General features: G+C 41.0%; 1 protein-coding gene across 1 annotated transcript; it reads right to left on the reverse strand.

Moving 5' to 3' along the window:
- Nucleotides 1-3,228: 3,228 nt before the first annotated feature.
- On the reverse strand, nt 3,229-106,515 carry LOC124553353 (zinc finger protein 708-like). The gene is made up of 9 exons (XM_047127227.1): nt 106,423-106,515; nt 99,278-99,370; nt 84,581-84,643; nt 73,057-73,152; nt 70,680-70,772; nt 56,325-56,417; nt 37,737-37,774; nt 12,455-13,874; nt 3,229-4,827 (listed from the first exon to the last, which is right to left on the reverse strand). Exons 1-9 carry the CDS (start codon nt 106,441-106,443, stop codon nt 4,744-4,746), a joined length of 2,001 nt encoding a protein of 666 aa, XP_046983183.1. The 5' UTR covers nt 106,444-106,515; the 3' UTR covers nt 3,229-4,743.
- Nucleotides 106,516-144,179: the final 37,664 nt, after the last annotated feature.

The following is a 144,179-nucleotide window of genomic DNA, read 5'->3' on the forward strand; positions in this document are numbered from 1 at the left end:
CATAGTCATTATTTGGATACAGTCAATACCTTTGACTAAATAATTCTTAAAAAAACAAATAAATGAATAAATAAAATAAATTGTACCTCTAAATTTAGTTGCATGTGTAGAACTAAAAATTTAAGTAATAGTAACATTAGCACTATTAATCTGTGTATACAGGGTGGTCCATTGATAATGACTGGACCAAATATCTCACGAAATAAGCATCAAACGAAAACACTACAAGGAATGAAACTCATCTAGCTTGAAGGGGGAAACCAGATGGCGCTATGGCTGGCCCGCTAGATGGTGCTGCCGTAGGTCAAATGAATATGAACTGCATTTTTTTTTTATAGGAACTCACATTTTTTATTGCATATTCATGTAGTACGTAAAGAAATATGAATGTTTTAGTTGGACCACTTTTTTTGCTTTGTGATAGATGGCGCTGTAATAGTCACAAATGTATAAGTACATGGTATCATGTAACATTCCGCCAGTGCAGACAGTATTTGCTTCGTGATACATTACCCGTGTTAAAACGGACCGTTTATCAATTGCAGAAATAGTCGATATTGTGTTGATGTATGGCTATTGTGATCAAAATGCCCAACACGTGTATGCTATGTATGCTGCTTGGTATCCTGGACGACATCCTCCAAGTGTCCGGATCGTTCACCAGATGGTTACGTTATTTAAGGAAACAGGAAGTGTTCAGCCACATGTGAAACGTCAACCATGACCTGCAACAAATGATGATGCCCAAGTAGGTGTTTTAGCTGCTGTCACGGCTAATCCGCACATCAGTAAGAGACAAAGTGCGCGAGAATCGGGAATCTCAAAAACGTCGGTGTTGAGAATGCTACATCAACATCAATTGCACCCGTAACATATTTCTATGCACCAGGAATTGCATGGTGACGACTCTGAACGTTGTGTACAGTTCTGCCACTGTGCACAAGAGAACTTACAGGACGATGACAGATTTTTTGCAAGTGTTATATTTAACGACGAAGTGTCATTCACCAACAGGGGTAACGTAAACTGACATAATATGCACTATTGGGCAATGGAAAATCCACAATGGCTGGGAGAAGTGGAACATCAGCGACCTTGGTGGGTTAATGTATGGTGCGGCATTATGGGAGGAAGGATAACTGGCCCCCACTCTATCGATGGCAATCTAAATGATGCAATGTATGCTGATTTCCTACGTAATGTTCTACCGTTGTTACTACAAGATGTTTCAGTGCATGACAGAATGGCGATGTACTTCCAACATGATTGATGTGAGGCACATAGCTCACGTGCGGTTGAGGCGGTATTGAATAGCATATTTCATGACAGGTGGACTGGTTGTCGAAGCACCATACCATGGACCGCATTTTCACCGTATCTGACGTCCCCGGATTTCTTTCTGTGGGGAAAGTTGAAGGATATTTGCTATCTTGATCCACTGACAACAGCTGACAACATGTGGCAGCGCATTGTCAATGCATGTGCAAACATTACGGAAGGTAAACTACTCGCTGTTGAGAGGAATGTCGTTACACGTATTGCCAAATGCATTGAGGTTGATGGACATCATTTTGAGCATTTATTGCATTCATGTAGTATTTACAGGTAATCACACTGTAACAGCATGCGTTCTCAGAAATGATCAATTCACAAAGGTACATGTATCACATTGGAACTACCAAAATAAAATGTTCAAACATACCTATGTTCTGTATTTTAATTTAAAAAACCTACCTGTTACCAACTGTTCACCTAAAATTGTGAGCCATATATTTTGGACTATTACAGCGCCATCTATCGCAAAGCGAAAAAAGTGGTTCAACTAAAACATTCATATTTCTTTACGTACTACACAAATATGTAACAAAAAATGAGGGTTCCCATTTTAAGAAAACGCAGTTGATAACCATTTGACCTATGGCAGCGCCATCTGGTTTCCCCGTTCAAGCTAGACAAGTTTTGTTCTTTGATGTTTTTTTGTTGGACGCTTATTTTGTGAGATATTTGGCCCGGTCCCAATCAATGGACCACCCTGTATATATCTTGTAACCTGACTTGTTCCACATCATTTCTATAAAATAATCATGCAAATTATCTACGGGACATCACATTAGTTTAGTTTGGTTTAGTAAACTAAAAACACTCATATTTTGTATGTTTGTTTATCAAAGATCTTGCATTAAATTTAAAAAATAGAGCACTAATACACAGGGCTCTTTTTGTGATTGTGTCATCGCTGACAGACGTATATCAGTATTATCAGAAAGCTTACTTCTATAAATTTCTCATGCTATTTCAAAAGACTGCAATAGTATTACAACAAGGTAGTCCGCCACTGTAGCTGAGAGGACAGAGCACCGGCTTGTCATACCGGAGGGCCTGGATTCGATTCCCGGCTGGGTTGGAGGCTTTCTCCACTCAGGGACTGGGTGTTTGTGTCGTCTTCATCATCACGATTCCATCCTCATCGATGCGCAAGTCGCCGAAGTGGCATCACCTCAAAAGACTTGCACCAGGCGATCAGGTCTATCCGACGGGGGCCCTCGTCACACGACATTTCATTTTACAACAAGGTAGGCCAGAATTTGAAACTGCAGTAATAGTGGGAGGTGCCACTGATACCACATTCAACAACTACGATGTGGGGACAATGGAATAGCAGACTGCACATTGCAATGTAGATGCTGTTGATGTGTTTTATCAAATACAATTTTTTTAACAGAACATGCATTGTGTTTTCCAGTATCATTTTAACATTTGTCACTATCAGTCAATGCCGTCTGCATATGTGGTTAATGTGAGTTGAAAACTTTGAACAGACTTCATCAAAAAACACCATAGAAGCCTGGAAGAATGAAAATAGTGTGTAAACCCAAAATAATTTTGCATGTAAGAGACAGCAATACGGTGAATGAGGTACCCAGGCTAAAACTTTTACTACACAACTTCCGCAGTACGTAAGAAACAAAACCTTTTCAACAGCAGAAAGCAACTGCCAATACATCAGGCACAAGCAGTTCAAGTGAGCTGTTAAAATGGAGGCATTCCATGGCACACACATTCTGCAGATCTAACAACGCAAAAGTTTTTTTTCATGTGGTTGTAACAAGTGTAAAATTTATCAGATTAATGCATTATGAACAAGACACACAAGGAAAGTAGTAGTCCACGAGGAAATGGAACATGTCCAAGGGAAACATTACGGAATGTCATGAGTAACTTCATGGACAGCTGGAGGAATTTGTTTATTTCAAAGAACATCTTTGTACATCAGTCAGTTTTTAAAAAATTGGTTAGTCTTTTTGTTACATATTTTATAACCATAAAAATAAAATGTAGTTTTATATGAAACACAAAAATATCAGCTATTTCAGCAGTCCACGAAGACATATACTTGCATGTAGTGAGCGAGAGAGCATTACATGTGTGACAATGGACTATTTTGTTTCTCAGACAGTATAAATACACATCGGAAGTACGTCTACACGACTAATCTGTGATTTACATTTAAATGCTTGGTGGAGGGTTCATTGCACCACCTTCAGACTATTTCTCTACTGTTCCACACTCAGGAAAAATGTAGGTAAAACGAATAAATAAATATTCCCGTGTGAGCTCTGATTCCTCTTATTTTATCACTATGACCATTTCTCCCTGTGCTGGTGGGCATCAAAAAAATATTTTGCATTTGGAAGAGAAAATTGGTGATTGAAATTCTTTGAAAAGATCTCTCCACAATAAGAATTGCCTTCCATTCAATGACTGCCACCCCAACTTGAGTATCATACCCGTGACACTTCCCTCCTCCCTTATTTCACGATAACACAAAATGAGCAGCTCTCCTTTGGACTGTCAGTGCTATCTGGTAAGCATCCTGTGTCAACCAGCAAGACTCCAGAAGAGGAAAGATAAGCATAGTGCAGGCACTCTCTTTAGCACACCTGTTGCACACTCTTAAGTGTTCTGCCAATAAAACACACTCTTTGGTTCACCTTCCCACAATGTTATCTATGTAATTGATCTTCCAGTTTATGTTGTTCATAGCAGTAATTCCTATGTATTTAGTTGAACAGACAGTGTTTAGATTTGCGTGATTTATTGTGTAACCGAAATTTAGCATACTCCTTTTTGTCTGCAAGTGGATAACCTCACATTTTTCATTATTTAGAGTCAACTGCCACTTTTTGCTCCACGCAGGTATCTTGTCTCAATCACTTTGCAATCAGTTGTAACCTTCTGATTTTACTAGATGGTAAACGATAGCATTATCTGCAAACAATCTAGGAGCGCTGCTCAGATTGTCTACTAAATCATTTGTGTAGATTGGGAGCAGCAGATCACCTGTAACACTTCAGTGAAGAATGTCAGGTTTTACTCTATTATTTTTCATCATTTACTATTAACTGTGACTTTTTTGACATGAAATCACAAATGTAGTTGCACACTGAGACAATACTCCATAGAAACACAATTTGGTTTGAAGTTGATTGTGAGCAATGGTGTCAAAAGCTCTCTGAAAATCTACAGATATACAATTAATTTGAGATCCCCCGTCGATGACACTCATTATTTCGTGTGAATAAAGAGCTAGTTGTGTTCCACAGAAATGATATTTCCTAGACCCTGCTAGCTGTGTGTGAACAGATCATTTTCTTCGAGGTAATTCATAACTTTTGACAACAGTTCTAAAATAATACTGTAAATCAGTGTCAGTGATGTGGGCCTGCAGCTTAGCAGATTACTTCAGTTTCCTTTCTTGAGTACTGGTGTGATTTGTGCAATTTTCCAGTCTTGAGGTACAGATCTTTCATTGACCAAGCGGGTGTAAGAATTTTTGTCAAGAATGCAGCTAATATTTCAGCATAGTCTTAAAGGTAGCTAACTGAAGTACTATCTGGACCAGAAGACTTGCTTTGGTTAAGCAATTTCAGCTGCTTTGCTTTACCAAAGATATCTAACTGCTAAGTTACTCATGTTGGCAGCTGTTCTTGATTCAAATTCTGAAAAATTTACTTTATCTTTTTTGGTGAAGGAATTTAAAAAATCTGTGATTAACATCATTCTAAGAAAATCTGCAGTGGCACCCATGATTGTAGTCTGGCTCCTAATCATGTTGTAATGCAGCACCTTATGTCTGTCATTTATACACTATGTGATCAAAAGTATCCGCACCCCCGCAAAAATATACGTTTTTCATATTAGGTGTATTGTGCTGCCACCTACTGCTAGGTACTCAATATCAGAGACCTCAGTAGTCATTTGACATCGTGAGAGAGCAGAATGGGGCGCTCCGGAACTCATGGACTTTGAACCTGGTCAGGTTATTGGGTGTCACTTGTGTCATACATCTGTACCCAAGATTTTTGCACTCCTTAACATCATCCCTAGGTTCACCATTTCCGATGTGACAGTAAAGTGGAAACGTGAAGGGACACGTACAGCACAAAAGCATTCAGGCCAACCTCATCTGTTTACTGACAGAGACCATTGACTGTTAAAAAGGGTTGTAATGGGTAATAGGCAGACATCTATCTAGACCATCACAAAGGAATTCCAAACTGCATCAGGATCCATTGCAAGTACTATGACAGTTAGGAGGGAGGTGAGAAAACTTTGATTTCTTGGTCAAGTGGCTGCTCATAAGCCACGCATTACGCCGGATAAAGGCTAAACAATGCCTCGCTCGGTGTAAGGAGTGTAAACATTGGACAATTGAACAGTGGAAAAAACATTGTGTGGAGTAACGAATCATGATACACAATGTGGCAATCCGACGGCAGGGTATGTGTATGGCGAATGCCCGGTGAAGTTCATCTGCCAGCGTGAGTAGTGGCAACAGTAAAATTCGGAAGCGGTGGTGTTACGTTGTGGTCGTGTTTTTCCTGGTGGGAGCTTGCACCCCTCATTGTTTTGCGTGGCACTATCACAGCACAGGCCTACATTGATGTTTTAAGCACCTTCTCGCTTCCCACGGTTGAAGAGCAATTCGGGGGACGGCGACTGCATCTTTTGACACGATCGAGCAACCTGTTCATAATGCACGGCCTGTGGCTGAGTGGTTACATGACAATAACATCCCTGTAATGGACTGGCCTGCACAGAGTCATGACCAGAATCCTACAAATACCTTAGGGATGTTTTGGAACATTGACATTAATACCTCTCCACTGTGCAGCACTTCGTGAAGAATAGGCTGCCATTCCCCATGAAACCTTCCTGCGAGTGGAAGCTGTCATCAAGGCTAAGGGTGGGCCAACATCATACTGAATTCCAGCGTTACCGATGGAGAGTTCCATGAACTTTTAAGTCATTTTCAGCAAGGTGTCCGTAGACTTCTGATCACATAGTGTAGCTGAGGTTTCACTTGTCTTTTACACACAGGAGGTGGACACAAATATGGAAACACCACAAACACAACACACATTTCCACACCTAATAAGCTGTAGGAAAACTGTGGGCATTCAAAACATATTCCAGTCATATCTCAACGAATAAATCCAGGTCCTGTATGATATTCCAGATAATCTTATACCAGTCGCCCTGACGGTAGAGGCAGACAGTGATCACGCACCCTTCTTTCCAAAGCAGACAACAAAGGATATGCCATATCGGGATCCGGTCACTGTGGTGGTGAGTAGAGATGCGACAATTCATCCTCGTGCTCACAAAACTAGTCCTGGACGATGCAAGCTGTGTGAAGAGGGGTCCTGCCGTCTCTCAACACAGCATCGCAATTAGGAAACAAACACTGTACCACGAGATGCACCTGATTAGCCAAAATGGTAAAATAAATCTCGGCAGTCACGCGACCTTGCGGCAGTCACGCGACCTTGCAAATCACTTGTGAGGCCCATCGAATACTGCAGTATAGCTGCTCAAACCATTAGCAAACCCCCTACACATTTTGCTCTTTGGGATTTAAACTTGAACAGAAATTGGAAACAGTGTGAAAGACTCACCAAAGCAAATTACTTCATTCCTTTGCTGCATATCCCAAGTTTTATGGCTCCGGCACCACGTTTTTTGTTACGGACATTTGCATCACTGATGAGTGGTTTTGGAATTCCAGCTTGCCATGCAATTCCCTGTTTTGGGAGCTCCCTTTACACTGTTTTGTCACTGACAGTGTTCACAAGTGCAACATTCAGTTCTGCGGTGCCTTTTGCAGCTGTCGTCTCCTAATTTTCGTCACAGTCCTCTTTGGTGAATGTCTGTTACGTACACTTGACATACGAGGGGCGTTTGAAAAGTTCGTGCAAAGACAACATTTTTGTTCATTCCTCATTACTAGAAGGGCATTCTGTTAGCAAAAAGGTGACTGGCCTTTCAGATCATGATGCACAAATTTTAACTCTAAAAGATTTTTGTGCCGCAAGACGTGTTAAATATAGTCATCAGCTGTTTAGGAAAGCTGTTCCAGTAGCTGTAGAGACCTCTGTAAACCTTATCAAGGAACAAGAGTAGCAAGATGTTTATAGCGCTGATACAGTAGACAATAAATATAATGCTTTTCTCAAGACTTTTCTCGTGCTCTTTGAAAGTTGCTTTCCATTAGAACGTTCAAAACAGGGTACTAGCACAAACAGGCAGCCTGGGTGGCTGACTCGGGGGGGATAAGAATATCTTGTAGAACAAAGTGGCAATTATATCAAAACGTTAGAAACAGTCAAAATCTAAATGCAGCAGACCAATACAAGTAGTATTGTAAGGTGCTTAAAAATGTTATTAGGAAGGCAAAAAGTATGTGGTATGCAGGTAGAGTAGCTAATTCTCAGGATAAAATTAAAACCATATGGTCAGTCGTAAAGGAAGTGGCTGGTCTGCAGAGACAGGTTGAGGATACAGAATCAGTGCGTAGTGGGAATGTCCGTGTTACTGATAAGTCGCATATATGTGTGTATATTTAATAATGCATATATTTAATAATCACTTTCTGAATATAGCAGGTGAACTAAATAGAAACCTAGTCCCAACAGGGAATCATATAGCGCTCTTAGAAAAAAGTGTTCCGAGACTGTTACCTGAAATGCTCCTCCATGATACTGACAAGAGGGAGATTGAGTTAATAATTAAATCACTAAAGACCAAGAGCTCTCATGGATATGATGGGGTATCTAGCAGAATACTGAAGTATTGTTCTATGTATGTTAGCCCAGTACTTAGCCATATCTGTAACTTTTCCTTTAGGAGTGGTCACTTTCCTGACCGATTAAAGTACTCGGTAGTGAAGCCACTTTATAAAAAGGGAGACATTGATAATGTTGACAATTTTAGACCTATTTCTATGCCATCGGTGTTTGCTAAAGTTACCGAGAAGGTCGTATATACACGGTTACTGCAGCATTTAAATTCACATAATTTGCTGTCAAATGTTCAGTTTGGTGTTAGAAATGGTTTAACAACTGAAGATGCTATATTCTCTTTTCTCTGTGAGGTTTTGGATGGATTAAATAAAAGGTTGCGAACGCTAGGTGTTTTCTTTGATTTAACGAAGGCTTTTGACTGTGTTGACCACAAAATATTACTGCAGAAGTTGGACCATTATGAAGTAAGGGGAGTAGCTTACAATTGGTTCGCCTCTTACTTTAAGAACAGAAAGCAGAAGGTAATTCTCCGCAATATTGAGAGTGGTAGTGATGTTCAGTCCCAATGGGGCACTGTTAAGTGGGGCGTTCCCCAAGGGTCGGTGCTGGGGCCACTGCTGTTTCTTATTTATATAAATGATATGCCTTCTAGTATTACAGGTGATTCTAAAATATTTCTGTTTGCTGATGACACCAGCTTGGTAGTGAAGGATCTTGTGTGTAATATTGAAACATTATCAAATAATGTAGTTCATGAAAAGTTCGTGGCTTGAGGAAAATAATTTGATGCTAAATCACAGTAAGACTCAGTTTTTACAGTTTCTAACTCACAATTCAACAAGAACCGATATTTTGATCAGACAAAATGGGCATATTATAAGTGAGACAGAAGAGTTCAAGTTCTTAGGTGTTCAGATAGATAGTAAGCTGTTGTGGAAAGCCCATGTCCAGGATCTTGTTCAGAAACTAAATGCTGCTTTATTTACCATTAGAACAGTATCTGAAATAAGTGACATTTCAACATGAAAAGAAGTCTACTTCGCGTATTTTCATACGCTTATGTCATATGGTATTATTTTTTGGGGTAATTCTTCTGATTCAAAAGGGGTATTTTTGGCCCAAAAACAGGCTGTTCGAGCCATATGTGGTGTAAGTTCGAGAACCTCTTGTTGACCCCTATTCAATAGTCTGGGAATTCTGACATTGCCCTCGCAGTATATATTTTCTTTAATGTCGTTTGTTGTTAGCAATATTAGCCTATTCCCAAGAGTTAGCAGCTTTCACTCAGTTAATACTAGGCAGAAATCCAATCTGCATGTGGAATGCACTTCCTTGACTCTTGTGCAGAAAGGAGTGCAGTATTCTGCTGCATCAGTTTCAATAAGCTACCACAAGAACTCAAAAATCTTAGCAGTAGCCCAAATTCATTTAAGTCTAAACTGAAGAGTTTCCTCATGGCTCACTCCTTCTATTCTGTCGAGGAGCTCCTGGAAGAGCTAAAAAATTAAGCAAATTCCAGTGTTACATTGTTCAAAATGGTTCAAATGGCTCTGAGCACTACGGGACTTAACATCTGTGGTCATCAGTCCCCTAGAACTTAGAACTACTTAAACCTAACTAACCTAAGGACATCACACACATCCACGCCCGAGGCAGGATTCGAACCTGCGACCGTAGCAGTCGTGCGGTTCCGGACTGAGCGCCTGAACTGCTAGACCTCCGCGGCCGGCTGTTACATTGTTGATTTTCTTTATTTAAACTTACGACTTGTCACCTGAATATGTTTTTTTTTTTTATATTTCATTTTATCTGTTTCTAATATCGTGTTATAATTTCATGTATTGACTCGTTCCATGACCATGGAGACTTCTCCTTAATTTGGTCCCACGGAACAAAAAAAAAAAAAGGTCCAAGCGGTGGCACCACCAGAGCGTATCGAGGTAATGTTTAGTTAGTAGCACCTTTGGAAAAAACGCACACCAAGTTTCAGCCGTATTGGTCTATAGTTTTGCATTGGTGTGAATCAAGGAAGTAAAGCGATTGTCAAAAAATAGATGAAAAAGAATTTCGTGTGGGATTAAACATTACTTTATGAAAGGCAAAACGCCTCAGTAAACTAAAGAGAAGCTTGATAAACATTACGGTGACTCTCCACCTTCGATTAGAACAGTTTATAAGTTGTTTCAAAATTTTCAGAGTGGCCATAAGGGCACACGTGATTCTGAACATTCTGGACGCCCTGTGGAGATTACGACGCCAAAAATCATTGATAAAGTCCACGATACGGCGATGGATGATAGAAGAGTTAAGATGCATGAGATTGCTAGTGGTGTGGGCATCTCGAATGAATGGGTCCATAATATTTTGCATAAACATTTGGACATGAGAAAGTTATCCGCAAGATGGGTTCCACGTTTGCTCACGCTTGACCAAAAAGCGAATCGTGTAAAGTGTTGCGAGGATGGTTTGCAGCTGTTCAGGAAGGATCTGCAGGAATTAAAGCATCTTTTCGTCATTGTGGTTGAAACCTGGATACATTACTATACTCCTGAGACCAAACAACAATCTAAACAATGGGTTACCAAGGGAGAATCTGCACTAAAAATGGTGAAGACCAGTCCTTCGGCCGGAAAGGTTATAGCGACTGTCTGTTCGGATTCACAAAGGATAATCCTCATTGACTATCTGGAAAAGGGTAAAACTATTACAGGTCCATATTATTCATCATTACTGGCCCCTTTGAAAATCAAGCTGCAAGAAAAACGCCGGCAATTGGACCACAAGTAAGTCCTTTTCCATCACGACAATGCACCAGCACACACCTCAGCAGTTGTGGTCGCAAAATTAATGGAAATAGGATTCCAACACATTTCACATCCCACCTATTCTCCAGACGTGGCTCTCTTGAACTTGTATTTGTTCCCCAATTTGAAGAAATGGCTGGTGGGACAAAGATTTTATTCAAACATGGAGGTGATTGCAGCATCTAATAGCTATTTTGCAGACTTGGACAATTCCTATTATTTGGAAGAGATCAACAAATTAGAACAGCGTTTGACGAAGTGTGTAAGTCTAAAAGAAGACTATGTTGAAAAATAAAAAAGGTTTACCCCAAACACGTAAGTAGTTTTTATTTTTGCACGGACTTTTCAAACGCCCCTCGTACACTTTCGCCCTCCTCCTGATTTAGCAGATTGACAATTATCTGCTTTCCTGATATGCAGCATAAATCTTTCATACAGCGCCTCTTGAAATACCGAACACTTTGGCTACTTTGGTTAGGAAAACAACCACCATGCGGACACCAACAATTTTCCCATGTGCAAATTCACTTAGCTGCAATGTAATGCAATCACTACTACAGACATTGTTTTGCCCACGACTGACACTTGCAACATATTGAGAACATTGTTTGCAGTCGAATACAATAGTGCAACTTGCAGGCTTGGCTAGTACATTCTTTTGTATTGTGCTGTTTCCATACCTTCTGTCCAACCCCTGTAACTCTGCTTCAGTGGCACTATCCTCGGTAACATTAATGTAGCTACCACACTACGAAGGTATTGATCGTGTCTTGTCATGGTGTACTTTACACGTAAGCAGCATCTCTCTGGATTTCCTTCCAAATTTTGAGGCAGTTTGATTGCAGAAACTGTTAAAAATGTCTGGCACCAAAGTCCACGCTAAATTTTGAGCTTCTTCAGAACATCGCAAATACAGCTCAATTAGAAAGCTGACATTTTGGTCGAATCTCGTGATGGAAGAGGGCAGTGGGATATGACGTCAAACATCTCACCTGTATTATCGCTTCCCTCTATGCTTCAAAGAAGTGTCCCGAGGGTACCAGTTTCAATAAAAGGACTTTCCGTCAACGACTCATTTGCGTGGCCAATTCCAGTGTGCGTGGCCCTTTACACAGTCAGCCTCCAAGTCTACAATTTGCCACAAATACATCATTTGAATAGTTTCAGCTCAGGATGTGTGAGTTTATGCTTCTTGAGGTAAGCAGCTTTAACGAAGGACTTATGACACACACCACATTTGTGTTCCTTAATATCAGTGTGTCTCAATGAATGTCTCTTCAGACAGGCAGGTGTACGGAAAGCTTTGTGACACAAATCACATTTGTGTGGCCTCACCTCACAATGCACCAATAAATGTTGCTTGAGATGAATGCGCCTACCAAAGGATTTGCTACACACGTCACACTTGTGTAGCTTCACTTCAGCATGGATTAGTGCGTGGCCCCTCATATCGGAGGCCCTAGCAAACAATCTGCCACAAACCTCACATTTGTGTGGCTTAATAGGAGAATGTACTACTGTGTGTCGCTTCAGGCAGGAAATCGTACGAAAGGTTTTACTACATACGTCACACTTGTGCGCTTTCACATCTGAATGGATTAGTGCGTGGGTCTTCACGCCGCCAACTCTAGCAAACGATTTGCCACAAACCTCACATTTGTACGGCTTAATATCAAAGTGTACAGCTGCATGCTGCCTCAGATTGGAACTCGTACGAAAGGATTTACTACATACACCACATCTGTATGGCTTAACCCCAGAATGGGCTTGTGTATGCTGCTTCAGATAGGTGGCAGTAAGAAACGATTTGCCACAAACATCACATTTGTGAGGCTTTACTCGTACATCAGAATGTACTGCTCTGTGGATCTTCAACTGGGTAGCTGTACGAAAGTATTTACTACACACAACACATTTGTGTCGCTTTGCGTCGTGCACCTCTTTATGTTTCTTGAGACGTTCGGCACTAGCATAGCATTTAGAACACACGTCACATTGGTACGGTTTCAGCTCACAATGCAAATACTTGTGTCGCCTCAAATATTGAGCTCTAGCAAAGAATTTACTACATATATCACATTTGTGCGGTGTTACTTCAGAATGATTCAGTGCGTGGTACTTTAGACAGGTAGCAGTACTAAATGACTTGCCACAAAGCTCACATTTGTGTGGCTTTACAACACAGTGTACTGCTCCGTGGTTCTTCAGCTGTGTAGCTGTACGAAAGAACTTGCCACAAACATTACACTTGTGTGACTTCACTCCAGAATGGATTAGGGTATGGCCCTTCAGGTGCTGAGCCCTAGTAAACAATCTGCCACAAACATCACATTTATGTGGCCTCATCCCAGAATGAACAAATTTGTGGCACTTTAGGCGTTCAGCTGTGCAGAAGGATTTGCTACAGATCTCACATTTGTATGGCTTCACTCCAGAATGCTCAGTAATATGATATTTCAGATAATTAGCAGTTGAAAATGATTTGCCACATATGTGACATTTGCGTGACTTGACTCTACAGTGTAATTGTTCGTGGGCCTTGAAATAACTAGGTTTAACAAATGATTTGCCACAGTCATAACATTTGTAAGGTTTCCCTGCAGAATGCCTTAATTCATTCTCCTGTACCCTCAAATGTCTTCTCAGGCTGACACAAGTTCTATACACGTGACCACAACATCTACAAACATGTGAAGGTGGCTCTGCACCATCAATGTGGATGAATACATGCTTTATGAGCTGGTATTTCGATGAAAACTTCTGCCGACACGAACTGCAGGTGAATACACACCGCTCACCTTGTGGTGATCTGTTCTTATCTGTATTTATGGCACTGTCCATTTTTGAGATAATCTGTTGGGGTCGAATGCCGCAACTGAGAGTGGGTGTCGAGGTCTCCGGGTCCGTCTCCGGCTTACCGTGTATCAGTTTTTGAAGAACATTTCCTCGTGAAGTGCGGGGGAATTTTTCCATAATGTGGCTGGACCTGAAGCATCAAAAGAAACACAATCAAAATTAAACATGTAGCACATACAAAAAATGAGCTATACGTTGTTAACATCACTCACAAAATATTTTGAAACAATATGCAAGTTTCAATAAAAAAATAAAAAAAATAAAAAAAAGAATGATTTATTATGATTTATTAACTTCACTGAACTGTAAATATACCGCAAAAAGCTATAATAGTCGTGGCAAGAAAACAGGCATGCATCTTTAGACTGGAGATGTTAACTGTAGTAAAATTCAAACACTAGGTTGTACATTGAGTGCCAACATAAAATTCTTTACATTGTATATTTATATTTGAAACCACAGACAAAAGCCATTACTCAAGGACTAAATATAAATTACAGCTCTCCTCAACCTAAAGGTTGGTGTGAACGCTGGAGTGGTTCCTGAGAAAGGATCACATCACATGTGGTAGGCATTTGTTTTCTCCCTAGCTCTGTAAAGAACTACAGCCAGCTGTAGGAAGACCTAAATTTCAGTGTGAACTCCACACCATGTTGAGACTTGGAATTTTCCACGTTAGCAAATGACTGCCCAAAATGACGGAATAGTTCAGTGACAGAAAATCTTAGAAATGACTGGGGACTGCACTTCGAATATTTCCAGTTCGAGCCTGGCACACGCAGAACACCGAGTATAAAACTATATGTAGCAATGGATGATGAGATTCTTCTCCTTTATCTAGTGTCTCTTTCAGATTTACATTTGTAGGAAACATCCCAGAATTAATTAATTCACTCATTCATAATATTCCTATGTACTATGAGAGAAAGGAGTCTCTAAGGATATACATTAACAAAGGGAAGGGGCTAATGCAAATGCACACTGTGCTCTGTATTAACAATTTATTGGTACTTATGTAGGATAATAAAATGAAAACAATCAATTCCACTAATTTGAGAAAAAAGGCTGCTGTATTTTTTAGTTACAATAATTGAGTGCCCTTTATTTACTGCTGCTTGCTCAGTATTTCCAGATTACATTTATACCTTTCACAGCATACCAGTTATCTTTATCCTGTGAGAGTAGAGGTCTGTTTGGAATGGATTCTGTTAATAACACTGTTGAAAGGTGTTTTTATATCTAGATGTGCAAAAATAAACTGTAGCAATAATAAATTATTTTTAAATGGCAAAGCTTCTAGATAATCTAAATTATTTATTTATATGAATATAATAGAGGGAGACATTCCACGTGGGAAAAATATATCTAAAAACAAAGAAGATGTGACTTACCAAACAAAAGCGCTGGCAGGTTGATAGACACACAAACATACACAAACATACACACAAAATTCTAGCTTTCGCAACCATCGGCTGCTTCGTCAGGAAACAGGGAAGGAGAGGGAAAGACGAAAGGATGTGGGTTTTAAGGGAGAGGGTAAGGAGTCATTCCAATCCCGGGAGCGGAAAGACTTACCTTAGGAAGAAAAAAGGACGGGTATACACTCACACACACAAAATGTCTGCTTGTGTCTGTGTATGTACGGATGGATATGTGTGTGTATGCGAGTGTATACCTGTCCTTTTCCCCCCTAAGGTAAGGCTTTCCGCTCCCGGGATTGGAATGACTCCTTACCCTCTCCCTTAAAACCCACATTCTTTCGTCTTTCCCTCTCCTTCCCTCTTTCCTGACAAAGCAGCCGATGGTTGTGAAAGCTAGAATTTTGTGTATATGTTTGTGTATCTATCAACCTGCCAGCGCTTTCGTTTGGTAAGTCACATCTTCTTTGTTTTTAGATATATTTATTTATATTGCCGCGCGCGCGCGCACGCACACACACACACACACACACACACACACACACACACACACACACACACACACACACACACACACGCACGCACGCACGCAACTGCTGTCTCAGCCAACTGAAACCACCATAATAATATAGTTACATTCCATTCTGGATTTTCCGTTGTTTGAAATGATTTATTTACATTTGTTTTAACCCATAGGTCCCACTGAGAGGGTTCACTGGTATGCGGAATGAGTCAAAAAGGTACATTCTGTTGATGTGTAATCCAATGAAATGGTTTAACATTATGTAATTGTATTACATGACAGTGCTTATTTTAGTTATAAAATAAGCCAAAATATTAATTTTAAGTAGATAATGACTCGAATTAATAGCATATATGAGGCGAGGTGGATAACCTTGTTCAGCCACGATACTCCATAGCATTTTTCTATTCAAATATCGAAAGCTTTCTCAAAATCCAAAAAAAGCGAGACACCCAAGAATTACAATTATGAACCACTTAAATTGGAAGGAACACACAGAAAATGTTGTGGGGAAGGCTAACCAAGACTACATTTTACTGGCAGGACACTTAGAAAATTTAACAGATAGACGAAAGAGACTGCCTACACTACAATTGTCATCCTCTTTTAGAATACTGGTACACGGTGTGGAATCCTTACCAGATAGGACTGACAGAGTACAAGTGAAATGATACAGGATTTTGGGTGGATGCCATTAAAACAAAGGCATTTCTTGCTGTGGCGGAATCTTATCAGGAAGTTTCAATCACCAACTTTCCCCTCCGAATGCGAAAATATTTTGTTGATGCCAACCTACATAGGGAAATATGATCATCATAATAATATAAGGGAAATCAGAGCTTGCACGTTGTACAGCACTGAAAAAATAAAGAATTATTGTGAAGGTGGTTCAAGGAACCCTCTGCCAGTGATTTGCATAGTATCCATGTCGATGTAGATGTAGGATTACCTACTGAACTCTCGTCTCTTTACTATAACTTTTTGCAGTGTAAAAACAGTACTTTTAGATCGTGACACTAGACTAAATGTAATTTTACATGCAGATGACCTAACTATGACTACAGAGAATGGAGATAACCTACTGATCAGAGTCTGTAAGGTGCTGCAGGTACCTTCTGATTACAACCTAACATTGTCGGTAGATAAAACGAAAGTGATGGCATTTCAGGGCAGATGACCAGTAACATTTAAAATATTCTTCAATAATAAAATCTTGGAGCAATCGAAACATTCTAAATATCTAGATGCAACATCACTTATATTTATAACCATAACATCAACCAAAAATTAAATAAATTTATTTCCATATGTGGAACTATTGTTACAAGTTTGTAGAGTAAAGCCAGGAAAGATACCCAGCTGTAGTTCTACAAAACAATAGCTGTACGAACCCTCACTTATGTTTAGTTGGTTGGTTTGGAGAGTAAAGGGACCAAACACAGGGTCATCTTGCCCTTTTTCCTCGTGCAAACAGGTACTGGGTTAAAACCATTCTCAAAAGGAGTCAGGGAAAGTCAAAAGGCATAAAATAACTGGAAACCACAGTGAAAGAGAAAACAAAAGAGGAAAACCAAAAGGGGAAATTGTGCACTTCAAGGAAAAAAATGGTGAAAGGTATTATAATAACATAGCAGATGGCCTCAGTTGACTGATCCCAAAAATAAAAAGGGATGATCCGGCCACTCTGGAACACACCAAAATCTCCAGCTGAAAAAGACAAGGCTAGAGAAACACAAAAAGGGAAAAGACGAACATCAAGATTCCTGAAATGTCTGAATACCTTCTACCAATTAAATTTCACAAGCTCCTATTCCGAATCCCCTGCCACTTTCCCTTATGTCGATCTCGTCCTCACCGAAGGTCAGCTACACACTTCCATCCACATTTAACCTACCAACAAACAACAGTACTTACGAAACTTCCTGGCAGATTAAAACTGTGTGCCGGACCGAGACTCGAACTCAGGACCTTTGCCTTTCACAGGCAAGTGCTCTACCAACTGAACTACCCAAGTACGACTCACGCCCCGTCCTCACAGCTTTACTTCCACCAGTACCTCGTCTCCTACCTTCCAAACTTTACAGAAGCTCTCCTGCGAACCTTGCAAGACTAGCACTCCTCAAAGAAAGGATATTATGGAGACATGGTTAGCCACAGCCTGGGGGATGTTTCCAGAATTACATTTTCACTCTGCAGCAGAGTGTGCGCTGATATGAAACTTCCTGGCAGATCAAAACTGTGTGCCGGACTGAGACTCGAACTCGGGACCTTTGCCTTTCGCGAGCAAGTGCTCTACCAACTGAGCTACCCAAGCACGACTCGCGCCCCGTCCTCACAGCTTTACTTCCACCAGTACCTCGTCTCCTACCTTCCAAACTTTACAGAAGCTCTCCTGCGAACCTTGCAAGACTAGCACTCCTCAAAGAAAGGATATTATGGAGACATGGCTTAGCCACAGCCTGGGGGATGTTTCCAGAATGAGATTTTCACTCTGCAGCGGAGTGTGCACTGATATGAAACTTCCTGGCAGATCAAAACTGTGTGCCGGACAGAGACTCGAACTCGGGACCTTTGCCTTGCAGACTCTTTACAACAATACACCACCATTCTCACCTCAGCCTTAACTGCACTGCACACGATTACCCCACCAGCCTAGTTATGAAGCAGATTTACTGGGCCATCACATCCAATCCTGGTACTGCTGATCCCTCCAAAAAACAACTTCGAAACACACCACTGGTCACTCAGAATTATCCTGGTCTGGAATGTATTAATCAGCTACTTTGACAAGGCCACGACTTCCTCTAATCATGCCCTGAAATGAGATCCATTCCATGGGAAATTTTGCCCACCACACCTAGAATAGCTTTCTGTCGAACTCCCAATCTCCACAATATTCTTGTCGGACCCTACGCTCCTTCTACACCCATCTCCCAATCCTATGGCTCCTACCCCTGTGAGTGTCCCTGCTGCAAGGACTGCCCTATCCGCTCTCCTACCATCACCTATGCCAACCCTGCAATTGGCAATACATATTATGTAAATACTGTTCAGCCTAACTACCGCCAAATTATCAGAGGGTATACACTGGCAACACACAATACCCTGTTGCAGAGCATGCTCTCCACGACGATCATGACCTCAGTGCCTGTTTCATCAGATGCGCCATCTGGATTCTTCCTCCACACACCAGTTTCTCAGAACTCTGCAGGTGAGAACTAGCACTACAACATGTCTTTGGTTCTCACCATCCACCTGGCCTTAATTTACATTAATTTCTTGTATCTCCAAATTTCTTCATAGTAACTACTCTTTGCTTCGCTCCATTTCAGTTTCCAACATCTTTCATTGTCTTACCTGTCTATTTTTCACCACCCCACCCATGTTACGTACAATGCACTTAGCTTTTCACTCTTATTAACTCATGCCTGATGTTCAACCAGTAATCTCTGTCTGCATATTACCTTGTCCTCCATCTTTAAGCTCTCACGTTTTTAAATCTCATCCGATGCAATCCCCAACAATCAGTCTTTTCTTTTCATCCCGTGCAGTTAAGTCTCCTCTGGCCCGCAGTTCTGGGTGACTTTCCCAAAATCTATCCCTTTTCCTAGATCTCTCCAGTCCTTTTCCTTCACCCCTCTTCCTTCCCCTTCAACCCTTCTGCCTAAAGGTACCACTGGCTCTGAAAGCTTGCCAATTACAACTGTCTTTTATGTGTATGCTCTGCTGCCACTTGGCAAGTAAATTTTGTATCTATACAGTTAAATTATTTTGTCTATAATTGATTGTTTTTGTTTCTAGAGTAACTAGGTTTTCTAAAATACAGTAAAAGCACATTTTACTCATTTCAGTATAAAATGTTGGAAAGTGTAAAATACGGGAGAGCATAGGAAGCACAATAAGTGAGAATTAATAAATTACTCTTACTGTCATTCTCTTTATACCATTCAAAATATGAAACTGAAGTAATTTAAAGTTTGCCTATTTAAAAAATCTGAAATAATTAATTGTTTTTGTTTCTTTTTAATAGCAATTAGCTCTACTTGTCTCTCCACAGCAGGCCTGTGCAAAGTATCAAACGCATCACCACCACCTGACGTACTACCAATGTACTGCCTCAAAATGTTCCGATCACGTCCAATGGTAAATACAACACAGAAGCAATAGTCTTTCATGAAAGCAAATTAAAAAGATATTAACATAATACTGATTAAAACACTAAAACACTAAAGTTGGCCGTCTTCATGAATAGAGAACAATAGGCATGAAATGTACAGCTTATTGCTGACAAAGACATCACTCGGCTCAGTGTTGTCCTGGGTGAGAAAGAGGACAGAAATTGTCATTATGTTAAGGGCCATCTTAAAGAGGAATGTTTACATGTGACATCAGGTTGTACCAACATAAGACTGCGTGTCTAGTACGGATTACGTAATTCACATGGAAGTAACAAAGATCCATGAAGGCCTATCATAGAGACAGCCATCATAAAAAGTGGAGTTTATTTGTATAAATAGCTGTGAAATTAAATTAAAGCTGCTGTAATACAATTCAGTGAGCAGAAAGAAGGTTGCTACTACATTCACTATTATCAGATTATGATAAGGCAGTGTTTCGGCATACTCTGCAGCGTCTGTGACCCAACATGCTTACAATGAAAATCTTGCTTATTGCACTAATGTTATGCTAAATGATTAATAACTTTGCATCTACCATGTTTCCTCCTTTATTTCAAGGCTGACTTTGAATAGGAACACGATGAACTTCTACTATAAATCTGTATGAAAAATCAATGTTAAAGGTCATGATAACATCAAAGATTTTTTAAAATGTGGGAAATGTTATAATGAAGAATCGTTAACGACAGGAAAGCGTTGTATTGAGAGAGTACGACTTCTGTTGGGACCCACAAAAATGAATGTAAAAAGCAGGAAAATGTAAAATCCGGGAACATAAAAACTGAGTTCTACTGTAGCTGTCGAAGTTTTGGGATAGATGGAATCACAATGGAAACGGTGTGTACATATGGGTAATTAAGTAAGGTTTGAATTCCCGGGCACACCTCAGCTGGCTTCAAGGTCATATTGCCATACTGGCACCAATACAGCTGCACACACTTGGATGCCGGGCCACACTTGTGCTCCATGCTTGGCATTTGTTCCATCCCCCTCTGATTAGTGTCCTCCCCCCCTCTTTTCTACAGTACAGACCGTTGCCCTGAGATGATCTGCACACAGCAACTGAAAAGATGGCTGACCACTTCACTGTTCAATAGTGAACACAGACTGCTGCATTTTATGAAGTGTGGAAATCCGTCGTCCTCCTGCAGAGATGGTGGTGTGTTGTGAATTGAGGGAATTCCACAATTTGTCCAGACACAGTAAAGAACTGTTACAGAAAAGTAATGACTACTGGCTCGGACAAAGATACGAGAAAAACTGGCCATCCATCCATGTCTTGATCTGGCGATAAAGTGGCGACTCTGTGGGAAATATTCCCACGCAGGTATTTGAAATCGACAAGCTGGGCAGCACGTCAAGGATGACTCAGGAGGTACGTAGTACATCAGATCTCGATTAAAGAACTGAATTATCAAACGTGGAAGCATTATCACGTCTGACAGGTGACACTAAGTCTGCGATCGCAGATGGAGTACGGTGTGTCGATGCAAAGATTGGCCTTCAATTGCTTATTAACATCCTCTGCAGCAACAAAACCATACACAATGAAGGAGGTTTTATCAAATGACGCAACTGTAATTATCGAGCAGAACACTTATCCTGTGAAACACAATGAACAGGAACGCTACCCGCATATGGCCAAAAACTGTGTTTGGCCCACATCATCTGCACAGGATAACATCGAAGACACTACTTTTATGCAAGATGATGCACAACCTCACTTTACAAATGTGTACTAGGCAGATAAGTTTCTAGGAAATTGGCTGGGAAGATGTGGACCTCACAAGTGGCAGACAAAAAGTCAGGAATTACATCATGTGACTCCTTTTTATGTGTCTCGGTAAAATGTGAGGTGTACCTGATGAAACCTCACTCACTGGAAAAATCTGAAACATGGATTCCAGATGTTATCAGCAATATCCCACGTGACTTGCTCCAGAAGACTGTGGATTATATACGTGGGTGTCAGAGATGATTAGTCGATGTCACAGGCACCTACACTGAATTTTAAGGTGCGCATCCACTTTCTTATATAAGAACTAGCTTATGGATTTCTTCTTCTTCTTCTTCTTCTTCTTCTTCAATTCAGCTTTTTATGTTGTTCACAAAGTGCTATACCTTTTAAACTTTTCAAGCTAATTAAGGCCATAAAAACACTGTATTTTCCGAAATTAATTCTGACAAAAAGCCATTCTAGTGGCTGGAGTCCAAGGTTTCTGTTAATCATACCTTTTGCATTCTTGTGATGATATTTCCATAGAAATTTTCATCACCTAACACGTATTTCTTTATATTTAACTGATAAGTGAAATACTAATTTTTATAAATTTAGCTTTGAAAATACTTTCATAACGAAATAATTTCATAAAACATTTCATTCCTTATTTCTCTCCCTTATGAGTGGAATTTTCTACAATTGCTTTTTAAACAATGCTTACAGTATAAAATCAACTTGTCTCCAAATTTCATGTCCTATCCTTAGCAGTTTGGGCTGGGTGATGGCCTTCTTTCACCCCTTAGGGGCTGAATTCACAAAAACAGTGAAACGCATATTTTCTTCTTTCTAATGGAGAAGCCATATACAAATTTTCAAATTATTTAGCTTCAAAAATGCTTGCATAATGAAATATTTCCATAAAAACTTTCATCCCCTATTTCATCAGGTCAGTGGCTGAATTTCTAATTTTTCTTTTTCTCACCGAGAAGCCAAATTAGAATTTTAATAGATACAACTTTAAAAATACTTTCATAGTGAAATTTTTTGTAAAACATTTCGTCCTCTATTTCATCCCATTAGGGGTTGAATTTATAAATTTTTTTTTCATTTGTAATTTAGTAGTCAAACACCAATTTTCATAGATTTAGCTTTAAAAATCCTTCAGTAGTTCTTTAATAATGATATACTTTCAAAATAATTTTCACCCACTATTTCAGCACCATACGGATAAAATTTTCATAAATGCTTAAAACACGTATTTATTTCTGAAAAGAAATTAAATGCCAATTTTCTTAGGTGTAGCCACAAAATTGCCTTAATAGCAACATATTTTCAAAACACCCTTCATCATCCATTTTGCCCCCTCAGGCATGGCATTTTGAAAAATACCTTCTTAAAGAAAGTCTACAGTATAAGATAAACACCCTCTGTAAATTTCAAGATTCTATCCTTAATAGTTTGGGCTGGGCAGTGATAAGTGAGTGAGTGAGTCAGTCAGTCAACCAGGAAATTGTCTTTTATGTATGCACGGTTTTAATTTGAATAAATTAGCCTTGTAAACGTAGAATTTGTTCATCTCTTTCAACACATAGTTACTTTCCAGACACCCTGTTGACTGCCTTTTAGCTGCTCTACTGTGCCACTGCTGAACCCTCGGCAGACAACACCTTAAGACTGTTTCACGTGGCCTATTTTCGTGTTTCTTCTTTTCGAACTGCCATGAGAACACACAGTAGTTCTCAACACCACTTCTTGCATAACTATTGTTTCTGTTGTATGTTTACATGGTTTAGTTTGTGATACAGGTTTGCAGCTACTTTCGCAGGTGCAGTTTGTTGTTCTTTCATCAATTATCACAGTGATTAACACCGATATGGGGGTAGGGGTAGGGGTGGGGGTTTGGGGGGGAGGAGGGAAGGGGAGTGAGAGGGAAGAAAGGTTGTAGAGTTTATAAGGTCCTGTCTACAACAAGTTCATTAGAGATGAAGCAGAAACTTATGAGGGCAAAAAGATGGGAAAGGAAATTGACCGTGCACTTTTCAGTGAAACCATTCTAGCATTTGTCTTAAGCATATCAGGGAAATCATGGAACCTATGTGGATGACTGTACAAGGCTTTGAATCGTCTTCCTCCTGAATGCGAGTCCAGTGTGCTAACCGCCTAGCTTGGTCACTGGTCTTTGACAAAAACTGCTTCAAAGTGGAGATGAATGCATTTATGAAAGTAGGCAGCTGGATTGCCTTATAAATATCCTTATCCCCTCAGAGCATGGGATACATTAAGACCTGGAGAGGAGTTTGTGGCGCAACTTGACTAAGAGAAGGGACCGGTTGGTAGGGCATCTTCTGAGGCATCAAGTGATCACCAATTTAGTATTGGAGGGCAGCGTGTAGAGTAAAAATTGTAGAGGGAGACCAAGAGATGAATACACTAAACAGATTCAGAAGGATGTTGCTTGCAGTAGGTACTGGGAGATGAATAAGCTTGCACAGCAGAGAGTAGCATGAAGAGCTGCATCAAACCAATCTCTGGACTGAAGACCACAACAACAACAACAACAACTTGACTAAAGCCAGAACACATTCATCGTCTAAAGAAGACAAGTTGACACATTACTAATGCCGAATCACTTTTATTACTGTCAAGTCACGTGCATGCCACACCGATACTACGTATCTGACATGCGGCGCATCACATCACTTGTGATATCAGCTCTGTGGGCACCATGCCTAAAGCAACAAGGACACTTTATTTCTACTTCATTTCCATGGTCTTTGCCTGCTAATTTTTTATATTCTACAGGGATGCTGATAGTTTCAAAGGGTCAACCTCTCACTTCGACAGACTTCATCTATTAAATTTCTCCTGAAAGGTTGGTCCAACCATTCTATGAGCTGTTCTCTACCTTTTAACATCTGCTGCTAACCTCTGCATTCCTATGCAACTATTGCAACCAACTTCCTCTTCAATATGTTGTTTTGAATTTTTTTTTTAATTTTTCTTTTTTTGCAGGGGGGGGGGGGGGGGAGGAGGGGGGTAGATGCAGCAGGTGTTCCACTGATCTGTTCCTTCTACTAACAGGCTTGCAGAGACTTCTTTCTTCACGTATTCTTTCACTTTTCCTGCATATCATATTTTATCAGTCCATTTAATACTTAAAATTTTTCTGACAGCACCACATTTTAAATGCAGTCAGTTTCTCCTCCTCTAATGTCACTTCCATATACTTTAGAAGTCAACATGTACACGTTTTGCAACTATTTCCTCACTTGCATATCAAAAGAGCTCTGTCACTGAAAATCGCTTTCTTTGCCTATGCCAAGCCTATTTCTGGTACCTTTCTCACATCAACTGTTCCGCGTAAACTTGCTTCCTAAATAAGAGAATTCTTTCACTTCTATGATAGAATATTAGCATGCACAGACCATGGAGGTATACTACGATTAAGTTCCTCACTTTTTTTTTTCAAGGCACATACCAGCATGGCGTGACAAGATACACGATGCGTGACATGTCAGATACATGGCAATGGAATGGTAGGCATGTGACTTGACACTAATAGAAGTGATCAGGCATTAGTAATATGATATTATGTCTTCTTTGGACAATGAAGATGTTCTGGCTTTAGTCAATTTACATTAATTAACAGAAGTCTAAAAGATGCTGGGTATATCTTCAACGTCATAGTGATATAAACAAACATGGCGCCTTTAAAGTGTTTACAGAGCTGAATAAGTATCTCGCTTTCCTTTTATTTTTTGTGAGGACAAACTTCTAGTCAAAGAATTGTGGGTGAAATGTCAAAGGAAAAATGGAGACATCTGCAGCCTGAATATTTACCAACACCAATTTAATACACCTGGAAGAAAAAAGCTGATTCCTAACTGGGAACTAGGAATCTACTAAACTGTATTGGTAGCTTTGGTGGAAAGCACATCAGAGTCAAAGCTCCTGCTAAATTTTGAGCAATATTCTATAATTACAATCCACTGTTTTGTTTGCTGTTTCAGGTACAGTTGAATTTTGTTTATCAGTTAACATTTGGGAGTGTGGCTGCAACAGTGATGGGAAAGTATTGAAAGAAAGTAGTTCCAGTAACATACCATTTGGAAGTGTGTTCCTGCTTCCGGAACCTAAACCTTTGTCTGAAAGGGCAGCAAACTTCCTTATTTTGCTGTGGATTAAGCTTTTCCTCACACTGTGCCATTCATAGTCTTTATTACTCTTCATAACCTTCATCTTTGCTTTGTTTATCCTTAAACCTTCTCCACCCCTCTCCAAGCCCATTGCTGCTACTCATAATTAAAAACGTATGCTACTGAAATCTCTAATTCCTGTATTTATCACATATGAATATAAAATGTGCATATACATAGTTTTTTATCTGTACTTTTGTAAATTTTATTTTCTAGATTTAGTATAACATGCTTACAGTAACTAACGAGGGGGAGGAAAAGTAACTGGAATTTCCTTATAGAAAGCATTTACTATATTGTTTTTCAAATACAACCTTAATGTCCTTCAAGGTAGTCTCCATTAGCATTAACACATTTGCACAAATGTTCATTCCAGTGTTGGAAGCGCTTTTAAATTTGTTCTCTTTAATACCTGCTAGGACACTCACGACATTGTATTTCAAGTTTTCGACATCAGCAAAACATTTCACTTTTAAGTCTATTTTTATCCTCAGGAACGGGGAGCTTTCCTTTTTTCAGCGTTGATGTTCTCTCTTGGTGACCTCGCCTATTAAGGATTTTATCAGTGCTGTTGAGCAAGGTGGCTTGAAACTTCTGAGTGAGACTGCTGAAGAAATAAGGTGAGAAGCTTGCAGCGCCATAATTTGGATGCCCACAGCAAAGCAGAACATCAACACCGAAAAAAGTAAAGCTATCTGTTCCTTAAGAGAAGACTCAGAAATAGTGGTTTTACCTGCTGACAAGGGAAACACTACTGTTCTTTTGCCTGCAACGTCCTATTTTGGCAAGATAACGGATTTACTGCAGGACTCAGCATATCACAGTCTCCAGAAGGATCCAACTGATGCAGTACAATGGAAGATGTCCGCGCTCCTCAAACTCGGCCAGTTTCCTGAACATCTTAAAAAGAGCTTAAGAGTACAAGCGCCAGTTCCATCACGACTTTGTGGGCTGCCTAAGATCCATAATGAAGGGGTTCCTCTTCGCCCCATCGCGAGCAATATAGGAGCCCCAACATATTAGCTGGCAAAACATCTGGCTTCTCTTCTAAGCCCACTGGTAGGAAAATGCAAATATCACATTTAAAACTCAGAAGATTTTATACAATGGGTGAAGACTTTGTGCCTCGAACGAGCTGAGATTTTAATGAGTTTCGATGTGGTCTCTTTGTTCACATGAGCACCCTTGGTGGATTCATTACAACTTATAGTAAATAAGTTGGAGGAGGACGTCTTACGTCTACTCAAACGTGCTTATCTCGACGTACTTTTTATTTAATGAACAATATTTTGAGCAGACTGACAGTGTTGGCATGGGTAGCCCTTTGCCTCCCATAGTAGCTAATCTTCTTATGGAAGACTGAGGAAAAAGCACTTCAGTCAGCGCTGTTGAAAGCTAAATGTTTCTGGAGATATGTGGACGACACTTATGTAGTTTGGCCACATGAAGCAGCAATGCTTCCTGCATTTCTGGAACACCTTAGCTCCCTCTATCCTCGAAGCATTTGCTTCACCATGGAAGTGGAGAAAAATGGAGACCTTGATGTCTTGGTCTGCAGGAAAGAAGATGGTTCCTCGGGCCACAGTGGGTTCCGCAAACCGACTCACACTGACCTATATCTACGAGCTGTGAGCTGCCATCACCCATCTCAATGCAGTGGCATTTGCAGACTCTCATTCATGGGGCTAGAGTTACCTCAGATGCAGGGAACCTGTCAGCAGAGCTTAGCCACCTTCACTCTGTATTTGTACAAAATGGGTACTCTGATAACCAGACCCGTCGTGCATTTAAACCTGCATGCACTGAAGCACAAGAACAGCAACAAGAAAGGGAGAACTCCAAGAGGGTGGTGTTTCTACCCTAAGTTGGTGGTGTGTCCTTTGAGACGGGCAAGCTGTTCAAAGTCATCAAATAAAATGTGTCTTCCTCCTTCCAGCGCGATTGCAAACTATGCTGGGTTCAAGACGACCTATGTCTAAGGAGACCAAGGATATATAAAATCCCATGACTTTGTGGGAAATCATACACTGGTCACACGTGTCACACTGTTAAGGATAGATGCGCTGAACATAGACGTCACACCAGACTGGGTCAGCCAGTAATGTCTGCGGTGGCTGAACACTGTCTTGACACGGGATACATCATGAACTACGGGGAGACAAAGAACCTTTCATCTGCTTCCAAGTACGGGGACCCCATCATTAAAGAAGCAGTCGATATTCGTATAAGTAATGATCTGATCAATAGAGACATGGGATTTCAATTCAGCAAGGCATGGGAACCAGCACTGGCAGTACTAAGGTATCAACTGTCACAGTTGAATGAATCCGAGTCAACACAGTCGGAGAATCAAAGTACGCACATTTAAACTGGGCACCAACACACTGCCCGCACGAGTGCTGAGCTGCTATTTGCAGCTGCACATTTCCTGCATCACGAATGAGAAGTCCGTGGCCCGTTGTACGGCCGGGGGCACTGGATGTCACCGTGCTCTATGCTTTGTCTACAACGACGTTATCGCCTTAACCCTGGTGTCTGTGCTTTTCTAGTGAGTCAGTGTATATATTGGCCAGCCATTACAGCAGCACGTCAGGAAGCACCTGAAGATGATGAGCAGCTGTCTCGTCGAAATATTGTGCAACATTATCCGACGCAACGCTCATTTAACGTATTTCATAACAGCTATTGTTGCTGCAGTGCCTGTTCCTTTGAACATGAGTTCATGTCCAAAGGAATGCTGCATTGTAATCAGAATAACACAGGCATTGCAATATCGTATCGATCTACCCTCGGCTGGCAACACACACCGCCGCCCATAAGACGCAGAGTGGGAGGAGAAATAGAATGAAAGAAGCAGATTGAAAACCCAAAACACCTGACGTACAATCAGACAGCTGCAGCACATCACCTTAAGCGTAGAAAAAACTTTCTGTAGTGAATGTTATCATTAGACGTCAAGCCTGTTATGATTTCCTGTGGCAAGAAAGTGCTGCTAAGCAAGTGGACATTACCCCAAGCGAAAAATTTGCTGTAGTTATCATCTGCTCTACAGTACACAGTGAAACCTTAATACACTGGGGCGACAAAAGTCAAGGAATAGTGATATGCACATATAGAGCTGGCAGAAGTAACACGTACAAAAGGAATAAAACGGCAGTCCATTGGCGGAGCTGTTATTTGTACTCATGTCATTCATTTGAAAAGGTTTCCAATGTGATTATGGCTGAACTACAGGAATTACCAGACTCCGAATGCACAATGATAGTTGGAGCTAGAAGCATGGGACATTCCATTTCAGAAATCTTTACAGAATTCAATATTACGAGATTCACAGTGTCAAGAGTGGCCGAAAATACCAAATTTCAGGCATTACCTCTCACCACAGACAATGCTGTGGCAGACTGCCTTCACTTAATGACCCAGAGCAGTGGTGTTTGCATAGAGTTGTCAGTACTGACAGACAAGCAACATTGCGATAAATAACCGCAGAAATCAATGTGGGGCATGGGACGAATGTAGCCATTACAACAGTAATTAAGAAGCTATGGCAGCAGACGATTGATGCGAGAGCCTTTTCTAACATCACAGCATCACCTGTAGTGCGTCTCCTGGGCTCGTGAGCATATTGTTGGACCCTAGATGACTGGAGAACTGTGGCTTGGTAAGATGATGGTAGGGATCGAGTGTGGTGCAGACCCAATGAGCCATGGACCTAAGAGGTCAACAAAGCACTGTGCAAGTTGGTGGTGACTCCAGAATGGTGTGGGCTGTGCTCTCATAGAACGGACTGGGTCCTCTGGTCCAACTGAACTGATTGTTAACTGGAAATTTCAGTCATTCATGGAGTCCATGTTCCCAAACAATATCAGAATTTTTTAAGGCTGACATTGTGCCATGTCAATGTGCCACAACTGCTTGCAGCTGATTTGAAGACCATTCCGAACAATTTGGGCAAATGATTTGGCCATGCAGATCACATGACATGAATCCCAACAAACATTTATGGAACGTAACAGAAATGTCAGTTTGTGCACGAAATGTTACATCGGCAACATTTTCGCAGTTTAAGATGGCTCAATATTTGTGCAGGGGACTTCCAATAACCTGTTCAGTCTATGTTACGTCGAGTTGATGCTCTGTCCTGGGCAGAAGGAGGTCTGATACGATATTAGGAGGTATACCATGACTTTTGTCACCTCAGTGTAGATTACGAACGTAAGTCTCAAGGTGGAGAGCAAATTTCGTCTCGTGGGTGTATGAGGAGGAAGTTGTACGCGGCTGTGGAGCAATTTAGATGCCTAATCAGCAACTAGTTAGTTAGTTGATTGCATGTTTCACTGATCAATCGCACAGTATGGTAGCCGTTATGATGTGGAACATGTCGAGTGCACAAGAAATGCACATAAGAAACAAGTTTTTTTTTTTACACACACACACACACACACACACACACACACACACACACACACACACACAAAATGAAAAAACTACAAAAAACGAAACTTGTCTGGCTTGAAGGGAGAAACCAGATGGCGATATGGTTGGCCCGCTAGATGGCGCTGCCATAGACCAAACGGATATCAACTGCATTTTTTTAAATAGCAACTCCCATTTTTTATTACATATTTGTGTAGTATGTAAAGAAATATGAATGTTTTAGTTGGACCACTTTTTCCGCTTTGTGATAGATGGCGCTGTAATACTCACAAACATATGGCTCACAATTTTAGATGAACAGTTGGTAACAGGTAGGTATTTTAAATTAAAATACAGAACGTAGGTACATTTGAACATTCTATTTCAGTTGGTCCAGTGTGATACATGTACCTTTGTGAACTTATAATTTCTGAGAATGCATGCTGTTACAGCGTGATTACCTGTAAATACCACATTAATGCAATAAATGCTCAAAATTATGTCCGTCAACCTCAATGCATTTGGCAATACGTGTAACGACATTCCTCTCAACAGCGAGTATTTCGCCTTCCGTTATGTACGCACATGCATTGACAATGCGCTGATGCATGTTGTCAGGCATTGTTGGTGGATCACGATACCAAATATCCTTCAACTTTCCCCACAGAAAGAAATCCAGGGACGTCAGATCCGGTGAACGTGCGGGCAACGGTATGGTGCTTCGACGATCAATCCACCAGTCATGAAATATGCTATTCAATACCGCTTCAACCGCACGCGAGCTATGTGCCGGACATCCACCATGTTGGAAATACATCGCAATTCTGTCATGCAGTGAAACATCTTGTAGTAACATCGGTAGAACATTACGTAGGAAATCAGCATACATTGCACCATTAGATTGCCATCAATAAAATGCAGGCCAATTATCCTTCCTCCCATAATGCCACACCATACATTAATCCACCAAGGTCACTGACATTCCACTTGTCGCAGCCATCGTGGATTTTCCGTTGCCCAATAGTGCATATTATGCCGGTTTATGTTACCGCTGTTGGTGAATAACGCTTCGTCGCTAAATAGAACGCATGCAAAAAATCTGTCATCATCCCGTAATTTCTCTTGTGCCCAGTGGCAGAACTGTACACAACGTTCAAAGTCGTCACCATGCAGTTCCTGGTGCGTAGAAATATGGTACGGGTGCAATCGATCTTGATGTAGCATTCTCAACACCGACGTTTTTGTGATTCCCGATTCTCGTGCAATTTGTCTGCTGCTGATGTGCGGAATAGTCGCGACAGCAGCTAAAACACCTACTTGGACATCATCATTTGTTGCAGGTTGTGGTTGACGTTTCACATGTGGCTGAACACTTCCTGTTTCCTTAAATAACGTAACTATCAGGCGAACAGTCTGGACACTTGGATGATGTCGTCCAGGATACCGAGCAGCATACATAGCACACGCCCGTTGGGCATTTTGATCACCATAGCCATACATCAACACGATATCGACCTTTTCCGCAGTTGGTAAACGGTCCATTTTAACACAGGTAATGCATCATGAAGCAAATACCGTCCGCACTGGCGGGATGTTACATGATACCACGTACTTAGAATATGTAATAAAAAATGGGGGTTGCTATTTAAAAAAAAAAAGGAGTTGATATCCGTTTGACCTATGGCAGCGCCATCTAGCGGGCCAACCATAGCGCCAACTGGTTTCCCGCTTCAAGCTGGACGAGTTTGTTTCTTTGTAGTTTTTTCGTTTGATGCTTATTTCGCAAAATATTTGGCCCAGTCACTATCAATGGATCACCCTGTATATATTTCTATTATTTACCCCATTCCCTTAAATGGCACAAAATGCATATACTATATTTAAAAATGGAGACTTAAGTGCAACCACAAGGATCACAAACACTGTGGATACTGGGGAGTAAACATACAATGTCTTTCGCTCTGAGATGGAATGTAAGTTCTGCTTTTTTCATGCAGAAGATAAACAACGATTGTGATAACTTGCAATCCTGCATTAGATTCTTGACACCAGCTTGTCTTTCTTAAGCTTCAGCCTTTAATTTCACATTGGAGACACAATTATAGGTTCTGAGTCAACAAATGCTGCATAGGTATCCTGATGCCTCTCCAGTCTGCCTTCTATTACTAAATGCAATGACAGAATTGATTCTCTGATATCTTTTCCTTTCCTGAAGCCAAACTGACCTTGATCTATTCTTTTGCAAATTATTTTGTTCAGCAATTTACTAGCATAACTTGTTAGACCAATGTTTAATAATGCTGTCTCACATCTGCATTTTGCCTAACATGATAATGGTTTATACAAAAACTTATAGTAAGTCATGCACTTCATATTTTTCTGCCACTAACTTACTTAACTTTCTACTACCTACATTTTCTACAGATTTCAGTAACTCTGAACATACCTCCTCAATTACAAGTGGCTTGTTTGAGCTCAAGTCATTTAGCAGACGATATTACTGGATCAGCTTTTTTCTCCAAATCTGTCTCATTTTGAGCCAGTTTATCTCCACAGTACACAACTGATTTATCAACAACAAAAACCTGAAAGTGCAGCTGTATATAATATTGGTAAGGGACACTCAAACAATGTGGTAGTGGTAACCAAAAACCCCGACATAGTAATAGAATGCCTCATAGCCTTGTTTCAAATATGTTTCAATTATGTAATGACTTGCACTAAATCATTACCTGCAAAGAGAAAGGAACAAAAACTGTACAGTAATGGCAACAAAGAGGAAACCATATGCGAATAAGGAACATATAGAGCAAGGATCATGGAAATGAGTGTGTGTTGCTCTGCCAACCCCTCGCCCCCCTCCCCCCCCCCCCCTCCCCCTCGTCATCCCAACACACACCACTTTAATGTCAATGACTCAAAGAATGAAAGCACATATAAGGGTTACTCACAAAAAGAAAAACTGGAAAATTCAGCAGAAAATACCGATATACCAGAAGAATGGAATACACTAAACAATGCAGTTCTGAAAGTCTTAGAAGATAATGGAGATGTACATCTACATCTACATCTACATCTACATTTATACTCCGCAAGCCACCCAACGGTGTGTGGCGGAGAGCACTTTACGTGCCACTGTCATTACCTCACTTTTCTGTTCCAGTCGTGTACGGTTCGCGGGAAGAATGACTGTCTGAAAGCCTCCGTGCGCGCTCTAATCTCTCTAATTTTACATTCGTGATCTCCTCGGGAGGTATAAGTAGGGGGAAGCAATATATTCGATACCTCATCCAGAACCGCACCCTCTCGAAACCTGGCGAGCACGCTACACTGCGATGCAGAGCGCCTCTCTTGCAGAGTCTGCCACTTGAGTTTGTTAAACATCTCCGTAACGCTATCACGGTTACCAAATACTCTGTGACTAAACACGCCGCTCTTCTTCGGATCTTCTCTATCTATTAAAAAAGATATTCACACAGCAACTGTTAAAGACTTAGGTAATTACATTGACCAAACTACGACTGACGTAAAGTGCTTTGCCCCGTTCAGTATATACCCATTCTTAACAATATATATGTTCTTTGGACTATTGTCAAGAACAATTACATTTACTGATTTATAACGAAAAGTTAATGATTTACAACAAACTGTTAGTAGAATTTTAACAACAATAAATGATGATTAATTCTGATTACATTTCTAAATATTCTCTCTCTCTCTCTCTCTCTCTCTCTCTCTCTCTCTCTCTCTCTCTCTCTCTCTCTCTCTCTCTTTCCTCCTCCTCTTCTTCTTTTTTCTTTTTTTTAAGTTACAATAACAGTACCTATCTTAAAATCATTAATTATATCTTGATTTCACATTGGATTTTATTCCCGACATTAACTGAGAGACAGTACAAAGTGCCAAAACAGAATTTCAGGGTAAAGTTCTGTTTGATAATTTCGTAGTATTAAATTGACTGAAAGTCAATTGTATTTACATCAGAATGTTCAAGAATCATTTATGAAAAATTTGATTACAAGTGATCTGATTGGTTTCTCATTATTGACATGATACATAAAGTGCACAAGCCACATTAAATGACAGATGACTGATAAATGTTCCGAAAGTCTCTTTTAAGAAGTTGAAATTTATGAATTTTACTAATTAATTATTTGTTTAATAAAAACATTGGTATTTTTCCAAACACTTCTATTGGTATGTAGTAATGCAATCACGAGAATGAAATAATAAATTTTGCTGAAATGTTTGTTAGGATGTTTATTCACATCATCAGGTTTTCTAACTAATTGTAACTTTCTTTTAGTTACAGTTAAATGACCTGAAATAATGTTAATGATGTTGATTCAGTATGTAAGTGGACCATACAGTTTAATTTGCTGATAGAAATTAAGAAAAACCATGCTTTCTAACTTTTGTCCATTACCTATTTAGACTGGATAGTATACAATCTGCTAAACTTTTAGTGTTATCATAGCATTTATTAACCACCCTATAACTAGTCCTATTACAAGCTCAACCCCAAAAATGACCACATCAATACCTCCATCCATATCAAACCTGCCAACCACCAGCAATACCTCCACTTCGACAGCTGCTACCTGTTCCATACAAAGAAGTGGCTTCTGTACAGCCTAGCCACATCCCGTGGCTGTCACACGTGTAGCAATAAATGGACCCTCTTGAAATATACCAATGGTCTTACTGTGAGCCCTTCACAGGCTGTCATTATCCTCCCAACATTGCACGGAAACAGATCTCCTGTTCCGCATCTCTCCAGTCACCTGCCACCTCCTGAAGTACCACTATCTGGGTACGAAGGAGCATTCCACTTGTGACTCAGTACTACCCAGGACTGGAGAAACTGAATTGCGTTCTCCGCCAGGTTTTCAACTACCTCTCGCCGTGCCCTTAAATCGGGAATGTCCTATACACTATCCTTCCCACCCCTTCCACAGTGGTGTTCCACTACCGCTGAACATACACTATATCCTTGTTCGTGCCTACACAGTGCCTATTCCTGACCCCCTTGTAGTCCAGTCTGATCACAAGCATAACCTAGCCCATCAGAGAGAGGGCTATGTGTGAAACCGGTCGTTTGATCCACACGCTGAGCTGAAACCACAGCATTACATTCTATATGGGCACGACAGCAGACAAGCTGTCTGTCTGCACGAATGGCCACTGTCAAACTGTGCTCGAGGAACAGCTGGACCACATGGTTTCTGAGCACGCCACCCAACACGCGGTTCTTCATTTTAATGACTGCACTCAGCCTGTGCTGTCTGGATCCTTCCTGTCAACACCAGCTTTTCTTAATTGCACACCTGGGAACTCCCTCTGCAATATATCCTACATTTCCGTAACCCTCATGGCTTCACCCTTCATTAGTCATTGTCCTTCACCCTCCTGTCCCCTTCCATGCTCACATTCTAGCACTACAGAGCCCTCTATTCCACCAACGCACCCACACTCTTCTTACTTCTCTCCTTTTCTGTTCCTCTGCCCACCCTCCATCTAACTTCCGAGCTGCATCTGGGTGCTCTACCTCTCCCCACATTGTCTCTGAAAGCACCCACAAGCAGCACTATGCCGCCCCCCACCCATACACTGCTATCGCTTCCCTCCCTCCCCACCCCCGTCTCCTTGCCTCCGCCCCCCCCCCCCCCCCCCCGTAGCTCACAATCTGGCCTTGGCAGCCAGAGACTGGTCGCGCGCTTGTGTGTGTGTCTGTGTGTGTGTGTGTAATTTGGATGAAGGCCTTACTTGCCTAGCAGTCATCTTGTCATGCTTATCTGTGAATAAACATCTTGGTTATATGGTGAGTGACCATCTATCCTTCTCATAATATTGTCATTACTCCATCCTGGATTTTACATTGTTTAAAAGACAAATAGCCAGACAGGTGTGGTTCCTATGCCGAACGCTGTGCATGTGGTGTGCAAGCTATGGGGACTGGCATCAATCCAGGGGCCAATAACAGTGAACATAATTAGTCAAGTGATTTTTGAAGCAGAAGTTGAAAAAAACAGTGTCTTCAGTGACACGGCTATGACAAAGGCACAATTGAAAAGTACCGGTTCTCTTGTGGCATTCAGAGCAAGTGACAGTGAACAATTAGATGAAGTTGTGTTTGATGGTGTGTTCTATAGTTGTCAACATTATTAATGTATATACATAAATATGTTTTGTTAAGCTACCATTACGTTTACTTAATTCATGCTTTCAACCAATTCTCCATAAACTTAAGGTACTTTTTGAGATACAGCTTTCTTCAAAATGCAAAATAAATATGTTGCAAAAATATTACAAACAGTGCTGAAAACTGTTTGCAATAAACACGTGTTGCAAACTTGAGTGTGCACATCACTTTACACCTCTCCCAATCCCCATTTCATATGTTTGCTAAGGAACAATCAGCGCTATCAAGGTTGTAGAGTTCCTTCATCAGTTTCCTGCCCTTCCAGTCTACACCAACATCCCATAAGCTCATCAGGAGCATATTCCACTTTACTATGTCAAAAGCTTTTTCTCAGTTGACTATACTAATATACTTATACTTGTTAGCTTCCATCATTCTTTGTCCAATCATCCCCAGTATCCAGTAGCACCTTGTTTCATCCATTTCTGAATCCAGATTGATAACCCCTCATCTTTTCCTCAGTTTTTCTTTCTTTCTTTTTTGAAATTCTGTGAACATGTAGTTATACAGGACTTTTGTAATGTGGCGTTTAAAACTGCTGTATAATCTTTGCACTCCTTGGTGTTTTATTTGTATGGTAGGTACAGCAGAAAAGTTTTAACTAGGTCTTTAGCCCAAATGCCCTTGTTGTATATCATATAGATAAGGTTGATCAGTCTGGGTATTGTGGTATCACCCAAGAGCTCCAGCTGGTATTTTATCATAGCCCATTGCTTTCCTCTGTCTGAGATCTTTAATGGCCTTCTCACATCTCAATATCTTTGCTCCACAGTCCATTTCAGTTCATGCTCCAATTTCACATGCATATGATGAGATAGAGATAGAGATAGAGATAGAGAAGACGTCTCTTCTTGTAAACGGGGATGACCTGTGCCCTTTTCCAATCCTTTGGAATGCTACGCTCTTCTAGAGACCCACGGTACACCGCTGCAAGAAGGGGGGCAAGTTCCTCCACGTACTCTGTGTAAAATAGAACTGGTATCCCATCAGGTCCAGTGGCCTTTCCTCTTTTGAGCGATTTTAATTGTTTCTCTATCCCTCTGTCGTCTATTTCGATATCTACCATTTTGTCATCTGTGCGACAATCTAGAGAAGGAACTACAGTGCAGTCTTCCTCTGTGAAACAGCTTTGGAAAAAGCTATTTAGTATTTCGGCCTTTAGTCTGTCATCCTCTGTTTCAGTACCATTTTGGTCACAGAGTGTCTGGACATTTTGTTCTGAACCACCTACCGCTTTGACATAAGACCAAAATTTCTTAGGATTTTCTGCCAAGTCAGTACATAGAACCTCGTACAAAACAATAAAAGCATAAATAAATAGATAAACAGTGAAACTTACCATGTAGTATTTGATGCATATTCTGTTGAGACCATGCCCTGTAACAAGTAATGGTTGTACCATATAAATTCAAGAAGTTATGAGACACACAATAATAAACTATCACAGAAATTTGATTATTCAACAACACTGGTTATCGACAATATACAGAAAAAGTAATAAAAATTTAGTCTCTGTCAGCAGAAATTACTTGGCAGATCCAGGTTATTACTCTCAACAGTGTAGGCAGCTACAGCATCAGTCCCTTACATGTCACCATGTCCCCCAAGTACATGAAACTTGTGCTAGAAACTTTACAGTCATGAACATGTTTGGTTAAGAAATCAAAATTATGTTGCACAGAATAATTTACATTCTTTCTCACAGGACAGACTATTGTGAACACTAATAAAAAGTGATTCTCTCCCATAATGTAGCTGAACAGCACTGCCCATGACACATCTACAGTTCAGGATTTGAGAACAGATGCATTGTGTATAAACAATAATGTAATCTTGCTCATTCAGTTTAGTTATAGCAGGCAGCCCATGACTGAAGAATTCAAGGCACATAAAACAAAGAATAGCATCTCCAACCCAGATCATGAGAATTACTCAAATGTAAGGCATATGTTCATGTTATGGAAACAGAATGAAAATTTAAAAGTGCAAAAACCAAGGAGAATAATGTTGCCACCTTCAGCCCTGACAGCTGTCAACACCACACACATCCTCCAGGGCATTGTACAGTCATCTCTATATAGTGGTACTCCATCCTCTGGGGTGGCGGTGGGAGGGGGGAGTAATTGTAAAGTTCAATGAAATGCCCCACGAGTATTCATGCTCCACTAGAAAAATAGTTGTCCAGTGGTACACAATCAAGTGGATAGGCACACCACTGAGTACTGTCACTTGCTGAGAACAACCAGATATGCCAGTACGGTAGGGCCTTATGACCTGTCCACCTAGCATTACACAATCGCCAACATCAAAATCGTAGCACCATCCTTGATGTTCTTCACAAGCTTGTTACACACTTTCATCAAACTGTGCTGTCAGCAAACAAGATTGCATGAATTGGCTCAGCACTTTTGTTGCAATTTTAGCTGAAAACTTGGACTGTGGTCATTCTAGGAACTATACATACCGTATTTACTCGAATGTAAGCTGCACTCGAATCTAAGCCACACCTGAAAAATGAGACTGGAAATCAAGGAAAAAAAATTTTCCCGAATCTAAGCCGCACCTGAAATTTGAGACTCGAAATTCAAGGTGAGAGTAAAGTTTTAGGCCGCACCTCCAAATCGAAACAAAGTTGGCCCATTGTAATATGAGACACAATTTAGGACGAATGAATGACGATACAGCTACAGTAGTTTGTTTCGCGTAGTAAGCTTAGCAGTTAAGCTTTGCCAGGTAGCCATTGCTATGCGTCGGGCGCTCCGTCCATATTTATACTGGTACCCTTCCTTTTTCACGTGCTTCATCTGGTTTGGATTGATTGCTTATTTTTCTTTGATCTGATAAGTGCCATTCTCTTTGTTATAGGTGTTTACGTCACTCTAAGCTGAAAATGCATTACTGTGCTGTGTCATGCACTGTTCGTCGCATTCTGATAATCAATGTTTACGACCTGTCCCGCTCGCGGCATGGCTTGCTTTTGTGCGCTACCGCCGCTTACAATTAAAAATAGAAAAAGAGAGGAATCGTCTCATTAGCGAAACAATGGCAAGAGACTGCTATTTGTTGTTAGTTACTAACACTGCTGCTTTCTTTAACGATGATCAACAAGAACCAAATAATAGACTGTGTATGATAGAAGATGTTCTGAACGAGAGTTTAGCGAAAATTTTTCTCCGTTTGAAAATCTTTGCAGACGCCTCTTTAGTATATAACATTCTGCACAGAAATTAGTCATCTTAGATTTAAAAATCTAGTCAGTTCACGTGCTTCATTTCTGACTGTATCACTATTAGGCATAAGAATAATACGAATATAAACATGAAATGATATGTATATTCTTCCGCGTTTGCTGTTGTCTCACTCTAGTTTCGTAGTTTATTAAGCAGACAGGATTTAAATGAGATAGCAGCAAACACGAAACAATACATGGCAAAATGTTTCTATACGTATTATTCTTATGGTGAAGAGAATACTGCATGTGATTCACAATTCATAAAAGTTCCTATTAGCAACCATCTCTTCTCATAGGTAGAAAAAATTCAGAACGTAGAGTTGGCCATATTGACAAACATCCCAAAAAGTCTTGCCAGTCGGATTTTCGTAGTACAGTACATTGAAATGTTGCTACATTCGAAGATGAACAATACGGAATTTGTACTTACTTCATTGGATAATGTATGAAACTGCAGTGATCGAAACTCGGGGCGGAGAAAAAATCTCGTCTTTTATTTACTGACGCAGAGGTTTTGGCGCCAGTATTTATCTTTGTGCCTGAAAAGCATGCCTGTGAATCGCTACATATATTCGACGGCAGAAGTTAGTTGTGGCGGCACCTACCAACATTTTTCAGAACTTCCGCTTACTTTGCACTCGATTCTAAGCTGCAGGCGGTTTTTTGGATTACAAAAACCGGAAAAAAGTGTGGCTTAGATTCGAGTAAATATGGTATACAAGGTTCAGGTAAAGTGAAAGTCTGTTTCTGTTCTCCTGTAGCTTCTGGCTACAACCACTTCAGCTGCATCCAAGGGACTTGCACCTATTGACTGTGTTGCCACGACCAAATCTCCTGTATTGTGCCCAGTTGTCTTTTTATGCTCTGCTCAGACACATTAATTGCATTCAGTAATGAGCACCTGTGATTGTTTCATTTGGTTTTAACACCTCACAGTACACGACGCCGAGCTGGTCCCACCAAATGCTGAGAACGATCTCGGAGCCGTGAAAATTCAGTTTGGCTGTCGACGAGTAAGCATGGCCGGGATATCCCTATGATTATTTGCATTTCGGGTTATCGTAAAGAACCCATGTTTCGTGCCCGGTCATGATGCGATGAAGAAATCCCTTCTGTTTTTGCCTCTGAAGCAACTGTTCACCAACACACAAACACCGTTCAACGTCTCTCGGTTTCAGCTCACAAGCGATCCAAGTGGTGTAGAAAGAACAACACGTAATGTTGTCTCCGACAAAACACCGCAAGAATAGATATGTTCACGAGACTCGTGTTTGTGAAATTCAGCTTGCAGAATGCAGACAGTAAACCCATCTCCACATTTGATTTTAAGACACTGACCACATCATGTGTGTTGTTAACTTAAGAGAGATATTGAGCTAATCTTGTGAGTTTTTGAGTCGCTCTTAAGGTGTGCGTTTTAGAGGCAATGTTTACTAGATTTTCTTTTTTTTTTTGCTTTGAATGACTGTTCACATTGTATCCGTTAATACTGCTCATTCCTCTTGCAACACCCTGTACTTGTCTACAACGTGCCTTGCCAACCTGCGCCAGTGGCAGATGCTGTACTATAATCTCTCTGATCTCACTGTGTCATTTCTTGTTAAATGTGTGAGAGTGTACATTCCTACAAGAGTCAGCCAATACATTGTTGCTGCTTCTGGAGCTCCTTTTATTTATTTATTTATTTGTCCTGACAGGTTTCGCAAGTGTGGCTTTCAGTTTTGCAGTGACATTTCCATCTGTCAGCCTCCTATTCTTCATTATAATCCTATACAATGACCTTCCATCACAATCACTAAACACACACTTTTGTCCATGTAGTGACTTAACGGATTTTCTTTTTTTCTTTTTCACAGATTATGTTGCAATATCATTTTTCCCCTACTGAAAAAGTCTCATATTTTGTTACTCACTAAGAGCAGAGACCTCAAACGGTTGATAAATACAGTGAAACCCTGCTTTTACACTTTTCAAGGGACTTCAAAAAAATTGTGTAAAATGTGGGAAAATGTAAAAATGTGGGAAATAATGTTTTATGCTGTAAAAGTTATGTATAGGATAACCTCTTGCACTTTATGCATGATATATGTTCAGTCTTTTTGAGGTTATCAGGTACTGTGCCTCATCAGTTTTGTAGAAAATCTCACTCACACACACACACACACACACACACACACACACACACACACACACACACACAGGCGCGTGTGCAAACTATCACTCACATTGTTTGTTTGTGTAACATCACAAAAAATACATAGGTAAATACTGAAATACTGCACTTGACAATGAGAATAAAGTCTCAAAACATGTTTTGCTCAGCATGAATAAAATTCGTAACCAGGACTGTGTTTAAACTAAAAACATTTGAGCAACAAAAAGTGAATGATGGTATCAACTAGCACTCCAAGTGACCATACGCTGAAACATGCTAAATACGGTTCAACAAAGTTGTTACGATGATCACAAATATCACGAAACTGCGTTTGTGCAGTAGAGACAGTTTGGAAAATGTTGCAATTGGTCACGATATCTTCATTCGAACGAACCTAGTTGCTCCCACCAGCCACCACACCAACTGGAGCTTGGCAGCAGCGGGAGATACGGCTCGAATTGTTCCAATTTTTATACATTTACTGGTTCAAATCCGCTTAGTTGAGTGCCCCGTTGTCAAGAAACTTAACCATGTAATATTTGTAAACACTACTAAATGGCCAACATCACACCAGCATAATTTTTTTCCCCATAAACATTTTTTCGTAATGCGTAAATAACGGGAGAATTGTAAATATGTTGACACAAAATCAGGTGCAAATTAACATTGTGGGCGTAGGAAATTTGACGGGACCGATAAAAAATGTCGTAAATGGCGGGAAAATGTTAATTCCAGGAACGTAAAAGTGGGGTTATACTGTATAAGAGGTATTTTTGAGCACTATACTACTTCTATGTCGTCATGGTGTTTGGGGCAACAGCACTTGTGTGACACTGTCAGAATATCGGCGGGTGATAAGGTGCTGGGAGCAGATGTTCGGTGCCTAGATTCCCAGACGATACCAAAGCACTGATGCTGCTGACCATAAAATGTAACACGTGCACAGTGTCTGTATACCGGGTATGGCCTCGGAGATATGAAAGTATCTGCGAACTACAGCACGCGCTCGCAGGGCACTTTATGCAAATTGCTGGAGCGCAGAGCGAGGGAGGGGGCGGGGGCGTCCCTTCCCTACCCCTCCCCTCCTTGGCCTTGGCATGTGGTTCACATTAAGTCCTTGGAGATATGTAAGTGCTGATGCTGCTGTCAGTGAAATATGACATACACAACTGTCTCAATTGTTAAATGACACCACAGATAAAGTGCTGATGCTGACCCCAGTGAATTCCTGGCCACAAACTGCAGTGCCCTACTACTTACTGATGTAGGCTGCTTCTCCTCCAGCTTTGGTTTTTATGGATGCTTTATTATGACATCGAATAACATTTATGGTTATATCGTGGTTTGCAGTAGAATAATTTGAAAATTTTGCAATGGGGAGGTCAGGAAATACCTCATGTATACTATGTGAGATTTTCAATCTTATATTTCAACTTCATTATGAAAATGAAAACTTGGAACAATGCACGTTCTCAACCAACATTTATATTTCTATTATTCAATGGGACAAAAACAGATACCTCTCGACAGAGTATAATGATGTATTTCAGAGTCTTGTACAGTCTACTGCTCTGTGTCAAGAACATTCCCAGACACTCACAAATGTTGAGAATAACTTTAGTATCAACACTTCAGTAGGCACACACTCAGGAACAGATGAAAGTTGACACGTCCCACACTGAACACAGGGGTAATCTTACATTTCATTCATCTCTCTCAAACTCATGAACTATTAATCGTACAGAGATTAACTTGGCATTAATATCTTCTGGAAGAGTTGCAGTATGGCTTCATTTTAGTTTGGATCTTTTGGAACAAATTCACAGTTAGAAATTGCATTTCGTTGAATTAAGAGGTGGTATTACATTGTATTCATAATAGATTATATATATATATGCTCTGAAAGGGGCTACAGGTTCAAGCATATTTTAGCAGATATACACAAAACTGACAGTGACAATGAATCAATTTCTGGAAATGAGGATGAGACCAATGCTGCTGCAGATGTGACAGAGGAAGGAAGATACACAGATTGCAGATGAAGTGGACGTGAATGAATGTGAAGAAGATAATAGTATTCAGGAAACTTGTGGGCCTACCCATGTATCCAGAAATGGCCAAAACAGTATCACCTGATGTGTGCAAGTAAGCTTCCAGGAATGTAATACGTGAAACTGCACATATTCCATGTCACCTCAGACAGCAATTACAGGCAGATTTTTTATCACCAATCAGATGCTGAGTATAATAGCAACGTATACCGATAATCAACCAGAAGATAGTAAAATTCTGCACCCATATCTTCAACACCGGATTGAACTTGACTCTACAAAACTATAGGCATTCTTTGTTCTTCTAACAATAGACATAAGACACGTGGGAAAATCTTTGAGTGAATTTTGGTCAGATTAGTGCAGTTTACCCATTTTTCGAGCCACAATAATTTTCAAGATTTCTTGATATTTACACATGCCTCCAGTTCGATGATGAACTTACAAGAGAAGAAAGAAATGATGTTTCTGGATCAAAAGCTGGGCCCATATGGGCTGTGTCTGAAATGTTCATTGACACGCGCATTTTGTCTTATATCCCTAGGCGTTATGTTACAGCTGATGAGCACCTGTGTACTTTCAGGGGACAGTCTCCACTCTGTGTGTACATTCCTTCAAAATGTGTGAAGTATGGGATAAAAGTGTGGGCTACTGTAGACTGTGAGACCAGTTATCTCATAAATTCACAACTAGATATGGGGAAATCTGCTGAAGGAAGGAAAATAAATCAAAGGAAATGAGTGGTAAATGATTTAGTTGATCAACTGAGGGGAAGTGGTACGAACATTATCACTAAATCTTTTCATAAGTTTTAATTTGGAACATGAACCTCTTGCTAAGAAACTGACACTTACGGGAACTCTTCGGACCAAAGGACAAGAGATACAAAAAGAAATGTTGCCCTCAAGACAAAGATCTCCCTTATCGGCCACGTTTAGGTACACAGAATACCATTTTAGCTTCTTGTGTGTTCATATAAAACAAGTCAGTTATTTTGCTGTCCACTCCACAAACATTTCATGTAAGTGAGCATGAACACAAAAAACCTGAAATAATAATGTTGCACAATTCGATAAAGCCAGGAGTTGATACGAGAGATACAATGTCTAGACATTACTCAGTGAAATATGGAACAAGAAGGTGGGCACTTGCTGCATTTTTTGATGTAGTTGATTCAGCATGTCTCAAATACTTATGTCTTGCACTATAAATTTTTAGATGATATGAGAGGTAAAAATGTGAGAAGAGAATTCCTCTCTGAACTGGGAAAAGAACTGCTCAAACCTCACAAATTTTGTGCCCCCAATGTAGAACAACACATTCATTCAGCAATAATTTCTTCAGGTTTCAGAGATCTTCTAAAGGGCAAGCAACACGATAATCAGGATGCAGATGTTCCAATTCTGAAAAGGTGTGATTCCTGTCCAAGGTCAGAAAACTGGAAAGTGAATCAAAGTGACAAGTGTCACAAGTCTATCTGTTAAGAACATGCCAGAATAAGAGTGTTGCGCAATGAGTGTTCATCATAGATGTAGAGCGAGTAGAAGTACATTTCTAACACAATTCCTTGTATGTGAAAATGCACTTCATATTAGTAGTGACTGACAGAAAGTCATCAAGTAAAACAGAAGTAATATCTGGAGTTCCTGAAGGAAGCGTTATGGGCCCTCTGCTGTTCCCGATCTACACAAACGATTTAGGAGACAATCTGAGTAGCCCTCTTAGATTTTCTGCATATGATGCTATCATTTACCATCTTACAAAGTCATCAGATGACCAAAACAAATTGTAAAATGATTGAGACATGATCTCTGTACATTGCGAAAAGTGCCAGTTGACTCTAAATATTGAGAAGTGTGAAGACATCCACGTGAGCACCAAAAGGAATCTGATAAATTTCGATTACACGATAAATCATGCAAATCTAACATCTGTAAATTCAACTAAATACTTAGGGATTACAATAACAAATGCCTTTAAGTTGGAATGATCACTAAAACAATGTTGTGGGTAAAGCAAAACCAAAACTGTGATCTATGGGCAGAACACAGAGAAAATGCAACAGCTCTACTAAAGAGACTGTCTGCACTGCACTTTCATATCCTCTACTGCACTTTCACGTCCTCTTCTGGAATATTGCTGTGCTGTGTAGGATATGCATCAGATAGAATAGACGGAGGATATTAAAAAGTACAAAGAAGGACAGCTTGTTTTACATGAGGTTCATTCAAATAAAACCTGGTCAGGGCGTCTACCTTTGCCTCATACATAAGGAGGCACCACGTAATTGCCAGTATGGTAGAGAGAGACTACCACACACGCACCGTTTGATGTTGCGCAGCGCCAGTGTGGTTTCACCCCGAAGAGAAGGTGGGCACCCAAGTTATCGTCCACTATCAAACATACAGGTGAGTAAGCAGGGACAATGAGGAGCGATTCGATTTTTGGTGGCGGAGGGAGTTGGAGGCTGTGAAAGGTATCGACGGATGAAGGCTGTGCAGAGTGAGTACAGTTTGAGTCGTTCAAGTGTTGTGGAATGGCGCAAATGATTCCCTGAGGGGCACAAGTGACTGAAAGATGAAGCTCGTCCTGGACTGCTCTTCATGTCGTCACACCGGAAATGGCTGCGGAAGTGAATGCTTTAGTCTCGGACATCCTCAGAATCACTGTGCACGAGATCCATCGATTACTGGGTATTAGCGTGGGCACCGCCCACACCATAACGCATCAACACTTGAACTTTTGAAAAATCTGTGCACAATGGGTTCGCCACCGACTGACCACCAAACAGCGTAATACTCAAATGGCGCTGTCTTTGAGTCATCTGAAATGTTATCATGAGGAGAAAGATGACTTTCTGTTGTGTACTGTCACAGGTGATGAAACATGGTGTAACCATTTTGAACTGGAAAGCAGGTGTCAGAGCAAGCAGTGGAAACATGTGACTACACCACGTCCAAAGAAATCAAAGGTCATGCACACAGGTTCTGGTAAGGTCATGATGTGCTTTTTTTGACCACACAGGCCCACTGCTTGTCGAGTTCCTGGAACGGGGAACCACCATCAATGCCCAGCTTTATCAAGCCAGTTTACTGATCTTAGACGAGCCATGAAGTCGAAGTGCCGAGGCATGTTGTCCAGTAGCGTTACCCTCCGGCACAATGATAATACCTGCCCACACACGACCAATGTGGTGAAGATGACATTGCGGCAGTTTCGGTGGGAAATGCTGGAACATTCACCGTACAGTCCCGACCTTTCACCGTGTGACTTTCATGTGTTTGGACCTCTTAAAACAACCTACTCGCGGACATCAATTCGCAATGGATGACGAAGTGTGTGACTGGGTCCAGGCCTGGATCCGACAGCAGCCTACTGGCTTCTTCAAGGAAGAAATCGACTGGCTAGTGTCGCAATGGGATAAATGTGCCAACAGTTTTGGTGACTATTTTTGAGTGAGTGTAGTGTGTATAACTACATTTTTGAGTTAATAAAATCATTACCGTTACTTTGCACTAGTGACTGCTTTCATTTGATTGGCCCTTATACTATTGTGAAATAGGGGAGAGAGCACCACTGATTTGAAACATGAATTGGGGGGGGGGGGGGGGCAATCATTAAAACAAAGGCGTTTTCCATTGTTATGAAGTTTCAATCACCTATCTTCTCCTCAAGAGTGCGAAAATATTTTGTTGACAGCCACCTACGTAAGGAGAAACGATCATTATAATAAAATAAGAGAAATCAGAGCTCGCACAAAAAGATTTCATTCATTTTTCCCATGTGGTGTTAGAGAATAGAACAGTGCAGAAATAGCCTGAAAGTGGGTCAATGAACCCTGCCAGGCACTTAATCGTGAATTACAGAGTGATCGTGTACATACAAACAAAAATAAAACACCTACACTTTCATATTGCAAACATAGCTAGTACATAATTACAACTTACACACAACTTAATTATAGCATGCAACAATGGAGTTTTAATTTCAACAATGTGCATGAGCTCACAATAAGTCATTGCTATTTTGCGAAAATATTTTACATTTGATCGCCGTATAGTTGTTAGAATCCCTTTGAGGTCAAAAAGAGACACCACACACATGATAAGTTTCTCCAGACCTGATACTGTGCGAGGGTTAAATGCATGGTGAGGGACAAAGTCCTCATTGGTCCCACACATTTTAACAGCACATTCAATGTTGCATATTACAGGCGTCATCTTGAGAGAACATTACTACGCAATTGAGATGCTCTGCCTCTCTAATAGAGGTAAGTTTTTTTCCAGTAGGATGGCGCATCAACACTAGTCGAGAGCATCCACTGACTCTTGCATGAGGTTCTTCCTGGGCATTGGATTGGTAGATGGGAGTCCACTGGAACAGCCACCTCGGTCGCCGGATCTGACACTTCTGGACTTTTTCCTTTGGGAGCACCTCAAATCCACATTGTATACCAACATTCTAAGAACATTAACTGACCTAGAGGAAAATATCACAGTAGCCTGTACAGAAATACCAACAGCAGCGATACAGCCAAGTGTCCTACAGTGTCTGTTGCCATGTTCAGATGTGTCATGTGCAGGATGGTGGTCCCTTTCAACACCTTTAGCAGTAGAGGTATATTAACTGACCTAGAGGAAAATATCACAGTAGCCTGTACAGAAATACCAACAGCAGCGATACAGCCAAGTGTCCTACAGTGTCTGTTGCCATGTTCAGATGTGTCATGTGCAGGATGGTGGTCCCTTTCAACACCTTTAGCAGTAGAGGTATATTAACTGACCTAGAGGAAAATATCACAGTAGCCTGTACAGAAATACCAACAGCAGCGATACAGCCAAGTGTCCTACAGTGTCTGTTGCCATGTTCAGATGTGTCATGTGCAGGATGGTGGTCCCTTTCAACACCTTTAGCATTAGAGGTATGGGCGCACATCTCACCGGGGATGGCAGTATCATTGTGCTGTTAACTCTGAGGCCATCAGTGACTGATGATTTAACATTTTGTTTCTACAATTAAAGTAGATCTGTAGCACGCATTCCTCTCTTTGTATTGTTGCTACCTGCACTAATTATGACTTTGTCCTATGGGCCAAGACTTTTGAATCACCAATGAATATGCTAACATAAGTTTAATATACCAAAATAATCAATAAACCTGCACTCACTTCATGTGTGACACTAAGAAATGAACACTTACAGTATTCTCATCACGATCCACTTCAAGTGCTGCTTCTGTCTCGTTTTTAATGTTATAAGTCCATTCCGAAGATGACGGTTGACCAAAATCCTTCAAAAAAATTAAAGGCTCAAATTAAGCAACAGGAGAGGATCTGAAGTTCAGAGAGAAGTAATGGATAGTGTTTTGAGAAAAGATTACCAGATGAACTCGCACTACAGTAAAACAAGGGTAACTGATAAAATACCACTTGTGCGCAAGACTGCAGTAGGTCAATGATGTTCACAGCATTTGACAGCCGGTATATTGTCAATCATGCAACCATAATATTGGTTGCTAATGGCAACAGGGGGGGTGGGACTACAGTTATCCAATGGTGAGCACAGCATGAGGCTACAGAATGTAGTATAACTGCTAACTCGATGAGGATCTAACAACAGTGCTGCAGTGCTAGTGGTTTTGATGCAAAGCAAAGCATTGGTGACAATAAACAAAGCAAACATTGCACCTACAACAACTGTTTCGTCAGAAACGGACCCACAGAATTTTGCAGAGCAAGAAAGAAATAGCAGATGAAATACTAGCATTTTTGCAAGATGAGTCAGTGGAATGTGCAGTGTTGTATATGCTCGACTCTGCGGACAATGTACACGAGGAGTACAATGACGACGATATGTGCTTAACAAGTGTAAGTGATACTGGAACAGGTGTCAAACCATATAATTCATTATCCTTCTCAGACACGAAGCCACAAATCCCATCTCCAGTGAAATGTAATAAAGGACAATCACTGTCTAAGGAGCACATACTAAACATAAGTACGTACATGGAAGACCGTCCGCAGCATCATAAAAAAACAATATGTTCATAATCGTATTTTTTTACTACGCCACAGAATAAGACTGCAGCAATATGATCATGTAGTGCGTAAGAAAAACTGCAGATATTCAAGGGAGGGCAGGACGCACTTGTTACAAAAACTGGTGTTTGCGTGTTTCAAGAATGCTCGATACAATTTACATAATGAGCACAATAGTGATCTACTATGTGGTGCAAATCAAATTGTGCACAATATAGATAACAGTGATTTTGAGGGAAGCAGTGGATGGCTCCATAAATTCAAACACTGCTACAGAATTGGAAGACAAGGTAATGAAATTTCAAACAAAGCGTTAACTTGAGGATGCACAGCAGACTGAACAATCGGCCTGAAAATTTGTAGATGAGATAATGATATTTATCTCAGCGTTTAGGATAGAATTTGTTTTCAGCTCCGACAAATTGGAATTTGAAGAGGGAATGCATACGAATGGAACCCTGGAAATTAGTGGTACCAAGAGAGTTGTATCAAGATAATTAACATCAATGCTTCCATGGATTCACATACAATTACGTTGATTGTTAATCTGGATGGTAACTCAACTGGAAAGTTATTTATTGGGCTGCAAGAAGCTCAAGGTGCTCTAACCCCTCCAATTCTTTCACATGTGCATGATCTTGAAAGGGCAATAGGGAATATTTATATCACTGCAAGCAACAGTTGGAAAATGGGCATAATAGAACTACAATTATGGTATGAACACTGCTTTTGACCAATAGCTTGATTCCTAGTCAGCGTATAAAAATCATATTCCTTCAGAGCAAACTGTCCCTCCTGAAAAGTGTGTGACTTTACAATTCATATCACTTGGAGCCACTGGACAAGTTCAGCCTCTAGATGTTTGTTTTTTCCATGCCTATGAAACATTATTACACTATCTGCAGCTGCTCCTTAAAGGATAGCCAGTTTCGCAATAAGTTCCATGACAGACTGTTTGCCATTCAGTTGCATTTCATCAGTTCTCATCACCCCATTACACCAATAAGATTCTACATGCATTCTTTAAGAGTGGATACATAACTGAAAGTCCTGCATAGTTCATAACTCCCAGGCAGTTTGCCTTCGATTTCAAATGGCTCTGAGCACTATGGGACTCAACTGCTGAGGTCATTAGTCCCCTAGAACTTAGAACTAGTTAAACCTAACTAACCTAAGGACATCACAAACATCCATGCCCGAGGCAGGATTCGAACCTGCGACCGTAGCGGTCTTGCGGTTCCAGACTGCAGCGCCTTTAACCGCACGGCCACTTCGGCCGGCGTTTGCCTTCGATTTTGATGATGCGAACCTTTGTGATCACTGTGGGATCCTGTTTTTCATTCAGTGTTCATGATGGTTTGTTTTAGACATGGTTTGTTTTAGACATGGTTTGTTTTAGACATGGTTTGTTTTAGACATGGTTTGTTTTAGACATTTCTCGATTGTCGATGATGTCCATTTTGTGAAGTGTAATACATAGAAGATCTGTTTGAAAAACTCCAGAACATTCATAATTTCGCACCAATGGTGTGTTGGAGCAAAATGCAGTTGGCATCCCTGCATACGAGGTGCGACAATAAAGTAATGAGACAGATGTGAAAAAAAAATGTTGCTTACCGTTTTAGTCAAGTTTAGTGTTGTCTCCTTCAAAGTAGTTCCCTTCTAATTTCACACACTTTTAGCAGTGCTTCTGCCATTGATGGTAACATTTCTGGAACTCACCTTCTTTAATATCGTCCAAGAGCCTCGTCACAGCTTTTTGGACATCTTGTGACGCTTGAAAATGGTGTCTCTTGATCGCCATTTTGACTCTTGGAAATAGAAAAAAGTCGCATGGAGCAATAAAGTGGCTGTGGTAGTACTGAAATTTATTTTAAAGTTAAAAATTTCCATACTGACGGAGCAATATGGGATGGTGCATCATCATGATGCACAATCCAATTATCAGCAATGTTGACACAGACACGAAGAACTCTTCTACAAAATTTCTTTGTAGTAACATTGATTAATTGTTTTTCCAGGAGGCACCCACACTTTATGAACAATTCCCTTGGAATCAAAGAAGCACAAAAGCATGCATTTTACCTTTGACTTTGAAATGCGAGCTTTTTTTGGTCTGGGTGATCCCTTTCAGCATCATTGCGAACTTTGGCATTTTGTCTCTGAATCGTACTGAAAAAAACCAACATTCATCACCAGTGTTAATACGGCTCAACAATTCTGGATTGATTTCCGTTTGCTCTAACAGATCGGCTGCCACATTTTTCCGTGTTTCTCGCTGTTCTGGTGAGAGATTTTTGGGGGCCATTTTTGCACAAATCTTTCTCATATCATAATCCTCAGTTATTATTAGACAAACTGGTTCTTGATTGATGTTCAGTTCTTCTGCAATCATTTTCACGGATAATCTTTGATCAGATCATACGAGTTCATGCACCCTGGCCAAGTTGACATCCGTCTGTGAGGTCGATGGTCGTCCACTGCGGTCTTCATCTTCAACATTCATTCTGCCTTCACTAAACATTTTATGCCAACGAAAAACTTGACCTCTTGACATAACCTCTTCTCCAAAAGCCTTCTGAAGCTTACTGTAAGTTGTCACGTTTTCACCCAATTTAACACAAAAGGAAATGGCATACTGTCGCGCAATATTATGCAGTTCAATTTCCGTTACGAGAGACACAAACACGTGTTAACTTATTACAGCACAACTCACGACTGAGCAGTTGCATCGATGTGCTGCTTGGACTAGAAGCAGCTTATAGACCAAGGTCAAAGATATTGTGCCTAAGCAAGCCTGCTGGGTTTCCACATCTTGCAAAGAAAATCAGTCTCATTACTTTATTGTTGCACCTCATATGCCTGTGTTTAATATGTAACTGTCAGAAGTTTCATTTTTGTATGTCTCTTAGTTATTTTTCAGTGGTGTATTGAGTAGAACGTTGTGTTGCACAGTTTGTGAATTCCGAGATGGAAGAGTTAAAGGAGCAACACACCTGCTTTAAATTTTGTGTGAAACTCAAGAAAACCTTTATGAATGGTTCACATGGTTTAAAAATGGCCCGACGGAAATTAAACATGATTTTCTTTCTGGGTGCCCTTTAACATCTACCGATGAAGCTCATGTCAGGAACATCAACGAAGTTGTGAGTGCCATTTGAAGCCTAACTGGCAAAGAGATTGCAGAAGAATGTAACATTTTAGTTGTATTATGTCATGAAATCGTGATAGCATCTTTGAATGCATCGTGTTGCCCCCAAGTTCGTCCCAAGGCTCGTGAGTCGAGGCCAGAAAGAACTTAGCCTCGCAATCTGTGGAGAGTTTTTGGAATTCACAAATGAGAATGAGATGTTCTTTAAGAGAATCATAACTGGTGATGAGGCATGGGTCTATGATTAGGATGTTGAGACAAAGGTTCAATCTTCTTCATGGGTCGACACAGGTTCTCCAAGACTAAAAAAAGCTCGTCAAGTCGAGTCGAATGTCAAAACCATGCTGATAAGTTTTCTTTGACTTTTAAGGATTAGTTCATCATGAATTTGGGCCAGAGCGACAAACTGTTAATGCTACTATTGGGATGTGTTGCAACACCTGTGAGAAAATGTGAGAAGGAAATGGCCTGTAATGTGGTGACACTTTTCATGGCTCTTGCATCATAACATAACTGCACATTCATCCCTATTGGTGCACGACTATTGCACAAAAAATAAAATCACTGTGCTGCCTTATGCTCTCCAATCTCCAGACCTGGTCCCTGCAGACTTTTTTTATTTCCAAAGTTGAAAATCCTGTTGAAAGGACAAAGATTTGCAATGATTGGCGAGAGAAAAGAACATTCACAGACGGCGCTTCGCGCAACCAGCAAGAGGCGTAACAAGACTGTTTCCGGAGGTGGAAACGGTTTTGGAAGCAGTGTATCAATTGTGGAGTAGAGAATTTTGAAGGAAACCATGCACAATAAGTAAAAGGTAAGCACAGGAGAATTTTGTGGACAAAGTGCAAGAATTTTTTAACAGATTTTTTTACATCCCACAGAAGGTTGGTCTCTGCACATCGCAGACACTCATTTTATGTTACTCTCCTGATGCACATTGTGAGTCATTAGCAGCTAATATTTTTCTTGTGATAACTGTTAACACAAGTCAAATGAGCTCTACTAAAGATGGAACTTGCGACCTCGTATTCAAGGGGTCCCTTGTGAGTGCAGCCAAATTAAGTGTGAAGATGTCGGAAAAATTATATTAGCATGTGTGAACAGGGAAGTGGCTGAGATTTGGTATTTGTTCCGTACACTAACTGATGACAGGAGGAATGTATTGGATATGAAATGCAGACTGGCAATTTTAAGATAAGCTTACATGAGAAAATTAAATGTTGGGTAGTCCTTCCGGAAAGTTTTTTTTTTTTTTTTTTTTTTTTTTTTTCTTCAGCAATACCTCATATGGAAATAAAACAAGGATGATAATCAGTACAGATAACATGAGAATAAAAGCTTCTGAACTGTTGTGTTATGTAAGAATGCCAAATGTTAAATAATTGAAAGTCCGGTATGGGATGATTATAATTTTATGAAAGGGATAGATCACTACTCACCATATAGTGGAGATGCTGAGTCGCAGACAGACACAACAAAAAGACTGTCAAACAAGTATGGCCTTCTTCAGAATTATACAAAAAAAAAAACACACACACACACACACACACACACACACACACACAATAAAAACCACTGTATCTTGGTGCTGAGACCAAACTGCGAGCAACTGGGGAGCGTAGTTGGAATTGAAATAGAAAGCTGTGTAGTGCTGGAGTGGGAACTCTGAAGGGGATGGGTGGATGAAGGCCAATGACTAAGGTTGAGGCCAGGACAGTTGTGGGAATGTAGGATATATTGCAGGGAGAGTTCCCACATGTGGAATTCAGAAAAGCTGGTGTTGGTAGAAAGGATCTGGATGGCACAGGCTGTGAAGCAGTCATTGAAATGAAGAATGCTGTGTTGGGTAGCTTGCTCAACAACTGGATGTCCCAGCTGTTTCTCGGCCACTGGCTGTCGGCGGCCATTCTTGCGGACAGACAGCTTGTCGGCTATCATGTGCAAGAACAGCACGGCACAGTGGTTGCAGCTTAGCTTGTAGTTCAGGTCTGGTTTCTGCCTTTGATGAGATGAGTGATGCTTGTGAGTGGACTGGAGTATGAGAGAGATCTCCCATCTAGGTCTATTACAGGGATATGAGCCATGAGGTAATGGGTTTGGAGTATGGGTTATGTAGGAACAGATGAGGATATTGTGCAGGTTCGGTGGGAAGTGGAATACCACAGTGGGAGGGGTGGGATGGATAGTGGATAGGACATTTCTCATTTCAGGACACAATGAGAGGTAGCCGAAACTTTGGCAGAGTATGTGATTCGGTTGCTCCAGTCCTCGGTGGTATCGAGCCTCAAGCAGAATGCGCCTCTGTGGCCAGATGGTGGGACTTGAGACATAAGGCACTGGAGATCTGTTTCTGTACAAGGTTGCGAGGGTAATTATGATCCGTGAAGGCCTACTTCAGTAGGCACTTATTACCACTACAGATGTGAAGGCCACGGGTAACTAGGCTATATGGAAGGGATTTCTCAGAATGGAAAATGGAATGGGTGGCAACTGTTGAAGTGGAGGTTTTGTGTGTGTGTGTGTGTGTGTGTGTGTGTGTGTGTGTGTGTGTGTGTGTGTGTGTGTGTTTCTCCCCCCCCCCCCCCCCCCTCCCTCCTGATGAAGGCCTTTTCGGAAGTCTTTTTGTTGTGCCTATCTGCGACTCAACATCTCTGCCATATGGTGAGTAGTAACTAACTTTTTCATTATATTGTCATAATGCCGTGGCTAGGGCATATGGGTGCACACAGTAATTAGTGAATAGGCACTGAATCCCTCTCTGGCAGAAACATCTGTCTCACACGATTTGACTAAAAAGAGGGATAGGTTGATACAAAACACCGTGATGCATCAAGGTATCATTAATTTGGTAATGGAGAAAAGTGTGGGGGTAAAAATTGTAAACGAACAACAAATCTTGATTACAGCAAACAGGTTCAAATGGATATAGAATGCAGGATTTACACAAATATGAAAAGACCAGGATGAGATAGACAGATATGGAGAGCTGCATAAAGTTAGTTTTCAAACTGATGACTCGAATGGTGGCTCAGTTTGCTGACTGTGTGTTTCTCCTGAGAGTCATTGGGAACTATATACTACAATGGAGAGTAACAATATTTCTTTCTTTAATGTATTTGAAGATAACTGACAGGATCAGGACTACTAGCCGGTGTAGTGAACTTAATTCTCTTGGAATTTTTGTGTCATTAACATTAGCCACAGTCTTACATGGGGAAAGCTCACAGTCAGAATATAATACGTAGTACAAAGTCTCAGATCCTTACTCTGCAAGAGATGCTACGGAATGCATACTTACATTATTCTCCATTTCATCCTCATCAATTGTTAATTCTGGCTCATTTTTAATGTTGTTAGTCCATTCCGTAACTGGTAGCAGTTCTTCGAGAACCTGAAAGAAATTGAAAGATGAAACTACATAATGGAAACCTTAACTAAAGTTCAGGGGGACATATATGAGGGGTGTTCAATAAGTAATACAACACATTTTTTTCTGAAAAGTTGGTTTTATTCAGGATTCCAGTACACCATATTATTTTCCACTCTTCTGGCTACAAAATCCTATTTTTCAACATAATCTCCATTCAATGCAACGGCCTTACACCACCCCACTGGGAGGGCCTGTATGCGCGCACGTTACCAGTCTACTGGTCAACGCTGTAGCCAATGTCTTATCACATCAATAAGCTCCCAACCCTCCCCATCGTCCACGTACTGCTTCCTGCGGTGTGCAACCTTCGTTGCGCCAAACAGGTGGAAGTTGGAAGGTGCAAGATCCAGCTTGTAGGGAGGATGAAGAAAATCAGTCCAAGAAAGTTTTGTGAGCTCCTCTTGGGTGCGCAGACTGTGTTAACCCTTTCGTGGTTGATGGGTCATATATGTCCCACTAACTTTGAGCGCCAGTTCGAGTGTCGGGATATATGTTACCCAGCTCTGCACGGTGCTGCCATCTAAGGACGCCTGTACTGAACCCAAGGAAAAAAAATCGGCACTGCACTGCAAAGGCAATAGAGAAGCGGTGACAACTTTTGTTGACTGGCGTGTATATACGGCCGCTGCAACGCCACTTATTGTGTCATTCTTCAGTTTTCATCATTCCTCACTTTCCAGCGATGTCTGAAGTAAGTAATTCACCTTATTATTAACTTAATAATCATTTTTTTACTACAAATACAGTGTGGAATGTACTTCTCAGCGACTGTACTATCTTATAATCGAAATAAAATTAGTAGGACACATGTGTCCCAGCAGACATTATTTGTAAAGATTAGCAAGACAATTGATTAATGGGTATTCATCCAGGAAAAAGAGGGGATCAATGCCCACTTTCTTCCCAGCAAAGAGAGGAGTCTCTAGTGTGCCAGATGACGTCCGGCTCGTGAACGTAGGCAACCGTGTACCGAAAGACGGTGGCATTAGGAAGCGATGCAGATTCTGCAGCACAAACTCTAAAGAGAAGAGAACAAAAGTTGTTTGCACTGCTTGTGGTGTACCACTCTGTGCCACACCATGTTTTTCCAAGTTTCATGGCATGTAAAGTTTTGTAAGTATTGATCATGTATCATGAAAACTGAAATGTAATGAATATTTTTTACACTGGCTCTACACAAATAAAAAGATTACATGCATGTATAATTTGTAGTTATTTTATTATCCGCAAAATCCTGTTTATGGCTAAAAAAAAATAAAATTACAAAATCAGTCAGTCAGCAGAAAAGGTATCTTGCGTTGGTTCATGGGACATGTGTGTCCCACTTCCTGTTGTGAAAAAATGGAGAACTTAAAGGATATTTTGGTGGTGAAAATATAATAATGGGACTGAAAAGAAACTGTTATCACCTTAATATTTTAAAAATCTGTAAAAAATGAATTTTATCCATGAAAGGGTTAAGCCTTAGGTTCTCACGGAAATGGAGAAGTTTGGTTGCTTTTTCTCGAAAATGAAGAGGACGGTCACCATGACTTCACTGGTTGAGGATGCATTAACTTTTTCTTCGTAGAAGACATGCTGTGGCACCAGTCCATAGGTTGCCGTTTTGTTTCAAATTTGAAGTAATGAACCCATGTTTCATCGCCTATGACTGTGTTCAACAAAAAATTGTCATGATCAGCCTCGTAACATGCAAGCAATTGAGCATTTGACTGTTTTAAGGAAATTGTCTTAAATGGTTAATTATGTCATTTTATCAGAATGAGATTTTCACTCTGCAGCAGAGAGTGCGCTGATATGAAACTTCCTGGCAGATTAAAACTGTGTTCCGGACCGAGACTCGAACTCGGGACCTTTGTCTTTCGTAGGCAAGTGCTCCACCAACTAAGCTAGCCAAGCGCGACTCACAACCCGTCCTCACAGCTTCAATTCTGGCAGTACCTCGTTTCCTACTTTCCAAACTTCTGGCAGAATTGAAGCTGTGAGGACGGGTTGTGAGTCATGCTTGGGTAGCTCAGTTGGTAGAGCACTTGCCCGCAAAAGGCAAAGGTCCCGAGTTCGAGTCTCAGTCCAGAACACAGTTTTAATCTGCCAGGAAGTTTTTTGTCATTTTATGTTCACAACATGCTTTGTCCCCCCTCTCGAATTTCAGTATTATTTTATAAAAATGGAAATGAAATTCAAATAATGTGAAAGCAACTAAAACGCTCCATTCAAGTCATGTGATGCCTGTGATGTCACTGCCTAGCTCACTGCCCCTACCGTCATAAAGCTAGTTCACAGTGATGTCTTGTTCTGTACTTTAAGTTTTGAAAAATGGATTACAAATGGCATGTACTACCACATTGTACAAATACGTCCATAAAATCTCTTCAAAAAGTGTTTTCGACTGCTCCAAAGAATAAGAAGATGAGGAAAAAAAAGTTGCAATAAAGGATAGCATCATTAAATGACACTAAATTCTTAGCAAAAATTATTGTTACATCCACTTCCTTGCACATCATTTGGTAGCTCGGTTGGTAGAGCAATGGACTATCTAATAACAGATGATATCCGTAGGTTGCTGGTCTGAATCCAGACAGCAAAAATATTTTAACTTACTTGTAAAACCAATTGAAACTCCTTTTACATGAAAACCAAACCACAAATACAAAATTTCATCACACCAATTAGAAGCAGAGAATTATTGCATTCTGGGAGGGGGGGCTTTGAATGCGCTCACGTTTGCAATAGTTATCCACACACACAATGTTCGAAAAGATATTTCCTAGTTAACATGGCCACAAATTTTTACTTTTATTAGAAACAATTTTTTTTATCTTTGTACTGTCCAGTTTGGACCCTTACGGTTTAAGTTTCTGAAATTTTATCATCTTACATACGATGAAGTTACCTCTGCTTCAGACACCGACATTAGTTTACACTCGAACAGCACAGCCCTCACATTTCTATTTCTATTGTAATGCTTTATATCTCACGCATACAAAACCTCATAGTCTTACACCTCGTTACACTGTGCAAGTATGGCAGTATGTTCACTACTAGCAAGACCTTCCAAGGAAGTTAATCGTTTGTGAGCAAAGCAAATGCATTTATCCTCATTGTCCATTATCACACAAAGATTAAATGAGAAGCTATATACAGGGTGTGCCAAAATGAATCATCCGATTTGGGGAAAAAAAAAACAATTCTGTTATTTGCGACATGTGTGGGAACAACATACTGTTGGAAAGAGCAAACTCTTGAATTTTACATGGTTCCCGCTAGGTAGCAGCAGTGTGCACCTACTTCAGCTCAAGTAAAAATGGTATCAGGACAACAGAAAGCATTTTGTGTTCTATGCTTTGCGCAGTGCGGGTCGGTAATAACCGTTCAGCATGACTTTCATACGACAACTGAACATGGTACTGATGTCCATCTGGCGTGTGTTGCATCAACGTTTACAGATGAAACCACACAAAATTCAGCTAGTGCAAGCTCTTTGTGAAGGTAAGAAACAACAACGTGTGGAGTTCTGTAATTTCGTTCTTGGCAAGATGGAGTACGACAGTTCTCTTACACACTTAACTGTTTAGTGACAAGCCAACATTCCATTTAAATGGAACAGTGAATCACCATGTGGTGAGAATATGGCATACTGAACAACCACGTGAAGTTGTACAGCATGAGAGAGACTCTCCAAAATTTAATGCGTTTTGTGCAGTTTCATGGGAAAAGGAATATGGTCCATTTTTCTTTGCGGAGAACACTGTTAAAGGAAGCACCTATCTTGATATGCTTGGGAACTTTCTTTTCCCACAATTGGAGACTGATTCAAATGACTTCATTTAACAACAGGATGGGGAACCACCACACTGGCAAGAGTGGAAATTTTTAAATCAAATGATTACTGAACAATGGATCACTCACATTGGACCAAATGCTTCAGCCTTATGTTACTGGCTCCAAGATCACAGGACTTGACTGTATGTGATTATTTCTTGTGTGTATTTGTAAAAGACTATGTGCCTCCATTATGAATAACAATGCATGAACTGAGACATCGCATAACAGCAGCTGTGGAAGCTGTAACTCAAGACAGGCTCTCTGCAGTGTGGGAACAATTTGAATACCACACTGACACATGCTGTGCATCTCAAGGGGTGCATATTGAACACCTATTGAAAGGTGTGGGTGGGGGAAGTGGGGGGACCTTTTTTAGTTTCTCTTTCATCAAAAAACAAAATTCATTGTATATATTTATTAGTTTCAGAAATATAGATGTGCCATATCAGATCATTCTTTTTGATACACCCTGTATAATACATCCCATCATCGAAACAACTGTTATGAGTTCTTGCTGATGCTGTTTTGTGTAAAACTTTTAAAAATACATGACTCTTCCACGACTCGAACCTGTGTTGTTATCCCATCACACGCACTACATGTTGTGCCACCTAGCGCATGTTACAGGCGGCCGATCTGTTGAGTGTCTTGTAGAGCGGAAATCAGCACTAAGATTTGCCAAGAATAATTCGGAAACCTCTTGGCAGATTAAACCTGTGTGCCAGGCCGAGATTCGAACTCGGGAGCTTTAGCTTTTGCGGGCCAGTGCTCCACCAACTGAGCTACCCAAGCACAACTCACTACCTGCCCTTACAGTTTTAATTCCGCCAGTAGGGCAGCTCAGTCGGTAGAGCACTTGCCAGCAAGAGGCAAAGGCCCTGAGGTTGAATCTCAGTCTGGCACACAGTTTTGATCTGCCAGGAAGTTTCATATCAGCGCACACTCTGTTACAGAGTGAAAATTTCATTCTGCAAGAATAATTTTTTTGTGCTTCGGGTCGCAGTTCATCATCGATAGTCGAAAATCTAGATATAAGATACTAACCCATTTGCAAGAAAGTTCCACGATTCCATAGTTTTGAGCAAGTTTAATGATGTTGCAGGGAGCGGGGAAAAGAAAGTCCATCTTTGCACATATCGCTGCTTTAAATAAGTGGAGCATAAATGTGCCAACTTTCATAAGATTCCCACTATCAGCGTTCATGTAATTCCTTTCTTTTGTTACTTAAAAGTTGTAAATGTATTTTCCATCACTAAGTAGCTAAACCATTTGCAGATAAAGCATGTAAAAACCTAGTAACTTCTGCCGATACTTCTGTAACACACATAGAGCTTTGTCTTACTCCTAGTCTGTGATGTCACCAGAGCTTCTACCAGTAGCAGAGCATTTTCGATCATGTGGCCAAATCCTGCTGTTAAATGATTTTTAAGCTTTAATTGGATAAAAATAATAGCTATTTTGTGAGAATATTGACTGTAAATGAGAATTGAATGTTGTTGTTGTTGTTGTTGTTGTTGTCGTCATCGTCTTGAGTCCAGAGACTGCTTTGATGCAGCTCTCCATGCTACACTATCCCGTGCAAGCTTCTTCATCTCCCAGTCCCTACTGCAGCCTACATCCTTCTGAATCTGCTTAGCGTATTGATCTCTTGGTCTCCCTCTACGATTTTTACCCTCCACACTGCCCTCCAATACTAAATTGGTGATCCCTTGATGCCTCAGAACATGTCCTACCAACCGGTCCCTCCTTCTTGTCAAGTTGTGCCACAAACTCCTCTTCTCCCAATTTCTATTCAGTACCTCCTTATTAGTTAGGTGATCTACCCGTCTAATATTCAGCATTCTCCTGTAGGACCACATTTCGAAAGCTTCTACTCTCTTCTTGTCTAAACTATTTATCGTCCATGTTTCACTTCCATACATGGCTACACTCCATACAAATACTTTCAGAAATGACTTCCTGGCACTTAAATCTACTGTATACTTGATGTTAATAAATTTTTCTTCTTCAGAAACGCTTTCCTTGCCATTGCCAGTCTACATTTTGTTGAATGTTATAAACACTAAAAATAACAACAATCTGAACCATATTTTTATCATAGGGAAACAGTCTATTCCATACAGATGGTGCTTTGTTGCTCTGCAAGGCTTCTGTTGGATGGTGTGGAGCCCAGCGGACACACACCACTCAGTACCCCAACTGGCGGACAAGCGTGTGAGGTGTGAGCACTAATAACAGAAACGTCCAGCTCTGCAGCAAGGTGTTTATTTCTGATCTACTGATCACCTCAAATAGTGTGTCCGCACGTTCCAACTTTGCAGGAGTCACAGCTGTGTGTGGATATGCGCCATGTGGGAGATAGGGACAGGTATGTGCAACCTGGTTGCAATGATGACAGACGCCTCGCCCAACAACTCACTGTGCTTTTGTTCACTGCCAGGTCTCCGTAAAAGATTCTACAAGAGGCTACAAATATCTGTGATGCTCCAATTCTCAGCCAAAAGAAACTCAATAACAACTCTCTGCCTGGAACCCACCTCCATTACAGACACCACTTTGAAGGTATAATGCCACCACCTATCTGAACTTCATTAAACTATAAGTGCTGAAGTGGAAATATCCACAATTTCCCACAGCAAATTCTGCATTTTTTCATTGGCCGAGGAAAAAAAAAATGTATTGCACTACTTCTTGAACACCCCTCATACCAAGTTTAAGAAATTATTTCAATAAAACACACTAGGTCAGATGTAAGATGTATATTTCACTTGGTGACTAATTTTGGTCTCTTATAAGACCATCATCAGACCATTTTTACTCTGTAAACAAGAGTATTACATTTAGTAAACGGTTAATAAATACAATCATAGAAGTAAAAGAACATACAATAAATTGCTGGTATACTCACTGGAGACAGTAAGGGATGGTGGTATGGAGGAGGCAGCTCTGAAGAGGTGTGACAAACACTGCTGAATGAAGTCAAGTTGCTCGTGGTCTTATAGTGAAAACTTCGTTCACTGTCTCTGGCGTAGCATCACAAATAGCCAATAGCAGAGAGCTGTTACTATTATCTGTGAAGGCTGTTTGTAAACGCATATTATTACAAGTTAAAATTATAGAAAAAACAGCTAGGGATATTACGAATATATGGTACATCAACGACGTGCATCATAAAGTGTTCTTAAATAGCGAAGAATGCCTAGTCCAATGACAGTGGCTCATTTCGAAGCATGCTACCCCTTACATGTGCTTGTATCAAGACGAGTGTGGCAAAAATGGTTGATAGGACACCAACTAATTACCAAGGAGACAAATAAGAACCGATATTATCTGCTGTCAGCCAAAGATACTTAACAACCTCTGTGAGTGCTGCTTTCAGTTAGAGATGTTGTGGAGTCATCTGTGGCTGTCTTTTACGTATGTAGAAAACATCAGTTGCCTGTTGTAAAATTACGGAAAAAATAACTGTAAAATAATCATTTAAATGAGCACGCTTTTTTTTAAAAAACGTAGTGACTACGACATTACATCTTCAAAATGATTTTAAAAATGTAGCACACATTTTTTTGCAGATGACAAATAACACATACATAAAGGCTGCAACGGAAGAATTAAAATAAATATTAATGTAAAAGGACCAACCAAGCTGATAACAGCAGTGTCACAGTATTAATTCACAAGCTGTTTGTCATCATGAAGTAATGTATTTTCATTATGTAAAATGTATTTGGGAGAATAGACTTAAAATCTAGAACAGAAAATTATTTAAGAAATAAATAATATTTACAAGAAGTGCTACATTGTAATGTGATTTTTAAAATGTGTGGACATTTTGCACAATAAGTCTCATAAGCATTGAGTACTGAGGTCATGATGATCAGCCTTTGTGGAACACACAAAAATATTTATTGCAATCCAAAAATGAGGCATAATATCTTATTTAACTAAATGCTTGGCATCTATGCTGTAGCACAAGTGGTAGTACAGAGGACAAAAACACATTTGCTCATCTGCGATTAAGAGTCCTCCTTATTACAGGTTAAAAATATTTATGGCCTAGATGTAGATATCCAGGAGTAAGCAATTACATACACAAGATATTGCACCTTGTTTTTGAGCTGCAATAAATTTTTTTTTTATGTGTAACACACCACCCACAAATGTACTTTTAGACTGCTATGTAAACCAGGCTAATCATCATGGCCTCTGCGCTCACTGCTTATGCAACTTATTGTTCAAAATATCCCCACAGTTCCAAAATGGCATTACAATCTAATTTTTAATGTAAATATTATTTTATTTAATAATTTCGGATTATAGACTTTAACAGTTTATTCTCCCTAACACATTTTACATAATGCAATTACACTGATGAGCCAAAACATTATGATCAAATTGTTTGTCCAGCCATGAAACAAAATACCGTACATCACTGATTCCCTGTATCAGGGATCCAACAGTATGTTGGAAGGTTTGTGGAGGTACGCAACATTAGATGTCTATACACAGGTTATGTAATTTGCATAAATAATAGATAGTGATTTGCAAATGCAGAGATGGTGTTTGATAGTGACCAAGATGGGCTCTACAGGATTTACATCAACCGAATTTGGTCACTGAGACATCAACGTCAATTCACTATAATGCTCCATAAACCAATGTAGCATGGTTCTTGCTCCAAGACATGGACAATTACACCACTGAAAGATGACACAGCTGTCAGGGAAGACATCAAGCGTGCATCTGTGGTGCAGTGCACATTTTGAGCTGCCATTCACCTCAACGACGGTGTTTGTGGAGACAACTATTGAACTAGTGTAGCAAAAATGTGATTCACCAGAAGAGCCAACATTCTGTGAAGAGTCGTGGACATCCAACCATTTAGCGCCTAGTCGTAGTTTCACTGAACTCTTACCTCTTTCCGTAGATGCTCACAACAGCTGCATTTGAACATTTGACCTGCTTCGCCGTTTTTGAGATACCTGTCCACAGGTTCTGCATACTAATAATCTGCTCTTTGTCAAAGTCACTTATCTCAATGGTTTTCTCCTTTTGCAGCACATATTGCGCTGTCCCCGCCCCACTGATGAGTTTTATTATTTGTGTAGTTTGGCTCTGTTTTAATGTTGACTAAATTCGTTGAGTGAAAGAGGACACGGCGCAGCTGATGGAGAAAATGTCACCTATGGCAATCATTCACCAGTAACTGACGCTGTCTGACTGCTTCTCGTAATAACACTTATTCAGAACTCTTTTTTTTTTTACAATAGTTACAGCAATTTATTTCTGATACCTATGTACAGTCGGCTCGTGAAGTACCGCCTACTGCGTTACTGGCCGTTAAATTGCTTCTTCCTACTTTCGCTGTTATACACAAAGTTCCTCATTATACAATCTTTGTTTTTTTTCCTCCGAAGTCCAACAAAGACCTCGGAGTAACCTGCCGCCGCGACTCTGGACCTCCATGGAGCGACGTCATCAGCCTCACTGTGTTTGCTCCATGGCGGCCCGCTACTTGCCGCGTCAATGAAAGTCCGCGCCGGTTCCTGGTTCGGTGTCTGAATTATCCGCACATATGAAAACCAAATACTTCCACAGTATTTAGGCACATAACTAACAAATCCTAACCCGCAACTCAATTTTATTATTTAATTAGAATTTGTGCCAGGCCAGGGGCGATAGATGGCACATGCAACAGTCCGCTTGTCATCTGTTACACCACAATATCTTCACTTGGGTGATCCCCCGTTCATGTCTGCTCCACTTAAAAACTTTTGCTACCACGTCACATGCCCGCAACACCACAAGGCAACATCCAATGTCATGGTTGACAGTGTTCTTCATATTTTGACTTATCAGTGTGCAATGCTTCACAACTACACACAGCTTGTTAACTAACACTGAAACTGCTGTTATCAACTTGATTGCTCCTTTTACGTTAATATTTATTTTAACTCAACTGCTACCTCAATGTAGAACATATTATTTCTCATCCACACAAAATGTGTGCTACATTTTATAATCCACGTTTTTTTTTTTTTTTTTTTAAAAAAAGGATGCGGTTATATAGATGATAATTTTACAATTATTTTCCCTTAATTGTAAAACATGCCACTTATCTTTTCTGTACATGTAAAAGACAGCCACAGATAACTCAACAACATCTATAACTGAAATCAATACTCAGCTATTTCCATATCACTGCCGACTGAGTTCTGCAACATCTTCAGCTGACAGCAGAGCATATCGAGTCACATTCGTCTCCTCAGTAACCAGTTGGCATCTCATCAACCACCTTTGCCACACCCACATTGATACAAGCACCTGTAGTGTGCAGCAACTTTGAAACGATCCAGTGCCATAAGGAGAGGCGTTCTTCACTATTTAAGAACAGTTTATGATGCACATCATTTACGTACTATATTTTCACAATATCCCTAACTGTTTTTTTCTATAATTTTAACTTACAATAATACAGGTTTACAAACAATCTTCACAGATTATAGTAACAGCTCTCTGCTATTGACTATTGGTGATGCTATGCAGGAGGCGGAGGGCAGAGTTTCTGCTATAAAACCACGAGTGATGGAGCTTCACTCAGCAGTGTTCCTCACGCCTCTTCAGAGTGGCCTGCTGCTTGCCACTGCTGTCTCCAGTGGATATACCATCTATTTAATTTATGTTATTTCACTTCTACAATTCTACACTATGGGATCAAAAGTATCCGAACACCGAACTGAAAACGACTTACAAGTTCGTGGCACCCTTCATCGTAATGCTGGAATTCACTGGACCACACTTAACCTTGATGACAGTTTCCACTCTCACAGGCATATGTTCAACCAGGTGCTGGAAGGTTTCTTGGGAAATGGCAGCCCATTCTTCACGGAGTGCTCCACTGAGGAGAAGTATCGATGTCGGTCGGTGAGGCCTGGCACGAACTCGGGTTTCAAAACATCCCAAAGGTATTCTGTAGGATTCAGGTCAGGACTGTGCAGGCCAGTCTGTTACAGGATGTTATTGTCGTGTAACCACTCTGCCACAGGCCGTGCATTATGAACAGGTGTTCAATCGTGTTGAAAGATTCAATCACCATCCCCAAACTGTTTTTCAACAGTGGGAGCAAGAAAGTGTTTAAAATGTCAATGTAGGCCTATGCTATGATAGTGCCACACAAAACAACAATGGGTGCAAGCCCCCTCCATGAAAAACATGACCACACCATAAAACCACTGCCTCCGAATTTTACTGTTGGCACACACTGGCAGATGACGTTCACCAGGCATTCGCCATACCCACACCCTGCCATCAGATCGCCACATTGTGTACCGTGATTTGTCACTCAATACAACATTTCCACTTCACTATCACATTGAAACAGTGGACCTAGAGATGTCTAAGAGTGTGGAAATCTAGCGTACAGATCAATGACAGAAGTGACACCCAATCACCTGACCTCATTTGACATCCGTGAGTTCGCAGAGTGCCCCATTCTGCTCTCTCACACTGTCTAATGTCTACTGAGGTCGCTGATATGGAGTATCTGGCAGTAGGTGACAGCACAATGCACCTAATATGAAAAACATATGTTTTTCGGGGTGTCTGGATACTTCTGATCAAATAGTGTATTTATTCCTCAGCCATTTACAAAATATAAAGCTCTTGTCTTCCGACTAAAAATGACCTGAGAATAGTCTTGAAAGAGACGGAAACCAGTCACTAAAAAGCGAAATATACATCTGACATCCGATGTAGACAGTTTTATTTAAATAATTCTAATATAATTTTATCAATTTTTTTCCATGGATAATGTTCCAAAAAATTCTTAAAGTTGAAGGAGTTTGCCGATGCCATTGAAATTCTATCATAGCTAGCAAATCAGTTTGAGGGTGAGGTGAACGGAACAGTTAGTATCTTGAAAATGTTTTAGAAAATGAGCACACAAAAAACTGAGAGTACGGTAGTTGAATAAGTAAGGTGATGTTGGGAGAAATGGATTAGAAATTAGATGCCGAGAGCAGTTGGCAAGTTTTGGTATTTGGACAGAAAAATAATTGATAGTAAAAGTGAAGTGGGTATAAAACACGTTGGCAATTAGAGGATACGATTTCCTGGGGAAAAAAAAAAATCTTTGATGAAAGTACCTGTTGGGAGACCAGCTTTGTAGACAAGCGAAACAATGACAATAATCACTACAGACAAGAATAAAGTAGTAGTTTTGGAAATGTCAGGTTACAGAAGAATACTAGAGATTGTGGGAGTAAATGTAGTAGTAATGAAGTGAACTGTTTGCAGAAAACAAAGCTTTACTGCACAACTTGACCAAATTATGAATAATAGGATGCCATGACAAATTCTAAGGTATCAAGGAGTCATTAATTTGGTAACAGGGGGAAGTGTGAGATTTACAAATTGAAGAGAAGTAAACAGCAGGAAGGTTCAAATGGATGTAAGGTGCAGCAGACCAGGATGGGATGGACAGGCATAGAGAGTTGAGAAAAAAAAAAAAAAAAAAAAAAAAAAAAAAAAAAAAAAAAAAAAACCACCTTCAGACCAATGACTGCAACAACAGATCAGTTCTACATCTACATCCACATACCTGCTCCACAAGTCACAGTATGGTGCATAATGTAGGGTAGGGTATCTCATATCACTACTAGTCACTTCCCTTCACGTTCCACTTGCAAATACAGCAAAGTGAAAACGAGCGTCTGTTAGTTTCAAAATGTGCTCTAATTTTTCTCACCTTATCTTCACATTCTTATGTGTAATATACAATGGTGGCTGTAGAATCGATCTGTAGTTGGCCTCAAATGCCGGTTTTCTAAAATTCCATATCAGTGCCTTGTAAAAAGAGCATCGACTTCCTTCCAGGGATTCCCATTGGTGTTCACAAAGCATTTCTGTAATACTTGCATGCTGATTGAACCTAATGGTGATAAATCTAACTGTCCGCATCTGAAATGCTTCAATTTCTTACTTTAATCTGATGTGTGGGAATCTCGAACACTCTAGCAGCACTCAAGATTGTGTTGTACTATATCTGAAGTTTCTGGTTCAGTTCATTAGACACCACATGCTACAATGGAAAATAACAATGTTTGTTGCTTTAATGCCTTGGAGGATAAATGGCAGGATTACAAATGCAAAGTCATATAATGATCAGAATTTCTCTGATGGAAACGATCTGGTGACACAGTCAGCATGGATTCAGCTAAAACAATCCATGTGAAACACAAGTAGCTTTTTATTCTCACGAAGTGAGTGCTATTGATAGATGATCTCGTACTGATACCATATCAATAGATTTCCACAAGGATTTTGATATCCTTCCGCACAAGTGGTTTCAAATCAAATTGCAATTGTCACAGTCTGTACTAACTGAAAAAGTCGTCATTTGAAACAGAAGTATTATCTGGTGTTCCCCAAGGAAGTGTTATGCACTCTGATGTTCCTAATCTATGTAAATGATTTAGGAGACAATCTGAGGAGTCCTCTTAGACTGTTTGCAGATGATGCTGTCACTTACTATCAGTAAAATCGTTGGAAGGTCAAAACCAATTGCAAAATGATTAGGCAAGATATTTGTATGGTACAAAAAGAGCAACTGACTCTCAATATGGAGAAGTTTGAGGTCATACACATGAGTACTAAAAAGAATCCATTAAATTTCAGTCACACAAATGTAAAAGCTGTCAACTCAATTAAACATTTAAGAATTACAATTACAAAGAAGTAAAATTGGAACAATCACACAGATTGTGTAGTACAGAAGGTTCATTTTACAGGCAGAACTCTTGGAAGATGGAACAGATCTAGTAAAGAGATTGCCTTCACTACACTTGTCTGTCCTCTGTTATAATAGTCCTGTGTGGTATGGGATCCTCAGCAGATAGGCCTGACGGAGGACACCAAAAAAGTTCAAAGAAGGGCAGTTTGTTTTGTATTGGCATGATACACGAATTGGGGTGGCAATCATGAAAGCAAAGGGGTTTTTCTTTGTGATGAGATCTTTTCACAACATTTCAATCACCACCTTCCTCCTATGAATGTGAAAATATTTTATGGACACACAACTACATAGGGAGAGATCATCATCCTAATAAAACAATAAAGATCAGAGCTCTCACAGAAAGATTTAAGTTTTTATTTTTCCCCACATGCTGTCCAAGAGTGGAAAGGTAGACAAATAGTGTGAAGGTGGTTTGATGAACCGCCTTCCAAGCACATATGTGTGAACTGCAGAATATTCATGCATCAAGACATTCTCTTAGAACTTTCGTGTTACTAATATTTCTTCTGCCTCATAGAGCAACAGTAAGTGGTCAGAATACCATAAGTGGTATACAGTCTTAGTTTTCCTACCACAAAATATAATGCTACAGAATGAGTACTTACATAATCCTCAACTCCATTATCGTCAATTGTTATTTCTGCTTCTCGTTTGACGTTGTTCGTAAATTCCAAAATTGAAAACGTATCCTGCAAATTCTGAAAAAAATTAAAGCATCAGACTAAGCAAGAGTTGCAGCAGAGCACTATTTATACAATGAGGTGCGAAGTCTTGGGATACATCCTAATATCACGTTGGACCACCTTTTGCCCATTGTTGTGCAGCAATACGACATGGTACGTACCAAACAACTCAGTGGAAGTCCCCTGCAGAAATAATGAGCTATGCTGGCTCTATGGCCGTCCATAATTACAAATGTGTTGCAGGTGCAACATTTTGTGCACGAACTGACCTCTCGATTATGTCCCGTAAATGTTCGACGGGATTTGTGTCAGGTGATCTGGGTGGCCAAATCATTTGCTCGAACTGTCCAGAATGTTTTTCAGACCAGTCACGAACAATTGTGGCTCGATTACATGGTGCACTGTCAACCATAAAAATTCCATCATTGTTAGAGAACATGAAGTCAATGAATGACTGCAATTGAGGTCCAAGTAGCCGGACATAACATTTCCAGTAAATGACTGGAGCAGTTCCAGAGTACCCAGTGCATTCATTCATTATAAACACAGCCGACATCATCACGGAGCCACCACCAGCTTGCACAGTACCTTGTTGACAACTCGGGTCTGTGGCTTCGCAGGGTCTGCGCCACACTCGAATCCTACCATCAACCCTTACCGACTGAAATCCAGACTCGCGTGACCAGGCCACAATCTTCCAGTCATCTAGGGTCCAGAGAACATGGTAGGGGCACTGCAGGCAACATCGTGCTGTCAGCATAGGCATTCAAATCATTTGTCTGTTGCCACAGCACATTAAAGCCAAATTTCACCGCACCGTCCTAACAAGTGCGTTCGTCGTACATCCCACATTGATTGCGGTGGTTATTTCACACAGTGTTGCTTGTCTGTTAGCACTGACAATTCTATGCAAACGCTGCCGCTCTTCGGTTGTTAAGCACAGGCCGTCAGACACTGTGTTGTCCGTAGGGAGAGGTAATGCCTGAAATTTGGTGTTCTCGGGACACTTTTGACACAGTGCATCTAAGAAGATTAAAGTCCCTAGTGATTTCTGAAATGGAATGTCCCATGCATCTAGCTCCAACTAGCATTCTGCCTTGAAAGTCTGTTAATTCCCGTGATGAGGCCATAATCACGTCAGAAACTTTTTCACACGAATTATCTGACAAGGGCAAGCCATGACGTTTGGAATGCGGATTTACTGCATACTTCGTCTACTCGGAGTACTCTGTGAGGACAACAAAATGTGTAAGCAATAGCACGTACTTCTCAAGCGTTACTGAGAAAATCGCAAGATAATTTTGGTCGTCAAATATATATCTGTGCGTGGCCATTTTTACCATGAAGCGGCGGCAGCCGAGTGGTGGCGGCACGGTACCTCAGCGTGTTCGATCAGAGCATACATTTTCAGTATCACTTTATGCATTTGGTCGTTTACTAGTCGGTAGTTATGAATATTATATTATTTGTGATAATAAAAATTAGTAGACTGCCAAATAACATTGTAAATTTAATAAAAGTCCATCCGATTACATGTATTTTTCCCTGTATATCAATTGTAATATAATGACTGTGTTGGGGGGAAAAAAAAAAAAAAAAAAAAAAAAAAAACTGACGAACAGAACTCGATCCAGCGATCTACCGGCTTCAACGCCAACCAGCAAAAAAAAAAAAAAAAAAGTATATATATATATATATATATATATATATATATATATATAAAAAATAATTCTACATTGTTCGCTGAATTTGTTCAGGGCTTCAGGGCGTATGTCCGATGACACCCGTTCAGTTTTTTCGTTCATCCGTTCGCTCAGTTTTTTATTAGAAAGGAAAGCTAGTGCTCTGACCGAACACGCTGAGCTACCGTGCCGCCACCACTCAGGTGCTGCCGCTTTATGGTTAAAATGGCTACGCACAGATATATATTTGACGACCGAAATTATCTTGCGATTTTCTCAGTAATGCTTGAGAAGTACACGCTACTGCTTACACATTTTGTTGTCCTCATGGATTACTGTGAGTGTTCAAAGTTTACAGCAAATCCGCATTCCAAACGTCGTGGCCTCCCCTTGTGAGTAAAAATGACAGCTACACCAATGCACTGCACTTTTATATCTTGTGTATGTGGTACTACCACTGTCCATATATGTGCATATCATTATCCCATTACTTTTCTCACCTCAGTGCATATTCTTGAGTGGGAAGGGAAGGCTAGTATACAAGTGTACAACAAGATGGAAGGAAACAAGTCTTAGTTTTTCTACTGTGCGTATCAAGCTACAGAACAAGTACTTACACAATTCTCAGCTCCATCCTCGTCAAATGTTACTTCCGCTTCTCGTTTAGTGTTGTTTGTAAATTCCGAATTTGATAATGATGCTTCCTCCAAATCCTGAAAAACATTACAGCATCAGATTAAACAACACTTGCAACAGAGCACTATGTTTTCTTGAGCAGGAAGGGGAGTGGGGACTAGTGTACAAGAGTACAAGAATGTGGAAGGAAATAAGGATAGCACTCAGAGGACAGTTTAAGTTCATAATTATAAATAAAAATTGTAAAATATAAATAGCCCACTAAGATGGTAGCACAATAACCTAGTCAATGATGACCAAAAAGGTCTGATATGGGAAACAATTGTGGTAGTCTCAAATAGCCTAAAAAATCTGGTCGGTAGGCCAGTGTGTGTGTGTGTGTGTGTGTGTGTTTTTGGAGGTTACTTTTGAATGTTTCTCTCCAACAAACCCAGTACAGAACTAAACTACATTAAATTTCCTAGAAAAAAAAGTCCATTTCATTTTTTTCTCCAGGATTAATAGTTTGCACAAAGAGAGCTAGATAAAACTGAATATTTTGAGCAATGCTCATGTGCTGTAGCTAAGGTGATTTTTGCCAGTCAATTTGAGATAGTTTCCCAAACTGACAGACCAAATGTGCTCTATATCAAACTGCAACACACAGGCATCTAGTGATACACTGAGGTACTTCTACGAACGTAGTGCATTGTAGCTGTCACTCACTACTACTGTTCTCTGCAACTGATGGCACAGGGATTGTACTACACAAGTGTAAGATGGTTGGTTGGTTGAGTGAGTGTTTTTTTTTTTTTTTTTTTTTTTTTTTTTTTTTTTTTTTGGGGGGGGGGGGGGGGGCCAAACAGCAAGGTCATCTGTCCCATCGGATTAGAGAAGGATGGACTTTCCAAGAAACCATTCTAGCATTTGCATGAAGTGATTTAGGGAAGTCATGGAATACCCAAATCAGGGTGCTTGGACCCGGTTTGAACCATTGCCGTCCTGAATGCGAGTCCAGTGTGCTAACCACGGTGCCACCTCACTTGGTGCAATTGTAGGAGATTGTAACTCCTTTTTTCATAGTGATAATTTTGAGGAGATCATTGACATTGAAAGTAAGAATACCTATAGTTATTGTAGTGCAAAGTTGAATTAGTAGCACTGCTTTAATGAGGGGTTCTGAAATGAAATGAAAGCACTGAGGCAGCACGCACTTTTAATATTGATTTTTTTTTTTTTTTGTCAATTTCTTCTTGTATTTGTTGCTTACTCTGATAACAAAGGTTAATCTTATGAAAAATTTTGAAATTGAATTTTCTGTTGTTGGGACTCAAGTGGTTAAGTGCCTGGCAGAGGGTTCATCGAACCAGCCTCAGACTATTGCTCGCAGCTCCACTCTCTAACAGCTCAAGAGAAAATTAACACTTAAATCTTTCTACGAGAGCTTTTATTTCTCTTATTTTCTTATGGTCATCATTTCATTTTATGGAGTCTGGCATCAACAAAATATTTCCACATTCAGCCAAAAAAGCTGGCGATTGAAATATCACGAAAATATCTCGCCGCAACAAAAATCACCTTTGTTTAAACAACCCGTATATCATATTGGTGACTATCTCTCTCCCCTATTTTGCAATAGTACGAAACAAGCTGCCCTTCTTTGAACTTTTTCGAGGGCCTCTGACAATCCTGCCTGATGCTGATCCCATACAATGCAGGAGTGTTCCAGAAGAGGATGGACAAGACCAGTGTAGGTAGTCTCACTGGTGGACCTGTTGCACCTTCTCAGTGTTCTGTCAATAAAACAGTCCTCGGTTTACCTTCACCACAACACAATGAGACATCTACACAGATACTTGGCAAGCCACCGTAAGGTGTGTGGCAGAGGGTACCCTGTATGACTCCTTGTCATTTCCCTTCCTCTTCCACTCGCAAATAACGCAAGGGAAAAACAACTGTATGTAAGCCTCTGCACGGGCCCTAATTTCTCGTACCTCATCTTTGTTGTCCTTACATGCAATGTATCTTGGTAGGAGCGGAATCGTTCGGCAGTCAGCTTCAAATGCACGTTCTCTAAATTTTCTCAATAATGCTTCCCGAAAAGAACACTGCCTTCCTATTTGAGTTCCTGAAGCCTCTCTGTAACACTTAAGTTTTGTTCGAACCTGCCGGTAACAATTCTAGCAACCCTCCTCTGAATTGCTTTCATGTCTTCCTGCAATCCAATCTGGTAGGTATCTCAAACATTCGAGCAGTACTCAAGAATATGTCGCACCAGCATACTACATGTGGCCTCCTTTACAGGTGAACCAACCTTTCCTAAAATTCTCCCAACAAACAGAAGTTGACCACTTGCCTTCCCTATCATAATTTTCACATTCTCGCTCCATCTCATATTGAATTTCAATGTTGCGCCTAAATATTTACAGGACTTAACTATGGCAAGCTGGGCACTTGTAATACTGTAGATGAATATTACAAGTTTGTTGTTCTTACTAATCCGCATTAACTTACATTTTTCCACATTTAGTGCTAGCTGTCATTCATCACACCAACTGGAAATTTTGTCTAAGTCATCTTGTGTCTTACTACAGTCACTCAACTTCAACACCTTACCGTACACCACAGCATCATCAGCAAACAACCGCACACTGCTGCCCACCCTGTCTGCCAAATCATTTATGTACATAGAGAACAATAGCGATCCTATCACAACTCCCTAGGGCACCCCCACCAACACCCTTGTCTCTGATGAACACTCACCGTCAAGGACAACATACTGGGTTTTATCAATTAAAAGGTCTTCGAGACACTCACATATCTGTGAACTTATTCCATATGCTCGTACCTTCGTTAGCAGCCTGTAATGGGGCACCATGTCAAATGCTTTCCAGGAATCTAAATATATGGAATCTGCCTGTTGCCCTTCATCCATTGTTCTCAGTATATTGTGAGATGGCGCCGAATGAAACTTTGTTCTGTAACGATGTCTCAGTTTCCTTAAAAAGTGATAGTGACGTGTGTAAAATCTGCGTAAAAAAGGTAAAGAGAGGTATACTATGCATCCGGTGCAGGTCGTGGTATCACGACAAATGTGTTAAAGTGAATCTAAAATATATAAAAGACGAACATGACTGGACATGCCGTCAGTGCGTTGTGAGTGTCACGAAAAACGAGGCAATGGACACGATAAAATCAAAAGAAAAAATAATAAGTTTGCTTACAGAGGATTTAATGACTATAAATACGAAATATGAAGAACTTCGGCAGAAATATCAAGAACTGGAAACGAAATACAAAGAGATAGAGCGAGATCATCGTCTAGCACAAGACAGTGTTGTTAACCGTCGTTCTGCGCAAAAAACGTGGCGTTTGCCGAAAAAAACAAACAGACAGACAGTGAGTACAGTTCCGGCGATACCGCTAGCAAATAAATTCGCAACACTAGACGAAGACTGTGATAAGACAAAGAACAATGATGAACAAAAATCAGTGACGAAACTTCCAATCGAGTGCGCAGCCAAGAAAACATCTAATACGAAAAATAAACCAGTAAACCTCAAACGACGAGTTGTTGTACTTGGTGATAGCCACGCCAAGAAAATTGCCGAAAAAATAAATGAGTACAGTACGTTATTCACGGCAACAGGTATGACGAAACCCAGTGCACCTTTGACTGAGATAATTAAGAGCAGCAACTCACTTAATGAGCTATCTAAGACTGATGCCGTCATAATCATGGGTGGAAGTAATGATGTATACAGAAATGAGAGTAAACATGCGACCCAGTGTTTAAAAACTACATTACTTGATCTGAAAGTTCCGAACATCATAGTTACTAGTTTGCCTCACAGATACGACCTGCAAGACAATTCCATCGTAAATCTGGAGCTTGCAAAAGTAAACAGACAATTCTACAAAATATGCAAGTCCCAACAAAATGTAACATTTCTTGATCTTCCAGATGCAAGAGACTTGTTTACGAAACATGGACTACATTATAATAACGCTGGCAAGTCATACGTTGGCAAAATGCTAGCGAAATTAATACAAAAAGACAACGACGTTGCAAGAAAACCAATTGCTGTGCAACCAGTTTCGACCAAGGAAATGGATAAACGAGAAAACATTTTCAAAATCGCAGCCACAGCGCCAGCTCAAACAGGAACATCACGTCCAGAAGATGAGAAGGTGCCAGAACCAGCCTCAGAACATACAGCAAAGACTGAAATTATCGTCAAGAAAACTGTACCTACTCATCATCCAGATGCTCACACACAGGGAAACTGATGAAGGGGGCCAGTTCTATCCGAATTTGGCCCAATACAACGAATCCAGAACAAGTAGTCAACACTCAGGTGGACGTTCCGTTACTTTATAGTCAAATTAGTTTTAAAGACCCTCTACCTAATAATATATGCAGTAGTAATTTCGTTATGCACTTGAACATAAGAGGTCTGTCTGAAGGAATGATCAGGAAGCTTTATGATATAGAAATTTTGCTAGAAAGTGTGAAACAATCTAGAAATTTTGCTAGAAAGTGTGAAACAATCTGTGAAAGTAATATGCCTTAATGAACATTGGCTAAAATCTGAAAATATCAGTCTCCTAAATAAACTTACAGGTTATAAACTGGCTACCAGCTTTTGTAGGACCAATGGGTATGGAGGCTCTTGCATATTAGTTCATTCCACGGTAGACTATGATATCAGACAGAATTTTAGCCATCTGAATGAAGAAGGCACATTTGAAAGTTGTTGTATAGAACTTAAAGAGTATAACACACTAATTATCAGCATATATCGCACCCCTGGGTACCATATAAGCTCTGTATTCATAGATAAGTTTGATACATTGCTACATAAATTAAAATGTGAGAAACTGTACAAGAAAGTGGTTACATGTGCTGACTTCAACATAGATGTAAGGACTGATGACAAATTTTCTTCACACTTAAAGAACCTGGTAGCCACAAATGGGCTAAATCTCAATTTCGATCAGTATACAAGAATTACAGCAAGCTCTGCAACATGTATTGACAATATTGTAAGTAGTTATAATTATTATGTAAAAGAAAAATTTCTTCTAGATTTAGGAGTATCAGACCATAAAGCACTATTTGTATCACTACCGAAGCAAAATTCAGTCTGCACAACAAAAAGATGTAGGAATTTCAGTCAAGAAAATGTGGAAGTATTTTGCAAAAAACTAAGCCAAACCAAGTGGACAGTCAGCAAACACACTTCCACAAGTGACAATTACAATAACTTTTTAACTGAATTCTTGGGTGTATTCAATGAATGCTTCCCTTTTGTAACAGTGAGGACCAGGTCCCAAAAAAGTAGATCCTGGGTAACAAAAGGAATTAGAGTGTCTAGTGCTACTAAGAGGAAACTGCATATGGAGGCAAAAGTAAATCGAAGCCCTCAATTTCTTAAGTATGTAAGCACATACAAAAAAACATTTGACAAAATAGTTAAACTAACAAAACGTACTGCAAATAACGACTTCATTACAAATGCAAAAAACAAATCAAAAGCTGTTTGGTCTGTTATAAGAAGTGAAGTTGGCAGTGAGGCAGAGAGAAAATGCCCTTCTAAAATAGTGATTAATGGTAGAGCTGTTACAGAACCCAGTGCCATTTGTGAATCATTCAATGACTTTTTCATAAATTGTAACAAATTTGGTGACTGTTCACCACCAAATACAAAGCCCAATATGACAGATAGCAATTGCACATGTTTTAAGTTTTCTCATGTTTCCATCTCAGATGTCATCAAAATCATAATGTCCCTAAAAAATTCAAAATCTGCGGGGTGGGATGAGGTCCCCACTGAAATAATAAAAATAGTCCGTCACAGTATTGCATATCCACTCTCTTTCATAATCAACCAATCATTTGATGAGGGATGTTTCCCAGATCGATTAAAATATGCAGAAGTTCGGCCCATACACAAAAAAGGCAAACAAGATGAATTGGGCAACTATAGGCCAATCTCACTGTTACCAATTTTCTCAAAAATATTTGAAAGAGCTGCATTGGATCAGATTGAAAATCACAATTCATCTAACAGCATTATCTTAGGCAATCAATATGGTTTCAGAAAAGGCCGTAGCACAATCCATGCAATAAATGAATTAGTCACAAAAGTCAGCAGATGTCTTGATGATAGAATGTGTGTGTCAGGCATCTTTTGTGACCTGTCCAAAGCCTTCGACACAGTAAATCATGACCTGCTTCTCCAAAAATTGGCACGCTATGGTTTTCAAGGCAAATCTCTTAGCTGGATGTCATCATACTTGGCAAACAGAAAACAAAGAGTACTTATTAACATCAATGGCAAGAAATTTCTCTCTGGCTGGAAAAACACTCAATTAGGTGTTCCACAAGGCTCAATATTAGGGCCACTGCTTTTTCTATATTATATTAATGATATGCCATGTCAGGTCCAGTCTGATACTATTCTCTATGCAGATGACTCAACAGCTGTAGTCTGTTGTAAAAATGAGGTAGACCTAATTCGTCATATTGAACAAACACTTGGGGAAGTGGAGGCATGGGTCAAAAACAATAACTTGACATTAAATTTTACGAAAACAGAAATTGTTCATTTTACCACAAAACAATCTGCACAGTCTATAAGTGAAATAAGGTATATGGACAAAAAATTAGAGGCTGCAGACTGTGTCAAATTCCTTGGCGTGTTAGTCAATAAAAACCTGTTATGGAGTCGCCATGTGGATAACATACTGGGTCGACTGAATAGCCTTGTATATATTATGAATATCTTGTATAGTATTACTGATTTAGCTGTAAGAAAAACTGTATATAATGCATATTTTGTTTCAGTCATTAGGTATAGTATAATTTTCTGGGGGTCTGAAAAAACAAATTTACTTAGAGCTTTTAGACTACAAAAAAGAATCATCCGAGCAATGGTGGGAGCAAAACCAAAGCAACACTGCAAACCTTTATTTGTAAAACTGGATCTAATGAGCATTCCAAGCATATACATCTATGAAACTCTCACTTTCACGAAAAGAAACCCACAACTTTTTGAGGGCAACTTCTTCTTGCATCAATATGATACAAGACATAAAACGAGCTACATGTTACCTACCCACCGTTTAAAATCATATGAAAAAACCCCATACTATATGGGCATGAAATTTGTAAATAAAATATGGAAAGATATGGATGACCCAAATATAAAAGGCACCAAAAGAGACCTGGAAAAATATCTGAAAGATAAATGTTACTATAGTGTAGAAGATTTCATGAATGGTAACAATGCATTATAATTGTAATTAAAATACCTCTTTGAAGATGTTACACCATGTATATTATTAGTTTATTGTCTATTTTTAGTATTGTTATATATAGTGTAAAAACTGACAAGTCACCTATGTCACAATCTTTGATTGTATAAGGCATGTTATGTGATAATAAAAATTGAATTGAATTGAATTGAATTGAATGAGAAAATGGCAAGCTGAGTTTCACATGAGCAATGCTTTCTAAAATCATGCTGATGCACGGACACAAGCTGCTAAGCCTCAAGAGAACTTCTTATATTCAAACTGAGAACGTGTTCAAGGATTCTGCAGCAAACTCAAGTTAGGAATATTAGTTCTGTAGTTTTGTTGGTCCATTATTTTACCTTCCTTATATACTGTAGTCACCTGCACTTTTTTCCAGTTGTTTCAGATTTCGTGCTGGGGGAAAGATTCGTGATAAATGCAAGCTAGGTAAAGGGCCAATGCCCTAGAATACTCTTTGTAAAAGCAAACTGGGATTCCATCCAGAACTGGTGATTTATTTGTTTTCAAATCTTTAAGTTGCTTCTTTACACTAGGTACACTATGTGATCAAAAGTATCCAAACGCCCCCAAAAACATGTCTTCCATATTAGGTGCATTGTGCTGCCACCTACTGCCAGGTATTCCATGCCAGCGGCCTCCATAGTCAGACATCATGAGAGAGCAGAATGGGGTGTTCCACAGAACTCACAGACTTAGAACATGGTCAGGTGATTGGATGTCACTTGTTTCATACATCTGTATGTGAGATTTCCACACTCCTAAACATCCCTAGGTCCACTATTTCCAATGTGACTGAAGTGAAACGTGAAGGGACACGTACAGCACAAAAGCGTACAGACCGACCTACTCTGTTGATTGACAGACCGCCGATAGCTGAAGAGGGTTGTAATGTGTAATAGGCAGACATCTATCCAGGCTATCACACAGGAATTCCAAACTGCATCAAAATCCACTGCAAGTACTATGACAGTTAGGCGGGCGGTGACAAAACTGGGATTTCACAGTCGAGCGGCTGCTCGCAAGCCACACATTACACTGGTAAATGCCCAACGACACCTCACTTGGTGTAAGGAGTGTAAATATTGGATGAATGAACAGTGTAAAAACATTGTGTGGAGTGACAAATCATGGTATACAATGTGGCGATCCGACGGCAGGGTGTGGGTAGGGCGAATGTCCGGTGATCATCATCTGCTAGTGTATGCAGTGCCAACAGTAAAATTTGCAAGTTATAGTGTGGTCATGTTTTTCATGGAGGGGATTGCACCCCTTGTTGTTTTGCATGGCACTGTCACAGCACAGGCCTACACTGATTTTTCAAAAAATGGTTTAAATGGCTCTGAGCACTATGGGACTTAACATCTGTGGTCATCAGTCTCCTAGAACTTAGAACTACTTAAACCTAACTAACCTAAGGACATCACACATATCCATGCCTGAGGCAGGATTCGAACCTGCGACTGTAGCAGTCTCGCGGTTCCGGACTGAGCGCCTTAACCGCGAGACCACCACGGCCGGCATTGATTTTTCAAGCACCTTCTTGCTCCCCACTGTTGAAGAGCAATTCGGGGATGGCGATTGCTTCTTAACACAATCAAGCACCTGCTCATAATTCACGGCATGTGGCGGAGTGGTTACATGACAAAAACAACCCTGTAATGGACTGGCCTGCACAGAGTCCTGGCCTGAATCCTATAGAACACCTTTGGGATGTTTTGGAACACCGACTTCGTGCCAGCCTTAACCGACCGACATCGATACCTCTCCTTTAACCGACCGACATCGATACCTCTCCTCAGTGCAGCACTCCATGAAGAATGGGCTGCCATTCCCTGAGAAAACTTCCAGCACCTGATTGAACGTATGCCAACACCATATTTAATTTAAATATTACCGACTGAGGGCGCCACAAACTTTTAAGTCATTTTCAGCCAGGTGACCTGATACTTTTGATTACATAGTCTATGCTTATTTCTGTCATCCATACAGGATTCTGTCTGATGGTCAAATGACAGTATGTTTGTACGGTTCTTCTGCGAGAATGATTTCTTGAATGTGAAATTTAAAACTTCAGCTTTCATTTTGCTATCTTCAAATGCCACACCAAACTTGTCAACAACATCCTGAATGGAAGCCTTAGACCTGGTTAGCAATTTTACATATGACTAGAATTTTCTAGGGTTCTCTGCCAGGTATTTTGCTAAGGTGTGACTGTGGTAGTTGTATGCTTTGCACATAGATCTTTTCACAGTCACACGAATATCTACTAACCTTCGGTTGTCGTCGTTTGTGCATCCCCTTTTGAACCTATAATGCAACAGCTTCTGCTTCCTCAGCATCTTAAGAGTTTCATAATTAAACCATGGTCGGTCTCTTCCATCCTTTTTCCATTTACTAACTCTCCTGACCACGATTTACGATCTGCTTATACTTTGCCCATAATTCCTTGCTGGTACTAAGTTATTCCAATTCACTGTCTAACTGCTTATCTGTTCTACCTACCTGCAACACTCTCCTAGCCTTCGTGACTGATTAACTTTCATAATCATAGTTGCTATATCATATAACTAATCCCATTTCTATACCAACATTGTCGATAAGATTTGGCCTATTTTTTGCTACAAGGTCTAAGATATTTCTGTTGCGTGTGGGCTGCCAAACTAGCTGCTCAAGCCTATTTTCAAAACACATGTTCAAAAGTATTTCGCACGACTGTCTGTCTGTACTCCTCACAATGAATCCATAGACACCCTAGGCTATATTGGGCAGGTTAATGTCGGCTCCAACTAGTACGGCACGATCTGAGTATTTACACGCTACTGACCATGTACTTTCTTTGATTGACTCCAGAACTGCCACAGCAGAATCGGGTGGCCAGTAAAAACATCCAACAATTAACTTAGTTTTCCTTACACTCAACTCGTCGCACTCAACTTCCACCTCAAACGGACAATATTTTTGTCAACTGCAATGATAACTCCTCCCCCCCCCCCCTATGGCCTCTAGTCTGTATTTCCAATAGATGTTCTACGACTCGCTAAATAATTCACAGCTTTCCACTTCGGATTTCAGCCAGCTCTCAGTCCCAAGAATAATCTGAGTGTGGAACTTTCCTGGAAGGTAGTAAATTCGGGAACTTTATTATGAGTACGTCAACAGTTTACTGATAAAATTGTGACAGTCAAAGTGTCTTTATTCTGAATGTCATTTGGCTTGCTGTGAATCAACTGGTGAGTGTACATCTGAGCAACTCAAACTACCACCTAGCCTAAAAAAAACCTCATGTGTACTCCACAAGTATTCTGCTACCCGAGTAGCTGCTTCCTTTGGTAGTGCACCCCTGACCTATCAAGGTGCATCCTACAAATTTCCATACGATAATGCAGGTTCAGAAATCTGCAGCCAAGACCGTCACAGAGTCGCCAAAGCCTTTGGTTGAGACCCTCCACTTGGCTCCAAACCAAAAGACCTTGATCAACTCTGGGGGAAAAAAGCTGCAAATCACGAGCTCTGCTTGCACCCTGCAGATGAGGCCAGCAGCCTTCACTACCTCCGCCAGTCACCTGTATGAACTGAGGTTGTAATTCTAATTTAAGTTATTGCCGCTTGTGTGACTGCAAATTGATGTACTGATGACACCATTTCCCCCCCAAAAGCATTATCAGCTGTCTGAAATTGTGTTACAGTAATCATTACCTTTCTAGTTTCACAATACATAATCAGTTGGAAGTATTCACCAGTTTTTCAGATTTGAAACAGCTCATATTAGCTGTTAATTTGTAATAATGTTAGTATTGGAATTTTTTTCTTTTTTTTTTTTTTTTTTTTTTTTGCAAATTCCACTTTCCTACTGGCACAGTTTTGCGCTTTTGTTTCTAAGAAGAGGTAAGTACTCGCTCCAAGTCAGGACTCATAATTCCTGAACTGTTATAAATTAGTGAAAATTTTCAGTTGTCCATGTTGTGGACTATGTAAATTCAGCTTAGCACCGAGTACAAGTGGGACCAATTAGTTAAAAATGTAGATTTAGTGCTTCAGTTATATGCTTGACAAATAATTAAAGTAATTAAATATAACCATCCAATTTGTGCAGTCTGGTTCCCCAGACCTCGACAGATACACAAAATGAAGAACTCCATGACAGGTGAGAAAATTACTGATAAAATCAAATAATCTGCAGCTCTCAACATGACACACACATACCTCCTCTTTCTTAATGTTGAGAGTATCCCGCTCAAGAACAAAATCCTCAGCAAATGGAGCAACCTAGAACAAACAACATAAATCATCAGACCACACTGGAAGAAAAAAAGCTTTATCACGTTTATGCATATAACAACAAATGCACTCAATAATGACAAAAAATGAATTTAACTCTCACAAGAGAATAAGTTGGAGCTAGATTTGAGGAACTGTGTGTGTTCAGTGAATTCAGCAGCATTTGTAATAGCAACAACATCCTATTAAGTTTGAAATCTCTGAAAATATTCCAATTTCAGTGCTAAATATCACGAATGTCTACGGAAATACTTCTTGAAATATGTTAATGAAAGTATTCCTTGATTCATATCCACTAATAAAGGACATTTTAGTGTCACAGTCCACCACTATATCATTATACAGAGTTATCATAACAATCTGAAAAGTTTCTAAGAGTGCTCCAGGGTATAACGTACCGAGAACTAATTCTTAAGAAAAAAATTTGATACATTGCGCCACTTCTAAGTTAACTAGCAATGAAGTGAGTCAATCAGGCCATTGTGCACACAAATTCAAGCAGCCCACCAGAAATGAAGTTGCCAAATGAGTTCTTTGTTTGGTTTCCTACAACCAAACAAGAGAGCAATACAAAAACTGAACATAGTACGGTAGTAGGAATTGAACCTGAGCCAAAGGCTGAGCAGTCTCGGGCACTATCATCTACGCTATGAGAACAAGTGACACCAATTGTGTTTCGTGGGCCACTTGAGTTTGTGTACACAGAGACCTGATTGGCCAACTTCAATGCTAAACAGTTTGGTACTGATGCAACATACTGAATTTCCTTCTTAGCAATTACTCCTCAGCAGCACAACCTCTCCTGGAACATCTTTACATGCTTTTTAGACTATTTCTGACCACCCTGTAGATATGAATACAGGGACCATGCACCAAAGTACTAAATACTCACAGAAAATGATCCATGTTTAGGTATCGCAATAGCTTGGCATAACAAACAGAAGTTTACAACTCTTGTTCATACAAATGGAATGCACGCTCATCCTTAGGCCCTGAGCAAACGGAGCAATTGAAGGGAAACCTGTTTAAAATGTGGACCAGTAACTGGTCACTTTCGAACCACTTCCTGTTTAGTTAAATCGGGCTCTACAGTTGGTATGACTGCTGAGTGACTAGCCAGTAAATTGTTTGAAACATGCTAGCAATGAATTGCCAAAGGTTCATGTCCACATGGCTGAGCACTGAGTTGAATCGTGGTCTCAAATACAGTTCTGTACTGATTTAATCTGAAGATGAACAAACAGGTTGTGAACCTTATCTTTGTATGGGAAGTCGAAAAACAATTTTATTCAACTATAAGCTCCCAGGCTACTGCAACAATGATTTGACAAGGAAAGAGTGGTATGAAGTGGAAAAGTAGTTTGTATACAAAAATGTAGTGTACATACATAAAAATAACTTTATCGGTATGTCAATGGGAGCAAATTTACAAAAAAATGTAAATTGTACTGGGAGTATTCTTTTGTGTGACTGTGTCATTCTATTAAATTACATTCTCATGTGCAAATAAACAGTGAAAATAGCGGGAAAATGACAGAAAAACAACATATCTCCAATACGAGTACACACAATGGGGTTCACATACAAACAATTTAAGAAGCACAAACCAACACATTATATTTCTGTATATACAAATCTCAAGACATCTAGCTTTTGAAAATAAAAGTAATGCCTGGAGCAATCAACGCACCAAATCACTGTAGCGTTGCCTAGACAGTCTACGTAATGTGACGATCACATGGCATTGACGGCCTGGAGTCCCACCTGGGGAAGTTTGGCCGGTGAGCTGCTATTCTTTTCACCTGACACCACATTGGGTGACTTGCATGCCAATGATGATGAAATGATGACGAGGACAACAGAACATCCACTCCCCGATGGGAGAAAAATCTCCAAACAGGCCAGGAAGTGAACCTGGGCCCGCTGCACGACAGACATTCTGACTGTCCATCTAAGGGGGTGGACAGCCTTTCTACAAAGAGCTATAAGTTTTGAATGTGCCTGCTGCAGTTCCTCGGCTTTAGCAACAGCCTGCAGTTTATGTTTCTCTGGAAGCACAGAGTTTTGTTTGTTGTTTTTTCAGCTTCTCACTTTAGAGTTGAGCAGTGTGTGAACTGTATTAGCAGGCAGGCAGCAACAGTTGCCAATCTAGAGCACCTGCCTGTTCCATTCCTTTTCAGTTGCTCTGCGTACAGATGGACTTACAGAAACTTCTTCATCCCCCTTGGCTAAAAAATGTGAAGAAAACTTGTTTTCTAAATATTGTAATACCCCGGAATCGTGCGATAGGTGGGACCGATCAATAACTGTGTAAGCTGAATCTGCATAAGATGGTAATCTATTCTGCATACAAATATGTACAAATTATATTCCATTGGGACGAGACACTAAAGAAGACAATGTAAATTAGAAGGAAAATGTTTACTAAAAGTGTTCAATAACACACTACATCATGTTACTGTAAAGTATTACTGCATGCAATGATATAAATCTAAGTTATTGTGATATAGAAGGCTTCATTAACACTAACGATTTCATGCGATGTGTCAAATTTTTATGCTTCCTGCACAATATTTCATTGTAGCACACTAATAAATTTTTTATTCCCTGTTTTGAAGCAGGAAAGGGCATTTTGTTTGAATCCACTTTTACTAAAATTTTCAACTTTTTCTATTGAACTGAGGCCATCTGTCAAGTTTGGAGCTGTCAATTGATCATCTGGTTGAACTGGGCCTGAAGAATCAGGTTGTTCAATGTTCAGCTCTTGCTCATGCGTTTCTATAAGCCCATCAACTGTCAGCTCCCAATTGTGTGAATCAAACAATTCAATCATCCAGTAAAATTGACTTCTGTCACATTATCAATCTGATCAGGACCTGGTGCTGATTACCCCTGTATTTAAGAAGTGAAAATAAATCGACACAGTTTTTCCAGATGCCAATTAAAGTGTTTTGTGAAACTTCATTCCGAAACTGATCAATAATTCTCACAGCAACTAAAACATTGATTTGCTTCCGAAAGTCTCTGACAGAGAGCTTGTTTTGTCTCATAGCTTTGCGCAGATGCGGAAACAGTTGTCTCATGTAGTAAGCTTTAAATGTTTTAATAACTCCTTGGTCCACCTGTTGAAGCAAACTGGCTCTATTCAGTGGCAAAAATACTACTTTGACATATCAATCAAAATTAATCATAGAAGCAGGAGAAGGACCTGGTATGTTGTCGATTAACAGAATCACTTTAAATAGGATTTGTTGTAATTGGCAATAATATCTGTATTGAGGTATGAAGTAATGACCAAATTAGAAAAAAAATAGGGGGAGGTGGTGGGGGGGGAAGAAGCTGCCCCCAAGCTTCAGCATTCACCTTCCAAATCACAGGCAACACAGCTTTAGAGAGAGGTTTTAATTTACAATCACCAGCTACATTCAAACCAACCATCACTGTCAATTTACCTTTGGTGGCTTTACAACCAGGAAAGATTCTCTCTTCATGCCCAATAAAACTTTTTTAGGCACCTTCTTCTAGCAGATACCAGTTTCATCTACGTTTACTCTTAGAGATGGGCAAACTTGTTCATCCTTGGGAACTAGTTCACTGGTGATCACTCTTATTTGGAAACCGTTCATCTTTACTTGTTCACCGTTCATTTGTGCTTGGTATATGGTTCCTATGAAAAATGTAAAATTAGAAGCATAGGGACTGAAGATGGGAGGTGCCAAGAGGGGCACTTTCCTCTCCCCTGGAGTACAGAGTTTTTATTCATAACAGAATTCTCACACACTTGTAATTTTCGTGATTCTGCAAAACCTCTCATTTAGCCAACTGTAGTATTTTGTGTGATCGCTACGAAATAATATAAGGTGGCGCACAAAAACCGGCCCCGAGTACAGATTGCTCACCAATTACGGACGATTTGTTGACTGCTATGAGCAGAATAGATAAACATGTAATAATTAGGCAGTGAAGAAATGACAAATAAGCTAATGCAAACAACAACTTCAAAACAATAGAGGACAATTGGTGGGCGACAATGAGCAGTCTAGTACTCGGGGCCGATATTTCATGCGCCACCCTGTACCACTGAAATAATGTTGTACAAGTCATCATATTCTCTTTACACAATGTGACACCAGACACTCGATTATGGAGCGTGGGCTTCACTCAGTTGTAAGTTGGTCTGCCTCCCATAACAATGAACATGCTGTTTTACTTTGGATCAAAAAAATGCAGAAAATGCCCAACTGTGTGTGCCATGCTGACTTCCTTTGCATGTATAATAACTAAAAAATCTTGGCTTTTTACAAGTATTTCTCCTGCTGTTTATTGAAATAGTGAAATAAACTGATATGCTGTTTTGTTACCTGAAAAGATGTGTGTATTCCATACCATTCCATAATTTTTATGTAATTTATGTAATTATAAAATACATTTTAATTACCAGTCTTGGACGCTGAATAGATTACAAAAAGAACCAGAAGTTCAGAGCTCAAAAAAGGTTTGAAACAGATCTAGAATTGGCGTGCGCAGCGAATGAAACAAGCAACTCGATACTGAACTATGAGCAGTCGGCAGTGGAACTGCAACGAGTGGCCACGCGAAGAAGGACAGGTCCACCTGAGTGAGACCGAGATGGAGACAGACAGGAACGGGACCGAGGCTGGAACGAGACTGGCCGGCGTACCGTTGCGGGAACAAGACCGACTATTTCCCATTCCCAGGAACTGTAAGTAGAAAGTAGACCAAAGTGAACTATGAAAGACCGTTCCTTAGAATTCATTCCTCACCCATTCCGTTCATCTTGATGAACCATTCCTTTGGACCCGTTAGTTCGCAAATGACCCATCTCTATTTACAATGATTTTGCTGCTATTGCCACCGTCTATCGCCAGTTTCTCTGGACAGAGTGATGCAGTCTCTGTATCAGCACTTACTGCATCTCCACTTTCAAGCAGAGGTTTAGGGAAAGAGGTACAATTTAGAAAAGTCACCCAAGGGTTCTGGATTACTTTTCTAAGCTGTGCCCCTTTCCCTAAACCTCTCTAGTCCTTTTCCTTGAACACTCTTCCTTCCGAGCCACTGGCTTCGAAAGTTTGTGGAAAGTTAAATCTCTCTCTCTCTCTCTCTCTCTCTCTCTCTCTCTCTCTCTCTCTCTCTGTGTGTGTGTGTGTGTGTGTGTGTGTGTGTGTGTGTGTGTGTGTGTGTGTTTTATTATCTGTCCATTTACATTATATTGGTGTATCCTGTTATTGATAATCATTTCACAGTGGGTGCCTACTCAAAAGCAGGTTCATTAAACAAAATTCTAGCCATTCAATTTGTTCTTGATCTTGTACTGGTAACAGAGAACAATGTGAATACAACCAACTGTGGTGTATGAAAATATTTGGAACACATGTGAATGTTTTCCTGAACAACTGCTGTAAGCTGTGTTTAAAAATGCCCCATATATTACTAACCGCTCATTAGCATGGAACTAAAACATTTCTTCAAATATCTCAGCAGCTTTGTTTACAAACTTGATAGTCACACTGTATGCATGAAATTAATTGTAGGTACATGTTCTTAATTGTTTATGCCCCATTTCCAAATAAATAACTATATGTTTTTTTTGCTGTTTACTGACCTCACTTAAGTGTCAACTCAAAAATTGCTAAATTTATGAGCCACACAATTCTTTTGGTGTTGGCTGCTTTATATGACAATCGCCACTTGACTATGCTGTCACAATATGCTTGTTTTGTCTTGTCTTGTCTGTAGGTGGTGATGTTTGGGACCCTTTCTGTTCATGTTCTATATTAATGACCTTGCAGACAATATTAACAGGAACCTTAGAATTCCTGCAAATGACGCAGTTATCTACAATGAAATACTGTGTCAAAAAGGCTGTACAAATATTCTGTCAGATCTTCATAAGATTTCAAAGTGGTGCAGTGACTCGCAACCTAGTTTAGATGTCCAAAAATGTAAACTTTTGCACTTCATGTAACAAGAACGTAGTGTCGTAGGACTATTATTTTCCACTTCCTTTGCCAGAAAAGTTGTGAACCCGAATTCTGAACGACTGGTGAGACACGAACTTGGGAATAAAAAATCAGTACGGGGCCTTACATACTCCTACTCGTGAAGCCCGAGGAGGATGTGATGGAGCCGAGCTGTGTCGTAGCCCTTATGATCGAAGAAAACCACAACAAGAGGACGGCACTGGGAAGAAGGCCTGCTGAACTGCAGTTTTCAATTAATGGAGACGATCGATCAGAGGCGGTCCCTCCTGAAAGGTGCACCAGTAACGAGATAAAATGTGACGAGATTAGAGGACCCAACTGAGCAAATGAGCCACCATCCCTTTTAGTAACTTGGAGGAGACACTGGTCAGACTGACTGGCCGGAAACTAATAAGGGGCGGCAGATCCTTGCCGGGCTTATGGACTGGATCCACAACAGTGTCTCTTTACTGAGAGGGGAAAATGCCTTGGAGCCAAATACAGTTACCGTATTTACTCAAATCTAAGCCGCACTCGAATCTAAGCCGCACCTGAAAAATGAGACTCGAAATCAAGGAAAAAAATTTTCCCGAATCTAAGCCTCACCTGAAATTTGAGACTCTAAATTCAAGGGGAGAGAAAAATTTTAGACAGCACCTAAAAATCGAAACACAGTTGGTCCATTGTAACATGAGACACAATTTAGGTCGAATGGATGAAGGAACAGCTGCAGTAGTTTGGTTCGAGTTGTAAGCTTAGCAGTTAAGCTTTACCAGGTAGCCATTGCTATGTGTCAGGCGCTCCGTCCGTATTTATACGGGTACCCTTCCTTTTTCACATGGTTAGTCTGGTTTGAATCGACTGCTTATTTTGCTTTGATCTGGTAAGTGCCATTCTCTTTGTTATAGGTGTTTACTTCACTCTAAGCTGAAAATGCATTATTGTTCCGTGTCGTGCATTGTTGGTTGCATTCTGATAATGAGTGTTTACGACCTGTCACAAACCGCGGCATGGCTTGCTTTTGTGCGTGCTACCACCACAATCCAACTGCGGATAGCCTTAAAATTTTCGATTTTTTGCTCTCTAGTAGAGTCATGTGTCTTAATTTTTAAAATTTCGGTGTTCATGGGCAGGAATTTCTGACACCGTTCCTTAACAAATTCATCTAAAATCACTTCTAGTGTATGATATCAGCCACACATTGGCCCACTAAATGCTTTCCTGCTACTCGAACATTCAAATAATTTGTCTCTCTGCAGTCGCCATCGCCTGACGTTTCTCTCATCAATCCAGTATCGCAGACCTGCAGCACAGTTAGAACTTTGTTCCGCAAACTGAATTTGGCATTATAATGAAAGCACTTCATTATAGTTCACTAACACCAACAAGCACTTCACAAACTTCCACGAAGCAATAGGTGCTGCTACATGAAATCTTAATGAGCCCCAGCATATCAACTCGTGCAACAATTGTAAAGCCTTGTGCATTGTTGGTATTTTTATGTAAAGAAATTTATTATTGTTGTTGTGAATATTTGAAAGGCATCTACACTTGAAGAGAACAATACGGAATTTCTATTTACTTTGTTGGATAATGTATGAAAATGCAGTGTTCGAAACTCGGGGCGGAGAGAATGTTCGTCTTCTACCTTTTTTTTAGTTTATTTATTGACGCAGAGGTTTTGGCGGCAGTATTTATCTTTGTGTCTGCAAAGCATGCCTGTGTAGAGCTACATATATTCGACGGCAGAAGTTAGTTGTGGCGGCTCCTACCAACATTTTTCAGAACTTCCGCTTACTTTGCACTCGATTCTAAGCAGTAGGTGGTTTTTTGGATTACAAAACGGAAAAAAGTGCGGCTTAGATTCGAGTAAATAAGGTAAGCACCTGGAGAAGATTTCGCCACTGTTGAAGCAATTGGTTATGGATGGGATCAGGCCCAGGACCTGAATCATGAGAAGAAGAGAGGACCAGAAGAAGCTTCCATTCAGTATAGTGTGCATTGTAGGATTCCACTTGACAAGGCACCAAACATATGTGGAAAGCTTCAGCCTGCTGTTTCTGGAGGACGAAGGCAGTTGGATACTAGGTTGATGCCGATACCATCACAAAATTGTTCACAGAGTGTTCTGCAAGAACTATTGGATCTGTACGCAGGCCACATGGAAGGGCAAGGTCCAGAATCAATGCCTGCCTTGGGAGATGTGGAGTGTAGCTCACATCCGTGATGATGGGACAGAAGAACGAAGAGAGGAGACAAAGCATTCCCAACACATCCACTTGCTCTGTTTGATTAAGTAACGGGTTTCAGTATGAAGACATTTAAAAGCAATAAGACTGGCGGAGGACCGGTACCGCTTGAGATGTTGCAAGGTGTGACAATTGCAGATAGCAGTGGCAATGGCGTTGTTCCACCACAGAACTGGCAACAGTGAATGGGCCCGGTCAAGTGGGGAACAGCAATGCCGGCAGCCCGGATTGTCTTATCAGATAGATTATGGACGACGTCATCAATAAAACCTGACAAAGATGATGATAACATGACTCAGAAGGTATACAGAGGCCAATCAAGCGTGAATGAAAGCCCTGTGGGGTTACCCAGTCATCAGCAGGCAGAAAGGGAACAAGAGAATCAACAGGCCACTACCACAGAGGTGGTCATGTGGCAACCAGTGCAAGGAAAGGAGAAGGGAAGGAAAGTAAGCTAAAGATCAATGGCAAAGAAAGTGCCGTATGCAGCTCTAAAATGAGTAAAGAACCATCATTAAGAAGGCATTGTTTTTTTAAGAAATTGGTCAAATTGGTCATGAGGAGCCCCGACTCAGGGAGGGAGGGGGGGGGGGGGGGGGGGCACTGAAGCACTGTTCAACAAAGGGCGATGGGCATTAAAATCCCCAAGAAGAAGGATGGGAGGGAGGGAGAGAGAATTACTGAAGTAGGGCAGTTAGGGCAGCAGGTGTTGGTGGTCTGTCAGAGAAAGATAAAGATTGCAAACCCTGACTGCAGAGTCCAAGTGGACCCGGACGGCAACTGCTTCCAATCAGGTATGAAGGTAGATACATGTACTGACAATATCTGTACAGACACCACTGGAAGCCTTCAAAGGGCACAGAGCCAATGAGGTGTTGGTGACCGAGCATTAGTAAAATGAGATTCCTACAGAACGACACAAGCTACCAACTGAAACACGGTAAGGGATTTAACTTTGGGACTCAACGGTATTATCCATTTCAGTTCCATTGCATAAACACAGAGCAGATATCCAAATGGGAGGCGAATGGGCTTGAGACAATCATGCTGCTGGGTCACCATCCATCACAAATGAGGACATGGTAACAGCCATCAATAACAGGTCAGGCCCATGTTGTGAGGAGGGACATGCCCTTCCAGGGGCATCAGTGGAGCCTTCTCTCTCTCTCTCTCTCTCTCTCTCTCTCTCTCTCTCTCTCTCTCTCTCGCCCCCCCCCCCCAATCACACACACACACACACACACACACACACACACACACACACACACACACACACACACACACAAAAAAAAAAAAAAAAAAACCACAGTCTCTGGCAGCTATGAGACAATCCTTTTTTATTGTGCCTAGCAGCGACTCAGCATTACCGCCATATGATGATTAGCAACTATCCTTTTCATAATACTGTTTTTAATCAAACATGTTTAACTTACATGTTTAGGCACAGTTATACAAGTATTCACTGAACTGTACTACCCCACCTTGCTAAGTTGTGCATTAGTGGGAATAAATTGCTGTTCTGTGACACAAAACTGCACAGTTTGCAGCATTTACTTTTAAATAAGGTGGATATTAAAGTCACCTAAAGTGCTACTACAGAAGTCTACACATTACATTTATAGTGAAGCAACTAATAGTTTCATTTACTTCCTCTGCAGTGCACTGAAAATGCCTTAAACTTTTTTTTTTGCAGGAAACAAAGATTTCAATTGCAAAATAGGAGTAATTTGTAATCACTTCTGTAAAATAAACAGAATCAAAGTAGCAACCGAGGAAGACTGGTAGTCTAGTGAAGTAATATTGGGAATACAATACTCTAATAAACTAACGAAGTTTCATATTTGGATGGGAGGGGGCAGAGGGAGGGGGGGGGGGGTTGTTAGATGGGAGGGGGGGAGGCAGCACACTACTAGGCTTTAAGGTATGTTCACTGAAGTTCATGCCAGAATACCTGTCACTGTTTTGAAATGAATTTCCAATGAGTACTGTAAAGTTAAGTGTAGATCCCCAAACAGGATCTACCATATTTGATGGCACCTATCAAAGCAAACACGAAAGGTCACATTGTCCCAGACACTCATTCACACAATGTGATCTACAGCCATTTCATTTCAGAAAGGTGGTGTGAGGTACATGATTCTCCAGTTTACACAAGGGAGTCTATGAACATTTTTTATTAACTGCCATTAATCTGCTAGAGTTGGCACAAAATTAGAATAAGTACAAATAAACATCAAGAAATTAGCAGGAAAGTCGCTACAGCTACAAAAGGCAGCCAGTATCCCTATGGTATTTCTGCGGCAGCCTTCAACAGTGAATGCTCTCAGAAAATTTGTGAAAGTGGATGAACTTGTCATTGTTATGTAATAACACTACCTTCATTTGAAAGGTCTTAGTCTAACTAATATTAAAGCTGAGCTATTTTCTACTGGGGGCATCTGCCCCTTCATTTACTACAGTAAAATATTCGGTGTCTGAGTTTACACAAGGCCACACAAGTTGCTAAGACGAACAGTGCAGTGGTTACGGAGATGATAGATAAACTCCAGTGGAAGACTTTGCAGGAGAGACACTCAGTAGCTCGGTACAGGCTTTTGTTGAAGTTTCAAGACCATACCTTCACTGAGGAGTCAAGCAGCATATTGTTCATGAGGATAAAATCAGAGAGATTAGAGCCCACACAGAGGCATACCGACAATCTTTCTTTCCACAAACAATACGAGACTGGAATAGAAGGGAGAACCGATAGAGGTACTCAGGGTACCCTCCGCCGCACACCGTCTGTTGGCTTGCGGAGTATGGATGTAGATGTAGGTGTAGACCAAATGAGGTGACCACACCAAAAATTGGGTAGAACAGCCACGACTGAAATTGCACAAACTACCAAACATCATATGCATTTCAAAAAGTGCTGTATGTACATCACATACTGACTGAAAATTTGGACATTAGAAAGCTGTGCACAAATTGTGTGCCACGTCTACTCACAATGGAACAAAACTGCATCACCACAAACTCAGTCGAGTGTTTGGCAATGTTTTGCTGCAATAAAGCCAAATTTTTATGTCTATTTATAATTGTTGATGAATGTGGGTTCATCACTTCGCATCTGGTACAGTGGAAGAGTCAAAAAAGTGGACTGAAAATGGAGAATCAGCTCCAAAGAAGACAGACAGTTCCACCAGCAGGCAAGGTCATGTAGTCATTTTTTTGAGATTCCTATAGGATAATTTGAATTGATTATCTTAAAAAAGGAAAAGCAATCACTTGTGAGTAATGTGTGAACTTATTGCAGCATTTTAGTGATGAAATGAAGCAAAAATGGCCACATCTAGCAAAAAATAAAGTTTCTTTTCGTCATGACACTGAACCAGTTGATACATAGATTATCTTGATGGGTAAAAACAATGAGTTAAAGTTTGATTTACTTCCTCATGCACCCTAGTCATAATATTTAGCCTCTTCTGTTTATTTTGTGTTCACAAACTTGAAGGAATGACTTGGTGGTGAAAGATTTGTTAAAATTGAAGAGGTGGAGCCTGCAGTTGAGGGTTATTTTGCAGTGCTCGACAATTCTCACTTTAAATGGGGTCCTGAGATATTGAACACATTTGGAAAAAGGGTACCACACTGAAAATGGGCTATGTAGAGAAATAAGATGTTTTTTCCCCAAAATGTTTGTGTTTTGTTTGTTACGTACTTCTGGGAAGCCCTTATACACTGAGATGACGAAAGCCATCACAATGGGAATTAACAGACTTTGAATGCAGAATGATAGTTGGAGTTAGACACATAGGCCATTGCATTTCAGGAATTGTTATGGAATTCGATATTCTGATTCCACAGCATCAGGGGTGTGCCGAAAATACCAAATTTCAGGCATTGCCTCTCACCATGGACAATGCAATGGTCGACGGCCTTATTTTAATGACCAAGAGCAGTGGTGTTTGCACAGAGTTGTCAGTGCTAACAGACAAGTAACACTGTTCGACATAACATCAGAAATCAATGTGGGATGTATCACGGATCTGTCTTTTAGGACAGTGTGCCAAAATTAGGCATTGCAATAGTCTAACACGAGTTCTTTACAGATGAATGGAAAAACTGGTAGAAGTCAACCTCGGGGAAGATCAGTTTGGATTCCGTAGAAATGTTGGAACAGGTGAGGCAATAATGACCCTACAACTTATCTTAGGAGATAGATTAAGGAAAAGTTATCCTACGTTTCTAGCATTTGTAGACTTAGAGAAATGCTTTTTACAATGTTGACTGGAATACTCTCTTTCAAATTCTGAAGGTGGCAGGGGTAAAATACAGAGAGCGAAAGGCTATTTACAATTTGTATAGAAACCAGATGGCAGTTATAAGAGTTGAGGAGCATGAAAGGGAAGCAGTGGTTGAGAAGGGAGTGAGACAGGGTTGTAACCTATCCCCGATGTTATTCAATCTGTATATTGAGCAAGCAGTAAAGGAAACAAAAGAAAAATTCGGAGAAGGAATTAAAATCTATGGAGAAGAAATACAAACTTTGAGGTTTGATGATGACATTGTAATTCTGTCAGAGACAGCAAAGGACTTGGAAGATCAGTTGAACAGAATGGACAGTGTCTCGAAAGGAGGATATAAGATGAACATCAAAACGAGGACAATGGAATGTAGTCGAATTAAGTCGGGTGATGCTGAGGGAATTAGATTAGGAAATGAGATGCTTAAAGTAGAAAAGGAGTTTTGCTATTTGGGGAGCAAAATAACTGATGATGGTCGAAGTAGAAAGGATATAAAATTTAGACTGGCAATGGCAAGGAAAGCGTTTCTGAAGAAGAGAAATTTGTTAACATCGAGTATAGATTTAAGTGTCAGGAAGTCGTTTCTGAAAGTATTTGTATGGGGTGTAGCCATGTATGGAAGTGAAACATGGTCAATAAATAGTTTAGACAAGAAGAGAATAGAAGCTTTCGAAATGTGGTGCTGCAGAAGAATGCTGAAGATTAGATGGGTAGATCACGTAACTAATGAGGTGGTACTGAATAGAAATGGGGAGAAGAGGAATTTATGGCACAACTTGACTAGAAGAAAGGACTGGTTTGTAGGACATGTTCTGAGGCATCAAGTGATCACCAATTTAGTATTGGAGGGCAGCATGGAGGGTAGAAATCGTAGAGGGAGACTAAGAGATGAATACACTAAACAGATTCAGAAGGATGTAGGTTGCACTAGGTACTGGGAGATGAAGAAGCTTGCATAGGATAGATTAGCATGGAAAGCTGCATCAAACCAGTCTCAGGACTGAAGACCACAACAACAAGAAGCTACAACAGCTGATGAGCAATGTGAGTGCCTTTGCTAACAGCTCGGCATCACCTGCAGTGCTTGTCATGGGCTCATGACAGTATCGGTTGGACCTTAAGGTTATTGTAAAGTAGTGGCTCAGTCAGATGAGTTTAGATTTCAGTTGGGAAGAGCTGATGGTAGGATTCAAGTGTGGGACAGAGCCCACGAAGATATGGACCCTCATTGTCAACAGACTCGGTGGTGGCTCCATAATCGTGTGGGCTAAGTTTACATGGAATGGACTGGGCCATTTGGTCCAACTGAACAGAACATTGGCTGGAAATGGTTATGGTTGGCTACCTCGAGACCATTTGCAGTGATTGATGGGCTTCATGTTCCCAAACAACAATGTCATGTCACCAGGCAACAATTGTTCGCGATCTAAGAACATTCTTGACAATTCAAGCGAATGATTTGGCCACCCACATTGCCCAACATGAATACCATCCAACATTTATGGGACATTATCGAGATGTCAGTCCACACACAATATCCTAAATTGGCAACACCTTCGCAATTATGGATAGCTATAGAAACATCGTGGTTCAATATTTCTGTCGGGGACTTCCAATGGCTTATCGAGTCCATGTCACATCGAACTGATTCACTAGACCGGACAAAAGGAGGTCCCATGACTTGTCACCTCAGTATATTTACAAGATTACACTCAAGAGGCAACTGTCATGATAAAAATTAAAGCCAATGTACAACGGGCACTGCTGTTATCTCTGCTACTTGTGGAGCTTTTCAAACCTCCAAACAGATTTTCAGAAAATCTGTGGGTCATATGGTTAAAACACAATATTTTTCATTTTCTTTCGGCTCTGCAGGGATTCTGAATTACAATAAATGCTTTTTACTGATGAGAATCTTCCAAAAAGAAATTTACCAACTTTAGAAGCTGTGGCACAGAACAGATATTTACCCCTTGCCCTGCTTTTTTTTTTTTCTTTCTTTCTTCTTTACTGCTGTGGAAGAACGAAGAATCATTTTAGCACAACTTTTCTAAAACCTAGTGGTCTACCTTGCAGTATAGTACATGGTACAGCAAAAGTACTTACAGCAGCCTCTGCTCTATCCTGTTCACCCCTTTCTTTCGGCTCTTCCTTAATATTGTTTGCACATTCTGGAACTGCTGATGGGTCTTCGAGAACCTGAAAAAAGGGTGAAATAGAGGTATATTTGCAGCATCTCTCGGCTTGAAGTCTGGTGGTCACTGGGTGGCAGAATGAACAGGGAGTAAAACAAGATGAAAAGAAATAAGATCATTAAAGTGATATCAGTGCGCGCGTGCACACACACACACACACACACACACACACACACACACACACACACACACACACACACACACACACACACACACACACACAGAGAGAGAGAGAGAGAGAGAGAGAGAGAGAGAGAGAGAGAGAGAGAGAGAAACACGTTCCCAGTCTTGTATGTGCCTATCCCCTACTTAATTTGCATTTATCACAAGTCTTGTCTGTGACAAGATGATGGGGCTGGGAAAAGGCCTGACGAACTGCAGTTTCCAATCGAAGCTGATGATCGATTGGAGACCGTCCCTGCTGAAAGCCGCACCAGTAACGAGACAAAAGGTCCCGAGATTTGAAGTCACGACTGAGTCAATGAGCCGCCATCTGTTCTAATAAAATGCGGGGGGGGGGGGGGGGGGGGGGGGGGGGCATTGGTCACTATCGAGGGGCAGCGTTTCCTTGCAGGGCTTATGGACTGGAACCAGAACAATGTCTCTCCACTGAGAGGGGAAGATGGCTTGGAGCCAGATATGGCTCAACACTTGGAGGTGGTTTTGGCACTGCGAAGGGCTGAGGTGTTGAAGCAATTGGTTATGGATGGAATCAGGGCCAGGAGCTGAATCGTGGAAAGAAGAGGTAATCAGAAGAAGCTCACATTCAGTAAAATGTGCACTATAGGATTCTGCTTGACAAGAAGTAAAACAAATGCAGACCGCTTCAGTCCGCTGCTTCTGGAGAAGGAAGGCAGCTGGATACCAGGCTGACATTGATGCCGTTGCAAAATGGGTCACAGGAACCAATGGATCTGAAGACAGGCCACCTGGAAGGGCAAGGCCCGGAATTTATGACTACTACAGACAACTTTAGGGGGTGTGGAGTGTAGCCCACACCCATCATGAAGGGATGGAAGAACCTAGAGAGGAGACAAAGTGTTCCCAACACACCGAGCTCTGTTTGATTAAGGAATGGGCTTTGGTGCAACGACATTTAAACATAAGACTGGCAGAGGACAGATGCCGCACGAGATGTTGCAAGGCGCAATGACGATTGCGGATTGTGGTGGCAATGCCCGAGCTCCACAAGGAACTGGCCAACAGCAAATGGGGTCGGTCAAGCGGGGAACGGCAAGGACGGCAGCCCCGGTTATCTTATCGGACAGATCACAGGTGACTTCATCATTACAATCTGACAAAAAAGGTGGAAACCCGACCTGGCAGGTCTATTAAGACCAGTCAGCAAGGTGGAAAGCCTGGTCATCAGGAGGCAGGGAGGGAGGGAGCGAGAGAATCAATGGGGAGTGGTCACTATCACAGACATCATACTGTGGCGACCAGTGTAAGGAAAGAACAACAGAGGGAAAGTGAGTGAAGATCAACAGCAATGAAAGTGCCCAGAAATGAGTCGGAGAACCACCATTTTCTGCAAAGAATTGGTCAATGAGGAGCCCCGAGTAGATAAAAAAGCACTGTCCCAGAACAGGTGATGGGCATTAAGAACACCGAGGAGGAGGAGGAGGAGGAAAGGGGGAATTGCTGGAGGGCAGACAGAGCAATAAATATAAGAGCCCTCTAGGGTTGAGACAGATTGCAAATTGTAACATAATTCAGAGGCAGGACACAGGGGGGGGGGGGGGGGGGGGTTGGGGGGGGGGGTGCAGGAACTGCAGGGAGGGGAGACGAGAGAGGGGCAGGACTAAGATTAGGGAGGAGAGGGAAGGAATGTAACAGAGGCAAAGGTAAAAGTCGTCAACACAGGCAGAAGTCTGTCATATTTTTGACGAGCTTCAGTGTAAGATGGCAACAGCTTCCAATGAGGTAAAATGAGGGATCCACGTACTGACAATATCTGTACAAGTAGTCACAATATCTGTACAAGCCAATGTGCAGACACCAGCGGAAGCACTCAAAGGGCTGACCTAGTTCCGACAAAGAGCGGAACTAACGAAGTGTTGGTGAGCAAGCATTAGAAAATGAGATTCCTAGAGAATGATATAAGCTACCAAGTAAAATGCAGTAAGGGACTGTAAGTCTGGGAGGTGACCATAGTATCCATTTCAGTTCCACTGCACAAATACGAAGCGGGTATCCAAACGGGAGGCAAACGGGCTGGAGACTATCACACCCCCGGGTCACCATCCAACACAAATGAGGACATGGTGATAGCCATAAATAAGAGGTCAGGATCAGATTGTGAGGGGGACACACCCTTCCAGGGGCATTAGTGGGACCTTGTCATGAGACTTATGTTTCTTCTTCCTCTCTTTTGTAGTTCAAGGAGAGCAGAACAGGGAGGAAAAGCAGGTTTCTGCAAGAAAAGCGAAAGAGAATGGGTTACCTCCAGGTCTACACACTGTGTGTCCATTGCCAGAGTTGTAATAGCAGGCCTCCAGCCTGAGAGACATGAAGGGGAGTGGTCTCGCGAGGGAGCTCCAGCACTGGCGGGTGCTGAAGAAGGGGCGCACTTCTCCAGAGCCAGGGAGGAGGGGCGGGACACAGAGGACAGGGTAGGGGAGGGGGTGCAGGAACTGCAGGGAGGGAGAGATGAGAGGGGCGGCTGGACTGGGATAAGGAAGAGGGAGGAGGGGGAAGGTATGTAACAAAGGCAGAATTCGTCAAATACAGGGAGAAGTCTGTCATACTTTTGACGAGCTTCAGTGTAAGATAAATGATCAAGAGACTTCACTCCTGTATTTTCTTTCCCTTCTTAAAAGATGGGAAATCTGGTGAGCATCGAGAGTGATGGGCGAGACAATTAACACACATGGGTGGCAGTGCACTGGGGGCTCCCCTCATTGAGTGGAAGTCCACATTCACGGCACGGAGGGTTCGCCATACACCGGGAAAACATGTGCCCGCTATACAAGCACCAAAAGCGCCGCACAGGTGGTGGGACATACAGCTTCATGTGAGCCAGTATCGGTACAGCTGTTTTACGACCTTTCTGTACACATCGAATTGAATGAACACCCAGGAGTTCATCAGTTTGAAGGATGTGGTCCCTATGAAGAATGGCACTCTGAACCACATTCAAAGACTGGTCAGGAGGAATAGACACCAGGACAATGCAAAGATGATCACAAGCACAAAGGGATCAACAGTAGACTGACTGCGTCTTACTGAGGGACTCCACTTCTCTTTGATATTTTCCACAACAACTACAGCTCTGTGATGGTGAAGGTCTCCCCATCTGTGCTAGTGCAGACTAGGTGGCAGGAAAAGTGTTTCACCCCAAGCCGGTGAGCCTGGCTTTCCTCCCAGGATGTAGCAAGGGAAGGGAAGGCTGTAGAGTCATAAGAAAAAGCATTAAATGATCCATTACCAACCGAAGACCCGACCGTAGAAGAATGGACAGTTTTGTGGAGCCTGATACATTTCATACACTTACCATCTGTCCCGAGACCACCCACTCCAATCAGCGCCTCTTCCCAGCCACAGCACCAGAAATTCCAATGCTGCAGAATGACAAGCAACCACCCCTAGGAACCTACAGGGAGGCAACAGCTCAAAAGTGCCATCCCTGAGTTGCCAGGGGGCTCAGCCAGATGGGTGGGCCTACATAATGGCCCCACCTCATGGACTCACTACACATGCTGGTGGTCTAGTGGGCAGAGCAAAAGGACAGGGAGAAGGGAGGGGAATCCGTCCCATGGACACTAGGTAGGGATTCTTCAAAAAATGGCTCTGAGCACTATGGGACTTAACTTCTGTGGTCATTAGTCCCCTAGAACTTAGAACTACTTAAACCTAACTAACCTAAGGACATCACACACATCCATGCCCAAGGCAGGATTCGAACCTGCGACCGTATCAGTCGCGCGGTTCCGGACTGAGCGCCTTAACCGCGGGACCACCGTGGCCGGCAGGGATTCTTCCCAAAATAGTTCACACTACAGAAAGAAAATTTAGAAGTGGAGGTCAAAGTCCAAAGGGGTACCAGAAACACCAGAAAGGAAGGATGGAAAGGAATAAAACTGCAAGGAATACAGGATACTCAGGTCAACTTAAGTATGAACAACAATGAAGAGGAAGGAGGGGCAGCAAGGAAGGAGTGACGATGGATAGGGAGGGGCGTAGGGAAGGAAATACAGCCCGGGAAGAAAGAATGGGCGGCAAAAGTTCAGCAACCCATGCGTGCCTCATATGAGCTCACAACAGAACTGTGAGGCCCCTGGGGGATAGGTGACTAAGAATCCCACACATGGAGTTTCATTTAGTTTGTACCCCCCCTCATCACTACTTCCAACAAATGGTTCAAATGGCTCTGGGCACTACGGGACTCAACTTCTGAGGTCATTAGTCCCCTAGAACTTAGAACTACTTAAACCTAACTAACCTAAGGACATCACACACATCCACGCCCGAGGCAGGATTCAAACCTGCGACCATAGCTGTCTCGCGGTTCCAGACTTCAGCGCCTAGAACCGCACGGCCACTTCGGCCGGCCTACTTCCAACACCTCTCATTAATTTTTGTTTATATTGAACTGTATAACATGAGCCTTTTAAGCTATTTGCTGTTTGCCACATGTAAACCAGGTGCCTTGTTTTCCTGTCATAGTATAGTATTGGTGTGTTTGGCTCATTTATGAATCTAATTGTGGCATCAGGACAAACAGTTTTCGAAAAGGTCTGCAACACCTGGATAAATCATTCATGTACGGCAAAAAGAAGAGAGGGCTAGGAACCAAAACTTTCTGGACACCATATTTAATGTTTCCCCAGTACAAATTTAGCCTTACTCCTGTGGCTAGGTCACAGAAAATGCCTAAAAAGAAATCATCGTTATTTAAATTTATCAGAACTAAGTTTGTACGTTGTATCTGTAAAGAAGCACTTACGGAAGTAAAACTGGTTTCAATGATATCTCTAGTAGCAGAATTGTCAAAAATGATGTCTGCTGGTGATGTATGTAATATTTGTCTAAGTAAAACTAACAAATGTGTTTTTGATGACCTCATTTCTTTTCTCCTTTTGTTCCCAGATACCTAATTTAGTGGACAATTATTTGTCATCATCAGTGAGATAAGCATCATTTGTCTTAGTTTATTTTGTTTTATGGCCCATAAAGCTCCAAATCTTCTTCTCAATCGTGTACGAGAGGGGACCCAAAAATAACCGGAATTTTTTTCTAGAAAGCATATACTTTATTGTTTTCAAATACAACCTTAATCTCCTTTGAAGTACTCTCCATTAGCATTAATACAATTGCCCAAATGTTCATTCCAGTGTTCGAAGCACCTTTTAAATTCGTCCTCTTTGATACCTGCTAGCACTTTCATGACATTGCGTTTTACGTCTTCCACATCCGCAAAACACTTCCCTCTTAAGTCTCTCTTCACCCTCGGGAACAGGAAGAAGTTCGAGGGTGCTAAATCCAGCGAATAGGGCGCATGGGTCAAGGTAGTAGTTTTCGTTGAGGCCAAAAATTGGCAAACGCTGAGAGCCATGTGCGCGGGAGTGTTGCCGTGATGCAGGAACCACATGCCAGAATCCCACTTCTGCGAAGCCGTTTCATAACCTCCAAATAGAATTGTTGGTTTACTGTCTGGTTTTCAGGGGCAAATTCAGAGTGTACGATCCCTTTGATGTCAAAAAAACAGATCAACATCATTTTCACATTTGATTTCACTTGTCGAGCTGGTTTTGGTCGAGGTGAGCCAGCTGACTTCCATTGTGATGACTGTTGTTTGCTTTCTGGATCGTACCCATAGCACCATGAATCATCACCTGTAATGATTTTGTTGAATAGCGACGATCCCTTTGATCTACGGTACAAAGCTTCGGCACGAATTTTGCTGCCACTCTTCGCATCCCCAAATCGATGGTCTAGATGCGCTGAATTGAGCTCCAGAACAACCCGGACAAGTTCTCGAGTTGGTCGATTGTCCTGCGTCGATCTTCGTTGATGAGATCACGGATTTTGTCAATGTTATCTTTGCTTCGAGCAGTTGAAGGTCGACCGGAACAGGGCTGATCTTCAACCACCATTTCTCCCTTTTTAAGCTGAGAAAACCATTCGTACACTTGCATTTTACTAAGAGCACGGTCTTTGTAGGCTGTCTGAATCATCGCAACAGTTTCTGCTGCGTGCTTGCCGAGCAAGAAACAAAACTTCACTGCCGTACGTCGTTCGTAAGAACTAGCCATTTCCTCATGTCAAGTCTGCATTGTACGCACACTCAAAGAAACCACACTTCTCACTGTCGGGTGACACCACGTAGCAGAATGACTCAGCAGAGCTCCTACTACAACCCTCTGGCGGTGAAACCTGCTACTTCAAGTACACGATGTCAGCATTACGATTCCGGTTACTTTTGGGTCCCACCTCGGGTCCTTGGGTACGACTTCACTTTATACAGCTGGTCATGGTGAAGTAAACTGAGAAAAACTGTAGTCTCAGACTATTCACCAGATGACTGAAGAATTGAATATCAGTGTGAGTTATCGTTGGTTGCAGAAAGAAGCAGATACATATGTTTGCATACCATCCTGCAACATGCATCTGGTTCTTTCTACTTCCTGGTCATTTGGTTTCCTGAGTATCACACGAACAGAGGAATATTACAATAGCAACTACTAGGTGCACAATGAATGGGAAATTACAGATTGAGTCTGGCCTCAGCAACCAGACTGTGGCCATGTGTGTATAGGTCCAATGTTTACTTCCGATGAAGGCCTCGTTGGCCGAAAGCTTACTTTTCAACAGCCTATCTGTTGTGCCTGTATGCGACTCAGCATCTCTGCTATATCGTGATCAGCAAATTATAGATTGTCATTTATTTGCTAGACAGACTTTTCGCCTCATTTTGTTGCCCTGGGAGATAAATATTTTACATACACTATTGAGTGCACTTGGAAATGATGTGTGTTGCCTTCATACTGCGCACTTAACTTATGCAAGCACAATAACTGAACATTTTCCCATACTGTGTGTAAATTGGGTACTTACATAGTTCACAACGAGAGCCATCCCAATTTGTACTTATGGTTCTTCCTTGATTCTCTCTGTAAATCTTGCAACTACTAATGGGTCTTTTGGAATCTGAAAACAAGGTAAAAATATCACTGTCACTGGATACTGCATATACATCTTTGCACATACTGGTCATAGTTTATTAAGACTCTATGGAACTTCCTTTCTGATATTTATGACAATGTTTCCTTTTGAGATTTCTGGAGTTGGCCCTCCAAAAAATGGATCACTTGGGGGTGTTTCCTGTGATAAATGTCAATGAGAAATGCAATTTTGGATATTGTGGTTCAGTATGAAATTTATGTACCTAATTTAAAGAGTGGCCTAAAATTTGTCTGGTACAATATTCAGTTTAATGACACTGTTGACAAAAAATGTTAACAGGAATGAGTAACTGAAGCAACGGGTGAAGACACATGTTCTATCGCACACCATTTTTCATAATCCTATCATACATCAGTTGGAAATACTGAATACTGTCCATGTTTGCTGTCACCAGTGTTCCACATCCACATCCAGGCTCCACTAGCCACCTAACTTCAAGTGTACTTTTGGTATAGCTTCAAGTTCCTTCTTTTCTGTAACTGAATGGTGTGCGAGGAGGAGCCAGTTGGTAAGCCTTCATATGAGCTGCAATTTCTCTTTGGAATAAAACAACAGCCCAATTAAGCTTCTAATTTAATTTTAAAAACCATGGCCAGTTTTAGCCATTACCCTGTTGTAACAAAAGCAGTAACTGAACTGATCAATGATCCTATTTTCACCACAAACCAGAACACACAATACACACAAATGATCTGAGTATTCGATAATTACGGACACTTGGAAAACCTAATACGCTCTAATGAGCAGATTACCCGATACACAAAAATACTTCACGAATCAACTGAATAAATTATAGAAAATTATTTCACTTAGGAACAAATATATTAAAATATAATATAATAAAATACTTCTAAACGGGAAAAGATGTGTTCACTTTAACTTTGAGAGAAACATTTGGAAAGAATTAAATCTTTTGTGTTTGAAAAAGAATTAAATCTTTTATTATTAGTTTTTAAATAAACATTGGATTGTAATTTGAAGAACTTCTGCAATGTAAATGTTATAACATATAACGAAACTATAAAGCACATCTTTCAATGTAAACCATAAAAACGTAACATCTGTGTGTTACAATGGGACACGATCATCGCTAGTCATTTTGTATGTGAGTTAATGTTTGGCGAGTGTTAATGTTGGTCACTTCACATGTAAGCCTGCCAGTTCTTGGAGAGAAGGGAGACATGTTTGTTGATTAAACGCAACGTAAATGTGAAGCTGTGTTATTAGATGTGGGTTTACAGCAAGATTATTAAATTTGATGCAAACAACTTTGACTTTTGTTCACCTTGTTGACAAATTACAGAAGTAGAACCTAAACAGTCCTTTAGCAAGCTAGTGAAATCAGAGTTATTTGTTGACAACAAAGCCTAACTGATGACAAGCCTACAGTGGACGACGGCAGCAAAGTTAAGTAACGTTAATTTAGTTTAAAAATCTTCGTGTAGCAGATACATGAAATGTAACTTCTGCTCATTTATTTTTCAGCTGGATTAACAATGGACAACATAAAGCCAAAGCAAATTATGCTTTTAACAACATTTTGGATGACACCATTGAATACGTTTTCATTTTAAACATTAGGAAAATGTAATGGAGGAGAATGTTGATATCAAAAAACAAATTATACTGGAATTCTTATATAGAGAAGAATGTAGCAACAGGCGGGTCAACGGAAGCATCTGATCCCTCCGTCAGCTTTGACCCAGTAATGGTGTGTTGTGTGACATCACGATGGGGCGGAGTTTAGTTTATGAGTGAGTTGCGTTTGTAGATGTCATCCTGGTGTGGTTGGTGGTGTCCTCTGGTGGTGTGTGTATGGCCCATGTGTTATGTGGTTTACTGGGTTCATTTGGTGCCGGTGCTTGAAGTGTGCACTTATCGGTCATGACTGTTAGAGAAGAACAAAAATTAGTGTCAGTGAGTTAAGAATTAAGTTTACATTGTGTTTATGCTATTGCAGTGTCATTTGACATTATTAGTTTGCTGTTTGTCACGTGGTAAGTCGTTAAATACAATTTGTGGCTTCTTTTGTTAGGTATGGATATCATTTATAAGTATAGTAGTGCGCGTCTCAGGCTCAAATGGCGGATGACATGTTGTCAGTCATTCAGTTTCCGCAACTTTTTGGGCTTGTGATGGAGATAGCAAAATGCGGCATATCTATGCAAGCAGAATATGCGGGCTGCGGGTTAGTGTGTAGAGCTGTAACTTTTTTATGATAATTAGTCGTTTTTTGGGTCTATTGTTCGCGTGTTATGATATTCGGTGGGGTTTTTATGTGTCGTTGGGTTGGTGTTATTTACTGCATGTGTTGGTGGTTGATGTTTTGGTATTGGCACTTGTGGTTGATTTATGTATCTTGATTTCAATTTTTTTTGGTTTCGCCAGTTGTGTCTGAGGTGTATAGGTCATGGGAAGTGACTGATTCCAACTTGTCATTGCAGCTGTGTGTGTTTTGGTATCGTGAGCTGTTGTTGACCAATATAGGTCAAGGAAAGTGTTCGATTCCAATGTGTCGTCGTAGTTATGTGTTTCAGTATCGTGAGTTGCTGTTGACCTATATACATCCAGAGAAGTGTCTGATTCCAATGTGACATTGCAGCTATGTGTGTTTTGGTATCATGAGCTGCTGTTGACCTATACACGCCAAGGGAAGTGTCTGATTCCGATATTTGTTAGTTTAGGTGTTGGTTTTGTGGTATAGATAGTTGTGGTGTGATTATAATTTTTGGAGTGGTTGGTTTCTTAATTTGTGGTATAGAAAATTGCGGTTGAGCTATGCAGGTGAAGGGAAGTGACCAATTCCTGTCGAATCGGTAAGTTTAGCGGAACTTGGGAATTTTGTGGTGTATTTATGTCATCATTTTGTGTGGTTTGGGATCGTGGTGTGTGTCTGTATGTGTTTATATTTAGTTTGTCCCCACCCAAAAACCTCCAATTTCCCGCACTGGTCCTGTTAGTTTGACTATATTTTTAGAGAGAGAGAGATGTGATTGTTGGTTTTGTATGTATTTTTGTGTTTGTTGTCGTTTATGTAATGACATCATAGGCACCATATTGGAGTCGTTGAGAATTGTTGTTTCTGCCATATTGGTGACGTCATGGGTCAAAACAGACGGGTGGAATCAGATACTTCTGTAATCCCCAACAGGCATTATCAACAGCAGGTTCGATAAAATAACTAGTATCGAGAAACAATACCTCCACAAAAATCATAAAAACAGAATAATAAAAAATAATATTGTATAAATTTATTCACAGTTTAGGATATAGATATAAGTTCTTGTTACATACATTCCGATGAACTGAGAAAATACACAATCTGTCAGGAACTAATCCATTAGTGCACAGAGTTACATTAGTCGTGTATTTGACAGGAATGGACTTTTTTCCCTCCAATGGATTGTTGAATATCTGTTATTTCAGTTTTGTATCAGTAGTTGTGAGGATCAGTCCACTACTGGGAACAATTGGCAACTGAATTTAAATATTTTTTTCTACAGCCAGAATGTGATCACAGCACCAAATTTCATGCATTACCTCTCACCACAAATAGCACGGTGGCTGACAGCCTTTATTTAACAACCAATGGCAGCAGTGTTTGCGTAGAGCTGTCACTGCTAAGAGACAAGAAAACACTGTGTGAAATAAATGCATAAATCAATGTGGGATGAACAACCAACATATCCGTTAGGATAGTGCTTCGAAATTTGGCATTAGTGGGCTATGGTAACAGATGACTGATGTGAGTGCCTATGCGAACAGCACGATATCACCTGCAGGGAAATACCCGAAGCGTCCGATTCCACCCATCTGCTTTGACCCTTGACGTCACAAATATGGCGGAAACGACCATATACTATGACTCCAATATGGCACCTATGATGTCATTACGTAAACATGACCACAAACACGAAAATACATTGAAAAACCAAATTAAACTAATAGGACAAGCGTAGGAAATTGGGGGTTTTTGGGTGGGGACAAAGTAAATATAAACAAATTTAGACACACACCACATTACCAAACCACACAAAATGACGAAAAAAACTGACAACACAAAACTCCCCAAATTCCACTAACACACTATCCTCTGGAAACGGACACTTCCCTTGACCTATATAGCTCAACAGCAGCATCCGATCTCACAAATTGGAATCGGACACTTCCCTTGACCTATATAGCTCAACAGAAACTACCGATACCAAAACCCAAAACTACAACCACGTCCACAATCATCACTACCTAAAAAAAAAAAAAAACACCAACAAAATTGGAATCGAACACTTCCCTTGACCTTTTACCCTTACGACATCTCCACATATAACCATCCCTGGTCAGACTCCAGAACTTTAGTAAGCCTCATTTTCTTCACGACACACTGAACACTTCACGACTTCATCCAAAAATCCGAATAGTTGAAGAAATTTTATTAGGGACAATGCACTGCCCCCCATCATCGCCGACAACCGAAAACTGTTGACCTTGTCAGTCATATCCATACCTACCGAAGACATAAAAAAAGCAATTTACCAAAATTCACACGTGACAAACAGAAAGAAAACTACAATAACGTCGACGTAACAAAACCAAAATCCTTAACTCACTGAAAAATATTCCGCTGAAAGCACTGTCACTACCAATACCACACACGTGCAATGCTACCAAGCAAATGAACCCCATATGCCACGTAACACGCCACCCATAAACACACCACCAGAGAGAACCACCGACAGCAACAATACGCCACCTATAAACATGCCACACGTGCAAACTAAATCAAAAACATCACCTAACACACAACACAAACACACTACCAGAGAGCACCACCAATCATATCAAAAAGACACCTACAAACACGCCACTCTCACAAACTAAATTCCGCATCGTCGTGACGTCACACACCACAACAGCATTACGTCACGGGTAAAAGCCGACGTGTGGGATCGGACACTTCGATCGACCCCACCCACAGTGCCTCTCCTGCGCTAGTATGACCACATTGGTTGGACCCTAGACAGCAGGAAAATCGTGGCCTGGTCCCAGTTTCAGATGGTAAGAGCAGGTGGTCGGGTTTGAGCGTGACACAGACCCCATGAAGCCGTGGACCGAGATCGTCAACAAGGCTAAGTGCAAGCTGGTGGTGTTTTAATAACAGTGTGGGGTGTGTTTACATGGAATGGGCTGGGCCCTCTGGTCCACCTGAACTGAACACTGACAGGGAATGGCTATGTTCAGCTATTTTGAGACCATTTCCAGCAATTCAAATGAATGAATTTTTATGAGTGACAAGGCACCATGTCACTGGGCCCCAGTTGTTTGCTACTGGTTTGAAGAACATTCTGAACTATTCAATTGAATGATTTGGCCATCCAGATCACTCGAGATTAATCCCGTCAAACATTTATGGGACATAATTCAGAGGTTGGCTCGTGCACAAAATCTTACACCGGCAACACTTTTGCAGTTATGGATGGCTACATAGGCAGTGTGGCTCACAAGGGAACCTCCCCATCGCACCCCCTCAGATTTAGTTATAAGTTGGCACAGTGGATAGGCCTTGAAAAACTGAACACAGATCAATTGAGAAAACAGGAAGAAGTTGTGTGGAACTGTGAAAAAATAAGCAAAATATACAAACTGAGTAGTTCATGGTAAGATAGGCAATATCAAGGGCACTAGCAGCGCAGGAGCACCGTGGTCTCGTGGTAACGCGAGCAGCTGCGGAACGAAAGGACCTTGGTTCAAATCTTCCATCGAGTGAAAAGTTTAATTTTTTATTTTCAGTTTATGTGACAAACTCTTACGTTTTCATCACTTTTTTTGGGAGTGATTATCACATTCACAAGAAAACGTAAATCGGGCAAGGTAGAAGAATCTTTTTACCCATTCGCCAAGTGTACAAGTTAGGTTGGTCGACAACATATTCCTGTCATGTGACGCACATGCCGTCACCAGTGTCGTATAGAATATATCAGATGTGTTTTCCTGTGGAGGAATCGGTTGACCTATGACCTTGCGATCAAATGTTTTCGGTTCCCATTGGAGATGCACATCCTTTCGTCTACTAATCGCACGGTTTTGCGATGCGGTCGCAAAACACAGACACTAAACTTATTACAGTGAACAGAGACGTCAATGAACGAACGGACAGATAATAACTATGCAAAAATAAAGAAAGTAAAATTTTCACTCGAGGGAAAACTTGAACCAAGGACCGCTCCTTCTGCAGCTGCTCACGCTACCACGGGACCACGGCGCTCCTGAGTTGCCGGTCTCCATGATGTTGCCTATGTGGCCCATGGACTACTCGGTTTGTATATTTTGCTTATTTTTTCACAGTTCCACACAACTTCTTCCTGTTTTCTCAATTGATCTGTGTTCAGTTTATCAAGGCCTATCCACTGTGCCAACGTATAACTAAATCTGAGGGGGGTGCAATGGGGAGGTTCCCTTGTCAGTATTTCTGCAGTGGACTGCCAATGACTTGTTGCATCCATGCCACGCCTGGTTCAGCACTGCATTAGTGAAAACGAGGTCCAACAATATTGGGAGGTATCCCATGACTTGTCACTTCAGTCTAGCCCTGTCTTTATAGGTGAATTGCTTATCTACAGTTTTGTAGATGACTGTTGCTACAGAATGCTTAAGTCTGCCAGGAAATATGGCCCAAGTCTTGCAAATGCAATGCAAGTTGGTCTTGTAGACTTATTTTTTTAAGTAGAACCTGATTCAACAGCTAACAGTGGTTAAACTAGGAATATTCTTATACAGAACTGGAAACAGTACGTAGGGAAACACTTCTGTACTTTGTCATGTGTTTGGACTACTGGCATTTTTAATGCTAACAGATGACTTTGACCTTTTGAGAAGATTGATGACTCCAATTCCCAAATAATCATTGAATAGATTAAAAGTTTTGGTTTTTAAGCTACCATTAGTATTGTAAAGAATAATGATAGACAGGACTCGCAGCAATGTACTAAACTGATTAAATGGCTGTTCCTTCCAGCAGGACCAACCTGTCTAGCTTTTACCCTGTACTTATATATTAAACATGTTGTGAATCATTCCAGTTTACTGTTAGCTCTTAAGATCCGACATGGATGTGTATCGAAAACCAGCAGTATCTAAATAATAATAATAAAAAAAATTTAAAAAAAAACAACACTTTAACAAAGTTTTCCTGGCAGAAAGAATATCCCAAAAGATGATGGAATTAAAATCAAAGTATGACCATGACAGCATTCATTTTGTGCAAGTGGTGGTGGTGGTGGTGAAAGTTTTGAGATTTATAGTGTGGTATTGGTTGTTTCTGTCAAAGGAAGTGATTTTGTGTGTGTAGTGGAATTAGGGAAGGTTGTGGGGTTTCATTATTTCAGTTTTTTTTGTCATTTGGTGGAGTGGCGAGTGTGTATATTTAGTTCATCTCCACCCAAAAACCCTCAATTTCCCCCGCTTGTACTGTTAGTTCCATTATATATTTGGAGGAATATCTGTTTGGTAGTTTTTCGATCTATTTTCGTGTTTGTTGTCATGTTTACGTTATGACATCATAGGAGCGGTATGGGAATTATTGTGAATGGTCGTTTCAGCCATATTGGTGACGTCATTGATCAAAGCAGATGGGTGGAATCAGACGCTTCTGTTATCCCCTGGTTACAACACATTACGCAAAGAAAGTCCTCAAACTGCTGCCACAAACACTAACTGAAAGATCAGTACTTTGCTTCTGTTCACTTTATGGTAAAATGTGGAATTATACTTTTAGGCTGCAAAGTGTGAGGTATAAGACTTTTCAGATGCAAAAATCAGTTTTAAGCATAATGGAAGGAGTAGAAAAAAAATGTAATATCATACCACTGGTCAGGAAAACCAGATTTATACCTCTTCTCTCTCGTCTTCACATGTATATCCACGAGATTGTTGTATTACACCAACATTTACATTAAAAAAACATGCAACTAAAAAGACAAGCTTATTACATAAAAATAAAAAATCCACAATCATAACATATAGGTGGAAGAAAAAAGCAAAAGCTATCCTCAGCTTTAGAGGGACATTACACAGTGAGAAAATATACGCTGTGTGCTGGGAATGAATGAAGTCTTCGATATTATTTTACCACCACTCAGGCAAATTGTCACCTTTCCAACCACATCTATACATTGAGCTACATTAAGGATCGGTCTGTCACCACAATTTAAATCCCAAAAATAATATAAACACAAAAAACATGGTAATGACCCTGTTTTCTAGTTTGCACACACATGACATCACGGGAGAAAGCAGAAATCCATTACCGTTAGGTTCAGCTGACCTGTGTAAAGGTTATGGATTTCAGGGAGATGCTACATAAAATTTGAAGTTCTTAATTGGTATAGAAGGTATGAAGCTTTTTGGTGCTTCAAAAAAATAAGCTTACTTTCAGTAGGACCTACTATAAATAGACTAATTCTGAATTCTTTCATGTCAAGCATAAAATGCACAATTGTCAGTTTGTGTGTATTAGGTTCATTTTACGATGATATAACATTTGGTTGGTTGATTGACTGATTGTTGGTAGCCCAACAGCAGCAGAGATAAAGACATACGACAAAAAACACATTTAAATCCTGAAGGGGCAGATACCAATGTTATCAGAGAAGTAAGACAAATACCCACTATACTTCTCAACAGACTTGTCACATATCTGATCACATATTGTAAAATTATATATATGCCTAATAAAGTATAATTAAGAACAATGGAACAATGTCCTAATTAGTTATACGAATTTCAAGAGTTTATTTACATTCTACAGTAACGTCTTCCACGCAGACTAAGTCTTTCTAGAAACTACCGCTTTTACTTCACTGATCTTCTGTATTTAAGGGGCACTGCCAACGAACCTTCCTTTCACACCGCTACACAAATACTTATTCTATAAAAATGTTGTCTGCATGACGAGATATGGACCTCAAATTAAAGTGTGTCACATGTCATCGCAAACTGGTTCTAATGACATCAGATCACAGAAACCGTGTACCAGTATAATATTCAACAGATATTACTGGAAATGAAATTTGGAAGTCATACATGCAAGCTGCTAATGTGACAGGACGACATCAAACAGTCTAATAACATTAAAGAGCGTTTAGGATTAAGTGCTCGTTTCCTCGCGTTTCTACGTAATATCATGCATATAAAATTTCGGGACGAACGACAACTACGTTACGTTCATATCGTGACTAAACTAGCTATGCACGGACGCCAAGTGAGACAGAACCGAAAAAAAAAGAAACCTTTGCATGTGATTGCAGAGAATGAAATGCTTGTTACCCCGGAAGAATAATATATCTGTACTACATTATTAACACTACAACTAAAAACTTTGGTGGTGTCAGTAGCAAAACTGCTTAAATCCCTGACACAAACATTTTACTCACTTCTACATGAATGGAAATTTGGAACAGAAGTTTTTATTACTCAGAACTATACCATATTTCTTCGATATCAATTCAAGAGGCCTACTTACAAAGACTTCTGAATGCGAATCACACTTACCGCCTATTAACCATAGGTATTAAGTCCATTAACCAACGCCCGCAAGCATTCGAACTCTGACGAAAAACAAAATCGTCGACTCCAGCGCCACTTCTGCCAATCATCTGAGATGCACAAATGTTGTGCGATGCGCTTTTGTTTCATTGAAAACAGCAGTTCGAAACAACAGACAATGTTTATTTTCAGGAAACAAACTATTTCTCTTATCCTAAAACAGTTAGTACTCAGTAGTTCGGAGACCAAATACACGAAACGGTGCCAATTTTGCGTTTTTACCATTATATTTCTCGTAGTTGCATGATAAGTGTACATTAAAAAACATCAACACAGTCGTCTGACATTTTTCTGTTATGTTACAAAACATTTCTTTATTTACCCTCCAATGTAGTGCGTTGAATATGATGTAGTTGTTAACGACAGATTGTTTTCGACATTGAAAATATATTTCAACGTGCTCATGTAGATAGAAGCTAGCAATGGGAGAAAGAACAGCTATTTCTGTTGTTGTTGAGTAAAGCAAGATTGCTCTTCAGAGTAGATATTTCCTTGCACACTGTATTACGTCAAATTTACCTTGAAAAAACTATATGAAGACAGCTATTTAATGCCTAGAATACACGAACATTATAGCCATTACGTATAGCTTGGGTAAACACGAAGAATATGTAGCACATTAGAGAATAATATTTAATTCAGTGTCTAGTTCAAATGGCTCTGAGCACTATGGGACTTAACTGGTGTGGTCATCAGTCCCCTAGAACTTAGAACTACTTAAACGTAACTCACCTAAGGACATCACACACATCCATGCCCGAGGCAGGATTCGAACCTGCGACCGTAGCGGTCGCGCGGTTCCAGACTGTAGCGCCTAGAACCGCTCGGCCACTCCGGCCGGCTCAGTGTTTAGTTGCTGCTTCCCTTATTTACATATACCTTCAGAAATGATTTCCCAGACTCTGAACATTAAGCTGCGAAAGCTGTACCCGCTATAGCTGTCATGAACCATAATTCATATAACTTGAGCTGATGGTAGTTACATTTTGTGACATATGGAGGTGATAGGCTAAATGGTGTGCTTTTACATTTACAACTGCGCTGCACTCAAGTTTCTCTTTTCCACCCCTGTTGTATCATCACCGTTTTCAATGTAGACTGCATCATCCTTAGTTGGTGCATCCTCATCGTATCCATCTTTGGGAAAGAGACACACTAGTGGTGGGCAGGAAATCGCGCATGTTAGAAATCACAGTGATTGAGAAGTCACAGATATCACAATAACAACTTTACAAAATCTAACTGCGATTTCAGTCACAGTTAGCAGTCGCAAGTAGCATTTCACATTCAACGCCGTGAGCCATCTGTTGGCCGAATTCCGTACTGCTTTCTGCGACTTCAGTGACAAATCGCAGCTAGAAGTCGCAAGTAGCAACTAAAAAGCGCAGTTAACAGTGCCATCTGTTGGCCAAAGTTCGTACTACGCTCATCTCTGCGACACGCTATCGAGTCTAACTGCGATTTCTGTGACAAGTCGCAACTAAGAGTCGCAAGTAGCAACTAAAAAGCGCAGTTAGCAGTGCCATCTGTTGAGCAAAGTTCGTACTATGCTCATCTCTGCGACACGCTATCGAGTCTAACTGCGATTTCCGTGACAAGTCGCAACTAAGAGTCGCAAGTCGCAACTAAAAAGCGCAGTTAGCAGTGCCGTCTGTTGAGCAAAGTTCATACTATGCTATTCGCTACCGAGTCAAACTGCGATTTCTGTGACAAATCGCAACTAAGAGTCGCAAGTAGCAACTAAAAAGCGCAGTTAACATTCTTTTTCTAGTGCCATCTGTTGACCGACGTACGTACTTCGTTACGAGAGCCTTGTGCCTCACGAGATCGACGTGCTGTGTGTGACTGTGTGCATTATACCGAATATGAAGGGCTTATTTCAATAGTGGTACAAGTCCACTTTTGTTCATTTTGAGATACAGAGTCGTAAAGTTAAATGAGTGCTGAAAAATCTGCAGTTGAGATACCAGAAATATTCAAGCATATGGCTTCTTGCTAGAAATGAACCTTTATTTATGTTTGTTTGGATCATTAATTTCAGAAGCATTATAGACAGAAAAGTGGAGGTAATGGACTTGTACCACTATTGAAATAAGCCCTTCATATTATATGACGACATGCACATTCAGCATCAGTTATGGTTGGTCAAACACAGCTGTGACTCTGAATGTATTATATTAATAAGGAGCAACATTGCCTTTTTCTCTTCAAAATATCAAGTAACGTAACAAATGTGTTTGATTCTGCTTCCAATATGACAGTTTTGGTTAATACTCCACGTGCCTACAGGACTTTGCAATGTTAACACAGCAAACTCAGACACCTGTATAAGTGTAGTGAAATAAAAACAGTATTATTGTGTCATATGAATGCCTCACTTTTGTTCCGACACAGTTCAAGACTCGGGAGAAAAGTTTTACACCTGGTGTTCTACTTGGCAACTTCACACACAAGAACTTTTTGCCGACACTACTACCACCTACATAAGTAAGCTTTTCCTGTGTTACTTTCAAGTAATTCACTTAAGCTATTCCTGATTTAACTGTAAGATCTGTACTTCCCACTTTCGTATCAACAGCCTCAAAATGCATATTGTAGACTTCGGGATATGTTACAGGTCAGTGTCACACCAAGATTGTGGAGAAAGAGGGGGGAGCAGCATGTCTCTCTCCAACAAGTGTTTACCAATAAATATGTGGCGGAAAATTACGGGTATAGGACGGCTTAACATGTGGAAAATGAGATTTTCATTATTCGCTCACTGTATTTAACATTTATCATTCCTTTAAAATCGCACAAATGCTTCAATAAAACACAGTTTAATCACTCATCTGTACACTTATTTCGCAATAATGTCACTTTTAAACTGCAAATCCTCTAAGAGCTCTCTTGAATCTTCACGAGTCCCTCCCAACAGCCTTGATGTGGATAGATACGTGCAGCAACCAGAACTGTGTCTGCAAAATCACAAGGATTATTTAACAATTTTTGCTGTCACTAATTACAAGCAATATAATTGACAGAGTAGATTGCTAATATTTGCTGTAATGAAAGCCACTCAATGGGGTATATTTCACATTTGCAAGAACGATCTCACATAAGTAATTAAGTCCATCGAAACACTTAGAAACTAACCTCTCGTCTGACGAAAACGGTCTAAAGACGCAGTGGCAATTTCTCCAGATCTGCTGACAATGATATTTTGAGTTATCACTTTACTGAGTGACTGAAATGTAGTTCGGGTACCTGAGAACATAACAATGCGTTAGAATTCATTTTCTAAACACGAACTATTACGGTACTGTATGGCTACTTACATATTAATTACAGTATTAATATTTTCACAGTTGTTTCTTTAATACAAGATTAAAGCCAACGGAAGAACGAATGTAAAACATACTTACCAATGACAGGTTTGTTGAGATGCAATTTTCTGTGTGGACAGATGTAGCTTTTTCATACGGTGGTAAGTCGCAGAAATAGCAGGAGTCACAGAAATCGCAGAAGTAGCAGACGTCACAGAAATCACAGAAGTAGCAGAAGTCACAGAAATCGCAGAAGTAGCAGAAGTCACAAAATCGCAGAAGTAGCAGAAGGAACAGAAATCACAGAAGTAGCAGAAGTCACAGATATCGCAGAAGTAACAGAAGTCACAGAAATCGCAGAAGTCGCAGAAATCGCGGAAGTAGTAGAAATCGCAGAAATAGCAGTGGCGGAGGGATACGCGACTTAGGTTCCTTAACTGCGACAAATCACAGTTAAGAATAACAGATACTGAAAAGTAGCATTCACAGAAATCACTGATATCGGAAAATCGCAGTTTAGCCCATCACTAAGACACACTATACTTAATTAAACACCACTAGTGATTTCCAGAAGTCTTTTGTACATTAAGCTTAAAAACAGGTTACATAATATGTAACACGTTTGGCTGCCGATCTCACAGATTCCGATATTTCAGGCAATAAAGTATACTAAACTGGCTTTTTCTGAAGACGGCTTTAATGCGGGGAATCACTGAATCTACAGAATTTCCTAATACGCAAGTATAATTACGTAACATAATGATTACATCATGTTAGCTTCCGAAGCATTTACATTAAAATGTTCCACCGCAGAAGTAAAGCTGTGAGTAGCGGGCGTGAGTCGTGCTTCGGTAGCTCAGATGGTAGAGCACTTGCCCGCGAAAGGCAAAGGTCCCGAGTTCGAGTCTCGGTCGGGCACACAGTTTTAATCTGCCAGGAAGTTTGTTTAAGGTTTGTTGGAAATAGTTAAGTGCTTTGATTATGAAATACTGCATGAATATAGTCTGGGTAATTTGCGCTCAGATTTAAGCAAATGCTGGTTCTTCACGCATTTGAATGTTTATGACGTCATACTTCCTGAACTGTGCGTCGCACAATGATATAATCTTGCAGGTAGTGGATACTGGCTCCAAAATGTGTTTCGAACAGTGTTAGTACTAAAGAAATAACAATTCAAAACATCTACATCTATAATCTGCAAACCACCGTGAGAAGCATGGCAGAGGGTGCGTCCCATTGTACAAGTTATTTGGGTTTCTTCCTGTTCCATTCACGTATGTAGCGCGGGGAACATGATTGTTTGAATGCCTCTATGCGTGCAGTAATTACTATAATCTTATCCTCACGATTTCTGTGTAAGCGATGCATATGGGATTATAGTATATCCCTACAGTAATTACTTAAATTCGGCTCTTGAAGCTTTGTTAATAGACTTTCTCGTGATAGTTTTCGTCTGTGTTCAAAAGTCTACCATTTCAGTTCCTTCAGTACCTCTGTGACACTCTCCCATGGATAAAATAAACCTGTGCTCATTCATGCTGCTCTTCTCTGTATACGTTCAATATCCTCTGTAAGGCTAGGCACAAATTGAGAAGCGTATAGCACGTGTGACGTGACACGACACTACAGCGAGACACGCACGTGCCGCACGGGTCGCGCGGGTGCAGCGTATATAGCGACGCGTACAACAAACTTCCTTCACACGCGCCGACTGGCGACGCTCTGCGCTGACAGAACCGAAGTGCGCGCAACCTTCTATCTCACTCAAACGATTTTACAGAAACTATTCTCTGAAAAAAATTGATTTTTGCCTTACTTGTAGCGTTATATGTCAGCTTCGTGGCGAAGAGCCCACCATCTCGCTAATGATCGTTCTTATTGTGATGCACACATTTTAGTAAAACACTAAGCAAAACTCAAAAACTCTGCAACGAAAATTAGGGGTCGCTATGATTTTGCGTTTGGTGCGTATTACACCGTATGTCGCTGTGTATGAAATTTAGCTAACATGCTGAATTTTTGTTTAGACTTGGGAGGAGATCTCTAACTGCCTCCGATCTCGAGAAAATGGATCCCATGTAGCGCGCTCACTTCCGATCTCACGCCCGCGAGAATGAAGTACTCGCAACATCTCTCGTATCTCCTAAACTGCTCGAGATATCGAAACGAAAGTTTGGCGAATGATAGCACACAAGGAGGAGAGTGTTTTGCCAATTCTTAAACACACGGAACTTTCCATCTATGGCGATATATCAGTACTTGTACTTCCATTTTTATTTATTTCACTCCAGTGACCAATTTTTTAAGAGTTACTGACAGCTAGAGAAACAAGAGCTTCCTAGTATGAAAATAAACATGAAATTTCTTCTTTTATGTTACCGTAAACCGACACCGTGAGGTTTTCCGTAAGCTATTGAACTCTGTGATTACCAATTACTTGTTTAATTAGGCACTCCGTTTCGGAATTCTGTCTCAATAGCTGCTGTGAGATGAGTTTAGCAAATTACACTGTGACAAAGAAAGTACAATTAAACCAGTAACCAAGAGAAATGAGGCCGTTACTCACAAACGGTGATGCTTCTTCGAATGAGAAAAGGTTAACAACTCACACAAAAATAGATTGCCAATTCTGTTGGAATTTTGGTGGAATCCCCGTAACCCATCGTATTTTTAACACTGAGCAATTGGAATGGAAACTTACCAAAGGATTTTATTCCTTCTCTTGATCTGAGCAGTATTAAAATAATGACGAGCGTTCCTTCAGGCGGAATGATAGGCACATGCCAGATACTGGTTAGTCACCTACGGCTTGCCAAGCTGACAATGTGTGATTGCGAACAAAATAGTTGTTATTGAGAAAAATAAACGATTGATATGTCGCACAACACAATGGTCCGTGTATTGTCAGCAGCGGAGGATGGTGCGTGCGACAGAAATACACAAGCTAGCCATGTGTGCTTTGTGAGTTGGAGTTCGAAAAACATTGTCATGAAAGTAGATCTGCCTTTTTCAGCAGTACATTTCAACAAATAAATACGTGTAAACATAACACTCTTTTAGGATATCCCTTATTTCGTAATAATACAGACCATTTTCTTCATTTGTGTAGCCTGTTGTATAATCAGTTTATTAATGCTGTTATTTGCATGCAACAATTGAAATGCTTTTTCTCATCACGGCGAACGAATTAAAACATTGCTATTTGTGACTGCTTTTCGACCGTTTCTAGCTTGCAGTGGAAATGTGATGTTCACATGCATGTAGTACAGTGTGTCGCATTACATTATTACATCCATATCCAAGTAATCACAGTGAGACTTCTTTACCTCAGATCTTGGTCGCTTTTTACCAGGAGCACAAAGGAATCACACCTGTGGAGTTATCCCCATCTAAATTTTTGTAACAGATCGTACTGATACGCCAGCATACTAGACAGTGAGAAGATAACCTTGTTTTATTTTCTTGCCTCGTTTCTTAATCACATGATTTTATAATATTCCTTGCTTCCTTTTTCACTACCCTCTGTCCCTTCTTGCAATCTGAAAACATCGCGGAGGCATATGATACAATTCCAGCGGCCAATGGCTCATCAGTTAATTGAAGTACGCATTTTTCTTGACAGACGATAAACAAAACAAAACAAAACTATACAGACATAAATAACAGAAAAGTATGATGTACTAACGAAGAAAGCCGGACCATTTAATTGGGGAATAACGAAACACTACCCAAAAGCAATAAAATTTAGTACACAGTAAACCAAAATTCATCGTATGGGCACTACTACCACTGCTGATATGCGCCGTTCCGATGTGAGCACATGGCCGGGCTACTTTTCCGCTCCCCGCCTCAAATTTCCCACGGTGCTAGCGAGGTACGCACTGCGCGAGAAACTGTGCCGCCATCACAACACCGCGCGACCTGGCGCAGACGCGTGTCGCGTCCCAGTCGCGTCGCGTCGCAGTTTCCGCGGCCCCATTTGAACCTGTGGAGTTACACAAATGCGCGCTGCGCTGCGTCGCGCCACACGCGCTATACGCGTCTCAATTTGCGCCTAGCCTAAGCCCTATCTAGTGCAGGTCCCACATACTTGAGCAATATTCTAGAATGGGTCGCCCGAGTTAGACTCCGCGCCAGATATCTGAAAGCATGGGTGACGTCACAGCGGGGACTGATGCGGAGTTCGGAGCAAGCGTATGCACGCCGCGCTGAGAACATTGACTGCGCTAGGCTGACCATACGTCTTGGCTTTCACATAAATGTCCCGGTGTCTCGAGATAATCACTCTGGACACGCAATTGTCCCGGTTTTAATCGAGAAACAAAATGCGTGCAGTAACATTTCTTACTTAATTAAAAATTATGAGAATTAAATTCCTTGGTAGTAGGACGTTAGAGAAATGTATTTCACGATATTTACCGTAATAATAAAATGCCTTCTTTCTAACGAGGAACTGCTAAAATCAATCCATTCATTCTCCTGATAAATACTACTAAAGTAAATCATAGGATAAAATATTTACTTTGTGTCTTATTGCAGATTAGTAATATTTACATTTCGCATCCCAATTCACAAAATGAAGATACACTCTTGTCTTGAGTTCTTCTAGTGTAGCATCGTCATGGGCCTATTATCAGCTTCAGAATATCACGGTACCTGGCAAGAAAAATAAGAGTAAGACGTAACTGCATTAATGAAGTTACATATAAATTATAAACAAAACTGTCCCATTTTTTCCCCTTTGAAATCTGATCAGCTTAGGATGCGAGCACTTACCTTCAGTCATCATAAGGTAGCACAGCCACTCCTTCCAGTTCTCTGTCAAATTCAGAGCTAGAATCACAGTAATCAGTTTCGCTATCACTGTCTGCACCTTCTAAATCTATGATTATTTTATCTATTTCACTGTCGATAAATGTTTCTTCCTGCATGTATTCCCGATCAATTTTTTTAACGTGTTCACACAATGGACTCCAGTCTTCTTTACTCATGGATTTAAATTTCTGCTCACACAAATTTTTCACAACCTTTTACAATCGACCAAATATCTTCTGTTCGATTTAATTCTGGATGGTAGGCAGGGAAGCGTAAAGCAACGTGACCAGCAGTTTCAAGGATTTTATCGACGGAATACTCGACGGTCGTTGCCTCGGTTCTTCGAATGAGCTGATACAGAACGGGCTTCAACATGTCATACGAGAATGGGATACGTTCCTTTGTTAGCCACTTTCTGATATCGTCTTTAGTTGAGTGAGGTGCTGGAGCTTTGGTTATTTTAACATTGTGATATGGCGCATTGTCGAGAACTACTACATTGTTAGATTTTAAATTGGGAATCAGCTTTTCTGTCAACCACTTCTCATAATTTTGTTGATTCATTTGGTTGTGGTAATCTCCCGTTGCTTGATTTGGCTTCCACTGTGCGGTTCTAGGCGCTTCAGTCTGGAACCGCGTGACCGCTACAATCGCAGGTTCGAATCCTGCCTCGGGCATGGATGTGGGTGATGTCCTTAGGTTAGTTAGGTTTAAGTAGTTCTAAGTTCTAGGGGACTGATGACCACAGATGTTAAGTCCCATAGTGCTCAGAGCCATTTGAACCATTTTGACTTCCACATAACAAGCGCATTAGGAATAAAGCCATTTTCACCCCCTGTGGCCGCTTCAGCTCTCGGCTGAGCTTGCTCCACCGGAATGTTCATCCCCTGAGAGGACTCAGCCTCCATAAACATTAAGACGTTATGTATAATCACCTGTGACTGACTATTCAGTTTTCTGCCTTTTAGTTTTGAAGTACTAATACACGTCATATTCAGTATCAAGTCGCTACGCATTAGTAATACAAATACCGAAAAAGAACACACAGGTGGAACTCGTACTGTACTCACACGTGGCAGAATGTATTTGGGCAGAGCTGCACACTTCTGCACATGCGCAGTGGCAATCCGGCTGAATTTCGTGCGTGGTGGGGCATCACGAGACCATGTGCAGCCCTGCAGCATGTTGTTGAGAGGACATACAGAGTTGTACTTACAAGGGAACCTCCTCATCGCACCCCCCTCAGATTTAGTTATAAGTTGGCACAGTGGATAGGCCTTGATAAACTGAACACAGATCAATCGAGAAAACAGGAAGAAGTTGTGTGGAACTATGAAAGAAATAAGCAACATATACAAACTGAGTAGTCCATGGGCAACATAGGCAACATAACAGGATAATGTGAGCTCAGGAGCGCCGTGGTCGCGTGGTTAGCGTGATCAGCCGCGGAAAGAGAGGTCCTTGGTTCAAGTCTTCCCTCGAGAGAAAAGTTTAATTTTTTTTATTTTCAGACAATCATCACCACACGTACTGTTTATCAACAAATGTAGGAAATAATCATACAAATGTTCGACAATCGATCGCTCCCTTAAGGAACTTTCCGATTCCTTACAGTTCGGAAAATATTCATTGACTTTGTTATTGAAGTCGCAAGCTATATTTGCTGGGTTCATATTGCCCACGCAATACCTCTATCGTCCAAAGTACTAGCGAACAGTCAACTGCCAGCCAGGGAGCCTCGTTAGAAGGAATACTCTCTCTTCCGTGCGCTGTAGTCGACTGACGTCGTGTGTTTCGATGTTTGTTTAGGTGTAGCGTCCCCATACTACGGCGCAGTTACCTCGCATCGGACGGACAGATAACGATTGTCTGAAAATAAAAAATTAAACTTTTCACTCGAGGGAAGACTTGAACCAAGGACCTCCCTTTCCGCGGCTGCTCACGCTAACCACGGGACCATGGCGCTCCTGAGCTCAGACTCTCCTTCATGTTGGCTATCTTGCGCATGGACTACTCAGTTTGTATATTTTGCTTATTTTTTTCATAGTTCCACACAATTTGTTCCTGTTTTCTCGACTGATCTGTGTTCAGTTTTTCAAGGCCAACTTATAACTAAATCTGAGGGAGGTGCGATGGGGAGATTCCCTTGTTAGAGCAATCGTTTTATCACATCCCACCCAGATAAAGGATGCAAATAAGGAAGCAGTTCCTGGCATAATATCATTTCAAAACTAGACTCCACAGCTCAAAGTACCATAACATTTTGCTATGTGGTGACTTTGACAGACTTCTTTTTTAATTCGTACTTTGCAATATTGTTATGTAGCATTTGCAATCACGTTTACATCTACACAGCACTGAAAAAAGCTAGTAAGAAGGAATACAAATTGCAAAAGTAAAAAAAAAGAAAAGAAAAAAAAAGAGAGAGAACTTCCTTGTGATAGCTTACACCAAAGTGACAATAAATTACATGACTATTTCAAAATGTGTTGAAAATTAACAAGGTTGTCTGTGAGGCGAAGAAAGTACAACTGACAGTTTATATTCTACTCTAGGAACAAATATAAAGCCTTGTGGGCCGGCCGGAGTGGCCGTGCGGTTCTAGGCGCTACAGTCCGGAGCCGAGCGACCGCTACGGTCGCAGGTTCGAATCCTGCCTCGGGCATGGATGTGTGTGATGTCCTTAGGTTAGTTAGGTTTAATTAGTTCTAAGTTCTAGGCGACTGATGACCTCAGAAGTTAAGTCGCATAGTGCTCAGAGCCATTAAAGCCATGTGGGGAGTTAAAACGATAAAACACGGTATGCTGCCAGTCTACAATCTAGCATAGAATGGCATTCTATTAATTTAAGATATAAACACAAATTGAGAAATAGCTTCAGGCCTACAGTCTTGTGATCAAAAAACACTGTGTTTCACGGAAGGCAGATTTGTAAAATTCTGCTCCACCTGTCAACATATTTGAAACAAAATATTTGGTTCAAAACTACCTACCAGATTTGCCTGCTTAGTCAGCTTCAAGTCCATGTTTACGTATGTTTCGTACGTATATAGCATTAAGAGATCTTACAGTGTCATAAAAGGAACAGGACATCAGAGACTACTCCAGCAGCGTCGGAATTTCATACACCGTACTAAAATGCTTCATTCCGCTCTAATTGCACATTTCTATGTCCAGATGGACTCTGAAGTACCCGATATTCAGCTTTTCATGTGGTTTCCGTGATACCAATTTTCTCGGAGGTCCACTGCTGTATTCTCATGTTTGGTTCTTTAATATGGTATAATGTCATTCGTCCCAGAAAATGAAAATTTGCGCTTGAAATTGAACGAAGTTGAAAGTAGCCAATAGTGCGGAATGAAACACTCCGTTTCAAATAAACTAACTGCCTCAGCCGAAAAAAATTAATGGAAGTAAACTTCTCTACAAAACCGACAGAAATAACTTCATTAAGACATTAATAGTTGATAGTTAATGATGTGGAAATGATATTAAATCAGAAAATTGAAACTACTAACTTATTTTAGTGTTTCATGATTATGAGAATGTACCCACAGAAATCTGGTTTGTTTTCATTTGACGTGGGAGCTGTAAACGAAAAGACACCAGCAATTTCCCGAAACATATACACAGGTCACGTGGAGAATGCCCCCCACTATAAGCTTGCTCTGCACATGAGCGAATCTGGCAGCTTGGGCGCGCAGGAAAAATTTTTCCGGCTAGCTTCTGGCTACTTGCTGCCACTGCTCATACGGCAAACAGCCACACTTCAAGTAGTCAGAAGCGGAAGGAAGGCACTGATAATGCACGAATTCAGCTCTGCACATGCGCACGAGCCCGCTGGCAACTGCTCAAACAAACCTTAAGAGTCCCCAGAATGACATTTTCACTCTGCAGCGGAATGTGCGCTGATATGAAACTTCCTGGCAGATTAAAACTGTGTGCCGGACTGAGACTCGAACTCGGGACCTTTGCCTGTCGCGGGCAAGTGCTCAACACACTGAGCTACCCAAGCACGACTCACGCCCCGTCCTCACAGCTTTACTTCCGCCAGTACCTCGTCTCCTACCTTCCAAACTTTACAGAAGCTCTCCTGCGAACAAGGCGAGGTACTGGCGGAAGTAAATCTGTGAGGAGGGGGCGTGGGTCGTGCTTGGGTAGCTCAGTTGGTAGAGCACTTGCCCGCGAAAGGCAAAGGTCGCGAGTTCGAGTCTCGGTCAGGCACACAGTTTTAATCTGCCAGGAAGTTTCATATCAGCGCACATTCCGCCGCAGAGTGAAAATCTCATTCTGGAAACATCCCCCAGGCTGTGGCTAAGCCATGTCTCCGCAATATCCTTTCTTTCAGGAGTGCTAGTTCTGCAAGGTTCGCAGGAGAGCTTCTGTAAAGTTTGGAAGGTAGGAGACGAGGTACTGGTAGAAGTAAAGCTGTGAGTACCGGGCGTGAGTCGTGCTTCGGTAGCTCAGTTGGTAGAGCACTTGCCCGCGAAAGGCAAAGGTCCCGAGTTCGAGTCTCGGTCGGGCACACAGTTTTAATCTGCCAGGAGGTTTCATATCAGCGCACATTCCGCCGCACAGGGAAAATCTCATTCTGGAAACATCCCCCAGGCTGTGGCTAAGCCATGTCTCCGCAATATCCATTCTTTCAGGAGTGCTAGTTCTGCAAGGTTTGCAGGAGAGCTTCTGTAAAGTCTGGAAGGTAGGAGGCGAGGTACTGGCGGAAGTAAAGCTGTGACGACGGGGCGTGAGTCGTGCTTGGGTAGCTCAGTTGGTAGAGCACTTGCCCGCGAAAGGCAAAGGTCCCGAGTTCGAATCTCGGTCCGGCACACAGTTTTAATCTGCCAGGAAGTTTCAAACCTTAGAGTATCGGTCACGAAGCTCCCAGATACTTGGCGCGGACTGTATTTCTATGCAATCTCTTTAGTAGACTGACTGTACTTCCCCAGTATTCTATCAATAAACTGAAGTCTACCACCTGCTTTATCCACAAATGAAACTATGTGACCATTCCATTTCATATCCCTACATCGTGTTACACCCAGGTATTTGTATGAGTTGGCCGATTCCAACAGTGACTCACTGATATTATAGTCATAGGATACTGCGTTTTTCGGTCCTGAAGTGCACAATTTAACATTTCTGAACATTTAGAGCCAGTCGCCGGTCTCTACACCATGCTGAAATCTTATCAAAATCTGGCTGAATTTTTATGCAGCTTCCGTCAGATAGCACTAGTGTAATAGTGCTGAAGTTTTACTGCGTGTCACTGGTTTTGAGAAACAGCTGAAACCATTAAAATTGAACAAAGCTCCAGGGCCCGATGGAATCCCTGTAAGATTCTGCACTGAATTTGTGGCTGAGTTAGCCCCTGTTCTTACTACACTCCTAGAAATGGAAAAAAGAACACATTGACACCGGTGTGTCAGACCCACCATACTTGCTCCGGACACTGCGAGAGGGCTGTACAAGCAATGATCACACGCACGGCACAGCGGACACACCAGGAACCGCGGTGTTGGCCGTCGAATGGCGCTAGCTGCGCAGCATTTGTGCACCGCCGCCGTCAGTGGCAGCCAGTTTGCCGTGGCATACGGAGCTCCATCGCAGTCTTTAACACTGGTAGCATGCCGCGACAGCGTGGACGTGAACCGTATGTGCAGTTGACGGACTTTGAGCGAGGGCGTATAGTGGGCATGCGGGAGGCCGGGTGGACGTACCGCCGAATTGCTCAACACGTGGGGCGTGAGGTCTCCACAGTACATCGATGTTGTCGCCAGTGGTCGGCGGAAGGTGCACGTGCCCGTCGACCTGGGACCGGACCGCAGCGACGCACGAATGCTCGCCAAGACCGTAGGATCCTACGCAGTGCCGTAGGGGACCGCACCGCCACTTCCCAGCAAATTAGGGACACTGTTGCTCCTGGGGTATCGGCGAGGACCATTCGCAACCGTCTCCATGAAGCTGGGCTACGGTCCCGCACACCGTTAGGCCGTCTTCCGCTCACGCACCAACATCGTGCAGCCCGCCTCCAGTGGTGTCGCGACAGGCGTGAATGGAGGGACGAATGGAGACGTGTCGTCTTCAGCGATGAGAGTCGCTTCTGCCTTGGTGCCAATGATGGTCGTATGCGTGTTTGGCGCCGTGCAGGTGAGCGCCACAATCAGGACTGCATACGACCGAGGCACACAGGGCCAACACCCGGCATCATGGTGTGGGGAGCGATCTCCTACACTGGCCGTACACCACTGGTGATCGTCGAGGGGACACTGAATAGTGCACGGTACATCCAAACCGTCATCGAACCCATCGTTCTACCATTCCTAGACCGGCAACGGAACTTGCTGTTCCAACAGGACAATGCACGTCCGCATGTATCCCGTGCCACCCAACGTGCTCTAGAAGGTGTAAGTCAACTACCCTGGCCAGCAAGATCTCCGGATCTGTCCCCCATTGAGCATGTTTGGGACTGGATGAAGCGTCGTCTCACGCGGTCTGCACGTCCAGCACGAACGCTGGTCCAACTGAGGCGCCAGGTGGAAATGGCATGGCAAGCCGTTCCACAGGACTACATCCAGCATCTCTACGATCGTCTCCATGGGAGAATAGCAGCCTGCATTGGTGCGAAAGGTGTACTAGTGCCGACATTGTGCATGCTCTGTTGCCTGTGTCTATGTGCCTGTGGTTCTGTCAGTGTGATCATGTGATGTATCTGACCCCAGGAAGGTGTCAATAAAGTTTCCCCTTCCTGGGACAATGAATTCACGGTGTTCTTATTTCAATTTCCAGGAGTGTATAATCCACGGTTGTTGTTGTTGTGGTCTTCAGTCCAGAGGCTGGTTTGATGCAGCTCTTCATGATACTCTACCCTGTGCAAGCTTCTTCCAGCACCTACTGCAACCTACATCCTTCTGAATCTGCTTAGTGTATTCATCTCTTGGTCTCCCTCTACGATTTTTACCCCCCACGCTGCCCTCCAATACTAAATTGGTGATCCATTGATGCCTCAGAATATGCCCTACCAACCGATCCCTTCTTCTAGTCAAGTTGTGATACAAATTTCTCTTCTCACCAATTCTATTCAACTAATATAATTAGTTATGTGATCTACCCATCTAATCTTCAGCATTCTCTCGTAGCACCACATTTCGAAAGTTTCTATTCTCTTCTTGTCCAAACTATTTATCGTCCATGTTTCAATTCCATACTTGGCTACTCCATACAAATACTTTCAGAAACGACTTCCTGACACTTAAGCCAGTCTACATTTTATAACCTCTCTACTTCGACCATCATCAGTTATTTTGCTCCCCAAACAGCAAAACTCATTTACTACTTTAAGTGTCTCATTTCCTAATCTAATTCCCGCAGCATCACCCGATTTAATTCGACTACATTCCATTATCCTCGTTTTGCTTTTGTTGGTGTTCAGCTTATATCCTCCTTTCGAGACACTGTCCATTCCGTTCAGCTGCTCTTCCAGGTCCTTTGCTGTCTCTGACAGAATTACATTGTCATCGGCGAACCTCAAAGTTTTTATTTCTTCTCCATGGATTTTAATTCCTACTCCGAATTTTTCTTTTGTTTCCTTTACTGCTTGCTCAATATACAGATTGAATAACATTGAGATAGGCTACAACCCTGTCTCACTCCCTTCCCAACCACTGCTTCCCTTTCACGCCCCTCGAATCCGTGGTAGATCCCTCGAACAAAAAACGGTGCCCAGTTTTTGGAAAAAAGGCGCAGGGCGCACCTGTCTACAACAAGGGCAGTAGAAATGATTCATAAAACTACCGTCCAATGTCCTTGACATCGATTTGTTGTAGAATCTTAGAATATATTCTGAGCTCAAACACAGTGAGGTATCTTGGACAGAATGACCTCCTCAGTCCCAACCAGCATGGATTTCGAGAACATCGATCGTGTGAAACCCAACTCGCACTTCTCTCACGTGACATACCGAAAGCTTTGGATCAAGGTAGGCAGTAGATGCAGTATTTCTTCATTTCCGAAAAGCATTTGACTCAGTACCACACGTAAGCTTATTGTCAAAAGTACGATCTTGCAGACAATATTAATAGTAGAACCAAGGTTTCTGCTGATGTAGTTATCTATAATGAAGAACTATTTGCAACTAACTGCATAAATATTCAGTCAGATCTTGATAAGATTTCAAAGCGGCACAGAGATTGGCAACTCGCTTTAAATGTTGGGAAATGTAAAACTGTGGACTTCACAAAACGAGAAAATGTAATATTCTACGACTGCAACATCAGTGAAATTTGCCAACTCCTAACTCCTGCCTCGGACGTCGACGTGCGCAACTGGTTCACATCGCAGACCCGGGAATTTTATGAGACAGCCACTCACCGCCTTGCGTCACAGTAGGACAAGTTTCTCAAGAGCCAGGGTCAATGCTTCTAACACACAGGTACTGGTTTCTGTAATTATGACTCCGGCTCGTCTGTTCTTGAACACCCTTACATAAAAAACAAACTCTTTGAGCCGCTTCGCATAGCCCCACAGCACTGCCGTTCTTTCGTCTCTAATTGAGCTCAGTACATTCAATAGTTCGCTCACCGTTTACTGGACCCAATCATAGTTTTCGCTGAAACGCGTCAAAGATTTTACTCTTTCAGCCCATCGAGTTGAACACATTTGAAACAGTCGTTGAGCTTTTGAGTTTGGATTCGCCTCATCGACACCACCTGCTAGCACAACATCTGCATACACGTTTTTCCTTGTTGTAGATTCTAGAAATACACACTGAAGCGCCAAAGAAACTGCTATTGCCGTGCTTATTCAAATACAGATATATGTAAACAGTCAGAAAACGGTCCTGCGGTCGGCAACGCCTAAATACAACAGGTGTCTGGCGCAGTTGTTGGATCGTTTACTGCTGCTACAATGGCTGATTATCAAGATTTAAGTGAATTTGGACGTAGTGTTATAGTTAGCGCACGAGCGATGAGACACAGCATCTCGGAGGTAGCGATGAAGTGGGGAATTTCCCGTACGCCCATTTCACGAGTGTACTCTTAATATCAGGAATCCGGTAAAACATCAAATCCCTGACATCGTTGGGGCCGGAAAAATATGCTGCAAATACGGGGTCAACGACGACTGAATATAATCGTTCAACACGACAGAAGTGCAAGCCTTCCGGAAATTGCTGCAGATTTCAATGCTGGGCCATCAACAAGTGTCAGCGTGCGAACCATTCAACGAAACATCATCGATATGGGCTGTCGGTGCCAAATGCCCACTCGTGTACCCTCGATGACTGCACGGCACAAAGCTTTACACCTCGCGTGGGCCCGTCAGCACCGACATTGGACTGTCGATGACTGGAAACACGTTGCCTGGTCGGACGAGTCTCGTTTCAAATTGTATCGAGCAGATGGACGTGTACAGCTACGGAGACAGCCACATGAATCCGTGGACCGTGCATGTCGTTAGAGAACTGTTTAACCTGGCGGAGGCTCTGTAATGGTGTGGGGCATATGCAGTTTGAGTGATATTTGGACCCCTGATACGTCTGGATACGACTCTGACAGGTGACACGTATGTATGCATCCTGTTTGATCACCTGCGTCCATTGTGCATTTCGACAGACTTGGTCAATTCCAGCAGGACAATGCGACGGCCCACACGTCCAGAATTGCTACAGAGTGGCTCCAGGAAGACTCTTCTGAGTTTAAACACTTCCGCTGCCCACCAAACTCCCCAGACATGAACATTTTTGAGCATATCTGGGATGTCCAGAAGAGGTCTCCACTCTCGTACTCTTACGGATTTATGGACAGCCCTGCAGGATTCATGGTGTCAATTTCCTCCAGCATTACTGCAGACATTAGTGGAGTCCATGCCAGATCGTGTGGCGGCAGTTCTGCATGCTCGTGGGGGCCCTACACGATATTAGGCAGGTGTACCACTTTCTCTGGCTATCCAGTGTATTTAAGACATCTTTCACAGTTACCAGTACATCGCCCAATGGATCACAGCTTCTTGAAACTTCTGTAGTGCTAGATCCAAACAATGATTGCTGCAGAGGATGTGGCGACTCTCTGGCTGGTCTTGAAGAAGGATTTCCTTCACACCTTTGTTCCGTCCAGATATAATAGCTGCGCCACCGAAACAGTGGGCGCATAGAAACTCAATTTCTAGTGAGTCTTAAAAGGATGGCCGGCCAGGGTGGCCGAGCGGTTCTAGGCGCTACAGTCTGGAATCGCGCGACCGCAACGGTCGCAGGATCGAATCCTGCCTCGGGCATGGATGTGTGTAATGTCCTTAGGTTAGTTAGGTTTAAGTAGTTCTAAGTTCTAGGGGACTGATGACCTCAGAAGTTAAGTCCCATAGTGCTCAGAGCCATTTGAACCTTAAAAGGATGTCCTTAATGGTAGTTGCCAGCGTTTGCGTCTTGGAGTCCGGTGGGCTACATAAACACAGAAAAGAGTTCTTTTTTTCCGAGAGTCTCAGGGACAACAGAACGTACACAAAGAGTGAACTACACTGACCAGCCACGTCTGTAGTTGAATCTGCCATAATTACGTAAATTTGGGGAATTTTTTATTTGCTGCACAATTTCTCACTGGATCATATGAATCAGTGCTTCGTTTTGTATCGCTGGCGCCAACCAAGTGACACAGGGTTCACTTCTGGCACGTCATTCTTCCTCTCATCGAGAAGTGTCTTGAGGTTCCCAGAGACCGTGTCATCACCCAGGAACCAGAGTGAATTGATAATTATAATAATTAGTGGTTCTAGCTTCCTCCTGGTCGGTGTGATATTATTGGATTTCAGACATTTTGCATATTAGAAAAGGACAGCCATCGAGCTGTAGTTTGTAATGATACTAAGCATGACAACGCGAGAGTAAAGAAATGAAATCTGTTTATAACGTGTGCCTACACCAAGACGCGCGGCCAGCGTTTAAAAGGTACTTTTAAATACTATGGCTCGCTGGGCGCAGATATTTAAAATCGTTGCCGCAGCGCTTGATAGTAAGAAGCTGCGAAACAGAAGAAAGAACAATTTATCTTTTGTTAGGAAAATTCTAGAGTCTATATAGTTAGTTGTACTTCTGGTCGCCGATATGTTAACATGTACTTCATTACCTTTGATGTTTGGTTGCCGACTTGTTAAGACGTGTTGTGTAACACCGCTACAAGTTATATTTCTTTTGGTGTGAAAAACCACGTTATCACCAAGAAAACAAAAACGCTTTTGTAAACTTTGTGACGATAAAAAATACTTACGCGCACGCCAGGACATTTAATTTTTACAAAATATCGCACATACAAAAACAGCGATTGTTGTACTGCTCCATGTATGAGAAAAACATAAAAATGTAAGTTTTGTATACATTGTAAATTTGTTAATGTTTATAGTTTAACGCCTTTGTTCTTTACGAATATATTGATGCTTCACTATACAGAAAATCTATGCTTATTCTTTTCTTTAAATCAACCACAAATAATGTTTATGTTTAAATGAACTTTGTTACAGGTTCGCTCTTTATCGCGGTGTCTCAATTGTATTTAGGAGACCATTAATGCGTTCAGTTTCCGATCTGACAACTTTTTTTTCCAAAATTTTACTGTTTTGCATTTTTTTTTATTATTCAAATAGGTCCCTTAGGTAATTTCATTGAAGAGCCTGATTGCGTGAAAGCAATCCGGGTTAAGAGGTCATTTGAGAAACTATTTTCACGCAATCAATCCGTACGTCTCCTAAACACAATCGAGAACCGACGCATCGTCGATCATTCATTAATTTTTCTCTCTTTCCAAGTCGTACCAAAAAAAAAAACGGCCAAGGAGAACTGCCGTGAGTACGCAATCTAGTGTTAAAAGGTTGCATTCTTTATCTTGTGGGCAAACATTGCCATGAATTATCATCATCAATGTTATATTTGGTTAAATGTGAAAAGCCAAAAAACCTTCTAACGCTAGATCGGTCAGCATATGTTGCGCGACTTGGGCTATCACAGGTGTGCTATTTTGCTGATTAATTGCGAGAGACTCTCGATGGAAAACTCTTTTCTCGTGGATCTTGAACTTTTTCGTAGCGTTTTTGCAGTTACAGAAACCTTCTTAAAGAAAAGACGTTTCTCTCTGTGGTCTTCTATTGTTCACTAATGACAGTGCTACTAATGACAGTGCCACTAAAGCAGAGTTATTCAACACGGTTTTCTGAAACTCCTTCACCAAAGAAGACGAAGTAAATATTCCTGAATTCCAATCAAGAATTGAGAAACGTAGAAGTAGATATCCTAGGTGTAACAAAGCAGCTTAAATGACTTAATAAAGGCAAAGCCTCTGGTCCAGATTGTGTACCAGTCAGGTTTCTCTCAGAATATGCTGATACAATAGCTCCATATTTGTAGATTTCCAGAAGACTTTGGACACCGTTCCTCACATGCTTCTAACCAAACTGCGTGCCTGTGGAATATCGCCTCAGTTGTGCGACTGGATTCGTGCTTTCCTGTCAGAAAGGTCACAGTTCGTAGTAATAGGCGGTAAGTCATTGAGTAAAACAGAAGTAATATCCGGCGTTCCCCAAAGAAGTGTTATAGGCCTTGTTTTAACGACAGAGGAAACAATCTGAGTAGCCGTCTTAGCTTGTTTGCAGATGATGCTGTCATTTACCGTCTTGTAAAGTCATCAAGCGATCAAAACGAATTACAAAATGATTTAGATAAGGTACCTGTTTTTGTGCGAAATGTGGCAATTGACCCTGAATAAAGAAAGTGTGAAGTTATTCAAATGAGTACTAAAAGAAATCCGGTAAATTTCGATTACGCGGTAAGTCACTCAGATCTGAAGGCTGTAAATTCAACTAAGTATTTAGGGATTACAATTACAAATAACCTAAACTGGAACGATTAGATAGGTAATGTTGTGGGTGGAGCAAACCAAAGATTGCGGTTCATTGGCAGAAGATTTAGAAGGTACAACAGGTCTACTAAAGAGACTGCTTACACCACGCTTGTCCGCCCTGTTCTGGAGTATTGCTGTGCGGTGTGGGATCCGCATCAGGTGGGACTGACGGATGACATCGAAAAAGTACAAAGAAGGGCAGCTCGTTTTGTATTATCGCGAAATAGGGGAGACAGGGCCACAGACATGATACGTGAATTGGAGTTGCGATCATTAAAACAAAGGCGTTTTTCGTTGCGACGGGATCTTCTCATGAAATTTCAATCACCGGATTTTTCCTCCGACTGCGAAATCATTCTGTTGCCACCCACCTACATAGGGAGAAACGATCATCACGATAAAGTAAGAGAATTCAGGGCTCGTACAGATAAATTTAAGTGCTCGTTTTTCCCGCATGCCCTTCGAGAGTGGAACGGTAGAGAGACAGCTCGAAGGTGGTTCACTGAACCCTCTGCTAGGCACCTTATTGTGAATAGCAGAGTAATCACGTAGATGTAGATATAAGTGGATGGACCAAATGCAGTCATAGCAGAAAACACTGCTACTCTTTTCTCCGTAATGTAGCCACGGGTAAGCCACAAACCATTCCGATTTAAAGATTTTCTATTCCTTCGTGGAAAGTTATACTTCTCTGGCGGGTGAAATTTTGTTTCAAAAACAGATGCACTTGAAGCGGAGTCCATGGTGTTTTCATGTGAGAATGGGGTGCCTGCATGCTTTGACAGTGGTATGCCACAACTTTTTATGTCCATCGCCTGTATCTGAAATACCTTAAGGGGCTCCGGAACGCCCTATACTTGCAATGTTAAAATAACGCTTATAAATTACATCTTTCCTCACAAAGTATTTGAGGTAGGAAGTTGAAGTTTTTACAGATTATTTATTGGAATATGGGCTACAACTTAACACAGGGATTTTACAAAATTTTAGTTCAGTTATTAAAGATGATTTTTTTTTCAATTGTAATGAAAATTCACAACATTTTTTTGCAATTTTTATTTATATATTCAAAAATATACAGTTTTTTTAAAAAGGCTGTGTTAAATTATGCAGAAGGTACTGTGTAACATTTACTGAAAGTTTGAAACAAATATGTTTGGAAGATCCTTAGAAAACATGTAATTAGTATGAGAAAATAAAAGTTTTGGGAATCGAGCGACAAAGATTGGATTAACTTTTTAGTGCATTCCAGGTCCATAGGATGGATTATCTTCATCCTCTGCAAACTCCTCCTCCAGCTTCCTCTTGTTCCTCCTCCTGTTTACTCTTGCTTGTATTTCTAGACTCTTTACAGCCCTGTCTGCAGCCCGAAGGCGTTCCTTGTCTAAAGCAAGCATCGCTCGTTGTTTTGTTCGTAGATTTTGCTACCATTTTCTTCAGTTGCAGTTACTGCAACACTTTTCCAAAAGGTGGTCATGTATGAACACTTATCACATTTCAGTTGTATTTCACTAGCAAGTCCTACGTGCTTTATTATGGAGAGTTCCAGACCAACTTCACTACAATGAATACATCTTACACAGTTTGAAAAAATTCCTTTGAGAACCGACATATCAAATATTTCATTCACATCCGATTCGCAGATAAAACATTCATAGTTTTCACTCATTGAACCAAGCTTCTTCTGTGAAGTATTTTCTTTCCCACTGTGACTGCTATGGGCAGGTGTACTTGAGAGGTTAGGTTCACTCACTTGGTTATCGTCTTTATTGTTTACAGTAATAACACATACCTTTGGCTTTCCAACATTTCTCCTTTTCTTAAAGGCCTTCAGAGGATTTCTAATAACTTTACTTTTACTCATTATTATACTTCAACAAAACAGGGACTCAAGAAACAGAATTAATTACGAATATTTTCGAGATAACGACAGAGTAAATAAACATGAAAAAATCGACAATCACACCAGCGATATATATTGAACCATCACAGGTGAGCCACAACACATACTTTATCTCACATCACTAAAATGTACCTGATGAACACGGACGTTAATAATAACACCATTTGACAGCAGTTTAACAGCGCCACAGTGGGTCACGCCCATGTAGAACACATTTCAAAAAAAATTTAAAAATAGTTGTAGTCTTCGGAATTGAATAAATTATATATCTATTAAAAGGTAATAGTCTGCAGATTCAGAAAACGCAAAAAAGTAAAAATTGAACTTTTCATGATTTTGAGCCTTTCCGGAGCCCCTTAAGAATAAAAACGTGCAACATGACGTATCTCGCACACGTCACGGTCACTTAAAAATAGCTTTCAACAAGCGAAGTATGTTAATGGTGAGCACATATTACTATAACAGCACAATCATAAGAAGAAACACTCATAGTTGACCATAAAATATTTAGTGTATCAGTATAAATGCTTGTGCTTTCTTGTATCTTCAACTAGTATTACTACTATCAGACAGTGACTGGCCACTGTCATAGGTAACGGTAATACAAACGAGCTGAGATTTTTTAGTGCTGCTACCACGTCAAGAAAATTCCTTGACAGATTTTTGTGACATTGTGCAGTACCATACCTAAAATAACAAAATAGTAATAATCGTATGTAAATATCAGCCTTGACCTCTGGATCGATGTACACATAAAAAGGAAATGAAAAGTTAGATACTGAAATTTAAAAATGACGCTATAACTCATTAATTGTGTGTCGCAAGTAAGATGTATTGCTGTTGTAATAAAACGTGACGAAAATGTTTTTGGCGAAGTTTGGGATGTGTATCGTTGTTCAATATAAGGAAAACATGTTCAGTATACCACATCTTCATACATGTATTCTCCACCAAATGCATACGTATATTGTGTAATCTGGGGTGTTGTTTCTTGATGGTGCCGTAGGTTCATTTTGATGTTACTGCATTGTCACATGGAATTTATTTAATAGTTTCAATAAGTTTCAGTGCTTCATGTTTACAATAAAGTTTATTTCGCACACTTGATGTTCGACAGCGAACGTAAAACTTAACGGAGTCTGACTACATGCCGTTGATACAATATTCGATCTAAGACTGAAGTGAGACGAACCTAAGACTGACCTAAGCTAGCGTACAAATAGCCTCTATTTATACGGTTTTAAACAATTACTGTCATTGTTATATACTGAATTCTGGATTTATACAATTAAAGCTTTTACGTACATCTTCCCAAATTATATAGAAATTTACAAGGAATAAAAGTGATTAATTTCATAGAAAGACAGAAAAGAATCTGTTTCTGTTAAGACTACAAATTAGATGTTTCATCATTGCAGCAATATATTTCGTTAATTTACATATATTATTTTATTGAGTTAAAGGAATATCATCCTATCGTTTTCAGGTGAATAGAGCGATTAGTTTTATTGAATAAAAGGCCTAGATTCATTTGGTTACATTTTGTGCGAGTAAAATTTTACATTTCTATATGGTTGTAATTACAGTTCTGTTAACTAACGTCAATTAAAGCAGGAGTATATTGCGTGGTCCCTCCCGCCGGAGGTTCGAGTCCTCCCTCTGGTATGTGTGTGTGTGTGTGTGTGTGTGTGTGTGTGTGTGTGTGTGGTTTTTCTTAGCATAAGTTAGTTTAAGTAGTGTGTAAGTCTAGAGACAGATGACCTCAGCAGTTTGGTCCCTTAGGAATTCACACACATTTTTTGAAACTGGAATAGGATTCAATGTCCCAAGGGGTTGTGGTATTATATTGTAAACATTATCGAACATCTATACAGTGAATTACAAAAGAGGGTGCAAATCAGATCTTCAAGCAATACGGCAGTGTAAATGTAAGAAAATTACATCAGGCATTACAAACAAACTTGCAAAATTCGCACCAAATCGATTGCGACTGATGATTTATTAGGAGGAAACTCACATGGTAAATAAAATATTTTCAGCTGTAAAGATATTGTCTATTACCATATTTGTTCAACGACCAACTGGCGTGCAAAGCATTGTGTTAATTTGATATTCAATTTTCAGTTGTTAAATCAATTTCATTAAACTGAACAATGTTTGTACCGTTCCATGTAACATTTGTGATGAAACTGTTATGAAATACAGTCAACTCAAATCTCGTTTCCTGTGTACGAATGCATTTTTAAATGGCGAGAATGAGGCCGCCCTCGCAGTATATTAAAGCTTCTTGCCAGAAGCGACTGTATATTTTTACTTACTGCTGTTTTTGTGACAGGTTTTATTATAAACACTGACATGTATTATTGGACTGTATTATAGTCCTTTTCCTTTCATAAGCTAACGAATGGCATTAATATGCTTCCACGCTATGATGGACAAAACATGTCAGTATTTATTGTACAGAAAAGTACTCGTCCCTTTGCGTACTATAATTTTGCTGAAAACCTTGTTTCAGATCGTGTAGAAACTTATCATGTGCGGCGTATCCCCAACACATATAATCCATTTACTTGTCTCTGGAAGGATACAAATCTCCTACCACGATAAATAATTACTTGGGTTATGTTACGACTCTGGAAGGATACAGCTTTCCTACCACGATAAAAAGTTACTTCGGTATGTTAGCTTTAGTTGGTACGCTGCAGTACTTGACCTAAAGTGCACAAAACGTAAATAGCCAGTGAGGTCATTCTTCACTGCAAATTCTTCAAATTACGTTCAACCATTCATTTATAGACATTCATTATAGACATTTCATTCATTATAGACATTTATAGGCATTCATTTATAGACATCGTAAAAACTATGACTAATAACGAAAAGGTAGCCACTTCACTGTCAAGCACGAATGTTCGGATACAATATATCAAATTTTTTATGAAATCACATGAGGAACGTTGCAGAGCGAAAAGAAAATCCCCACGAAAATCCGAAAACAGTATATTCTTAATTTTCGCGTGCAAATAGTAAAACGTTCTCCAAACAAACTAATTGCAGATCGTTTAGAACAGAAAGCGCCCTAAAACCGTCTTTTGTTTGTTTCGCGGCCGTTAGCCACTAGTCACTTGAATCAGCAGTTGTCTTGTGACAGCCAGAGCGAGAGCACCAGCAGCAGCGAGTACTGTTTGTATAAAGCGTTTATTTTGCATTTTGTTTACGACCTTCCACTAAGGAAGGGATTCTATTTGTGTTTATCTGCTCTGCATAGTAACTAACAGTTCTTGATAAAACTTTACGTAGTTTTCGTGTTAGATTTCTTAGTGTTTTCTTGATCGTTTAGAACAGAAAGCGCCCTAAAACCGTCTTTTGTTTGTTTCGCAGCCGTTAGCCACTAGTCACTTGAATCAGCAGTTGTCTTGTGACAGCCAGAGCGAGAGCACCAGCAGCAGCGAGTACTGTTTGTATAAAGCGTTTTTGTACTTATTTGCTGCGCTTAGCTTTTAAATAGTTTTTCTGGGAAAACCTAGCGTAGTTTTCGCGTCTCGTATTTCAGTGAGTGTTTCTTGATTATCAGAGTAGCTCATCAGAAGATTATCTTGGGAATTTGTCACCGTATAGAGTAGGGTAAACATAGTCATGTGTAGGGACTGTGGTTGTTGTGAGCGGACGCAAGGAGAATTGGCCACTCTTCGGGGGCAGGTGGAGGCTTCGTCTGTTAGGCTCATCGAGCTCGAGGCGCAGGCGTCGGCTCGTAGTGGCGTTGGGGCAACTGTGGTGAGACCTATGCCTACTTCGGTGGCCTTGGAATCACATGGAACCCCTGATGTCGCTGCGTCTTCCGGCAGTGAGCATCTTACCGGTCAGCCATCACTCCAGGGTGAATGGCGGACAGTGGTGGGCTCGCGCGTGCCTGGCCGAAAGGCGAAGGTGGGATCTGGCCGCGTGGCAGCTGCCTTACCCCTTTCCAACAGGTACGGGGTGCTTCCTAGTGGTGATGACATCGTTTCCGAGCCACCACAGGATGCCTCGCCTGTTGGGCCAGTGGCCGATTCTCCGGCAAGGTCCCGACAGTCACAGAGGGCGGGCCTATTAGTTATAGGGAGCTCCAACGTTAGGCGGGTTATGGAGCCCCTCAGGAAAATAGCGGGTAGGTCGGGGAAGAATGCCAGTGTGCACTCGGTGTGCTTGCCGGGGGGTCTCGTCCGTAATGTGGAGGAGGCCCTTCCGGCAGCTATTGAACGCACTGGGTGTGACCGGCTGCAGATAGTAGCACATGTCGGAACGAATGACGCCTGCCGCTGGGTTCTGAGGCCATCCTTGGTTCCTTCCGGCGGCTGGCTGATTTGGTGAAGACAACGAGCATCGCACGTGGAGTGCAAGCTGAGCTTAATATCTGCAGCATAGTGCCCAGAGTCGATCGCGGTCCTCTGGTTTGGAGCCGTGTGGAGGGTCTAAACCAGAGGCTCAGACGACTCTGCGACTATAATGGTTGCAAATTCATCGACCTCCGTTATTGGGTGGAGAACTGTAGGGCCCCCCTAGACAGGTCAGGCGTGCACTACACACCGGAAGCAGCTACTAGGGTAGCAGAGTACGTGTGGCGTGCACACGGGGTTTTTTTAGGTTAGAGGGACCCCCCCTTGGGCGAAACGATAAAATACCTGACGGCTTACCAGAGAGGACATTATCATCGTTGATAAAGAACGTCCGTCCTCAGAGACCAAAAACAGGAAAAGTTAACGTAATATTGGTAAACTGCAGGAGTATCCAGGGCAAGGTTCCTGAATTAGTATCTCTTATTGAAGGAAATAGTGCGCATATAGTATTAGGAACGGAAAGTTGGTTAAAACCGGAAGTGAACAGTAACGAAATCCTAGACACAGAATGGAATATATACCGCAAGGATAGGATAAACGCCAATGGTGGAGGAGTATTTATAGCAGTAAAGAATTCAATAATATCCAGTGAAGTTATTAGCGAATGCGAATGTGAAATAATCTGGGTTAAGTTAAGTATCAAAGGTGGGTCAGATATGATAGTCGGATGCTTCTATAGACCACCTGCATCAGCAACCGTAGTAGTTGAGCGCCTCAGAGAGAACCTGCAGAACGTCGTGAAGAAGTTTCG

This window comes from Schistocerca americana, chromosome 11 (genome assembly GCF_021461395.2).
Source record: "Schistocerca americana isolate TAMUIC-IGC-003095 chromosome 11, iqSchAmer2.1, whole genome shotgun sequence".
NCBI lineage: Eukaryota > Metazoa > Arthropoda > Insecta > Orthoptera > Acrididae > Schistocerca > Schistocerca americana.

What these genes read in the sequence shown, in the direction of transcription:
- LOC124553353 (XM_047127227.1), bottom strand. Translation starts at nt 106,443, where the DNA reads ATGGCTCTCGTTGTGAACTAT. An exon ending in AGGATAGAGCAGAGGCTGCT is followed by an intron (nt 84,644 to 99,277) that starts GTAAGTACTTTT and finishes TGTTTGTTCTAG; the next exon opens with GTTGCTCCATTTGCTGAGGA. An exon ending in TGAAAGCGCACAAGTGTGAC is followed by an intron (nt 4,828 to 12,454) that starts GTATGTAGTAAA and finishes GACAAAAATTCT; the next exon opens with TACACCCGCTTGGTCAATGA.